The sequence below is a fragment of the Nymphalis io genome, chromosome 1, assembly GCF_905147045.1.
Source record: "Nymphalis io chromosome 1, ilAglIoxx1.1, whole genome shotgun sequence".
Taxonomy (NCBI): domain Eukaryota; kingdom Metazoa; phylum Arthropoda; class Insecta; order Lepidoptera; family Nymphalidae; genus Nymphalis; species Nymphalis io.
Genome location: NC_065888.1, coordinates 8,680,661 through 8,799,591, shown reverse-complemented (window position 1 = coordinate 8,799,591; position 118,931 = coordinate 8,680,661). Strand labels below are relative to the sequence as shown.

General features: G+C 31.4%; 3 protein-coding genes across 11 annotated transcripts; 2 read left to right on the top strand and 1 right to left on the bottom strand.

Annotated features, from left to right (window-relative positions):
• Positions 1 to 1,370: 1,370 nt before the first annotated feature.
• On the top strand, positions 1,371 to 3,631 carry LOC126768341 (CD2 antigen cytoplasmic tail-binding protein 2 homolog). 2 transcript variants are annotated; one of them, XM_050486377.1, is made up of 3 exons: positions 1,371 to 1,724; positions 2,636 to 2,948; positions 3,028 to 3,631. In XM_050486377.1, exons 1-3 carry the CDS (start codon positions 1,704 to 1,706, stop codon positions 3,519 to 3,521), a joined length of 828 nt encoding a protein of 275 aa, XP_050342334.1. In that variant the 5' UTR covers positions 1,371 to 1,703; the 3' UTR covers positions 3,522 to 3,631. The 2 variants fall into 2 exon arrangements, with proteins under 2 accessions (XP_050342334.1, XP_050342326.1); XM_050486369.1 differs by having other exon boundaries at positions 1,372 to 1,729.
• Positions 3,632 to 7,093: 3,462 nt separating this feature from the next.
• Positions 7,094 to 10,337, top strand: LOC126771169 (uncharacterized). Its single transcript, XM_050490956.1, has one exon. The coding sequence runs from the start codon at positions 7,153 to 7,155 to the stop codon at positions 8,992 to 8,994; it is 1,842 nt and encodes a 613-aa protein (XP_050346913.1). The 5' UTR covers positions 7,094 to 7,152; the 3' UTR covers positions 8,995 to 10,337.
• On the bottom strand, positions 8,994 to 94,268 carry LOC126771250 (major facilitator superfamily domain-containing protein 12-like). Of its 8 annotated transcripts, XM_050491161.1 has the most exons (12): positions 94,237 to 94,268; positions 70,765 to 70,786; positions 57,813 to 57,859; positions 14,224 to 14,393; positions 13,295 to 13,378; positions 12,644 to 12,866; positions 12,088 to 12,199; positions 11,696 to 11,895; positions 10,828 to 11,014; positions 10,621 to 10,732; positions 9,760 to 9,910; positions 8,994 to 9,200 (listed from the first exon to the last, which is right to left on the bottom strand). In XM_050491161.1, exons 1-12 carry the CDS (start codon positions 94,251 to 94,253, stop codon positions 9,056 to 9,058), a joined length of 1,470 nt encoding a protein of 489 aa, XP_050347118.1. In that variant the 5' UTR covers positions 94,254 to 94,268; the 3' UTR covers positions 8,994 to 9,055. The 8 variants fall into 8 exon arrangements, with proteins under 8 accessions (XP_050347118.1, XP_050347266.1, XP_050347197.1 ...); XM_050491309.1 differs by lacking the exons at positions 57,813 to 57,859; positions 70,765 to 70,786; positions 94,237 to 94,268 and adding exons at positions 15,813 to 16,012; positions 16,494 to 16,716; XM_050491240.1 differs by lacking the exons at positions 57,813 to 57,859; positions 70,765 to 70,786; positions 94,237 to 94,268 and adding an exon at positions 43,894 to 43,971.
• Positions 94,269 to 118,931: the final 24,663 nt, after the last annotated feature.

Sequence of the window (118,931 nt, the reverse complement as noted above, 5' to 3'; positions counted from 1 at the left end):
ACTGCTTAAATAATTACAAAATAGATAAAAATGGAACTCGGAAAGATATAATATCTGTGAATCTTTTTCAAATAAAATAACTCATACTACATAATTTTTTTAAAATAGTAATATATCTACGTTTTCCGTAGATCCATTATTTAAGCGGTAATTTTTTTAGACCGCAAATTATTAGACTGTGATTTTATTAACATATTAAGTATGATTTTATCAGATAATTGATATATAGTATAATTTCTTTTAGGAAGATTATGATATATAATGATCCTGGAATTTATATTGTGATGCTGTGCTGTTATTAGTAACATCCAAGCATGATAAAATAAAATATTGAAAAGATACACCACATGGGACAACATATGGATACGATTATAAAAAAATTGTGGGTTCAAACCCGGGAAAACAATACTTAATTTTCATGAAACGTTTAACACTTTTTTTAAATATATTTATAAAGCATATGAAAAATCAGAAGTGCTTGCTCGCATTGCACAATTGTAATAATGTAATTGATGGCCTGTCCGGTGGTGAAGAAAAGACTTGGGCAAAATGTAATTTGACATGTATTTCTCTTTTTTTATTCTATTTATTAAAGTTTATTAAGATACTGTATGTTTAATAGCATCAAGGGAAGGGGATTAAAAGATTGAAAATAAGAAGGAATGTAGGAATTGAGAGTCATGTTGAGGTAAAGCTTCGACACTATCTATTAAGTGGTGCACATGGCAATAATGGAATACGTTTTCTTTATACAAACATCACTAACATAGTGAAGTTCGTTTAAAAAAATATATTGCTTGCACCTCTCTAGGAGATATTGACACTTGACAGATATTTCTAAACCCTGTTGTTTAGGCTCTGCGTTGATGAATCAGTCAGGAAAAGTCATTTATGTGTATATATATAACAACAAAAATACGTATGTGTTTATAACTTTTGACACTTAAAAGATTTTGATGAAATAAAGACTAAACGAAATCTTGAAATACTTACAATTTAGTTAAATCAATTTGTAATTTTTAGCCGTTTCAAAGATTAGCCAGAACAAACAGACAGACAAAAATAAAAAATGATTGTTTTGGTTTTGGTAAATCGCTAATAGCCATATTAACTTTAAAAGAGACAGTTATTTTGAAATCACAGACAGACGCTTCAATTTTATTTATATGTATAGGTGTAATGAAAGATATACATAAATCGGACCTATACAAGTACGTCCAATACTCTGGCATACTGGATACTCCAGTACGGCCCAACGTATAGTAGAGGCTTTAGATAGATTATAAATAAATGGACAAAAATAACGTTGGCATCTTAATATAGTCTGCTCTCTGTCAAATAACTTTTTGGACTTTAATATCTGTGAATTCTGTTAGTTGTGAATGTGTTGAACAAATGTGTTGTTTCACGTCTAATGATTATGATTGATCAGAGAATCAGGATATTGAAAAAAACCTAATTTCATTACATATAACAAAATATTAATAATATTACAAAGATTAAAGTTACTAGTTTAATAAGACTTACAACTTTTTCAAAAGATAAAATGTCCAAAAGAGTAGCATCAGTCGCTTTTGAAGAAAATGTAAGAAAACCTTCAAAAGAAGGCAAAAAACATTCATTAGATTCCGACGAAGAAGATAGCGCAGCAGAAGAAGAAAAGCAAAATATTCTTAATGCAAATGATATAGAGGGCGAAGAAGATGGAGTTGCAGGAATGGAAGGTGAAGTGAGTAAACATTATAACCTATCTTTTATTAAATATTCATTATTAAGTAGATACATATATGTGTATTAATACTTGTTTTTTTGAGTACTCATGAAATATTTGTTTATCATGACAATTATTAAAATTCAATCTTTTGACAAATATAAAGTTAAATTTCTTTAAGCAAGGAATTAATGTCAAAATAAATTATAAATAATATACATAAATATATTAGTATTGTAAGTTTTTTAGGTATTAAATATTGATAACAAATACATATTTTTTTAAATATTATTTTTTTGATAATATTTTTTCCATTGGTTATGATTAGGAATAGGAAACATTTTTATATCAATTGCTAGTTTACGCAAGAGATTAATATATTTACCTTCATTCATAAAACAAACCTATTCAACTTAAGTACTTGTATCCACTTTAATTTCTAACTTTCCCCAACATTCAAACTAATTTATTTGTTGAATTATTATTATAATGATTTAGATTATTCAAAATCTCGATTGATGATATTGTGTCAGTTTAATCTCAAATTTGTTTATTTGCCTTTACTTCTGTTGTGGTTGGAATAAAGTATACATAAAAGTACTATTGTGTATATGTAGTTAAGTGAATGTTGTGAATATATAATTTTGTTTATTTTGAGAATATTTTGTATTATTTAATCAAGATTAAATGGATTAATGAAGCAAGGTAATGGTTTTGCTTGATAATATAATTAAGATTTATTACAACATTATGCTTTTCTGGAAAATCTCTCTTTGATTGATGTAATTAACAAGATAAATGTTAATGGAAGATTTTAAAAAAGTTAATGAAATATATAGTTTCTAAAGCCATGTAATGTTTTATATTTATTCTTATTGGAGTATAAAAAAAATATCTCAATGTTAATATAGAATATATTTTTAGGTTACTATAACACCTTTTAATATGAAAGAAGAACTTGAAGAAGGTCATTTCGACACACAAGGACACTACCACTGGAAAAAAGAAAAGGAGATTCGAGATGGTTGGTTGGACAATATTGATTGGGTAAAAATTAAAGGTAGACCAGAAGATAAATATAAAATATTTAAAGAAGATACAGAAAAAAGTAATTTAGAAGATTCTGACTCAGATGAGGAAGAAACAAATGATAACTACAATATAATTGAAAATTATAAGGAGATATTGCAATTTATGAAACCACGAGAAAGTATTGCAAAATGCTTACAAAGACTGGGTAAGGAAAAAAATGTATTGTAATTGTTATACATTTAATTTTATGGAATTAAATTACTAATTTTTATACCTTGTTTTAGGTGCTAATTCTAAAATCTCGAGTGCTGAACGTTGGAAAAGGAAGAAAGCAGGAATAGTAGACGAAAGTAGTAAAACCGTTACCAGAATTACAGAATTAGCAAATCAAATTCTGACTAAAGAAGGTAACATGGATATTTATCAAGAAACTTATGAAAATATAAATGATATAATTGCAAAAGATAAGGCTAAGAATAACGATCCACAGTTAGATATGTATGCAGATGATTTTGATGAAAAAGAAAAACTTAATATTGATTGTAAAACACAAGACACTGGTGAAAGCAGTACAGAGGGAACAACATCCAAAACATTACAGTGGGAATTTAAATGGACACAAGAAAATGATGCTGAAATTTCTGGACCTCACTCAACTGAACAAATGAATAAATGGTCCTCTGAAGGCTATTTTAAAAACGGTGTGTGGGTTAGAAAACAAGGAGAAGACTCTCAATTTTATAACTCCAATAGAATTGATTTTGAATTATACATGTAGTTAATTAAAACCTATATTTTTTTTAAATAGTGGTATAAATTTTATTACTTGAAGAACAGGAAAATTGTTCTGTTGCTTTTTATTATCTCATAATAAATGTAATAAATATATTGTGATGTTATTTTTATGTCCATTATAAAGAAACAATTTCTAGTAGAGCCCTAGGCAGATGTGACATGAGTATATAATACTGATTACTGAGTGTTTGTCAATGGTCTAAGCTTTTTTGTGGAGAAACCTCTTGTGGACTTGTTTTTGTAGTAGTTTTCTGCTTAAGAGGTTGATGAACGACCTATGTCGTTGACCTTGCGCGATTTTACATTTCCACACACACCCCCAGGAACACCCCCCATGTCCAGTGTTTGCTTAGAAAAGTGTGACATGTCTCATTCTGCACTGACATGTGTCAATGACGTAAGAAATCCTTAAAAAAAATTTAAAAACATATAGCCTAAAGGTTAGGTTAGGTTAAAAAAAAATTGGGATGTTAGGCTTAGGAGCGAATCATTAAGTAAACAAGGGGTAAAGTAAACCCTCTGTTTACGTAATACTCATTTATTTTTATTAATCAATCAGTGGTACAGTAACAGCCTGTAAATATCCCACTGCTGGGCTAAGGCCTCCTCTCCCTTTTTTGAGGAGAAGGTAATAATCAGTGGGATTTCGCTTATATATATTAAAATCTATGTGTTTATTGAGAGTTAAAGGTTTATATTTTTCATGTTTTTAATTATAATTTTACCATAATCAGTCATATTTATAATTATTAAAATAATTTGTCAGTTTCGCAATTATGACAATATGTTGACAATAATGATTTACTGCACATACTTATTGTCACTGACTTTGTTTTAATGGTGAAAGCAAAATCGCAATAATAGTGTCAGAGTTTACCAAGTTTGGTGGCGCATTGAAGATACTTATTGTCACTGACTTTGTTTTAATGGTGAAAGCAAAATCGCAATAATAGTGTCAGAGTTTCCCAAGTTTGGTGGCGCATTGAAGATAAGTAATGAAGGTAAGGAATGGATAATATTTGGTTAATGTTTATGGGCGGTGGTGACCACTTAACATCAGGTGGCGCATTTGCCCGTCCGCCTATCTATAACATAAAATAAACCTAGCAAAAGCAACAAATTGGTCTACTACTCAGCTTGATGTAGAAGAAGTTTTCTAAAGTAGTCTGATTAAGGTGTAATAGTAAACTTGTCTGATATCAATATTTTCTGCATCTGGACTCAAATGGAAAATTTATTTTATCATGTCCAAGTTTTCAGATAAAATGCTATGATACAGATCATCATTTTCTTTCATTTGATTTCTCATGTTGATTAAATGAGTAGTTAGCTTTTGCGGTTAGTAATGTAGTTCTATCTAATTATGACAAAAGCTTAGTTGTTTCTAATTGCGCGGCGCTCTAACAAATTGGACGAAGCGAACAATACACTGTATACAGTACCTCTACCTTTACGTAAACAAACTAGGTACAACCGTACATGTACAAACACGACGCCGACGTCAAATTATGTAGTATGTATATTTTTATGTTTTAAATATTTTTGTTTTTTTTTTTCCAATGTGAATTGTAAAATGCATGATGTAATAACCTATTAATTTATTAGTAGAACATTTAACGAATAATTTTTCAATGTATTATTTCTATTATTAATTTATTCTATCTATTATGCCTGGTCTTAAATAAATATATAAAAAGAATATTATATATGCCGACGTGCTCAGTATTAGTAAATATATAGAAAAAATAATCAACCAAGGGATAAACAGAAAGTGCGACAGCGAGCATGATTTCATGAAACTGAACCATTACTTTTATTGTAGGTTTTGTTATCGGGTTTTCTATTTTTATACCTATTTCTTGTTTTTTGATTGGTTAAGAGCACCTAAAGCCACCAAAATTTAGATTTTACCCGGCTTCTCTAACGGGGAGTATAAATGATATATATCTTTCGGTGGGCTTAGAAACGTTTATTTTTTAGACAAATCGTTTTAATTTAATTATACAGTTGTTATAAAAGACTTTGTTAAACTATTAAGAAAAATACTATAATATTGTACGTATGGGTGGCAAAAACCGAAAGGGATTTACAAAAAATGCCTTAGATTATTTGTAGACATATTTAATAATACAATTGTGTTTCAATAACTTAAAGCTTTACGAGTATAAATTAAAAAGAAATTGAGGATATTTCGTTCTTTTATCTATCAAGAAAAATCATTTTTTTCCAACTTCCAGATTCCGGACTGTTAGAAAGCTGCGGGCTTTGATAGAATCTTTGATAGAAAAAATCACTAACTTTTTATCGGCCTTATATCTCTAGCCACACGACTAACGAGGCATTTAACAGTTATACATACAACATTGTTTTTTTACATTAAACTACATTAACCCCCTTTTTTATCCCAGTGGAAACCTTCAGAAAGTTACCCGGGTCCCATGGGGGTGGAACCGGGTTATGTGGGATTCTTACTCATTAAAACCACTGCGATGGCCGTCCTCAGCACAGATCGGAGAGGTTGCGGGATCGTGTCATATAACGCATCCGCGGCCTCTCTCGTGCTGTGCTGCGCTCGTGGCTCGGCGGAGCTTTCCTCAGGGGACGAAGGTAATGTTGTCCCCTTGTACTCCTCGCTAGTGCGTACGGCACGCTGCCGTCCTCCTCAGGACCGTGCAAAATTAAGTAAAGGTTAGAAATTATGCTTTAAAACCGCTCTTAATTTTTAATAAAGCATTTCACATTTATCATTTTCAAAAGTAAATTAATTTGCCATTTGTCGAACATAAATGGAGCGCCAAGTAATCGTCGTTAATAAAAGTTTCGTCAGAAATATACAAAAAAGACGATTACAACGTGTAATCATCAATTACGATTACAAATTATTTTTATTGATTCCGAAGAGTGCGAGCGTGGATGCTCTACGACACTTATGTAACTTACATGCTATAGTCGTAATCGTTAATCAATTATCGATATTATTGTACATAAGTCTGCTTGCAGTTCCATTCCCCTCTCCACGTTGTACTACTTATTCAAGATTCATTTCCCCACGAACCGTATCCCTATCCCGTATCTTTGAAAGACGTATAGTTAGGTCAATTTCAACGATTAAAATATGTTATTTCAAAGTAAAATTATTTATATGCTTAATTATTAAATTATTATAGTTTTTTGTTCTAATAATCAAAAGCATTTGTTTTGTACATCATAATTTATATTATAAAAAAAGAAACAAATCTCACCTGGACCATATAATTCCTTTATCTGTTACAAAAGTCCGAGGTTTTTCAAGTTTTGAACGCTCCAAACTCGCGACTAGAAGCTAAAAAAAGTATTAACTTAGTACTTCTTAAAATATCATTAAATTATAAATGTTAATTACGTATTTTACATCCAACTATATTGTACCGTAGATAATATAAAATATATTATTCGTTAAATGTTACTTTATTATGTTGATACATTTTTTCGCATTTGAGCTTAGACCAACCAAAGAGTAAGTAAATAGAACAGAGATAATAGTGTACTCTACGTCTATAGTAAAGAATTTGACAATTGGGAATTAACATGTCAAAAAATGATAATGAAATGAAAGCTGTAAAATATTAAGATTTATGAAGGAAAATCCGAATTCAAAACAAATATATGATAAAGCGTCCATACTGAGAATATTCTTAAACAGTAAATTTGCTCTTTGTCGTCTGTCGGTGTTAAAAAGAAGAAACCGAATTTTTTTAAATATGAATATAGTAAATTTACCTGAAGAGATTCTAATCATTATTATTAAGCAGTTGGATACTATTTCTTTGTACAATTTATACACTGCTTGTTCACGAATTCGTTCTATAATTAGTGAATATAGAGTTGTTAAATCATGTGATTTATCTCTAAACACAATGGCCACAGTGCAGTCACTAAAACTGAACTTTTTTAAAGATATTTCAAGACATCTTCAAGAGTTGAACTTGTGTGGAATTAATGACCTAACTAAAACCTTACTTCTGCCAGCTATGAATAAACTGAAGACCTTAAAAACATTAAATGTTTCTTATACAAATATCAGCATTTTCGATTTTGTTGAACTCTACCAAAATTGCCCCAGTATAAAAAATATAAGCATAAATTTTATGTTTGGTAGAACTACCCGGGTTAGATTGTTACAAGACTCTTTACTACAATGTCAAGAAGTGTTCAAAAACTTAGATTTTGTTAATTTTGTAGGGAATCTCAGTAATTTAATATATTCCCAATTACCATTATATATTTTATGCAAAAGCAGATTGAAAGCTTTACAATATACAGTGATAGAATGTGATATGAGTACTTATGAAAATGAAGACTCTGAAGAAAAAGTGCAATTCGATCAATTCTCAATATACTTCTTAGATGGGAAGAATTCCAGTGTGTATTATGGATTTATGCATGAAATGCTATTGTTTAATGTGTTGGATTTCCAAAAATATGAAGTTATTATTATAATTCGTTTAAACTTGAAGAGTACCTCATTGTACGCAACACCTTTGTTTGAAAAGTTTTTTGGTGATAATTTTGATTTAGATGTAGATTTCATAATGGATTTTTCAATATCTATTTTTGGAAATGTTATTATAATGCTTTGGAATAAAAGTACAACAAATTTTGACAAAAGTTTCTTTGAAAATTTGTTACGAAAGTTACGACCATTGTTTCCCTGTCAATTTATTTCATCAAGGAGAACACATGTGGATGATAAGTATGACTGGTTCTATACTACTCCTACTCCTTCAACCTCTGATTACAGGAGTGAATTGTGTGGATTTTCATACAAAAAACGTAGAGTTGTCGAACCAGATTGCATTTTAAATTATGATTATCACTTTGAAAAAAAGCGTGAAGTTCAATTAAGTTTGCTTTTTAATGGTGATATTAGAAGTGGTGTATCATTCCCTTATGATTGTGTATATTTAAGTAAATTAACTTATTTGAGTATGAGTGGAACAGTAAGTTACCGTTGTAATTTTTTTGAAATTTTGTTTAGTTCTTGTGATGTGCTTGTCACATTAAATGTAGAAGCACCTGCTACATGTTCATGCTATGCAGCAGTATCAAGGTACATTTCCTTCAGTCGAAGTCTTAAAAATTTAAGATTGGTGGATAAAAGAATTGATTTTAAGCTTGTTTTTTCATCATTGAGTGAATGTAAAACATTAGAGAATGTTAACATATGTGAAATGTCTTCTAACTATTTTGATGTTTCTGATCCGTCAATATTGTTCAAAAAATGTGAAAAATTGTATTGTTTGTATGCTTACGGACCCGTATCTGATAAAACTCGGAATAGAAAGTTACAAATTTTGAAAAGAGCACGAACGAAATGTGGAAAGACATATATCAAAGTTAATCTTTTTAGTCATTCTCGTTTGGCTTATGATCCTTTTATTGATGTGTTTAAACTAAATCCAATAAAACCAGTATAAACAATGTATCATATTTTATTATTGTACTATGTGTATTGTTACAATAATTGAAATGAACTAATTATGTTTGAGGTTTACTTTTGCTGTGGTTGGTACTTATTATTGTTATTGATAGAGATAATATGCCAAGTACAGCACTGCCGCCACAAGCATATGTCAATACTCCCCTATAGTACTGGGGGCAGGTTAATGCATCATCACATTTACTGAAAAAAAATGAATGGAAATAAGGTTTATGTTATACAAATAAATGCCTGTAGTAGTCAAAGGATCTTATTTTAAGTATTGTTTTATACATCCTTGGATGGTGAGAGTATATTTGTCTAATCATAAATTTTTGGCTGTAAAAATTGTTTTAATTTATTTATTAAAAAGTCTGCTGAATTTAAAACCTCTGTAATTTAAAATTAAGTTATGTGGCTAAGGATATGCTTACCACATTACACCACTAAGGTGGATGTGGAAATTTGTATAAAGTTAAGACTGTAAATCTTGTTAAATGTATGCTGAATTATGAGATGTAACTTTCAAAATATCTCAATACTAATCTTATTTGTACATAAACAAAATATAACAATTTTGTATTAAGAATAATTTTTATAGTCTTCTATGCGTACCATTAATTTATGTGTGTTAGAAATGGGATTCCATATATTATTTATTTTGTGTAGTTACACATGTATTACTTTGAATAAATCTCATTAATTTTAAGGCTTTTCAAATAGACTTGAGTTTTGTAACGATATAATTTCTTTTGGTACTTACTAGTTTTCTATAGCCATTACAGCTATTCCAGTTACTAATTTGTCGGCAAATGTAACAATCGAATATATTAAAGCACCCTGATGAGAATGAGGTCCTATTAAATCTGCTGTTACGCAAAGGCTCGACACCAGGGTTATCGCACTTCCAGCTCCTGATATAAAACATTGTAATTAATTTATTATGTTCAATGGGGTGAAAAACTTTGACATTATGTTTTTGTATCGAATGCATTTTGCTTAAAATAATGTTTCGTTTTTCTAATATATACGTGTTTGTATTTACATCTGTAGGTAACCATTGTAACTAGGGTGTAGTAGCGATATGTGCAAGATCTTGCAAATATACTTAACTGTAATTCAGTTATTATTCTTGTCGTATATGTACCAATGTATGAGTTATAGTAATATGGCTAAGGAGTAACGAGACATAAAAGTATTTCGAAATTAATATAAAATAGAATACGACTGTGGAAATATATGACTTCGTTTTTGGTTTAATTTTCGTATGACGAAAAAATACATTACTTGTAATTTGAATTATAGTAATATTAAGCCAAATATAATATTCTTATCATACGATTTGTTCACTGCTTTTTATTTGTTTTTCCTTGATAACATAACACATATTCTCTTTAATCGCATACTCTCTTATAATATTACATATTTATAAATTAATTCATTCATTCTAATATTCTCTTTAGTACATACTTCTCTTTACCTCTAATGACCGCATTTAAATATAAATGATCGTCAAACGTATCAGATTAAAATCATTAATTCTTATATATAAATAAGGCAACGTTTATCCTATCACAAATTAGAATATTGCCCTGTATTTAGTTTGATGAATGTTTAAACTTACCAATTAATGCTGCGACTAAATATATTTGTGCAACATTTGCTTCTGGGCTGATAGCTAATGCTATCCACATGCAGCTTATTAGACTAAGGAAGCTGCCTATAAAATACGCCACCTATAACAATGGACGGAATTATTACAAATAAAAAAAAAACAAACAATAATATCGATATTATCTTAAAATCCAGATTTATTGTTAAAATTTATTACCTGATGTCCTATCTTGTTAATATTACTCTTTAAAAGGAATGAAAATATAAGTGAAGATATGTAAAGAACAAGCGGTACGCTGGCTACCAATTCAGAACCTTCAGTTGGATTAAATGATAATCGTTCTTCGAGAAAAAGCGGTACGTACACAAGACTCAAGGCCCAGTACAATCTTGAAAATACGTACCTGAAATTTTAAATCAAGGTAAAATTAATTACTATGTCAATTTATTCATATTATTTCCGATTTATATTTTTATCTATCTATTATAAATGCACAAATATATTTTTTAAAATCAAAACAAATTGATTTAGAAATGAATAAATAATTTAATTTAAGTTTTAATAGCTAAATTGGAACAATTCAAATTACAATAAACTAAATTCAGTCTAATAAAATAAAGGGGAGGTTTTAATACTTGAGACATTTTAATATCATTAAAAAATATGAACGACATTTGCTTTAACCGCCGAGCACGAGATGAATTATAAACATATGATAATTCAATGGTGCTTGCCTTGGTTTCAACCCGCGATCATCGGTTAAGATTTACGCGTTTTAACTACTGGGCGATCTTGGTTCTGTCAGTATATTATATGCGGCAAAATTACATCCAACAAAGGCAGGTTTTTCTTCCTCCACGATTTTTTCTTCACCGCAGGTTGGATAAACACGTTACAATCAGTAGTGCTTTTCAATTTGAGCCCAGTCTTCGGGTAAGAATTAAGATCAATGTTATAATTTCACTTTGCTGGGCCATTCCAACTATAATATTATAACTAAATGACATACCTATTAGACATGATAACGAATTAAATATCAGCTAACAACAATTCTTTCGTACTTTCAATCAGTTAAAATACTTACAAACAACTGGTTTGGTATAACAAGGGCATTTGTAAAAAATGCATTATTTTTGTCTTTGCTAGAAAATTCAGAGGTTCATTTTCGCCGCTTTCTCCGGGATGCCCGTTCGCTTTTGGTGGTTTGTATGGTTTCAATTTAAAGAAAATGTGGAAAATAATAAATGAAAGTATCCCAATACCGGATATAATTAATGATACGTCCTAAAACAATAAATCTAATATATATTTATATACATACATAAACACAATTAATAAATAATATATATTTATATATATACATACATAAACACAGGCATAAATCAAATGTTAATATTGTAATGTTTATAACTTTTTTTACAAGTGGTTACGGCCCTAAGCCGGTAATGTATATAAATTTTGTACATCTATACCAACCCGAAATTTATAATCATCCGATGGTCTTATAAAAGTACTGTAGTTTGTTGCCCTTAAAACAATCCATGTTATGAAATAGACGGCTAGACTTGATATAACCGAAGCCATATATCTGAAAAGTTTATTTTTTATTTTTATTAACGTGTTATAGTAAGGCCTCCTCTTTATTTTAGAAGCACGCTTCTACAATACGGGTTAATAGATATCTACACGTGGCAGATTTTCATTCGACAGGTTTTATGATAATGGATGGATGGATTATAAACACAACTCAGTGCGCGCAAACACAGATGAACTCTCAATTCCCTCAATCTTATAATCGTGTCAGATGACCAACCCATCGAGGGTTGGTCATCTGACACGACCGGAAAGAGCTCGGGCGCAGAGCCAACAACTTTACGTGCTTCCCGAGGCAAGAAATGTATGTAATGCACTTCCAACTTCTAGACTTCGGGCTGCTGAGCAACGACGCAGTCATTCTATAATGAATGCCTATGCATGAGGTTTGTTTTATTACTTACCTTCTAACACCATATGTTAAAGCTACGAGACTTACCGTATAGAAGTTAATTCGGATCGTATATGTAGATTGTCAGTGATAGATGGTATTATAGCTAGATGTGATATCTGAACTACAGCCCAGCCGATTTGAAAAATTGTTATCAGTATAGCATAGTAGAAAGGCATCCACCACCTCAAATACTCGGAATTGCTATTCGGCCAGCAATTCCAACATCTTATAAATAGCATTGGAAATGTGAACGTCACTAATAGGCATCCTGTAATTATACATCTATTATTAATTAAATTTAACATGGATTAAAAATTAAAATGAAGTTAAATACAATAAAGAGTGTTCGTTTTATTCCCAGTCAATAAACAAAAGTCTACAAGCGACTAATACATATTAGAACGTAGTTAAAACGAATCCTACAAAAAACTTAGTGGACTTTGTGGAAATCCTCATCACATATTCTTTCGCCAAACAGCAATATTTAATATTGTTTGTATTGCTACACCTACTGTGTAGAAGAAGTAGTGTGTATCAATCTTTCTATAAATTTAATATCTTTAATATTAGCTACTTATTATATAGCAGTTTAGTTAGTCCTTGAGGTAGCCGCCAAGGCCGAAATTTGGCTAGGACAATAATATATGGGTATTTGTGACAGTTAAGTTCGTAAGTAATAAAACTTAAGAGTATTACCTGTTAAATGCCAAGCTTTCTTTGTACTATATTTGTCAGCTAATATGCCAACTATTGGAGTAGCGAGCGCATCCACAACTTGTCCTGTGGTATCAGACGTTTAAAAAGCATTAAGTATTAAAGTAATTATTTAATTACTATATGTAAGTTTTAAAATAAGCAGATTCACAAATTTACAGGTAGCGAGACATTTTAATTCGTTATTAATTACTTAGTAAAATTATTACCATAGAAAATTCACATATTTACAAATTTAGTAGATGGAAACTTAACAGAAGATATATTTTCCTAGGCTGGTTCCGACAGCATAATTAATTAGGTGACCAATGTAAAATTTTCAGTAAGTCAGTAACAGCATGTGAATGTCCCACTGCTGGGCTAAGGCCTCCTCTCCCTTTTTGAGGAGAAGGATTTGGAGCTTATTCCACCACGCTGCTCCAATGCTGGTTGGTGGAATACACATGTGGCTGAATTTCAGTGAAATTAGATCACGATGTTTTCCTTCACTGTCAAGCATGAGATGAATTATAATCACAAATTAAGCATATGAAACGTCAGTGGTGCTTGCCCGGGTTTGAAGCCACGATCATCGGTTAAGATTCACGCGCTCTTACCACTGGGCCATCTCGGCTTGTAAAATTTTAAAAGAATTCAAATGATGTTTTCATATGATTCCTTTAAATAGTAAAATCTATTCAAAGGAATCATATTGTTTCTTGTATTATTAAGGAAAAAAATCATACTATATTATGATTTTCGAACTATCAAATAATTAATTATGAAAATTGTAGGTAAGTATCGTTGTTACGAAATATTACTAACATTTATACTTTAATTTTATAAATCTTCGTCAAGTGATTTAGATTGTGAATGTAATGTATATAAGATAGCAAAATTTGAAAGTGACGAATGACAAGTGTAATTAATACCCAGCAAAAGCATGGCGCCGGCAACAACGGCCCTCATTTCAAGTACCGCTTGGAAAAACAGCATCATATAAGAGAACCACATCGCTGCGCATAGATCATTGTACATGTGACCTAGACCGTATATAAGGTTCTGATTTATTCGCCACCATCGTCGCCGTTTGTATGGTATACTAGAAGTAAAAAACAAAACTTTAAAAAATCAATAAAAACCAAATATTTACATATTTACCTTCATAAATAATTCATAAAAAATTGAATAGTTTTCTTTCAGTATTAGCATGCGTTCAATTAAATACTTATTAAGAACTTTATAGTGTGTGTTCTATTTAAAAGTTAATATTTAAAAATACAAGTCTAGTTTTATGTAACATTGCTGAAAATTTAAGAGCAGGATGAGTTGATCTTCTTTAATGATGACTGGTAATGTTCGTTTTGTGTCCTACTTAGTGATAGCGTGTCATAAATTGACTGAATTGCAAATTGGCCGGGAATAACGCCTTTCAGGTTGATTTGTGAGGACACATCACCTTATATCAAATTCCTCATCAACGTTGTTTTGAATATCATTTTTCACTGAACCATTTAAATTTGTTGATCCATATGTACCATTCATGTTTATGCAAATTAAAATTCTACATTAAATCTGAACGTATTTGAATTATTATATTATCACAAAGTAAAATCTATTAACATTTTCACTTCACTTTTATTGGGGACACTGGGAGTATCGAATATCAAACTTAACAGGTAAACCGACGCGTGCGGCTTGAAAGGATTCCTACGGACATGTGAGTTTAACTAGTAGGTTTATCCGTTCAACATACGATTTTTTATATAAAATTAACTCATGTAATTAGTTGTTCCGCATTTTATAATAATATAAATATTTAAGCATATAAATACGCTTAAAATTTGAGTTGTAGCTGCAATAAAGCTCAATGAATCTATTGTTGAATTGTTGTTTAATCAATTTCTGGCCATTGAAAGCTACGGACTCAATAGGATAAATTGTTTGATTACAATGTACGTTACATTTTGATCCATTTCTTTATTTTAAAATATATTTTACGTTAAGAAAAAAGTGACTCCTTTTATTTTAGTAATCGAGTTAAAAATAATCAATAGAATATTTTTACCAAGATATCATAAAGAAAGGGTCTCTGTTTACCCTTTACTTTCATACTGTATTTTTTCAAAAACTACAGTGATTAGTTTCTTTACTTAATCTATATTTTATGGAAGGGTTTTCTCCTTTGTGTCACTTATGTAATAGATAACATAATTGTGTTTTTTGATTAATTAATATACCTACCTAGGTCATTTAAAAATAATCAATCTGAAAGTTATAGAAATATCAAGGGAAAGCCAAAAATCTTGCATCTATTTTTTAAAATTAACATAGTCACACACATCGCTCGTATTGAGTATCATTAAATTGCTCGAGTTACGAGGATTATGTATCAAATGACCTAAATACGTTGTTCTGTAGATATTCGAATTTAAGTTTTACGTATTTGTGGTTAAGACGATAAGTCAGTCATGCTGCTGTTATTATTACTTTATATATTAAAAAGTTAACTGATACTAACCATACATAATATTTCTTCTAGATTCGGATAACTTTGTTTTGGTTGCGGAGTTTGAAGGTTACTGTGGCCGTACAATTGTATGAAGTCATTTGACCGGTCACTTGGTATACCAGGTCCTTTATACAATTCTACATAACGTTTGTTACTTTCAACCCGTTGTTACTTTTGTTCCCGATCTTTGCTATAACTCTTTTGTAATGCTACCCATTACCACAAATGAAATCGTTAAAATACATGGTAACTTAGATGATACTAATAAAAAAGCAAATTATTTAACAAAACTAAAACTAAACTCCGTTACTTATAAATTCACAAAATTCTCAGGCATCGTAACAATCATTTTAATAAAAACTTATAATGTTTTCTCATTAAATGACGTATTTATTTATCTATCACAATTTACGCGTGCGGATATAATTTTTTTTTTTCTAAATAATTTATGTAAAAGAATCCATTAAGAATCAAAACGTTAGAGGCCTCGAAAAACCGGTCAGGCACGGGCCTCTTTTTAATTATATATAATAAACAACTAGTCACCAGCTCTGACTTCGTCGCTTATATAAAATTTTCTTTTTTTTAAATACATAACAAATGTTTTTATCAAGTATTTAGAACATTTTGATATATCCGTTTGGTATTTTATATAAGTATTCTACAGCTATTGTGCAATTGACTTCTTACCTTTTAAGAACTCCTACATTTATGATAAAGTGTTGCTAAGAGTTGTATTAGTTCGTCCGGTCAGATTCGTAGGATTTCTTAGTTTGAGTTAGCCAATTCAAATGGACAGGCAGAAAATGGGCTAAAACAATAAAACGGCTAGAACGCAAGACCTTTTGTTATTCGTAAGTAGTTACCATCGCTTATGAATTTCCTTGCAAAAATATTTAGCACGTCTTGCACCGTCAATAAGCATCTAGTATTTAAATTACGATACTAATAATAATAAAAACACGATTATATATGGATAGCTAATTTATGTAATGTATTAAAGAGAAAGGGGGACGGAATATTAACTTTGTCAGCTGAATACAGATAAAATTTTCATAGACTAAGCAAATTCATTACTAATTATAATGATTTTCTAACACGTGCCAACCATGAGATCAAGATATTTTATGCCCTGTGTCTGTAGTTAAGTAGGTAGGTTAAGGTATATTTATATATCATTAATATTAATATGAGATATATGTAAGAACTTCGGTTTCTAATAATTTTTACAAATAGTACATATATCTATATTGTTTATAAAAGTGTTGCTTTTACGAAGGCCTCGTTGCTTGGTCTTGACTAGTGTTTTTGTTGAAACGACGATGACAGATCACGTAAACGGCCTTGAGATTACCTATCAATCAATTCAATTTTTTTTTCAGAATCTAAGTTTTAATTAACTTTTGAAATGCCCAAATGTCAAAATTTGACTGTAATATCTGTTTGTTATTATTACTTTTATTAAATAATGAAATGGATGAAACAAAGTTGCTAATAAATTTTTAATAAAAACTAAAAAAATAAATAAAAAGAAGGCAGATTTGGAAATAACACCATAAGCGACTACTATTGTTTAGGGAACAATAAAATAAGGTTAACTTATTTTGTACAGAATTAAAATCGTATAAGCAATTAGGAAAATGTAAAGTAAAAAAAATTTTTTTTGTTCTAAAATAATGTTTAAATTATTATAATAACATGTATGAAAATTATGATGATATCATGTAAACTCTTTTTTTATAAGTAAATCAATTTAGGCGCACTCGTATAATTCTTGCTCCGTCCGAGTTTTGACTGTGATGTCACTTCGCCCAATAGTTATTGCGTGCGACTCTTTTGCAATACGCGCGTTAATAATTTTATATTTATTTTATCCTTCATTGTGATTTGACGCACCACATACGTTCTTTCACTTATATAATATTAGATCGATTATTAGTATATTATTTTATGCTAAAATAAGAGCAGTATTTTCACGGAGACTAACAAATAATCTACCAAAAGTCGATCCTATGATAGCGGATTTTTTCACAAATCACGTGAAATATATTAGTGAGCATATTATTATTGCTTATTTTAATCTTTTGTTAATGCAGATTGATCATAACTGTGATCCATATTCTTCATGATATTTAATTTTATATACACAGTTCGGGGGCGACAGTTACTTTAAATGAAATAAACTGTTACTGGAAGAAACCTTATTTATGAAAAGGGGCGCAAACAAGCAGGAGGCTTTCCTGATGGAAAGTGATTACCAATGTCCAAGGACACTTGCAACACCGGAGTGCTTGCATAAGCGTTGTCAGTTTGAAGAATGAGTATGCTTAGGCTTCTCTTGAATGTTTCTGTGTCCTAACGGTTCGGAAAAACTACCGGATAATATGGTTCTACAGAATGGCTGTGCGAGGCAGGAAATGCTTTAAAAATAGCGCTGTAGTAGTGGATTCCACACATTGAGATGGTATGGATGGAATTAAGAATTTAAACGCAATGTCCGATGTGGTGAAATTTAGCGGATAGGATTAATCTAAATAGTTAACTTATATAAAGCACAAGTGAGGTCATGTATGGAGTACTGCTCTCACCTTTGGGATGGCACTGCCAATAACCACCTTCAGGCTCTAGAGTTAATTGAGAGGCGTGCCAGAAGGTTAATAGGAGACGACGCATTGGTCGAGTCTAGGCTCCAAAGTCTGGAACATCGACGTGTGGTTGCATCACTCTCAGTCTTCTATCGGATACGTTTGTGCTCAGGAATTACATGAACTGATTCCTCTAGCCCCTTTTTACTATCGAATGGCCAGGCAAACGCGACCAAAGCGCCATAGGTACACAGTGGAAATTCCCCGCCTACGTACGAAGCGCTTTGAGTCTACATTCATCATTCGCACTGCGAAACTTTGGAATGCTTTGCCTGAGTCCGTATTTCCCGATAGGTACAATGTTGGTGTCTTTAAATCCAGAGTAAACAGGTTTCTTATAGGCAAGCGTGCTATATCTTAGACCATGTCAATGCTTAACATCAGGCAAGTCAACGGTCAAACGCTGGCCTATTAATAGTAAAAAAAAAAATAGTTCCTCAGAGCATTTTGCTGGTGGTATGGCTTTGTGCATGCTCGTCTGAAAAGTACCACCCACTCATCGCGTCATCAACATGTGTCGTATTAGGGTTGAGTTGTACCACGTTTAGTTGGCCCCAATCCGAGGCTTTGGTTAACAATACCAAGTACTGCTGTTTTGCGGTAGAATATCTGATGAGTGGGCGGTACCTACCCAGACGAGCTTGCACAAAGCCCTATCACCAGTAAATAGACTGTAGTATATCCAGACTAACTGCTAATTTTGAATTAAGAATTATTTGATTGCATTTGTATCATATGTACTATAATAGACTACGTATTTGATTTTCAAGGAAACATTATATGGTAAAAATCAATTTCAATGTCACAGTCATTAAGGATTTGTCAAATCATACCATTGGCGATACGGCGTTGTTTACAAATCATCGATACAAACTCTTATGCAACACTATCGGTATTCATCGTATCAAGGCCGTTATTACGAACATAATACATATAAACATCTGAATGATGTTTATATTAAGCGAATGTCTATAATTAGACTAAAAATTAAATGTTTGATTGAGGATCAAACATTTAATTTTTAGTACTAAAAAACTAAAAACTTATAAATACGACAAATATTACTACTAGGTACTTACATTAAAATGCTCATTACAAACATATATACTGTTTTTTTTAATATATATATGAAAAAAGTATTTTTGCAGTATTCGTGAAAAAAATGTCGCCAATATTTTTATATTTTAAATATGATTTTTTGAGATCATAAAAAAATAAGCTCATCTTCCTAATTGGTTCTTCAAATGGTAAGCTCACATTTGAAGGTAAAAATTACAATAAATTTCACCTTACGCAAGGGCTATCCCAGGGACGCTTAGTTTGGCGATCGAATGCATGGAGGGTCACGTATTGGTTGTATAGGGTGCCCGCGTCATGCCACTTGCCCCTCAATTCCCACTGATAATTGCTTGCAGTGCTGGTATTAGTATGCTCTTATTCGAAACTATAAATTTGCTTATTTAAAATAAAGAAATAATTTAACATAGTAGTTTATTGTGATTCTTATCTAGTATAATGGATCTAGGCCTTATGAAGATTTTAACAGCCGGTTTCTCGGATAATATTTAAATGAAAATGCTCGTTTGCAAAACGTACTTACTACTTATGCATAATAACGAAAAGTTCTATTTCTTCATCTATTCTTAATATTATTTTAGCTTTATTTTATTCGATTATAACTGGCTATTAAATTGCAAGACATGTATGTCATCCTTGTTAATTTACTATAAAATAAAATGTGTTTCAGAAATCATTTTTTTTTGCTTGACGATGCTTAACACGTTGGCAAATATAATCATATTACTAGCAACCCATCTCGGCCTTGCACGGCTTGAAGGGTCTACATAAGTTTTTATCGTATTACATAAAACGCTATTGGTTTACGCGGCGGTCAGTAAAGTCGGTCATGATTTTTCCGACATCTTCAACAATCGTGTATATAAAATTTCATGATGATCGGTTGCGTAGGAAAGATGTGAAAACGTAACAAACAAATAAATTTTACTTCTGGACGAATATAATAAATATTTTTGCAAGAATGTAAAAATTTTAATTAATTAGTTAGTCTTAAGCGCCGTCTAGTGACGATACAAAGTATTATATGTCAGACTACGATCAGCTTCCTACAAGTAGCGACATCTATGAAAGTATTTGTGCAGTACGATGTATCTATAGACTGGAATAATAAATATGTACAATACATATAAATATTGTCGTTTTTACGAACGTGTTCTTTCATCTTTTGCTTAATAGTTTAAAAACTTATCACTAGATGGCGCAAAGTAATTGGAAAGAGTTGGTTTATCAATTTTTATTATCCTTTTGGTTTAAGTAACTTAACTAAAGCCATGAAAAGCTTTAAAAAATATTTAAGTAGCTTACGATTCATCTCGTGGCCGAGGATGAAAAAAACTTAAGTACGATGGATATAGCTCAGTATGCAGCAACTTCAATTTCTCTTCATAACAAGAGAAGAATTTGCTTATTGGCCCAACGTTTAGAAATTTTAGTGATGTTATTGTTACAATGATTTTGTGATGCAGTAAGATATAGAGCTCCTCATTAAGACGGAAAGCACTGTTCAGGGCGCACTCAGCGCCTTGGACATAGGCGAGCCCCACATACACCACTGTTCCCAAGAGGGAAACGCATAATGCCTTTTTCCATCGTTAAAAAAGGGTACCGCCATCCTTCTACTTGAAATAATTATTAAAAATACTTTTAATAATCGGAATCTCCAAACGGGTATTTTTTGCGACATGTTCTGGATACATGTTTTAGTTTTTAAACGTTGATGTGTGGGTTCACAGAGGACGCGATTACTAAAAAAACTCACCAAGTTTTGCCACCCTCTGAATTTTGCCGCTCTACTCGGTCTATAGGGAATTCCTCCCTTGCTTGCAAATTACATTATATGCAGTTACGCGTATATTTCTAATGTTCGTTTTATGCATGGCAGCGCTAATGAATGATGATATAATAATTATCGGGACTGCAACAAACCACGAATGTCCACGCACACACCAGTTGGCGCATTAATCATGGGGGAACAATTTGGTGCGCTCACCATCAGGTAGTCAGATAAGAGTTATTATTTGTTTTAACAATAATATAATCAACTGAAGTTAATTTGACACATTTTATAAAACGAATACATTTGCTTTAACTAAAGTAATTCATTTAAAAAACAATATTAATTATTTCTATGTTAATTTAAACAACGCAGCTTATTAAACTATATTTTTCTGTCGCTCCAGTTTTATATGAAAATATTTTTTACTTAAATGTATGTATATAATTAATAAAAGTTCTTCGTTGAATGTTTATTATTGTACCATAAGTGCACACCTACGCTCAACTCAGCATTGGTTTTTAGAGTCGGGTTTCAGAACTTATTTACCTTTTGTTAAATTATTTATCTAAAAATATTATACGGTATAAAAGTAATAGTAAAATCGCAGCCTGTAAATGTTAATAATAATAAAAATAAACATCTGTAAAAAGGTCTTCATCTCGAGAAGAAGATTTAAGATTTTTTTAAGTGTATTGCGTCGACCAGTCGAGTCACTATATCACACAATATTATAATCATGGCATTCAAAATTGTTATAAATATAAAATCAAGTAGGATTTCAAAACGAACTTATGCTCTTTGATGTTTTGCAACTTTCAATTTTAAATATTTTTTGTTGTATAATTACAAATTCTTTAATAAATACCCAGAATAAAAATAAATATATACAACAGAATGGCGTGGCGTGACAAACGCAACGAAAGTCTTAACAATTATATTATTTCAGCAACAATTATGAAAGCCGGGTCCACACACGCCCATGAATCGCGTCCGCTAACTTTAGACGCGATTCGTGCGTGATCATTGCTCGAAAAATATTTCCCTATTCCAATCGAAGTACGAGTAAACGTAAACAAACCGTAGATTTACAAATAGCATGCGATTTTCTAATTGTTCTTCTGTATTAGGCACGATAAACAGTTATTGATTAATTTACCTTTATTTATAATATAACACTATTCCACTTAATTAGTTATAACTACATTAATTTAACTTTTAAAGTTCCGATTACAACTTCGCGCACATTGAAAACGCCATTTTTTCGCGAATCCATGGTGAATAGCATAGATTATTCAAGATCTCGATCAATGATATCGCGTCAATTGATATCGTTGACCAATGATATCGGTGTCAAAGTTGCTTATTGGGGTTTAATCCTCTTGTGGTTGGAATACGCTATACAATCGCTACTATACCTTCACTCCTTTTGTCGCGGGACTAAAAACCGACACCGAACGCCGCAAATATATAATACTTAATGATCTCGTATTAAAAGTATAAATATATTGAAATACATATATAATTAGTAAAAAAAATAGGTTGACCATCTGAAAGGTTTTATTGTAAATAAAATTATTTATTTATTTACCGGTCCTACTACGTGTGACCTTTATATTCATTTTAGTATATGCATTGATTGATAGTTTTTAGATCACGAAATAAATTATTTTAAGCGATTATAATCATGTTTGTATGTATTTTTTTTATAGTATAGGAAGGCGGACGAGCATATGGGCCACCTGATGGTAAGTGGTCACCAAACGCCCTTAGACATTGGCATTGTAAGAAATGTCAACCATCGCTTACATAGCCAATGCGCCACCAACCTTGGGAACTAAGATTTTATGCCCCTTGTGCCTGTAATTACTCTGGCTCACTCACCCTTCAAACCAGAACACAACAATATCAAGTATTGCTGTTTTGCGGTAGAATATCTGATGAGTGGGTGGTACCTACCCAGACGAGCTTGCACAAAGCCCTACCACCAATATATTCCCTGCTTTGCTATTTCGTTAATATAGTATAAAATATGTGCGACTAATGTTTTTCGAAACTGCGTACCTATATTTATATGATAAATGGCAATAAGTCTAATAAGTTAGTCATTACCACTTATAGTCTTATAGGTTCTAATAATTTCTATAAGCAGTTGTGGTTTCTCCTTAAACTTAACATAATATTATATTATTATATTAACGCTTTGTGTTCTATTCATTACTATTTAGATTTAGAATTTCAATATAATGAAGATGTATGTTGATATTAATAACATATTTATGTTTAGATTAATACGTTTATAATACGTAGTGAATAAGTTTAATTTAGCGTTAGCAAGAAGTTGATTTGTTTATTAATTAAGCTGCATTTATTAAGAATTTGACTTTTGATTATAGAATTTAAATAACATTCGTAAATCAACAAATCTATCTAAAACTATATCACACAAAAAGTCGGCCCAGGCAAGTAAAGCTTGTGAAAAAAATGCATTTCCATTGAATCTTGAAGAATCTCATTATAAAATGGTACTTTAGTATTTAAGATATATACAAATTCTATTAATATAGTTTCACATGATAAATTGCGCCTAAATTTTAGGCTTAACTTTACACTTTATTAACATTAGTAGATATACCTTTATAGGTAGGTATATAAAAAAAAATTAAAATTAAAAAATTGAGCTTACGTATTAATGTAATTAGTTCGAAGTAAGATTAAAGTGTTACAATAGATCAGAATCTAAATACTATTTTTAATTTAAATTTAATGGTAATTGATAAAATATTTTTTTTAATAAAAAATTGTGAAAAGAAGTCGGATTATTCGAAACGAGATAATATTATGCAAATAGTAGAATAATTAATTCAATCTGAATATTGATTTATTAAATTTGTGCTAATTGTGTGTATACGAAATATATACATAATTAATCATTTATTAATCTTAGCTTTAGATTGTATTTTCACCAACGACACAAGTGTAAGCAAAATTTATTTGTTTCGTTGAAATTTAATTGAATTTTTAAATTGTCTTGCAAGATTTGACTTGAGTAAAATTCAGGCTTGAAGAATAGAAAATAAACCCGATAAAGATCAAGCAATCAGCAGATATGAAGTAGCCGATAGCAGATTCTGTTAGTTCGTTATAACTACTTGGTTATACTTGTGTAGCCTGTGAAGACCGATATGTACATGATTACAGCAAACGAGGGTCTTTGAACGTGACATAATTACAAATAGCATCATTTAATTTCGCGTCTTAAGCGGTGCGTGCCTAATGCGAATAACTTTCAAAAAATGCTATTAGCTCTATTTGTTTTCTATTTAAACGGTTACAACTGACTTCCATAACAATGTAATGAGTAAATTAGGTACTTAAGGTGCGTCTATTCACAAAAGTATGTATGTATGTACTATTTATTATAATAAAATAGTTTTGTTTTCAATATTCGACTCGTCCTTTTGTCTGTTTCTTGTTCTCATGACAAGAAAATTTATTCAATTACGGTGATAAGTATAAATGAGTGAACATAAATTATAAACAACATATGTAGCATCTCAAATCTCGCTTGTCAGCTCATATGCAATATCAGATGTTTGCCGATTGTTCCTAGCGTTGGTAATGTCAGATCCGAGACGACCACTTGCCACTCCCTTTATTGGCCAACTGGTAGTGTGTTTTTGCCTAAATTAAATCTTATTAATAATTATACAAAAATATCTTATCGTGTAGAAGAGCTATAAAACTCCGATTCTAAACAGTTTATTATTAGAACGAGTTTGACCTGTTTTATACGCGGTGGGCCGATCCTCCATAAGCCCTGTGAGGGTTTATAAGAACAGAGATTGTAAAATCACCGATATATAAGATCTAAATGGGGACTATATATAAGAATGCATATTTTTAATAATAATATACATTTGTTCGTGGAAATGCAAATTTTCTCGATTTAATCGTTAGTAATCAGACAAGTAGAAACGTAGTAGTTTAACAATATTAAGCCTTACATAAATGTTATTATTGAGAGGAGAGAAATCCGTTGCTCACCAATGAGGCATTTACGGGTTGTTACTTTAATTTCTTTACGTGAGTTTTAATATATAGATAACAGAACGTATGAGGAAATAAAGGCAAGAGGCGTGCGGTAAGACAAGAATATTATTACAGCTTATGGGAATGGGCGTAAAAATTGTCTTTGTTTCTATACTGATTATTTATGATACCTACATGCTTAACATTACTACACGTTATTAGCCTATAGGGTGAGACATATTAACAAGTCTGGGTGCCACCCACTAACCAGTTATTGTACAGACCAGTTGCAATACTTTGTATTGCTGTGTTCCGGTTTAAATGGCGAGTAGTTACAGATGCAAGGGACAAATCATAAATTTTGTGGTTGGAGGCGCATTGACGTTATAAGTCATGGTTTATATTTCTTAAACTGCCAGTATTTATGGACAAAGTAAGCCGTCAACATGTCAGTCGTGGCCTATTTACTAGTATATTCATATAAAATGAATAAAAAAAGAAGAAAGTTATTAATTAGTTCATTTTTTGTACAAGTATCCGAACGCAATATCTGTATGATGATTTGTGTGAATATAGCACTTTTATAATTTGTTTTAATGCTAGTTTATGATGCTTTAAATATGGTTGTTATTGTTTTATTATCCTTGGATGAATATTGTAATGGCTATATAGAATCTATTGAAAGAAGACAATAAAATATTCCATTGAATTGACGTAATGGATTGAATATTTAAATGTAGGTCTCTTAGGAGACGATTCAAATTCGTAACAATTTTGACAATTATTTTAATTTACATTTGAAGCCAAGGATATGAGGCACGCAATTAAAGAAGATTGGAATGAGTTGTTTGAAGGCTTTTAATTAAAATATTTTATTTTAAAACATAAAAGCGTTAAATTGTTGGTGTTTTTTTATTTCCAATACATTTACGTTATTAGATAAAGGGTAAAAAGGGCGATGAAATTATATAAATTCGTTTTTATAGCTGTATAAATATTTTGTAAGAAAACTGATAGTAATTTGGTTTTCTATTATTCAATAATAAATCTATTTATAATCTTGGCGCTCAAAACTTCCTACGCTATTGACAAAGTGGCAATAGGTACTTCTTTTATTTCACAGTATGCTTAAAACAATATTATGTACATGTTCACAATAATATAAATTATTTTAATAGAATCAGAGACAACCATAACCACGATTAGTAAAGGCAAAGTTACAATTACAACACCATTTGGTGTGGTAGGTTTGGTTGCCAGACTCCGCAAAGTAAATATATGTTTATTCGTTACAATAATAAGTTTCCGCCTATATCACTAACGTTGTTTATTAATAAATTTAAATCTTATATTAATAAAATCTCAATATAGACAGGCTTATTTTACAAAAAACAAATAATATAAACTTTATAAAAAGCGGTCGTCGTCGTTATTCGTATTTGTAGATTTCCATACAGGACATACAAGAAAATTGTGTACCTATAGTTAACTATTATTTCATATGAAAAAAGAGTAACTACTAAATGTTTATAAAGACACAGCTCAGGTCGTCAGCTTTTATGTAGTAGGTTTGAACTACCATGGTGCAGTATGGGTTGCTGGATGTGGCACATGTGGCAAAATTCCTTTCGACAAGTGGAAACTTTCTTACGATATTTTTTTTGTTCCGAATACAAAATCTTTACTAAATATATCAGCTTTTGTTTTTCTAGCGCTGTTTTAATATTAATAGTTTACATTCCCAGTTGAAGAGGTAGCGATTAAACATTCACGTGTAATAGAAGAATTTCGAAGAAGTTTAAGACTTATGTATATTATAACAAAGCTTATATACATATGTACTATATACTGTTAAATTAATCATCCTCCTTATTATGAGAACTGACCTTCTGTTAGATCTTTCGTCTACGTTCTGACCGCAAGGGTAATAGACTTGACTGTGTCTGAGTATAATGATATGTATCTAGTTATGCAACTAACTAAATTATTTTTATATCTACTACAAAAAGTAACGTACAAAATAAGAATTAAACCAATATAGTAGTGCAGCGTTTAAATCTTTTCATGGTTGTTTATTTTTTGTCCCATTAATCCTTCGAAACGCTCGAATATTGTGTTGATTTTTGAGCGTTTATTTCATCGACGGCTTGTGTATCCAACCGAAATGTAAAAAAACGTAGAGAAAGGTCTATTGTTTATCTGAATTAATGTCCATTTATCGTTCGTGTGAGCTAGTGTTGTGTTGTTGTGTGTTTATCAAACCGATCCACGTCATGAAACAGAACAATGCGTAATTTATTAGAACATTTGTATAGAAATGAAAATAGTAAAACGTTTACAATTCGCTCATGCAGTTATTATCAGCACAGATAGATAAGGGCGATGTAAAATGAAATATTTTCCAGTGATTTAAATTAAGTACCCTTCAGAAATTCAATAGTACAATTATTATATTATAAAGGAAAAAAACCCACAAATATCCACTTTTAAGATGAAGTATAAAACAAAGAAAACAAAACTCGTATATGTCCCTCGGCTGGGCAAAGGCTACCTGCCTTATACATATTTCTGTTTAAAAGAAGATTATTGAGTTCATCCCAACAGCTACAGCATATAATGCTTGCATTTGCAGTTGCGGTTTTTTTAAAATTCACTTATAAATGCGTTATATAATAAACTTGTACATTATAATAGCGTTAAAATATGAGTTAAAAAAGGAATAACTGTCATACGTCATAAATAGTTACATTCTATGGCACTTCGAATGTATTCGCTGGAAATGAATAAATTGAAAATTATCGGTTTTTTCAATTTATGAATATGTATAGGAAAAACTTTGCGTCCACTCAAATATCAATAAAATATATATAAATTAAACATTCCGACATATCTACTTATATATTTTGAAAAGAAGCCAATGGCTTTAAATTGTGGGGTTTGAACATAAAAAATTAAGCAACCAAATAATTTTTTACAAGTTTCATTACAATAAATGTTTATTTGAGTAAAGTAATTAATTGTATATTTATTATTCTTAGTCTTCTGACATGGCCAACTTTCGTAACCCATAAATAACGTAAACTTCTACATAATTGATACGACAAAGAGATGAATACAATATTTTATTGCAATTTTTTCCATAAAAAAAATCGAATTTAAAGTTAATTAAGCAAATTTGTTTTGTGTTCTATTAAAAATAAATAAAAGGAAGGAATAAAAACCTCTAACAAAACAAAGATTATTAAACAGCAAAAATTGATAATCTATACCTACCAATAAAAGTGTCAATAATCGAATGGATAATCAAAATATTGCGTTGCCGCACTCACTAGTAGCATTTGGTAAAAAGTGAACAGACTTAAATTAATAGAGTATAAGCACATGAATCTCAGTGCGTGTCAGTGCTTACCAGATTTGAACTCGCAAAGAATCGTGCTTTATCCAACACGGAATCTCCGCTCAATAATATTATTATTGATATTTATTTCTAAATCCTATTGAATAACGAATAGAAAACTTCTATTATTTCTCTGAGATATTAGTCCTGAAGCGTTTGTTTTTATATCTATAAACTTTTTTCGTGTCGGCTGTTCTTTGAATATAAAAGCGAAATACAAGCGATTTTTATTCAAGGTGCGTTTAACAATACCATATCGTACGTTCTTTACGAGTTTGCGAACTTTATTTTTCGATATTGATGTTATGTGCCCTTTAAGCATCATAATATATGAAATAATATATGTAGATTTACAGATGTTCCAGCTTATTTATTTTGATTTTCAATTTAGTGTTTTTGTGTTAATTGCTTACATTGGTTTGTTATTGTTGAAACAATTATAAAACAATTTGTTACGTAGAAGTGTGTTTTACTAATATAATAATTAGTAAATCTATATATATATATATATATATATATATATATATATATATATATATATATATATAATTAAAAAAAATTTAAATACATTGTATCTGAAATTTTATTAAGGACAATGTAACTACACTTATATCTTTAAGTAACGAATAACTTCTAGTGTTAATCACTAGTTATAAAGCAGGTGCTTTAAACTGCATTCCATACTAGAAAAACTGGCCTAAGCTCGGTCCTGCACCCGCGAGCCTTATAACCAAGACTAATATAACTTATACGAAGTTTATTTTTCACTTAATTGTAAATATTATGTAGTTACATAATATCGTATTGTTATTTTATTATAGTGTTCCTATACTAGCAAAAATGATATGTGTATATGCAAATATTTGACTAACCAAAATAGCACAGAAAAATTTGGACGAAAAAAAATACTATAAATTTGAATATTTAATAAAGAAACTCTTCGTCACTCTGCATTAAGATGTAAAATAAGTATTGTCGATGTAAATAACTTGAATTATATTTAAGTACGTCAGTACCACTTTAAGACTGTCAATGCCAGCGTTATTGAGTGTTTAACGAGCGTCAACCTTCATTACATTTAGAAACGATAGGAATGCTAATAATGCCATTTAACCTATTATTACACAAAATTACACTAATACTTGAGAACTACGAAACTCTAGTAGCTAGGTGAACTTCTGTTATACCTAATACTTAAGAGATATAATTGTTTATATGTTAAAAATATGAATAGGTATGACTTATGTATTTCTTTACATGGATAAGCAATTAATTAGTTCTTAAAATAATATTATACGGAATTAAGCAAGAATCGATGTAAATATAACATTTATATTTATTCAATTACAAGATCTATAAATCAATCATTTTTTATAGCATAAGTTGATCAGTAAAAGTAAGTTAAAACTTGTGTCGTTTTTTCTTTAGTATTTTACCAATAACACTAAGTATTTACTTTATAATACTTATACAACATTCTAATTTTGCTGGTCGTAAAATATATTGAGAGGTGCGTGCCGAAGGAGAGCTTGCTTAGAACTTATTGTTATTTCTATACCACAAATTAACTAAAAAGCCGAGATGGCCTAGTGGTTAGAACACGTGAATGACACTTAACCGATGATCGTGGGTTCAAACCCGGGCAAGTACCACTGAATTTTCATGTGCTTAATTTTTGTTTATCACATGCTTGACGGTGAAGGGAAACAACGTGAGGAAACCTGCATGTGTCTAATTTCATTGAAATTCTGCCACATGTGTATTCTACTAACTCGCATTGGAGCAGCGTGGTGGAATAAGCTCCAAATCTTCTCCTCAAAAGGGAGAGAAGGCCTTAGCCAAGTAGTGGGACATTAACAGACTGTTACTGTTATTGTACAGTACATATTAACTACTCGTAATAGTTGCTCTCTTTATTATATTATAACCTTATTTAAATAAATACTTCCAAAAATAAAGAGAAATCTCGGTGGCCTAAGATAATAATTTATAACGGCTACAAATCTTCTACAGATGTACCAAAAATAATTTGATAAACGGTAAATTGGTAATGCCAAATTTAGCTTGACTCATTTATTACACGATACTTATTTTTACAAAAATAAATGGTAAACTCAGTCGTTTTACGCATAGCCCTTAAAAAATGTCGCATAAATTTCGTAATTTTTAAACAGTAACTTTTATGATTATGAATTGTCGCCATGGAAAAAATATGTATAATTCGAGGCTTGAGGTAAGTTTTAAGATAAACCCGAGGGCAGGATTGGGTGAAAACTAATAATACAAACATTCCAATCAAGTCGTAAATTATTTAGCTAATATTATTTTCTAACAACATAATACGAAAAATATAAAATTACATTTACCAATAAGTTTTTATACAAATTACTCTAAAAATGTAAGTAGGTTTTATTTAAAGTGCCTCGAAATTAATATGGTTTATTGTAACGTCAATAATTCATAACACAATTATTTAAAGTGTTTTTCGTTTTATAAGCTGTATTGTATATCATAAAGCTAATTATTATTTACAATTGTATCTGTAGCTAAACGAATGTACTTGTGATCATCATATATAATGGTGGGAAGGTTATACATTTAAGTAGATCGTTTCATTTTCATTACACGAATCATTTGCTAATTTGTACGGTACATCACCGTAGCCACTTAGTTAAGGGTGACGGCACAAATTACAAGCATTACCAGGGCCCATAATAATTAGCAAGATCTAATAAATTGTCACATACATTTGGCGTTTTAAAAAACATGCTTTAAAATACAATTGACTTAAAATATCAAATTTAAAACAGATGTTAATATCAATTATATTAATTTTCCTTAGGAAAAGACTCTTAAGACGAGTTTTAATTATATCAATTAAAAAGCTTTTTTATCTACGATAAATAAAGCAAATGTATTTTTAATTAATTACGGTTAAACACACTGATTTATCTCTTTCTCTCATTATTGATTTGATATTCAAAAAAAAGACACGGCATTGCTTAACTAATTACCCGGTTAGTAACGTTTATAAATAAGGCCGCTAACCAAAGACTGGCTAACCTCAACTTTTATTACGCTTCCTAAGAAGACCAACGCAAGAAGGTGCGAAGAGTTTCGAACGATTAGCCTTAAGTATTGAAACTATTACTGAAAATCATCCACGAGCGAATAAGAGCTAAATGCGACGAAAATCTCGCAGATAGTCGCAGATAGTATATTTGGTTTTCGAATAGGAGTGGGCACGAGAGAGGCTCTTTTCGCAATGCAGGTTCTCGTACAAAAATACAGAGACATGCAACAAGAAGTTTTCCTTTGTTTCATCGATTACGAAAAAGCCTTTGACAGAGTACTGCATGACCGTCTAATTGCAATATTACATGATATCGGCTTAGATGACAAAGATGTACGTATTATCCAGAATCTGTATTGGAACCAGAAGGCTACTGTACGATTTGACAATGAGGAGACTGATGAGGTAGAAATAAAGAGAGGAGTCCGACAGGGCTGTATATTATCACCCACGCTATTTAATTTGTACTCGGAACAAATAATAGCAGAAGCAATTGAAGGCCAAGAATGTGGAGTCAAAATAAATGGCCGGTATATTAACAACATCAGATACGCTGACGATACAGTCCTAATAGCATCATCTCCTGAAGAGCTGCAATTAATTATGAGCCGTGTTAATGAGTGCAGTGAAAACGCTGGTCTGAGGATGAACCTATCAAAAACGAAGATCATGGTGTTATCTAAACATAGCTTCGATGACATTGCTATCATTGTAGCAGGCTAAAAAATTGAGAGGGTGTGCAAGTACAAATATCTGGGGACATGGCTTAATGAGCCATGGGGACATGGCTTAATGAACCTGGAGCTGTCAACAGGAGGTAAATACTCGCATCGAAATAGCTCGAAGTGCCTTCTGCACGTTGAAAAAAGTACTCTGCAATCGCAGACTTAAGATCCCTGTGCGCATACGACTCCTACATTGTTACATCTGGCCTATACTTCTTTACGGATGCGAGGCGTGGACAATTAAAGAAGACCTCAAAAAACGTATAGAAGCTTTCGAGATGTGGGCTTATAGACGTATGTTGGCCATTAGTTGGACTCAAAAGGTCTCGAACGTGGAAGTTCTGCGACGCGTCAACCAAAAACGGCAACTTTTGGAGACTGTCAAGAAGAGAAAAGTTGCATATCTCGGACACGTGCTTAGGCATGAAAGATATGAACTTTTGCAACTGATTATGATGGGAAAAGTTGCCGGAAGGAGAGCTGTTGGGCGCAGAAAAAAGTCTTGGCTGTGCAACATCCGTGAATAGACGGGAATCGCGAGTGCTGTCGAACTCTTTCGCCTCGCGAAGAACAAGAAGGAGTATTTAAAGCTGACTGCCAACCTTCGCTAGTCGGAGTGGCACTCGAAGAAGAAGAAGAAGAATGTTTATGGTATATTTTAATTTTTTAAATCGTAAATTATTAAAAGTAGGCCATATTTGGATTAAAAACACATAACCAGTGTTTACCACCCTTACAGATGTCAGATATTGAGTATCACAAAGTAATATAGACTTATTTTTTTGTGTTAGAGTCCAGTTATGTCCTGTTAAGCTATTTACAAAATGCTTCGAACGTAATAAATAATGATATATCTCAATTCGCGGAAGATTATTATTATGTTTTGTTACTTCTGTTTATAGAGAAAATAATGTTCCGCGATATAATAACAGTATGTAAAAAGAACCGGTTGGCGTGGTTGGTAGAACACTTGCCTTTCACGCCGAAGGTTGTGGGTTCGATTCCCACCCAGGACAGACATTTGTGTGCATGAACATGTCTGTTTGTCCTTAGTCTGGGTGTAATTATCTATATAAGTATGTATTTACAAAAGAAAAGTAGTATATGTAGTATATCAGTTGTCTGGTTTCCATAGCACAAGCTTTGTACAAGCTTAATTTGGGATCAGATGGCCGTGTGTGAAAAATGTCCTAGGGTATTATTATTATTATTAATATATGTCTGGAAAGCAATACAAAAAGAAAATACATTTTATGAAGACTAAATACATCAGAGAACTAATATTTAGAATATTCAATAATTGTTTTTTCTGTGCTGAGAAAATAAACAAATTTTATTTTATCGACTGCATTTAATTATCCCAATAAGTAACATGATGTCATTACTACCGCGTCAAGAAGAAATGCGTACCCCGCTCACTAGAAGTCAAAGTTAAATGTATAGTGCATGGCAACGAAATTGTGATGAAGAAGACCAGACTAAGACCGGTAGTATACACCTCTACCGTTCTTAGTAGCTTGGAACCGGTTTTTGCCGCTGCTGTTTCAGTACTATACCCCTCGATTTTATTGAGCAAATTCAGGCCAATAAATAAATCGTTTTGAAATGGCTGCTAACTTGCAAGGTTATATCTCTTGAAGAGATCATCCTCTTGGCAAGCCTATATAAGTAAAATTTGTGGTGACAGTCGTCAGGGACAAGCTGAAGAATTTAGATACAGATGTATGACTCATAGGTATGATCAGCTAGAAGTACGAGAATATGAACACAACGAGTGCTTGGAAAGTTAAGTAACAAGATGGTAAGGCTGAAAGCATACGAAGCAGTTATAATAGCAACATTGTCTTCCCCGTTAGTAAATAACAAATCTGAATTTGGGACGCTTAAAGCGTAAGCAGTTTTTAAGCGTCTCAATTTAAATTTATAAGAAATCGCGATCTTTACATTATATTTGAATAATAAACATCATTCTAGGCCCTATTACAATATGAGGTAAATCATTTTGCAGCTTGTTTTAAGCAAATTGGATATCTATTGCAAGCGGACAGCTTTATTCATAAATATTTTGGTTCTACAAAGCGCTACTTCAGTATTATGATTGACTTAGGAATCTGTAGAGTTCAATAATAATAATTTAATAATAATAATTTATTTACACACCCAAAAGATACATGTACACAATTTGTTTGCAGTATTATCTAACTTTAGGGTTTTTATTAACAATAGCAGTACTATTGGTGGATCTCTGACTCCGAAACTAATATAAATTGTACTATCAGAGTCAGCGATTCCACAGCCACTTATATGACATGACTACATTAAATTATTATAATAAAATAATTTGAATTACTTTATTATGTCTATGTCGATCTAACGACAACATTTATAATAAATATGAATTCGTTTCGTTGCTAAAAATAGCAGTTATTTCTAGTTTTTTTTTATGATTTCAATTTTGAACTACCTCGAAATAAAAAATAAATTATATTCAAATATGGAGCTGTTTTATTTAAAGTGCTCAGCTATTATAATAACCATTTTTATGAATGTTAACATAGTAATGACTTTTTTTTAAACCGTATAATGTTCGTTGCATCGTTTAGAAAAACCGTTACTAGTTGAACTCAACCGCTTCTATGCTACCTTTTAATTTACATAGAGTTGTTTGTGTACTTCGAAACTTGATATTAGTTTGCCTCGTTGTGAAAGAGTTGATAATCAGTCTGCTATGTTATATAGCGGGACATACTCGTATTTAACATTGAAATGATAAGCGTTATGTAAATTACAAGTTCTCTACGAATTTAAATGAAAGCTTCATTCATATTCATAAATTAAGATTGACGAATTATTATAATTAAAACTATCTTAATAACTTTAGACGTAACTTATTATTATCCAGACTATTATTTTTATTATACACTATATACGTTTCATGGTTGTTGTATGAAATTCAGCCACATGGGTATTCCACCAACCCGCATTGGTGCAGCGTGGTAGAATAAGCTCCAAAACCTTCTCCTCAAAAAGGGGGAGGAGGCCTTAGCCCAGCAGTGGGACATTCACAGGCTGTTACTTGTACTTGTTGTATGATATATTTGATATAATTTTGCCAAAGATAGCTTGATGTTTTTTCTTACAAACTGGGGCAAGTTAATATGTAGTAGATGCATATTTTTTCATATAAGATTATTTAATGAAAGAAAATTTGCTACAGCTTGCGAATAAAACATTGCTCAGCGAAAACTTAAATGATGGCCAATGTGCGGTGCTGGGTTATGCGTTGCAATTTGTATCATAAATTAATTTACTTATATAATAAATTGTAAAACATTGATAAGAAACACATACCATAATGATTTACTTGCACATTATTAAGACAATGTTATCGACGTGAAGTACGAATGAAAGTATAATAGAGATCTTTTTTAAAGTCATAGAAGAGTAAAAATATGTTTGAATTATAAAAGTTTATTGACGTACGAGTATGTACATCCCACAACCCCGTTTAAGTAAGCTTGTTAAAAAGTTAACGACCCCGTATTTGACGCGGTCTATAATATTTTTTATGATATTCGGGTAAAAGGTTCAAGTTGTTGGCAGTTCTTGCTTAGGACCTAATAAACTTATATTTAATTTAATTATGAAAATTCTATTTTGACATACTTTTTTTATAAATAAGGACCCAATTCGATACTTTTTTTTATAGAATAGGAAGGCTGACGAGCATATGGGCCACCTGATGGTAAGTGGTCACCAACGTAAATAGACATTGGCATTGTAACAAATGTTAAATATCATCGCTTACATAGCACCACCAACCTTAGGAACTAAGATGTTATGTCCCTTGTGCCTGTAATTACAGTGGCTCACTCACCCTTCCACCTGGAACACAACAATACCAAGTACTGCTGTTTTGCGGTAGAATATCTGATGAGTAAGTGGTACCTACCCAGACTAGCTTGCACAAAACTCTACCACCAGTAACACTTACCACGGTTTATGTTGTATACTTTCTTTCTTTCGATTATACATTTAAATTTACACCAACATTTTTACCTACTTTATTTTTTTTTTGTTTTAAAGTAAAGTTTGGTTTAAATTATGACTAATAACTAAACACTTATTATTATTAATTATATTTTATTTATACAGTGAAATTTGTCTTTGCAGGAATAGGCAACATTCATAGTTGTGTCACAAAAAGTTAGCAACAATATTTATTAAAAAATTGTAACTAATACATTTTAAAATTCGAACATTAAAAAAATAATATAAAAGATAGAAATAGAATAACTGAACTAGGGGACTAAGTAAACAAAAACATAATCTTTAAACATATTTTTTTTTTCATTATTAGGCAGAAATGAAATATCTCGAAGACCTATATACACATAACAACAAATCTGGTCAACTGTTATAATGAAACAAGTTCGTAAAATAATATATAGCTTATAAATATAAATAAAGCGTTTTGTTTTGTATTATTAAATAAACTAAACTAGCTATTAAAGTTAATAAAACAACTATAAGTAATAAAACAGAGTTGTGTAACTATTTTACGAGTGTAGTCGGTATTGTTACTTGTCTTGATCTTTAACATGCATAGAAGACTGTAAATGCAAATTTAAGCAATCAATTCATTAGACGTGGTTTTAATTAACACAGAAACCTCAATAGGTATAATCTATTTCCTTATTTTCTCTTTAAAACGTTTTCATTAAGAAACAAATAAATGCAAGACAACTGTACCTTTAAGCAACCTCGTAAAATGTACATTTAAAACAATTTATTTAGTTTAGAAGACGTAAGACATTGAGCAAATTATCTTCCACGAATTCGCAAAGTTCCCGGAGTTGATATCGTTTGATTTGTAGTCAGTCCAATATTATATAGAAAGGCAATTGTTTGAATAAGCCGTGTAAACGCAGCGGATATTATATCAATCGGGAGCTACCGGTGCCATGTAATTTGTTCTGAAGCGTGTAAAGTGATGCAATCTCGTAATTAGATAGTAGGTACTTTAATATCGGTGATAATACAGCCGGCTTTCTGTTCAACGTCGCCGCTGTATCGTTAGATCGTAATAGAAAGTTTTGTAACTGACAAGTTAATGCTGTGAAATACGGATGCGAGTTATTAAAAGTATAACTCAAGTATTAAAAATATGCGGTAATTCACAATAAAAAAGACGGCCATTTGTAAAATAACATGTATGCAATAAAAGTACAATATTATATGAAATTAGCTATTGCCGTTAATTTATTATCGTTTTCAAAAATATTTAAACTTGAATATGATACATATTTTGTTATTATTAGGTTTTCTTTTGTCGAATTGTTTGTTTTTTCAAATTAATATTCTATTCCTATTTAAAAAACTTTACTAGGAATTCTTAAAAAAATACTTTTTTCAGCCTGTAACTAGTTTTGTCCGGTTTGTCCCTGTCACACCCTGTTATTATATATTATTATCTCTGTTATTCATTTAGAAAATGACATAGTCAATTACAATATATATATGTACATATAATTATCACGTACTTAAAAATCCTTGACACATTTTCATGTTGCACTATAATAAAGACATTAATGAAACTGTCTAAGAAAGAAGTTTTGCTTATAATGTTCAGACAGTGACGAATTATAGCATCAAAAAAGTGTGCAAATGGCTTATGAAATGAGACAATAAGGTTTTTGAAAGAGTAATGAAATAGCCAATAATTAGACGCGTCGTAAAAGACAATTAACAATATACTTTGATAGGTTTCCGGAAACCAGTCACTGCGTTATAGCTCAATTTAATGATTAGCAGCTATTTATTGAATGCTTACCTATATAACAACACCATAAAGTGAAATGTTAAATTTAATTTCGGATATGAAAGGTAATTTTATTATTACGAAATCTGTTGAATTAATGAGCGATTAAACTGTGAATTTTGTACAATGTAATTGAAAATAGCCATTCAAAGACCGTTTAATTATTAAAGTACCATCCTATGAAATTGAATAGGTCGCACGTATGAGCACTATTTGCAAAGCATTGGCCTCAACTTGCATTAAGTGCTATTAAAACTATCACGACCCATTATTCACCTTCTCAATCAAGCTCACCCTCTCCGTATATCCCTTGTAACGTGACTCCGCTTGTTTCGCTGAACTTAATACAATGTCAGAATGGTATAAGTAATTAATCACAGTCAAATCTAATAGCATTGTAATTCATAACGTAAAATACGACCAGATCTTTGTCATCGTTGTTATGGATTACAACTTCGAAATTCAATTAGACGACGCAAAGATGTTAAGGAAGTTACGTTTGATGATACTCCGACATCCGCTTTTTGATGATTAGAATGACATTAATATGTATTTACTTATCAATTTATCTATTAGTTAGTAAAAAATATATTATACATATTTGCTTTATGTTATTAAGAAACGCTTAAACTAATTATAAATAAAAAGAGTAAACTTTGTCGATGTCTTCAATTTCCGTTCAATAAATAGGCAAACGTATTAACCGAGAAGCTATAAACTAAAATATTAATTCCTGAGTTTTAATGCATATACTTCAATAATAAAATTAAAAAAAAAACATATACATATACCCGTATATGTCATCTCGTAATTATATATTTAATCTTATTCGTATTAAGGAATAATTTTATTCCGTTCTCTATAATATTATTTATGTTATGTATGTATTTTAGTCTGCATAAACAATTATTATCTGTATATTAATAAATCTACACTATCTTTGGAATTGAATTGAAGTTGATACAATCAGTATATTTCAGCGTAATTATTAAGTTTTTGTTATATTCAAAAAATATTATTATTGTTACATTTTACCCTTAATATACCTTCTAAGTCTTAATAACCTGAATAAGTCTTCAAGGTTGAATTAATTTGTTTTTTATTTAGGTTAGGTCTAATTCCAAGTGGGAAACAATTTTAATCGCTCAAAAACAAACTTATATACAACTGTATTTTTTTGGATCGTTATTGAAATATATTCATTTTCTTTTTATTTTTTTATTTTAGGCAACACATAAAAGAAAAGTTGCCACTTTATTTAGTATTTACTGATATTAATCTATTAACTTTTATTTGTTTTTTTAAACATTCATTTGTTGTGCTCCTTTTCTTAAACTAACACGTCATGTCAATTATGCACGACACCGATTATATAATATTTCACAAAGCTCACAAGCCGTTGCCAAGTACGAGTAATCGTAATATACATGTCTGGAGGATTTGATTGTGTTATTATTATATTAACGTTCAATATCTAAGTAACGATTGTACGTTCGTTTATCAAATATTGTAGGCACTCAGGGGCTGACGTAATCGACGTGACAGGACTAAGTAATACCTGCGTGCTAGACTTAAACTCTTGGGTAAAATTCAATGACTTTTGAAAGCACTTACGCTGCCTCGCCTTTTGTAGCAAATATGTAATTTATTGGAAATTTATATATTTCTTTTAAATACAATTTATTTTTTTCTTTTCAATACTAATTATTATTATGTATACTATGGTTGGATATCTTTAAAATTGTATATGTTATGTATTAAACAATTTTTTTTAATAAAAAGGAATTCTATAGATGATAGAATCCTTCGGCAGCAATAACATGAGCACTATTTCTATCCGTCGCATGAGTTACATTGGCATAAATTACGAGTGCGCTGACGCTAACAGAGCGGATGTCAGGGGGATGAAAAATGTAGTCGCGACAGTGGAGGCGACGCGGCGCGCGGCGCCTGTGTCAATGCGACTGATTGCGAACTGCACCGCAAATCGATACACTGTCATTTGCATGCGACGTGAAATCTTTTTTTCATGGTTTTTTTTTGCAATTTACAGCAATTAAGAGCATTTACAAAAACAAGAAAGTCATGTAAATTATATATCCGTAAAAATATTTAGACTTAAATATAAACGTTGCAATTACTGTTATTTGAGAAATGATACAGCAGCTACGATATGTATTTATGAAGTCTGTACTTAAACGTCGTAATGTGCACGGAAAGCGGTGCTCAATGAGATTGTGGTGCGCAGATTGCAATCTATTTATTCCCATTGAGTGTGCTCGTAATCACGTGGTTGTGCGGCGGGCGCAGTGCGCACAAATGATCAGTCGCCCGGCGTTGGTTGTGGGTAATGAATTACTGAGCCATTGCTTGCTTGCAAAATCTAGTCGGCGCATCGTGCCCGCAAGTAACGAGGTTAACTCTCCCTGGAGCGGAGGAGCCGGTCCGTGTCGTGACTCGGGGTGCCTTTGGAGTGCTCATGGGCAAATTTTTGTTTTAAATGAATGGAATAAATTCCATGCTAAATTAATGGACAACAGTTTCTCTAGATTTTGCTCTCAGTTGTTATATGTCACGTAACATTTAGAAATTATTGTTAAAATATCTTTTTTCTTTCAAATAAGGCTATCGCAGCAAATCTGAAAAGGAGCTCATAAAGTAGGTCGTTTAAGAATAGACATACGAGCAGTTTTATAGAGCATTTTATGATTCTATCCGCACTATCCCTACTGTAAATGCTGAATTAGACAAAGTGAAAACCGCGGGTGGCAATGCAAAAATAAATCTTATGATCCACTCGAACTGTTATTGCTTTCAGAGTCCGAGAGAATGTTTTAAATTTGATGTCGACCATATAATTTCTAGCATATGAGCATTTGTAATTTAAAAAAAAAAGAAAGTCCATGAGTTTGTACTTTCTCCTTATATTACCGAGGTAAATTAATTCAATTGACTTGAACGTCAGGAACATCCCGATCCCGAGTCGTTAGCGAAAAAGAAATCACGGTGCTTTGACCACAGCCATAAAGTACTAGAGCTTTCAGCTGCAGGTTCCCGAGACCATCGAGAGCTATTCCCTAATACATGTGCTCCCGCTCGGTCGGGGGTGGCACTGAATTATCATTTCGCCACCTGATAGTCTGCAGCAGACATATAGTTAGAGATAAATTCAAAGGAATTATTCGTTGCTTGTAAATTTTTCTTTTTATTACGTCACGTCTCTTAATTTATTTAAACTCAAATTTAAAGCAGTGTTAATAATTAAAAACAATTAAGCACTGATTTTATTATAAAATATAAGATTCATTTAATTAAATCGTATAATCTAAGGAAAGTTCAATAAAGAGATCGAAAATAACATTTTACAAAAATATTTTCTATCTGACAGTTAACAAATAAATAGATTTTGACTGCCTCGTTAGTCTTGTGGCTAGTTTATAAGACCGTTTTCAGTTTCAGAGGTCCTGGGATTAATCTTCGGTATGTCAGATGTCTGAATCGCAGTCCTATCTTATTTTGAGAATGAAGGATAGGAATAGGGGTCCATTTGAGTTTACGTACACATTCTAATCATATAATATCCTGCAGTTTACTATTCTCCCCGGAGAATGGTTACCATCGCCCACATTGGCCAGGATCATCATTATCATCGAATGGATTCTCATTAAACTTTACAGCGTGATCCTTAGCTTTTATACTATGTATACACAAGTAGGATACTTTTTATTACTAGAAATAAAAGGGTTTTCATGGACGATCATAAAATATATCTACATCAAGTCAGAAAGAAAACGCGATGTTACGGTTTATCGTCGAATAATTTAAAAATGTTTAGAAAACTTGTTACATTTAATCAACACAAACGATGAACGTAATTCGTGTTTAAAAAAAAAAACTAATTTCTTAGACCGAGTGTCGTTGCTGATTGAGTGAATCGTGACGAGCATCGATTACTCAATAGGCGACCCCCACGACTATGGAGAGACGTCTACTACTTTATCACGAAATTCAAATTTCTATAAGCAAAAATACTCTAAGTCGAACGATAAATTGTTATTGGACACAATAAAAATGTAAATATCTCAATAGTTATTTATAAGTTCGTGGCAATTCCACTTTTCGTATATTGAGGGATGTCCGTATAATATTTTTCATGTTATTTTTAAGCAATGTATTATAGTTTTTAGATTTATATATTTATAGTATCAAGACCTACCTAGACCTTTTTTTGGTTAACATATAACCGTTAACGCATAAATAAATAAACACCAGTTTATAATAATTTATGTATGATTGCGATATGTATGAAACCAACATTATTAAATCGGGAAGCATTTGTATTTTTAAAGGTATTATTATACAAGTAACACATAATTAACATCACAAAAAGGTTACACTTTAACCACACAGCAGAGTAGCGTCACAAATTGAAAGGCTAGTGTATATGTATATAATTAATCCCTTATGTCTATTTCAGTTATTAAGCGGAAATCTCTCTAATAATTTTCTTGGCAAAATTACAGCATTTTTTGTAAAGAAAGGTAAGTTTGATTCTTCTTCTTTTTAATAAATTCTTATTCGGTAGATACTGTCGCTTTTATTTAGTATTAACGTATTAGACGATAAACGTCTCATCTTATTATTCCCCTTTTTTGTATCTCTTTTTCTAATTGTAAGTTTCACAAAAAATAATTTACCGTAGTCTCTACACTCATTAAAAGTTTTTATTCGAACATTACACATTGTTGTTAAATGTAAATGAAACTTTAAACGAATATCTTTCTGCTTAATTATACATTTTTAAATTGAAAAAAAAAATTAAGAATGTCATGTAAGTGACATGAAGTAATTTGTTGTTGATTGACAACTAAATATAAAGACAATTTGGATGTGATATTCAATGTTTTGTACTGTGATAAAAATAAATATTTAAAAAGTATCAAAGATCTTATAGTATATTCCAATCGAAGGAGTAAAGATAAATAAACAACTTTGACATTGAATTGAAATGATATCATTGGTGGAGATCTAGAATAATAATAATTAATTAATCTAATGGCGTTTTGAATGTCGGCGAAGTTGTTATCGGAGAATTAGAAGTAAATTTAAAGTGAATATAATTAGTTAAGGGGAATAGTGTTGTAATATAAATAAAAATATATTAACCAAGATCTTATTTTACTTTATAATATAGCAGAGCTATTAGCAAATCGAATAAATACGTAAATTTAAGGTTTGTTTATCGTTACTGCGTCTTTGATGGGAAAAGGCTATATTTTATTACTGTACATAAATAATACAAAAAAAATAACATACTGGTTGATTCCTATTTTTTGTAAGAAGTAAATTTACAGTACAAGAATAGCTGTAAGCACTACGGAGAACTCTTTGATAAAGATCCAGCTGGTATCAGAGCTTTGACAATACACGGAATGTGTTATACTACTTCTGACGTTTATAAAGTTAATTGTCAGAAATAACCAGACTACAAACCACTATTTAGCTCATTTGTTCGTCTGCATTCTCATCAATAAAAACGCACCCACCACAAAAAGCACTGCATTTAGTTGTTCTTGTATTTTGCTTCTTAGAAAGAAATACATTGATACACGTCCACTTGCACATTCATGTCTTCCTAATACTGATTACTTGATATCAATCGTTTCCAAGTTATGTTATGAATAAATATATTAATATGTATTAGTATTATCAATGAATATAAAATAATAATTATCATTCATAATATTAACAACATAAAATACTTATGATGTTATATATCGAATGGATAACGAAAAATCAGAATAATGTGATAATGATGACTATAAATATTAATTATACTGTTCATAAGTACCGATAAAATTTTTATTATTACTCTACAAAGTCGGTGTACACAATACGCTCAATCACAACACAAAATTTCATAATCGTTGCTTCGGCGTTCTAGCTGTCCTGTTATGGAACGCATTGCCAGTTCTCGTAAGACAAGCTCAAAATACATATTTATTGAATATCATATAAGTCTGGTAATAAATTTAAAATGATTCATTGCCATGTTATAAATATATATATATATATATATATTGATTACATATAGTAGTTTGTGTGATATTGTTATTTAACTGTTTGGTATACAAATGAATATTTTATTATTTTATTTATATATTTTTATATTATGAAGACCAAAGTTTTATTTTAACATTTATAGTTTAACACTCGTCTATTTCAAGCATGTTATTTAGTCAGCACAAATATGTAACTGTTCTTATTTTAAGATGTCGCAAACTTCAAGCCATTTCGTGATCAAAGCGAATGTGACTATCAAACCGTCAATAAAGATAAAGGGAAAATTGCTTAAATTTTTTAAACAGTTTCCTAAATCATACACATATAAAAATAGTATATTTTTTTATTTTTTAATTATACAGCATTAAATTATGTTAAAATTATTGAATAACAATTATAGTTTCAATGTTGCCACGTGAGCATTTCACATGTAACAAGTATTTTTTATACTTGAAGTAAATTAAAATAATAATAATAATAATGTCCTCCAGACACTCGGTCAAGGCGGCCAATCTCAAGAGAGATTTGCCAACTGCGCAAGAGATATTATAGTGCACAAGTGTGTGCGCAAACACAAGTGCACTCTCTCTTCCTCAGCTCTCATAGTCCGATGGGACGGCAATCCGACACGACCGGAAAGAGTTCAAGCGCAGGATCAACGGCTTTACGTACTATCCAAGGCACGGGAGTGTACACACTTCCAACTTACAGATTCCGGGCTGCTACTGAGAATTTTCTGATGGAAAAACCCAATAACTTTTTATTGGGCCGACCCGATTGGGAATTGAACCCATGACCTTCGGGTCTGCGGCCTTATATCAAGCCACTAGACCAAATGAAGTAACATGAAACTGCAAAACTATTGTTTTCGTGATACACATATGTATTCTGATTAACCTCCGAACACAACTGAAACTATAAGCTATAAACCATACACTTTTAGAAATTTTGAGTAAACGTTTGTTTTTCTTTTTTTTTATAGAATAGGAAGGTAGACGAGCATATGGGCCACCTGATGGTAAGTGGTCACCAAACGCCCTTAGACATTGGCTTTGTTAGAAACGTCAACCATCGCTTACATAGCCAAAGCGCCACCAACCTTGGGAACCAAGATTTTATGTCCCTTGTGCCTGTAATTATACTGACTCACTAACCCTTCAAACCGGAACACAACAATATCAAGTATTGCTGTTTTGCGGTAGAATATCTGATGAGTGGGTGGTACCTACCCAGACGAGCTTGCACAAAGCCCTACCACCAATAAAATTCATATCAATATTAGTGATGTGCACACACTAAGAAATAATATAAAATAAAAAGAAAAAACAGGAAATTTTCAACTAAATTCAATCGACCCGGTTAAAATATATTTTTAAGGACACGAAGACAAATAAATATGGCCATATCTGTTTTCAGAGATTAGATTAGATTAGACAACGGTGTTCGTACTAAATGCATACTAATGTATATATTTTTACTTTGCACGAATATGTTTTTCTACCACCTATTAAAAAAATAAAATAATTTTGTTTAAAAAAGGTCAAAGTTTTCATTTATCTTTAAACTATCTTGTATTTGAGAAAAAACTATATATGTATATTTTTTAATTAAATTTATTTAAATTAGGTATAATGTATAATGTTATCATACTAAAACCTCAATAATTTGCAATAATTTTCAAGTATGGTCACAAAATGTAGGTATTCGAACAGACCTATAGACGAGTTCTTTGTCTCTAAAAAGGAAACTAACATAAGCGAACAATCTACTCAATTGCAAAATGTATCTTACGGTGGGTGGACAAATTGGAGCTGACTCAGGAACTGAGACTGGTTCAGTCAGTTCTAAATTATATTCCCACTTAATTCCTCCAATCAAGTGTATTAGCCTGATCTATTACTTATCACGCCACTCAAGATTATTGGAGTTCGCGAGCACTCGCAAGCGAAGTGCTTGCGAGTGGACAAAAATGCTCAGATACTAAAACTATTCTTATTCTGCACAGACCGTGATGTAACGAATGGATCATTATTGGTATTATATATATATATATTATTATATATTATATATATATATATATATATATATATATATATATATATATATATATATATATATATATATATATATATATATTATATATATATATCAACAAAATGCTCTTTATATAATGTTTAGTCTCTAGGATTCGGTCACTGAACAACCAATGTCGTAACACATATTTCCAAGTTCAGCATGACCCACGGGACGAAAAGATGCCCGAGGCATGGACTGGTGTATGATAAATGAAGTGACATCGATTAATAAAACAACTATAGGAGTTCAATTACACTCAGCTTAACCAATAAATGAATGATGCCGTTTTCGCGTAATAATTACCTTTGCCTGAATAAGGTAATTTAGTCCAGACGAGATGTTTTTTTCTTAACAAGAATTTCAACCATGTGTATAAGGTATTTAACAAAAACTCGAACCAATACTGAATGTTGCTTACCCGTTAACTCATTATCAGAATTCAGGTCTTACAAATTGTTAAATATTTCAATATATTTTTGAATAAATCCTTCTTCGTTTGAGCAACTTATTGTTTATAATCTAATAATATCCCTGAAACTATTGATTTATGATATTACCTTTTTTATTAGAAATATTAGTGCTTTTGTTTTTATTCTTTAGCTTCTTCAATTTTAAATTATATTCTTATATATTATAAAAGTATTTGTATATCTACATCTACATACATTGTTATATTATTCTTATATAATATTATAAAATATCGGCCGCGGGTGCCACTTAAACTTTCAAGTGCATGTCTAGTGACAGAAAATGGTTTAAATGATAACATTCATATTTTTGATTGGGGCTCATATACTGTTTCAGATAATATGACATAAAATTTAAAATCTAATACATTTTTAAGAACAAAAGATCATATGATAAGTGTGAAATGATCATTTTATAAAACGAGTATATTTATTTGATTGAAAAAAAACAGTGATTGCGGTTATATTGTAGGCTTAATAAATATAAAAACGTTTGTGTAATTTAAGAAACAATGTCAAGTGTAGCAACCGGGCGAGTAGACCAGACTAGACTTATAAGTGTCATCTCATCACATATACAATAGTCTCTCTGGCACGTTCTCTAAGCAGATGTGCGGCAGATATCGGATAACTCGCGAACTTTTCACATTTCCTCGTTGGCACATCGCGACAATCTGGCTCCCGTCGCACGTCGTGAATTAGATATGGTCTAAACAGGAATAACGAGCAGCAGTCGTTCCGACGAGCGACGGAGGAAGCTAACTATAATATAACCTATTTATTTTTATGAATTTAAAAATTTGTTCGTACCGAGTTTCGAAATGACTTTATGGCGACCGAACATTGCGATGTGTCTTATTTCTCGTTATTGCCAATGTAGAGTATATTTTATTATTTTCAACTTGCGTTTTGATTTTAACGTGGAAGCTACAAATAACAAACGACAAGCGTAACTTTTATTCTCTGGAGAACTGAATTGTGGCGTTGACATTATAATGTTAGTATTTACTTTGTACCGAATCGTATTGTTTTACAATGATAATAATTAGAAACGTCATTTACGCCTGCTATTCGTTTTGCATAATGATCTTTGAACATGCGCAACAATGGCTGGTTACAAGGTTTCGTACACGTACATATTGGAATTTAATTGAATTAAACTACGATAAATCTTAGCCTTACAAGTATTTATTTTGACAGAATTTTAATCAATCATATCGAAAATCATATTTTAGAGTTAATAATGATTATATTACATTATAATTTCTATTAAATCTGAATAACAGGAGATTGTAATATCTCCTGTTACTCAGATCAAATATGGTAATAGTAATTTTATTTTTGTTATGCTTAGTGTTAATATTTTTATTTTTGTAATTGGATGAATATTCAATTAAAACAACTTTAATTAAAAAATAGCCGGAGACAATAAGTTCCTACATAAACGCTTTTTAGCGGATGTTTAGTAGTTCTGATTACTTACTTTTTGCCATCATTCGTTTGACATTCGAAAAAAGAAAACCGTTTGACTAAAATTAACCTCATAAACATAATTTATAGTTAAATTTAAATTGCAAAAAACTAAATATAACCTTAAAATGTATTTTTTTAAATTAATTGATAATATCAGTGACTAATGTATACTTTTAATGAAAAGGTAACAAGAGGTTAAAATCTCTAGGTCGGGTAGGTCAAACACCGGTCGTTATAGACACAGCCGCGGCCCGCTGCCTCTGAATTACCGAACTTGACCGCGCTGCACAGTGCATTGTCTGCGTGGGCGACTGCACGGTCACTTCTACTCTACCCCTTTGTTCAACATTACAGCCCACTGCACTAATCCCTTCTGTATTTATTTGCGGCACGATTATTGCGAAGGTTTTTAACCGCACTGAAGTTTTGCCAACGATTACACACAATTTAACTTACCGCAATGTTGGTCTGTGTATTTTTACCTTCAACAATTTTTAACCCCTTTTATAATTATATGAATTTCCACAAGATAATTTAAGATATAAATTTTCATAATATAGTACTTTCGTAAATCTATCTTCCCTTAGTTTTACTATTCACTTCATTCTGTTTGCGCTAAAATATTATTAATAAAACCATATTGGGCTACGACAATTAATCGGAAAATAAAGTCCATTCCGTGAAACTAGAATTGTCACAATACTCATAGAGATAGAAAACATGGATTTTTCTCTAGATCGGTCAAAATAAAGCTGTTTGTTTGATATATTTAATAAATTGTTAGTTAAATTATCATTCTAAGAACATTAATTGATAGATTAACAAAATTTCATTTATTATTATTATTTTATTTCAGATTGCTAACAAATTCAACATAGACTATCGTTTATGACTAAATAGAGAATGGACATATTCTACTTAAGCTTGTTCCGTTTTGTACAGTATTTGCTAACAGAATCACTGGTGGCAATCGTGAGTCTATAAATACATAAAAAAGACAAAATCCTTAGAAATTAGATCCAAAATTTTATATCTTTAGCAAACTTTCTGCCGATGTTCTTTAATGAACATAACTCATTTCGAACAAAATAACTATAAATATATAAAAAAACAAAGGTGCCTTTTAATACAGATATTTTTAATATAAGTACTTATTTTATTATATTTACATGTAAGAAAAATATAACATTTATCATCACAAACAAGTACTGTTATTTGTTGAGATAATTATCACATATAAATAATCTTACGAGAATAAATGGTAAGGCGTTCGTTTTCATAAGATGTTAATAGTATTTAAAGAGTATTTAATTATTATGCGAAAAACAATGCGTTATTTATTTTTCTGTCATTGAATTAAAATTTAAATTCATAATACAATTAAAAAAAACATTATTATAATTTATAATATCTTAATATAACGAATAACTGCTCTATGATCTGTGTGGTGTATTACAAATAGTCAATAACAAAAGTTGGTATATTTTACGGTAGATTTATATCCACTCATATGATATCCAGAATATAGCAATATATAATATTTAATGTATTACTATAATTTGCAATTGTTTGGCAAAGGTTTTACGATGAGCTAACGATTTAACGACAATTCCAAAATGGCGTCGAAAGGGACCGATGGTTGGAAATCACAGCTTTCTGTGATCGAAAACAACCGTTTGTGCGAAATGCTATCTATAAGACCGAAGCCATAACTTATCATTTAAGATATGCTTGTGAAAATAGTTAACAGAAGGAAAAAAATTGTTCAAGAATATCTAAGAAAAAGAAATCAAAGAAAAAGTAATTTAGCCTACTGGACCCCTTATGGTATTTACATCATGATTCAATTAAATATTAAGTATTGAAAAATATGCCAATTGTTAATTGTTAAAAATGAGTGTACATGTCTCATGTTTTTTCATAGTGTAGCATAGAATGTATGCTAAGATTAAATTGACAGAAACATTGAGTAATATTTAGGAATTATTTTAGTATTGCGTGTTAATCTACACTTAGCGAAATAACATTTAAATTACAACAAAACTAGACTTTTAACTTGTAGTCCTCGGATATTGCTCTTAAAGTGCAATGTCGGTTAGACTATGTCTAGCTGAAATATAAAGTTCAATAGAATACTCATTAAAGAAAAAACCCGCAGCAAAATCTTAAATAAAGTTGTAAATGTACACGAAAACTTAGTTTAATCATGTAAGTGCTCTAAAGAATTTTTACTTGATTGAACCTATATTGCTATTCATGGTTAGCCAATGCTTAAATGACATAGAGGCTCTACAATTATATCGCATGACTTGTCAGTTAGCTGACCCTATGCCCGTTTCAATTCAATCGACGCCATACTTACTTACAAGGTGAAAATTATAATTTACGCGTCCAATAATACCGGTGTTGACCGAATTAACTAATAAATTTGCTTTCCTTGTTGCTTAAACTGAGTCAATATTTTATAAAACGTAGGTAATATCTGTCTGTGCCATTAACGTTTTAAATTAAACAAATTATCTACATGTAAACGATACAGCTTTACTTCTTATAGGTCTTCTTCTTCTTCTTCGAGTGCCACTCCTACTAGCGAAGGTTGGCAGTCTGCTTTGAATACTTCAATCTTATAGGTAAGTACTTTAAAAAAATCTGTTATTTGAATATTTCTAATACACAATTGATTAGTCTTCATAATGTTAAATTATCTCGTATCGGACTCGGACTAAAATATAAAACTATCTAAATTTTGGCTTATTGTAATTTTAATATTCACGAAAACGGAAGTCTTTAGTTGTACATACTAGACTTATTTTGTTTATTTTATTTTATTAAAGAAAATTAGCAGTCACTACACTTACACATATAATAATAAAAACACATTTAAACTTAACATAAAATGTGCGACTCTTCAAGACAGCCACAACATGCATTTTAAGGTACAATATATACTTTTTTTTGATTACTTATAACTTACATGTTGGTACTAAAAATATGAATTACTTATTTGCACTTAGCGGAAGTCTGATTTAAATATAGTTTATTAAAATACTAGTGTATTCAAATATTAGAATAATTTTTAAAGGATTATTTTGACTTGATTCCTTGCATCATATAATCGTCTACCCTTAACCAATGTTCACACAAAAAAAATTTATATGAATTTTCGTGACCAAAATACGTTCTTAATCATTAACAGATAATGATAATTTGATTATTTGAACTCCCGCATATAATGTACTCGTAGTGAACATATATTGTAATGAAACTATTCGTTTAAGCGTTTAAACGAAAATAAAATTAAAATAATATAACTGTATTTACTTCGAAGTGTTAATTTAAATTAATTAAAAAAATCAAGTAAGTATTAAGACTTCAGTTTTTATAAGGGTCATTGGACGAAATGAATGAGCATAGAAATCGTTTAGCGTTGCCGTTAGAACTTATAGGTCTAGCTAGATGTCCTTTTAGCGTGTTACGAGGGCACCGACCAATCACCTGCAATATAGCGTTTGATGAACTCTTCATTTTTTATGCAAATTAATTTTGTGTAAAATGTTTTAACTTTTGTTTTTAATGTTACTATAAATGATCATAAAACACGCCAACTTTCAATAAATCGTTTTAATTTATTGGGCATTGAAACCGAAAGCGTTTTGATTTCCTATGATCGATTTATTATTAGTTAATCTTCTACATTTGCCTGTCGGGTTTATGTTTTTCTTATCATATTAACTCAACTCGGGTGTTAATGGACTTTTTCTTGTGAAGATTCTATATTGCGTTATCTAAGCTGCTGTCTCATCAGAGGATAGATTTGTAGGTTTTTAATAACATTAATTTTATTCATATTAGTAAAATATTAGTCGTACATTAGTCAGATCTTTCGACAGAGTTATTAAATATATTATTATTTAAATAGATTTAGAATAATATATGAGTACGAGTGTTTTAAGAGATGCTTATTTCTTTAGTGTTCATGTTTACCATACAGCATTAGTTAATTCCGCTTTTTAGAATTGATACAGTACTTAAGTAAGTGCCATGTAAAGTTAGGAATACTAACAGCACAGACGACGAAGAGACTGCGAAGAACCTCCAACTCATCCGAAGTTAAAATCAAAGCTAAATCCAAATCCTCGGTAAACTTTAAATCCGTACATAAGTTTTGTTAAACTTAACTCTTTAACCAGGCTTTGTATCATTTTATTTAAAAATAGAAGTAAATTCATTATTTTAACTTAAATTAAATTTAAATATCTACATCATTATAAAATTGTAAATCGACTGTTTGTTTTAGCATAAGCAACTAGAATGATTTTGATGATATGTTGATTATGATGTTTTTATTTTCAAAAGTTTAATTTGTTTTTTGTTGACCCATGTAGCTAACATTGACTACTTTTTTATTTCAGTAACAAGCACGGGAGCGAAGCCGCGGGTAAAAAGTATTTGAGATCCACCTGACCGATTCCGGCCACGGTGGCTATAAGGGATATAAGTCACACTACGCATCTGATATTATAGGGCAAGGGTTTGCGTCGCAAAATATGTTTTCGTGCACAGGTGCACTCTTTATTCCCTCGCTCTCATAAATCGATGGGGCGATAATCCGACACGTCCTAAGAGTTCGGAAATAAAAAAAAAACTATTACAATACAAAATAAATACGGGACGTGTATGTAATTTCACTCAACAATCACGAGTTCAATTAATACATAAGATTTATTCATGTACGTTATATTGATTCAGTCATTTAAATTAAGGAAAATATTAAACATACCAAAACTTTCACTTCTAAACCAATAAAAATTGAGGTCGCATTACTAAAATATTCACGCGACTGAGCTCATTTAACTACCACTATCGCAATCAAAATTCAGGGTTCGTCACAGTATTTTTTCAGTTATTTATGCACAAAGTCGTTTCGCTAACATTAATTTAAGCCCAGGAAGTGGCTATTGAGTTCATGTTAGGCTTTGAAGGACATGGAACAAAAGGTATGGGACAACGCATTTGGAATGTGCGACACAGGAGTAGCCATATCATTACTAATTAATATTCATATAGCTAACACGAACAATCTGCGTTCGACGAATTGCATATGAATTCTCTATGGATTTGAGGTAGCTCATGCATTTTATAATAGCTGCCCGTACTGCGAGGAAAACTGTTCATTGTTAAAGTTTGCCGCCTTCCATACGTAATACTTGGGTCAGTAATCAGGGCCTTTATAAAGCCACAGATATCACCAAGCAGGAACATATTATATTATAAAATAAAATAAATTATTTTCTTGATAAAAACAATACATGGTATTGTAATGTTTGGTAATAATTATAATTATTATTTTTATACCAAATCGTCACAATTGCTCTATTTCAATGTATTCGATACATTTCAAGTACCTCAAGCGTATTTAATCATTGAAGTAGCATACATCTTTATTACTAAGTAAGCCGATTCGGGATTCAAGGACACGAAAACATATTTTGCGAGTGTGTTGTGCTAAGGAGATAGCAACCAATTCTATTATATGAATAGCGCGCAGATGTGTTTTGCACTAACATTAATTAATCCATTTGTTTTATTAGATTAATCTTGTGTAAACGATTAAAACACTTAAACTAATCGAAGTCTGTGTACTTGCATTCTTGTTTCAATTAATGCGCAGCACCGTTTACCTGACATAACCGTAGTGATGTAATTTGTCTAACGGTTTATAAATCTAAAATGTAGGTGACTCTGCGCATCTGACACGGTCATCATGTAATAATGTGTCCTAGTTACGATGATTTGTTCAAATTGCCAGTACTTAAGATCATTCGTTTGACCTAGTAATTTGAACACTAGAATTGTCATCCTCGATTACTTATCAAGGTGTAATCAAAGTAATGAATAGCAAATATTTCTTTAAAAACAGCTTGATAATTATTTTTGTAATACAAGTTTTGTTTTCATACTTATTTTAAGAAGTTTTGTTTTTATTGATTTAACGAATCTATTGAAGGTGGTCGTTTAAAAAGCTTTCTGTTCAAAGAAATAATAAAATAAATAAAAAAGATTGCCACTTTTGGTCCACATTTGTTTCATCTACGTTTGATTATTTGGAAATATGTAACTACCACAGAGAACTCAAAAATTAACGCGTCTTGAAATATTATTACGATTAAGTCATATTAATACAAAAAATATTGAAGTACATTTCTTAATTGTGTAAATTTGAGCCAGAAATTGTCAGGACAGCTTCATTACTTCGTGCAAACGCTTGGCGATTATTATGCAACCGATAAACAAGTCGCAGAACCCCCTTCGTTTGTGCACTTTATGTTAATTAAGTCACTTCTATCTATTAAGATAAGCTTTAGTTCTTCTTATATTGTTTCTTCATAGACGAAGTACTGAGTGAGACGAGTAACTAACATCTGACTGCATAGACCGTTAACTATTTAGCCTGTCTTTACTTGATGATGATGATATCAAGATGTAAATTATTTTTTTCCGCATGAAATAGTTGGCTATAAAGTTCATTGAACTGTATGCTTACACTCACGTATGTTTAAGTATTATAGAAAAACTGTATTTGAATGTATGTTAAAGTTATTTTGAAGTACTACGTTATTTGATTATAAATAAGTTTGACATACGTGTGTTAAATTCATTGTAAGACTAAAGCTACGTTACGTTTTTTATCATAATATTGGTCTGTGCATAATATTTATTGTTATCAAAAAGTATTTTATTACAAAGCTCTAAATGTTACGAGAGTTTAAAACATCGATATGATTCCAATAATAACATTTGCGCATTGCGGGTATTTACTAATGAACAATTTGGTGTTATACGTATAAATATTTAGAAATATTGACATCATAAGAGATATTATAAGAGACTGATAGAAACCTTTTATTTTTGAAATGAATTAACGTAGATTAAACTTAAACATTATTTTATATTTTTACACAATTACGAATAAAGTATATAATTATAATTTTTACAAAAAGAATAAGTAAATATTCGTGAATATTTTTCTTGATGTTAAAAATTTATTCACAAACCAAAAGTCATATAAATGTATCGCTGTGATCCAAGTAAAAAGCCAATGTAATAAGATATAACAGCCAACACATTTTAGTAATTATAGTTGACAATATTGACTACGGGATATACTTTAAAAACAATAAAAATGTCTAAAAAGCATAAGTGACAACTATCACGTGACCGTTTATCATCCTTAAAATTATGTATAAAAATGGATGTATGGGTAGATATATGTATTTGTAATGTCTTTGACACTATTTTACTGTTTCCTTTTTTATTATTTTAGGTAGACAGATTGGCAACTGGACTAACTGATGGTAAGTGGTCGCCATAGACATTGCTGCCTTAAGAAACATTAACTATTCCTCACATCGCCAATGCACCACTAACTTTAGGAAATAAAATAACTTAACATTTTATTCTGTAGTTTACCCTTATCAAGTTTTAAGAATCCATACAAATTTCTTGATGCTAATTATTTTTTTACTTTGTATAGAATTAGCCAAACAGTATCACGAGCACATTGGACAGAAATAGTGGACAATAAAGGTTAAATGTAATCTGATCGTGGACTTTAACAATACACTCGGGACCGACAATGGCGGCAATCGGCAATGTAACATTTTTTATCCATTCGCATATATTCGCATTTAACTACCCTTTAAATTAGTCGGAGCGATACTGGGTAGCGCTAAAAAGGTTAATTAGATACGATATTGTTGTAAAAAATAAAGTAACTGAAGCTTTAATACTCGGCAAGTCTTGTAAAATGAGATTTTTTAAAATACTTATAAGTATGTTTAAAATTTTCGCGATTAAGTTGGTTCTACTAATTGAGATATCAATGTTTTTAACAAAGGTTTGCAAAAGTATTATTCGAGTCTTTACAGAATTTCTTTTGATAAATCTAGAACATTTGAAAAGTAATTCTCTTTCTTACTTCAATCGAATAAAGATACACAAAGGTTTCAATTAAAAAAATGTAAAATCCGTATTGTTCGATAAGGTTGTTGTTATTGTATTTTTTTCCTATATGTTTAGACAATATAAACAATCAGTGACTTAATATATTAACTAAATCAGAAGTAGTATTCGACTTTGCGTATCAAGCTAAGGAAAGGGAAAACTCGTTAAAAATGGCCAATATTGGAAGTATAACGTATGAGAGCTTTTAATAGAGGCAGTCGATTATATATCGCTAATCTGATTTCGATACCGGTCGGACGTAACCCCTCGGGTCAGTAATTAGTCGCCACTGCCATCCCGTGCACACGGTGCGTGCTAAAGCTACCCGTACAATGAAAATTGAACATAAGTTCTGGCGACGTTTGGAAGTGAAAACCGTATCGTACGTTGTATAAACAACGATTTTTACTTTTTTTTTAGACTAATCGAATTGAATACCGAGTATTACGTTGCTCCTAAAGTTAATTGAATAACACGAAACGATTTTATTACTTGCTCACTTTTTTATTACGATAATCCACGGCTTTTAAACTATGCATCATTATCAAACGAATTTATGAGAATAACTAAAGCATTATGTAAATTACGTTTCATTATTTGTGAGTGTTGGCGATTCGTCGTACTTATTACGACTTATGTAATGTCTCAGCCAATGGCAAGTTTGATCGAAATTAATAATTCAATTTAATGTAGGAAAGTAAAATGCCCATTTTAATTTTATATAACACTATGAATGAGTTGCCTAAAGTGTATAAAAATATTTGACTTTATTTATAAACGTTGTTTAGCGGGTGATTAAATTTTTTTTAACAACCTTTAAAAAGAAGGCCCTTTTTTTAAATGTCAGAAATGACAGAAGTTTATAAAGCCAATTTTTTTAATAATAGAAATTAGCTGACAAAATATAGCCAAGCTAAATACATAATATTTATTATTATTTTTAAATAATTCATGGGTATGTTATATTGGTATATTTTGTTCGTATATTAATTGGTATTAGGTTCTTATAATTTATATTTTATAAAGAGTTTATTTTGTCTAGTCCATATATTTCTAGTTCACCGGATAATTAAGGACTACTTTGAGTAATTTATAACCACAATTTTACGTCATTTATTTAGTTACTTAAGCTAATTGAACCTTATTTGATCAATAAACATTAAACTTCTTATTAAGAACAGGATAAGAAGAAACTCTTGAAGGTAACTTGAAAGATTTATAACAACCTTCTTCAGTCTTTAAAATTTGTATAAATTCAACCATTTCTAGGTTTTAATACTGTTTCATAGGTGTTAATTACTTTATTAATTATCAATGATTTGGAAATTTAAAAGAAAAAAAAAAGTTAGTCGTAAACACTTAATTATGTAAGAAATACTCACAATTTCACAAGAATTTGGAATAACTGCATTGTCTCTGTTACCGGAGTCTGAAATACAACATATATATATGTATATAAATATTTTTATCATAATTACAATTTTAGGAAATAAGTTACTACTCACTATAGCATGGAATTAGTCATTATTCCCATGAGTCACAGTTTTACCGTGAAATGAATTAAAGTTGGCTACTTTGAATCCGCAAAAGAATATGTCTCCTAGTAACAATACGTGGCAACACCGACAGATGTCGCGTGTGACTCAACTTATGCTTGCAATTTTGAATCAAAAATCTCACACAACTTTCGAAATGGAGAAATTCATTTACAAAGTGATGTATAATACACATGACAAAAAGTACGTCGTATATGTTACTTTTTAGGTAACTAATAAAATTGTTTATTGATTTTATTATATTGTCCATTAAAATGAATTAATAATAAATGTTTATTTTTATCAATTTAACAAATTACCATCGAAGGTAATTGGTTTCTTTCATTTTCAACTAGAAATTTTGTTGCGTCACAACATATCGCATATCGAATTAATTAAAATACGAGTATGTATGAGAAGTACCTGTTCGTCCATACTCGTATAAGTAAAATACATAAAACCATTTTAAAAAGCGTTTCTTCTAATCAACAAAGTATAATGTTGTTATGTTATTGCCTGTTTTAGACACTTAAATTTTTTTACTCTTTCCGTAAATGATGTCAATCTTTCGACGCGAGTGAGCACGACGAGGTGAAGCAATAAGAAATCCAGTCCTACTATCCACAACGCCACTTTGCCGATGGACCGCAAGCATGTTTTTTTAAGCTGACCTACTACAGAATATGCTACACCAAACAGGGACTACATAACCGTTGAAAGCGAGCATTCTACCCGTCTCGCTCAGACAATTTCTTTTTATAAAGTGCATAAAACTCCCTTATCTGTACACGTCTACGATGTTCCCCGTTTTCTTGACTTCAAAGGTAGCAAGATATATTGAGCGATAAGACACTACATGCCGCTATACTATCAGGGGAATATTTTCCTTACAGTATCCCGTTCGAGTGCCTCCTGCCTATATTGTTTCTCTTTATGATTCTGATCCGACCGCTCTCTTCGGAAACTAATTGAAGATAACAGGCTTGTTTTTCACTTATCTGATTTTATTTTCATCGTTACAAACGAAGCGAAAATTTTTGCTTGCAGCGATTTCGTTTGGTTTAAATAAAACGCGTGGTATATTTAGTTTTGTTATTTACTTATACACTTTCGAAAGTATATTCGAATGATGTATAAAATGTGCTATCTACTTAACTTATTTTATGTAGCATTTATTACAAAGGTAATTATATGATTATACTAACAGAACGAAATGACGGCAAGACGATGGATGACCGTTCGGCGCGTGACTAACACTACGGTAACTTCTTTTAAAATCAATACCAACCATTCGTTTAGTTTAGTTCGTGCATGAAATTTTGCTTGTCAACGTTTTTTATATTTTGTACATTACGTAATTTAAACTCAAAATCGTGTTGCAGCTGTCTTTAAGCTTTTTACTTTTTAAATTTATTTTTTTACATAAGAGATCAACCAGCCTACAGGAAACCTCATTGTTGTCTATCGATTGGACCCCTATATACTTTTGTGTTTTTGGTGAGACAGATTAATGTGAACGTATAAAATACGTATGTTTTAGTACGGGTAGACATATCTATCTAGATTAATGTTGTTTATTTTGTGTGATTTTGTTGTCTAAGTGCTCGGCTTTATATGGACCTCTTTTTGTGTTCTTGCAGAGTGACATTCAGTGCGGGGAATAATTTCCATAAGTTGAGGTGTTGGATAGCACCAAGGATAATTTATTCGCCAAGAGAAACACACACAGATTTATATAATAAATAAATTTAATCCAAACAACAAATTTTCGAAAATGTTATACTTAAAATTGTATATTAGTGACCATTTTATTATAATTTTACATCGATTACTACTTTAGGGACAACAACTTCACTTTATACTAGCTCGTCACTCATAATATCATATGATTACAATGAGCATTCATCTATCGGGCACTTTTCCTAAAAAAAATATTTGAGCATTTGTCCTTTGAAATCTTTAGACATTAAGAATGCCCTTTGTAAAGGTAGTCGATTTCACAACTTATGTTATTTATGCTTTACTGTGTAGAGATATTCCATATAGATTCCGTATATTCCATCTCCTGTTGCAGACTGATTTCTGACCCAATGAAAAAAAAAAACAAATACTTAAGTCCGATTGAACTTGAACCCCAATAACTATAGACCTGTTTTTATAAAAAAACTAAGCGAAATGGGAAAAAGTTACTGCATAATAAACAATTTGAGTCAAGTGCCTTAAAAACAATTTTGATGTATTTTGAGACTTACTGTGTCTGCAACGTGTTTCATATATAGGCCAGGAAGCCATGTAAAAACTACATTAGAGAAATCGTGCTCAATCTTCTGATTTTGTACTTTAACAAGTTAATTAAAAGTGAGTTCATGTAAAAAGGGATCTTTTTTAGTCTACTTCTATTCCTCATTTATATAGACAACCAAATATTTTTCCTAGACATTGTTACATACGTAAAAGCTCTTAATAAACATACCTACCTCTGTTTCCTGACTTCACTGGGTTCGATTTTTATAGGAAAAAGGGCTTATACAAAAGAATCCCAGATAAAGATTAAGCACATGTTTAATTGAAAAAGGGATAAAAATATTAAAGGGTAAAAATATTGTGTAAGAAGCTTACGACTTTAAGAATGATAACAGGCCTTGGAAAATAAATGAAGACCGTGAAAAAAAAGTTTACTACACTACTACTACTAATTACAGTATACCATCATGAGATTGCTAGAATCAATGATGCACCCATCCCATCCTCTCATCTATCTATCTACTAATGCAACATTTAATCCATCCACTTACTTATACACCCACTCATTTATCTATTGACCTACCTACATACCCATCTGTACACCAATCTATCGATACACCCAAATATCCCACCTACCCATGCACCTCTATTTTTATTGATATATACATACCGTACCGTAACAGTCTGTGAATGTCCCACTGCTGGGCTAAAGGCCTCCTCTCCTCTTTTTGAGGAGAAGGTTTGGAGCTTATTCCACCACGCTGCTCCAATGCGGGTTGGTAGAATTCACATGTGGCAGAACTTCAGTGAAATTAGACACATGCAGGTTTCCTCACGATGTTTTCCTTCACCGTAAAGCACGAGATGAATTATAATCACAAATTAAGCACATGAAAATTCAGTGGTACTTGCCCGGGTTTGAACCCACGATCATCGGTTAAGATTCACGCGTTCTTACCACAGGGCCATCTCGGCTTTTTATATATATACACATAGAATTGATCTCTTAGGTTGATCTCTTATATAATATATATATATATTTATATATAGATATATATATATGTATATAGATATATACATATACACATAGAAAAACACCACTCTGATATCAGTAATATCTTGTATCTTTTCAACTACGCAGCTTTGTAATCATCAATGAATCAACCAATTTTTTTCCTCCACTAGTTCAATGTCATTATAATATACTTTCTACTACACAAAAATATATTTTTCAAGCTATAAATGTTAATAAAATACATAATATTATTGTTTTATAGACACACGTACAATGGGCGTACAAATATTAAAAAAAAATAAAAATAAGTTACTAAGAATACCTAATGTATTTAAATAGTTCACAAACATAGACACACTTAATTTTACAGTTTTACTTTTTTATCATACATGTGAAATTATTTGGATATTTAGGAAGAACGCTTTTGGATCAGACATTTTCAGCTGTGAGCATTAATGCGTAATAATTACTTTAAAACAACTTTGTCAACTTTTATTCATTTAAGTTTCTCATACGATCGATACTTTTACTAAAAGTTTATCCATGCTCCTCCTGGTTAAGCAAATTAAACTAGTTCAGTGAATTGAAAACCCATTACATAGATTAAATTTTACTTATCAATTGGGTTGGAATTGTACAATATATTGTGAAATAGAAATTTAATTTTGTTATGAAATAATTAATTTGCGTATACAGTTTAAGTAAATATTGTTTATTAAATAAGCTTATTTGAAAAAGAATCTAACATTTTATTAAACATAATCGACTAAAAAGGCGATATTTCATTAAATTTCTTAATAAATCCTTTGAATATACATTAAATTTACATTATTGAAATCAGCCCATATAAACTTTTGAATCATCCTGTGAGAGGATTCAATTGAATATACATGTACATAAAGGTATCACCGAATCGAGTAAATATTACCGACACTTGGTCAAGAAGTAATTTCTAATGGTGCCGATGACTATGGGTGTTGGTGACCTTACCAGCAAGTGGTCCATTTGCCCGTCCACCTACTTATATTAAATAAAAAAGCAAAGCAAGGCAAGGAAGGAGTAAATACTAATTTTCTCAAATAATAGTACATAGTCAACTACAAATAAACATATATTCTTTAAGGAATTGAACGAACTCACGCTTATTTAGTGTCAAAATAATCAAGAACTCAATAAGCTATGTTTATTAATGTTTTTATGTAAACGTTAAATTTAAATTTATTAATTGCCAAAGTTTAGTTAATTATTTACGTTTACGAGACGTTTAGTTTTAAATAGTTGAATAATATTTTTATCTACACATCTAATAATACTGTGCTCTGTACATTATATGACATTTTATTAAGGTTTCATTATAACATATATATAAAAGTCGAGATGGCCCAGTGGTAAGAACGCGTGAATCTTAACCGATGAACGTGGGTTCAAACCCGGGCAAGCACCTCTGAATTTTCCATGTGCTTAATTTCTGTTTATAATTCATCTCGTGCTTTTCGGTGAAGGAAATCATCGTGAGGAAACCTGCATGTGTCTAATTTCATCGAAATTCTGCCACATGTGTATTTAACCAACCCGCATTGGAGCAGCGTGGTGGAATAAGCTCCAAACCTTCTCCTCAAAAAGGGAGAGGAGGCCTTAGCTCAGCAGTGGGACATTTACAGGCTGTTACTTACTTACTTATTTTTACTTATAACATATATGCGTTACAGCGTCAAAACGATATAATATTAATTTCATCAATTTTATTATTTGATTTAAGTATTAATGATTAATTATATATAATGTTTCCAGTGCAAATTAAAACAGAACGCTTGTATCGAGGATGGCTTACTCGTATCCTTACTAATCAACGAGCTACACTTACTCTACCAAAGGATTTTTTTGGTTATAGTATTTGTACTAATCCGTTTAATTTAATTTAAGCAAGGTAAAATTTTAACATAATTTTGACTCAACGCTGAATACAAGTAATCGGAACTTAGAATATAGACGTCAATCCAGCTGACGTTATTATCTTCCAATACCTGATTATTGATTGTAGCAGTAACGTTGATACTCCATCATATATATTATTGTTATTTATAGACATACGACATTTGAAAATATTCCATAGCAACCAAAGGAGTTTTAAATTCTATCAAAATGTTATGCTATTACATGCAGTACCAGTCATTTTTATTGAGTTCCTAGAAGCGAGTAAAAAAACTGTGTTTTAACATAATTAATTCTAGGTATATAAGTAAAAAATATACAATATATAAAAGTAATTACAAAAATATATAATTTAGGCTATATATATTTTTATTAGATCGTATCTTATGATTATAATTCAGGGATTACACCCTTAATAGTCAATCCCTACTATTGGTGTTAGTCCTAAACCAATTATTGCAAATTGTTAGCGACAATATTAGTACAGAGACAAGCAATCAAAAGCAAATTGATGCAAACCAATATTGATTATTTTGTTTGTGGATTTCAAATTGGAAAGTTTATATTGTTAGTAATATATTTATATTGAAAAAGTGGTTGTAAGTAGTCTAAACAATTGAATAAAATGTTATTTTCAAAAGTAAATTATTTTATTAAAGCAATAAAATTTAGGATTAGCGCAAATAAATATTTGAAAAGATCTGTAAAACTTATAGTCTGGTCAAAATAGTCAATTCAATTAACAATAACTCGCATTGAGGTGAAAATCGTGAAATATGTTACATATAGTATTAAAAATGAAATATTAAAAATCCTACACGTCTGCTTAAAAAAATATTCCTAAGATATCACCATTTGAAACCAATTGGAAATTCCTAAGGAAACTAAACATATATGGCCATATTTAGTAGATAATTGCACGATATACAATTTTGTATAATTTTCTAACTTATTTTAAAAAACTCGATACTTTTGACCTTGGACCTTGAATATTTGTAGGTCTATACAAATTTTCTGCTCTATGCGAACCATTACTAGCTTACCACTATTTTTACGCCTATTTTGACCGGACTGTAGGCAATAATTCTACATAGTACATAGGCCTCCTCACAGGCGCGCCAGGTCTCCCGGTCCTGTGCTAGTCGCATCCATTGAGCACCCGCCATCTTCCTAAAATCGTCTGACCATAGGGCGGGTGGTCTGCCCACTGGCCTTTTTGCTTCTCTAGGCCACCACTCCGTGACGACTTTAGTCCACCTTCCGTCTTCTCGTCTGGCCAAGTGTCCAGCCCATCTCCACTTTAACCTCGTGATACGCTTCCCAATATCTTCGACTTTCGTCTTTCGTCGGATTTCTGCGTTTGGTACACGATCAACGAGGGAGATGCCTAGCATAGCAAGCTCCATCGCCCTTTGTGCCACTTTTATTTTGTGCATGTTATGCTTAGTAAGCGTCCATGTTTCGGCACCGTAGGTGAGTATAGGCAAGACACATTGGTTAAACACCTTGGTCTTGAGGCATTGTGAAATAAATATAGACTAATTTATATAACCATAGCCTTATAGCTATATTCTTTAAATTAGACGAATTTCAACTACAATCAAATCACAAGTGTTGACTTCAGTTATTATCGTTTTAATAAATAACAGTTATCAATTAATTATAATTACTATTTAAAATTATATCATATCTCTCAGACGGCGTATTTCATGTTCGATCGTGCCCTTTATCTGTCATGCCCTGATCAGCTGTTATTTCCTGCCTCAGGCTGGCGGCTTCAAGGTCTCACTTATATATTTAACCGTTCACTGAGATCTTCGACATATCAGTATGTTTATTAATACGTTTTTCCAAGCGCATATCATTTAAATATAATTTACTTTCGCAAGTTTAGTTCAAGTACGTTCGCAATTTTTTATTAAGTATTTCCTCGAATAAATATATTTACATCTATTATTGCATTATTTTAATTGGCCTCTCATTATACGGACCTTTAATCTGGACTGTGTATTAATTGGTAGTATTTGTTTTTGTTTAGTTGATTGCAGTTTCGATTGCGGTTTCGAAAATTATTTAGGTGACATTTTTGTATTTAATAGTGTATTTGTTATAATAGTTTTTGCGAGCATTTTTGTTGAGACTAAGACTTAAATTAATTCGAACAAGCTATTAACCGCGAATTGTCATGTTTTTATAATATAATAAAATAAAATTTTCTATTTCATCCTAAGTTTGATTTAAAAATGTCCTCTCTCTGGGTTTAATCTAACTTTATAGCAAATGATATCGAAATAAGTTCAGCGTGAAACAGAACGTCTTTCGCATTTGTAATATTATAACGGATTACTGGTAAGTGTATAAAGAACAGTTTAGATTAGTTTTTATAACAAGAAATGCAACATTATTTCATTTAGGTTAATAAAAAAACAAGTAACATTAATTCAGTTATTTTAACTCGTAATCAATATCTGTGTCACACGAAGTTATTAAGCAACATTATATTTCACAACCACAAACATGGTATTGTATCTTGCAATGTACGCATTGCCACTATTTGTACGATTTCATAAAAATAAATATTTTTAATGAATAAATATCAGCCAAGTCGATCAATCTCAAGGAATAGTTAACAGGATAGATATGGGACACAAGTGTGTGCGCAATACAAGAATGGACCTGATTCTCTTTTCTTTCACTTTCATGATTTCTCGGAACGGCTATCCGATCGAAGAAATAATAAAAAAAAAAATAATAATAAAATAATTTTGACAGAAAAATAAATATTGGTATTTGAACCTAACGTTTCGGTATCCGAAACCTATAAGCTATTCACAAGACCAAAGAGGCAATCATATTTTTAATTAATAGTTTAAATCGATTTTGTCGTTAAACTGGTTCATTTGCGTAGATATCCCATAACGTTCTATAGCTAAGAGTTTGCGAAGCTTATCTCGTTGTAAGGTATCATATTTTATTGACCATTTCGAGAGAGGACAAGCAACGTTTGGGCTCAAGAATCGAGATAAGCGGTTCGACCGGCTTATTATAGCAGTGACAGCGACTGACACAATAGCTACGTAGAAACGTCATTCACTTCTATTTTGGTCTATAATATAGAAATATTTAGTTAAGAAAATATAATAAGCAAGTTTAAAGGAAAAACGAGTCGAATAAATATTCTAGAAACAGTAAAATCAAAATCTAGTTGATGTATGAAACTTAAAAAAATGTTATGTTGTTTTCTAGTAATAGATAATCTTTTATAATTTTAGACTTAAATATTTACCTATTCCTTATTTCATTCTACTTTAAATTTATAAATATATTGAATTTAAAAATTTGTTCAGTTTTAATTAACCGTTTAATCGAAAACCAAGGTTAGTAGAAAACATGCGAGCGCAGGCGGGTGCAACACGTTATTACGAAACCCACGCTTGTCAAATCGGTTGACCCACCAAATTTAATCACTGGACCGTATTACGAAACCGCAAAAACCAAATCGTTGCAAAGTTTTAATGTTATCTAACAATATATTGTGTAATAAAGTTAAGCACAAACATTTTGATTCATTATTATGTTTACATATTAATCTCTTGGTTAATTTTATTGACAAAAATCTTTGAATCGGTAAAAAAAAACTCGTTCAGAATGAATAGCTGCTGAATAGCCACAGCTTAAATATTTAATACCTCAACGCGTGCATTTGTAAAACGGTAATGTAACGTTTATGGAAATTTTATAGAATGAATGAATGAACGTTACTGATAACAAATGTAGTATAATAATCATGCGGCTCGGAATTAGAAGCGGCACGAAGCGAGGCTATCCTGGGGAGGCCGACTCAACCAGCACTGCACGGAAGTACCTAACTGCCTGTACCTCCATTCCTATGTAAATAACTCTGGCGCATCCGTCGCCAGATAATGGTGGTGCAATTTGCATGTCTCGTTGCTCTTTGTGGATGTTAAACCTTTACCTTGTATTACAATGACCTGAAAAATAGATATCGTTCGCAGACGCACTTAATGAATAATAAACAGCTACTAATAGATAATAAATCCATCCAGGAGTGATCTACTAATTATCAACGTAAAATGCACTAGAGATAAAGAATTAGTCTACCTGCATATTATCGTAAAAATATATCTCTGGAACTGAAGTCAGTAGATTTTTCTGGATACATAATTACACGTTAATAACGTACTATTTCTTTTAATGGCGGTGCAACATTAAACCAGATCTCGTGTCTCTCTTAGCGACTACATAGAAACAATTATAAAGTTTTTCTCTTGATAGACTATGCTGTGCATCCGGTGATCTTTTTATTTACAAAACTGGATTCCTTTTAAAACACATACTTACATACGACACGACTGTGTAACATACACACATTCAATGAGTTTTTTTATTATTTATACAAACTTGTAAATTGAGACTACTTACTAACATAGATATTATGATATTTTTTTTATATTTTAAAGCTCGATAGACACTTTTGGGCATTTTTAACAGAGCAGGAATAATTAGTTTGTGTGACAATATATTTACTGACAACAGTATACATAAATATATGTGTATATGTACATATATGTATACTTATTACAATAATATTGATTATTTTGACAGAAACTGTGGCAAATATTGCATTTAAACATTTGTGGTATGACCGTATAACATCAAGCTGGAGCCGGCCCACAAATTAAAATCTTCCACCAAAGGCATTGTGATGATACAATGAAATAGAATTCTACAACAATTTTACAATCACAAATTTCCTAAAATTTTGCTTATGATGCTGATTTAAAGTATACAGACACATCAACATAACTTAAAAATAAAATAAAAGAAATGTAATAACCAAAGGTTACTTGACAATATTTTGTGAAAATATTATTCGTATAAAAAACCATTTGCCGCATAATAACTTAAACCTTAATGTACCCTTTGTTAACCTACCTTACGTTACAAGTCATTATAGATAATAAATAAAAATATTATTATATTTTATGTTTTTTTCTTATCACGCCAACTACTCCTTACATTGTCAATGTACTGCCAATATACATATGTATATATATGAGTAACATGTCATATTCCTTTGTGCTCTGTCTTCTTCCTACTAAAACTCATCAGTACCTGTATTATTATAATAGTAACAAAGTTTTATACTTTATTTATAATTAAATGAATTGAATAAAATAATTATATGAACCAAATTCAGTATCGAGTTATTCAATTTGGTGTTAGTTACCGTCTAAATATAATTATATACAATAATATGATTATATACCTATAGTATACTATGAATAGTTCAAATAAAATAAATTCGTTCGACGAATTATAACAAATTCTTTATATTCCGAGCGAACAACTTATTTAAGTAAGAGTAAAAATCATATTACGAATCAACATTTATAAATCTCTATTTTAATTTATATTTTTTGTATAAGTTAGATTTAATCAAATTTTAAATAACAAATAATATGTACATATAATCATGAACATTACATAGGATTTGATTTAATTTTACATTATTAATTTTTATTATTTTAGTCAAATTTTAAAATAGTGCCTCCCGATTCCCACCCGACGCAAAGCTGCCCATAATGCAGGCCGCATTTCCGCGCTGTATGGCAATGGACAACCTTTGTGCCAAGTGGGACCCGCGACTGTCAAATCCCCTCTCTCAATCATTTTAAATTTGAATATTCTGTTACCGAAATGTATAGATATTACTTTCAACTAATCCTTAAAAAATCTATTATAAGTGTAAGCGTGCAATTTAGTTCTTAATAGTTCGACATTTTATACAGGAATACTTTAAACCCGCCCGAATAACCAGTAAAATTAAAACGTCTAGAAAAAACGTAATTTAGTATACTCGTGAACTTTGAACTTTACCTTTTTAATTTTTAACTGTATTAAGGGTTAATTCTATCAAACCCGCAGAGTGGAGCGATTTCGAGCTAAGCCGCCGTGAAAATGATTCATTAACCTCTATGCGGGCCAGGATTACTTAGACGTACCGTTAAAACCTAATAGCGAAAATCAAATACTACGTCAAATAAAACTGGGAATAATTGTAATTTTAGATTGGAAAACAAAAGGTCTCTATCAACTTATTGTTATGAATTTAAAAATTCTATAAGAGCTTATATCTTAAATTTATAATATCAAATATTATTGTAGGTTTTAAAATATATTATTCTATATTCAAATTAGTTATATCTAGCGGTAAATCTAATATCTTAGCTTTGTTTAATGTGTATTTTCATTTTCAAAAGCTTATATCTAACAGAACTTTATTACTCTGCAAACAGATTTATGTTTACCCATACTTAATCCTTAGACTCGACGTCACTAGCAAGCGTCGCTAGTCACATGTCAATGGTTTAATGCCATAATATTGAAGTTTCAATACACCGATTTCTGTGTCGAAATTGGTGTCTATCAATAACATTTCCAAACCAGCGGTATTTAAGTCCGCAGATATAAAATATCCTATTGAAAGTGGGTTCTTTTTCAAGTTGATAGATAGCATCACATACTCGTTGCGGCTACCGATATATCACAGATCTGACAAAATTTCATGCGCTTTAAAACTATTTTCTGTAGCTGCTTATTGAATCAATCATCGTTAAAAAATATTAAATAGTAACCGCCAGTAGTTTTTTTTTTTATATAGAATAGGAAGGTGGACGAGCATATGGGCCGCCTGATGGTAAGTGGTCACCAAACGCCTTTAGACATTGGCATTGTTAGAAATGTCAACCATCACTTATAGCCAATGCGCCACCAACTTTGGGAACTAAGATTTTATGTCCCTTGTGTCTGTAATTACACTGGCTCACTCACCCTTCAAACCAGAACACAACAATATCAAGTATTGCTGTTTTGCGGTAGAATATATGATGAGTGGGTGGTACCTGCCCAGACGAGCTTGCACAAAGCCCTACCACCAGTCAAATACAGTTACAGTAAATGCAAAAAACGTAACATAAAAAATATTTTGAAAATAACAAAATTGACTGAATATTATCGACTTGACTTATAAAGGGGGGTTGACTTATAAAACTTCTGATTTCTGTCATTATTGATTTGAAATTTGATAGAAATTAATAACACACAGTGTTGCTTCACTGATCACTAACTAAACCGAATATAATTTAATTTAGTTTTAAATGATATTGTCACACGTCATAGATACGTAAATATAGAAACGCGTTATCTAACAACAGTAACAATATTGCAACTACTATTTGCCCATGAATAGGTTTGTTCGTATATTATTTACTATTCGATTTAATGTGAAATGATAGCCAATCAATCTAATGAACCGTATCTACGTCTATTACTGCAATAATGTTATATTTTAATACTGTTTTTTTATATAAAATAGACTGATGGACTGGCAATTGAGCCACCTTGACTGGCACTGAGTAAGAAGTATTAACTATTCCTTACATCGTCAAACGCCACCAATCTTGGGAACTAAGTGCTATGTACCTTGTGCTTGTAGTTCTACTGGCTCACTCACGATTCAAACGTGAACACAACAATGCTAAGTACTGCTCTTTGGCGGTAGAATATGTGATGAGTTGTACTTACCCAAATGGGCGTGCACGAAACCCTGTAACCAAGTAACCTAATTGATGAAACTGATTTTAAAAATGACAAATATTTGTAATTACATCTAAAATGAGAGTGTGCTATCTAACTAATAACAGAACTTAGTGTTCCATCCATCGTGACATCGCCTAATAATAATAATACTGAAGATAATATTTGTATATATATTTTGACGTATATTTATGTATAAATGAGCCACGGTGGGTCATTAGTTGATGGTCAATCCAATTGTGGAGGAATTCATATTAATTTGATACAAAAATTATTTAAATTTCAAAAATGATTACGGTCGAATTTCGTTGCCACTGTGAGAATATTAGTACAAATGTTTAACAAATATTTGTAAATATATCTAAGATATGAGTGTTTTATCTAACTAATAACAGAACTTGGTATTAGTGGTATCTTATAAATATTGCTAGCAGTCGGGTTAGAATATTGCAGAACATAAATTATAACTTCTGAATTGTGCGAATGAAAATGTCCGAAAGTCCGATTTATGTCAATGGTCGCAATGTCTCTATTCGGGCTGTGCCAGTAGTGCTGTCCTCAAACACTTGTAAAACATGGAAGCAGAATTCCAATGACCGATACCAAACCCCAGATAACTGAAATATCTTCAAGCATTGCCCTGAATAATGTCGGCCTTGTTTACATTACCCGGCCTAAACTATCGCTAACAATGTAACTACTTACGTGATGAGATTTATAACGACAGCCTTTAGATATCCTTTGTTTACATCTTGGATTTTAAGCATATTTACATTAAAAATAAAATACAGATGGTCTTCTATTAAGGTGATGATGCATGGATAATATACCACCATAACCAATTAATTTTCGAGATATATATAAAAGGAATAAGATAAATAATTTAAATGTATATATTCGAAAATATTGTTGCCAGTTGCTAAAATTTTCATCTGATTGGTCGGTTAAAACCATTTTAAAATTTAACACAAAAAAAGTAAACGCAAGTATATAAATAAAATACTCGTTTTTTTTTTAAACTAACCAGGACGAAATATCTGTTTAATATGGTTTTTTAAGTTAAATTATCAGTAGCATATAATTGTATAATCGATATTATTAGTGACAATTACTTTGGCATTGCAATAAACGTAGTCGTGAATTTTAATTCATCCAATTACCTAACTTTTGGGAGAGGTCTCTCATTACGTTTTAGGTACTGGAAATGGTTGATAATTGAATTTAATGGACGAATTAAGTAAGCGTGTTGGTATTCAAGTTGTATCAGATTAATGGGTAGTAGATACGGATTGCTGTCAGTTCTATCTCATACTGACATGTCGAGGTCATATTAACCGACTCTTAGCTTGTCTGCAGTACATATTTTATGGTACTAGTTTTATTAAGCTATTGCCTAGCTCTGACTTTAATCGTGTAAGATTTTATTCTACATATATAGTTAATAATTAAAACAAATGGTATCGATCGGGTTTGAATTAATTTATTAAATTCAGTAATAATCAGATTGTGCGTTAATTTAAAAAAGGAAAGAAAACTTACTTTTTTATAGCAGTAGTGTAATTTTGTATAAAAGTTGATTGTTTCTAAGAAAACGTGTCATAAGAATGTAACTAATAACTTGTACTCAAAGTTCACCTCTAAAAACTTTTCATTCATCATTTAAAATACATCCAAACTACAAAACGAAGATGTTTTTACTTTTTATAACAGAAAGGTGATTCTACCTACAATTATAAATAAATAGGCTTCATCGTCGTTGCTAGTTCATCTCAACTCTTATACAGAATTGCTTATCACTTATATGTTAAAATATTACAATTCTTATTCATGACGTGTTTATTATTCTCATTTTTCATTCTTATAAAAAAATAATGCTTAATTAAATTCAAATTTCCAATGACAGCAAAAACCAATGTTACAACACAACAATGTGTACAATATCTCCTGAGGCAGGCTTTCACGAAACTAACTGCTGAAGTTGCCGATATTGTTTCCAGGTATTCGCAATAAAGTGTGACATTTTAATTCTATATATATAATAAATTGTTTAATACCCCCCTCCCCCTATACTAAAAAACTTTCTACGATGGGATTCTATCCCTAGACATAATAGATATTCAATGCCAGAGTTTCGGAAAATAGATCACATCTATTGTTAAGCATTCATTGTTTTGGCCCAGTCTTGACAGCGGGGTCAATCAATATCTGATTCCTCTACTATATTTTAAAAGCCAAAAATATTTTGTTTTTATTCTCTAATTACGTAAAAACGGATATCAAAGAGATACTCCAACAATACATCAAGTATCTCTTATAGAGGACTAAACCCACTTTATTAACCATTTTAAAGCTTTGGTATAAAAGTGAGTGATTAAATGTATTTCTAGCGAATTGAATATAATACTAAAATGTTTTTACGTTTATTAAGTAACAATCATACATTACTGTACCGTTTCTTTGAAAGATTCTAATACCCATTAAAGCTATTTCCAGTTTTTTTGAGTTAAATTAAGTAATTTTAATATAATATATTATGTGTGGTTTTTATTATTTTTCTTTCTATTTTGTACGTTTTTAAAGAGTACGTTAGTACTCTTAGTATGCTTAGTCTTAGCCGAGATGGCCCTGTGGTAAGAACGCGTGAATCTTAACCGATGATCGTGGGTTCAAACCCGGGCAAGCACCACTGAATTTTCATGTGCTTAATTTGTGATTATAATTCATCTCGTGCTTTACGATGAAGGAAAACATCGTGAGGAAACCTGCATGTGTCTAATTTCACTGAAATTCTGCCACATGTGAATTCTACCAACCCGCATTGGAGCAGCGTGGTGGAATAAGCTCCAAACCTTCTCCTCAAAAAGAGGAGAGGAGGCCTTTAGCCCAGCAGTGGGACATTCACAGGCTGTTACGGTACGGTTCGTTAGTACTTATATCAGCTTTCTTATACTGAATTAGTATTTAGTACGTTTACGAGACTGAAACCGAGTTAACCCAGTGGATGTAGTTCTTGGATCGCTGGTTCAATTACTTTTTCACCCTTAGTGTCAAAGCAACACTCAATTTTCTCTTGCTAATTTTGTATTTATAATTAATATCGTAGGCGATAAAGTAAAACATTGTTAGGAAACCTGAACGATTACATCCGATAAAATTCTGCCACATAAATGAGTATTTACCAGACTGCATTGGAGCTTCATGGTGGAACAAGCTCTAAACAATCTTCCTTTCTTGCTCATTATATATTATAACAAGACAAAATTTGTTACAGAAATAGTTCTGTATTACTATAGACTGCAAATTGTATTATATATATAAAAACGTTAAAGGTTTATAAACCAAATATTTCCAATTTAACAATTCGGACCCTAAACGATAATAAACACCAAGGTTACAAGTTTGAAACAGCAATGGAAATAAATAAACAAACTTTTTTGAACATTGTGTTACTTCGATTTTGTTAAAAATGTTGTTGTAACAGTAAAAAACCAACTCGCCATGAACTTGTAAGGGCGGCCGCCGCCCGCCCAGTTCCCAACAAGCCGCCCAGCGCGACGCACGTGTGCAGGATACAGGATCCGATATCGCCACGTGACTTGTCGTATGAGCAGTGAGTGAGAAGTGTAGAATATTCATTTATCTCAAATATAATAATAATCATATCATTAATAAAGCACGAAAAACTTTATTCGTCTTAGTAATAAGTGCTTTTTAATTTATACTCATATATCAATTTAATTTGATAACACTAATCAATCGAGCAATTTCGTAACAGTTTTAAAACTTGTTTAGCATGAACTGTAAACAATAATATATGTAGCCGAATACAGAAGTAGTGTGAATTAGTGAGTGTTTTTTTCAATTAAACACAGAGGGTAAGTGTTTTGATATTTTTTACTTGAAGTTTATTATTTGATTAGCTTGTGATAATTTCTATAAGGACAATAGTAATTTTATGTATAGAATAGAATGTGAATTAATTACCTCTCAATTATCAACTGAAGAGCAGTTATTTGAAATCTAGAAATAAATTTATGTGTAATCTTAAATGCTAATTTAAGAAAAGTTTTAAAATATGCGCATTTCTTATTTAAGACACTAAGTAATAATTAATAAGCAAGGCAAGTGAGACCAACGTACAGAGTAGCTTAGAACTTCTTAACTTAAAAAACTTTCTTAGGATACATATGTATGCAATATGAAATTTACGAAGTGTCTTTTGAATTATTATAAAGCACATACTAAAATGAAGTCTTAATAAAAAAAAATGTATCTTTGTAAGTTTGTCTTCTATGCGATCCTAAATCATTCGTCCGATTATGATAAAACTTTGGTGACATTGTTCTGCGTACGCCCGCGGTGATTCCTGGCTCGGTTGTCCTTTAATATAAACATTTTATTTAGAACCTTATTCATACAAAATAGAAGCTTAATAAATGTATGTATATTTATACATATAGTAATTTCTTTCGAACTCAATTAGGGTTGTGGACATGCCCACCCTGCCCACAACGGTGATCCGCGCCTGGGGACGAGTAGCAGTAGTAATAAATAAAGAGTAACTAGTTGAAAGTTGGAACAAACTCAATACAGAGTACAAACAACATAGTAATTCAATATTGCGAGTACCGACGATAAACAAAACGACCACAAATAATATAAAACTAGGTATTTCAGTGTGAATTCACTCTATTTAACGTGTAGGTGTACTTGTTACTTTTTGATTTAAAAAAAATTCGTTTTCAATTATAAGACATGATCTGCCAAAAAAGTAATAAAATAAAAGTACTTAAATTTTGGTTATATTGTGGCATATATATTTTTTTGTAAATCGCCCACTTCGCTCTTTGAAGTTCAATTTGGTAATTGTTTTTTGAATAAATAAAGAAAAATCTTGTATTATCGATTAGTTCGAGTGCGATTGAGTAGAAATATTGAAATACACAAACTTTTGCATTAAAATGTCAAAAAGCCAAAAATCTTTATTAAATATAGACGAGTATTAAACGTACTTACTGATTATTTAATGTTAACGAAATTAATAAACTATAACCAAAATTTTGTATGAAGTTATATTTTTTTTAAACAAATAACTTTTCGCAATAGCGATTAGTAATAAAAACAAAAACTAATTTCTTTCTGAAATTTATTGAATAGTAAACGTTTGCATAGGAAGTTCGTGTGAAAGGTTGATGCAGTTTGCAAAGTTTCTCTTCGCGAACTTTGAGGGCAATCGCCTACATACAACCAACTCACTTTCCCTCTTACTCACTTCAATTACACTGCACTGTTCGTACAATTGTAAATTTATCGAGAATTTTTAATATTACGATATTCTTCCTTAATAGATAGAAAATTATGATCTATAGATGTTTTTTTTAAATATTTTGAGCTTCCTTTATATATACTAAAATCAGATTACGACAATTACTTGTTTTAGCATTTCCTGAAAGTAGTATATAACATGTGTTTATAAGATAATTAATAAGCTTTAATATATTAAGTGTTTTATTTCTTAATTATTGAAATTAAAGATTAATTTAGTACGATATCAGTTTAAAAATACTGTTTTACGGAGAAAATAATATATTTAATTTATAAAAAGGTGGTTATTCGACTTATATAAATAACTTGAATCCGTTAGTTAGCCGCGGTCAACTGTGTCATCGCGCTTTACACACTTTGGCGAGGTCAGTCATCATAGCTTAAGAGGCGTGGGAATACAAACAACAGTGTTCTTGTTAGCTGTCTCTCGTGTTACCCTCAATCATGATACCTTGCAAACAGCTACTTGCTTAAAAACATCTCTAATCCACGGAAATACGTTTGCATTGAGTCAGTTCTCATTGACTACTCGTTTCCGTAATGTATGACAAGAATATAAAGTGACGAAATTTGCCACCCGATTACTGCCTCTATAAGTAAAATGTTATTTAGTGATTTGTTTTGTATTGCGATTAACTTATATAGGTAATTAGCCCAGATGAGGTCGGATGGAGATAATATTGTATTCCTTAAAAGGATCAAGTAATTTTAGAAACATTTCAGAAAAGTCCAAATAAAAATAATATCATTAAAAAGTTTTTTTTTTTAAACTTTTATGAAACGAAATTTATTTGTTTTTACTCATTATAATGAAACATAATCTAAGTTGAAAATTAAGTTTTTCTTTAAGTTATTCTTTATGTCGTCTCAACATCAAGTAGTCAAATACATAATTGCTTAAAATACGTCTGAATAACTTTTAATAAGCTTTTTAATATTTTGTGATTGTAATCTAGTCTTTGTGTTTTCAATCCATCGTGACATCAGCTAAATAATAATACTGAGGATAATATTCGTCTATATATTTTGACGTATCTTTATGCATAAATGAGACTCGATGGCCTGGTGGATGGTGGCGGTGGTGGTTTGTCAATCCAATTGTGAAGGAATACATATTAATTTGGTACAATTTAATTCAAATTTTAAAAATGATTACGGTAGAATTTCTTTACCTCTGGGAGAACATTAGTATAAATGATTTCTCGTATGTGTTCCTATACCATTCATGCGTTTGAGTTGCAACTTTGTAAAGTAATTGTTGATACTTGTGATTCTTCTAGCACAGTATCATCAACATACATTAGATGTCGCGAGAGTCGTATCAGATAATCGTTTAAAAAATAAAAATAAAATATGTGGTTTTTTTTATTATAATTCGATATCTCCAGCGACGTCCATGCCTTGGTTATATTTGGTTTCTTATTTTGTGTTAAATATTTGCTCCGGTTTTTTTTATCTGATAAAACCTTTTATAAAAGAAATAGATAATCGTAAAAGACGGATTCTATAAAAGAGCGAATTTGTTTATAAGAGTTAACTGGGTGTCCATTTCGAGCTACTCTTTTTGTAGTGTATTTAGAAATCAGATTTTACAAAGTAAGCGTTGATCGTAAAATTTTAGTATTAAATTTCACAATATCGTGAGCGCGCTAGGTCCGTAGCTTGATAATAAAAAACATCGAATATCGCTTTCGTGCGTTCATGAACACCTGAATATAATATTATAATATAAGTGACTTATCGATTTTTTATTAATATTTAACGGAAAATATGAATTTATCCGACACACTTATAACCTTTTCAATAGAAAATATGAAAAGTTGCACTTATGAAGTAACAGCCCGTTAATGTCATTTCTTTTTTCCTGTTAAAGAGGTTTAAAGCTTATTCCACCATGCTGCTACACTAAGGGCTATTGGATTTATTTAATGCAGAATTCCATCCGATGCATGCAAACAGCAATTCTTAGTATTTTTGTGTTCAGGCTTTTGGGATAAAACAATCTGTAGACATTTTAACAGTAACAGCCTCTGAATGTCCCACTGCTGGGCTAAGGCCTCCTCTCTCTTTTTGAGGAGAAGGTTTGAAGCTTATTCCATCACGCTGCTCCAACGCGGATTGGTGGAATGCACATGTGGCAGAATTTTGGTGAAATTAGATACATGCAGGTTTCCTCACGATGTTATCCTTCACCGAAAAACACGGGATGAATTATAAATAGAAATGGAGCACATGAAAATTCAGAGGTGGTTGGCCGGGTTTAAACCCACGTTCATTGGTTAAGAGTCACGCGTTCTTACCGCTGGGCCACCTCGGCTATTACAATTAAAATCTTGAGCAAAATCGACTCGAGTTTTTATTATTATTCAATATTTTTAAATCAGGGTGATTTGTACAATTTACAAAAACGACAAACCGAAGAAAGGATCTTCTTATAATTTACATAGGTATATGTTTTGGAATGCTATTTTTAATTTTGATTTGTATATAATTATATTATTAAGTCTTCAATCGAAATAATTCTAATATAAATATATTATGTTAATAAAAGTGCGCTTTAATTTATTTCAGAGAATTTCGGCTTATATTCTTTAGATAATATTTTATTTTTAATAATCGTACCACTTACCATCAGGTGGAGTAGAGTCATTTGCCATCCTGGACATATAAAAAAAAATCGTAATTAGTATGTAGCTCAAAAATTATTAAGATTCCAGTTGTTTTATTTTTTATAAAAACTTAGCACGAATACAACAACTACAAGAAGTAATCTAAATGAGCTGAATGTTCTTGGTTCCAATATTAATATTTCTCGTTCCCTATTCTAATAGCTGCACCGGCCGTGTCCATTTCCGTTCAGTAACAGTTTCCTTCCATCGCCCTAAGCACAGCCCCTTGCGTAAAGTACGTTGCGAGCCTTGCTACAAATTATATATGCATGAGTTTTAGTTTTGTAAGGACTAAAAAGCAACAATACAAAACCGGTTCCCAAGCGTAGCCGACTAGCCGACCACCGGATGAGAAAGACTTATTTCTGTTTCTTTTCGGTTCAGTGATCTGATCTACAGTATCGTTTATCTCCTTAGTTAGAATGAGAAGGAGAATTGTTATGTTTAAATACGAAGAAACCCGACTACGGCCGAGGCGCTCACGCCGGCTGTCTGCGTCTACGATACAAGCTGTGACGTTTTTGTCTTATGACGCGAATTCATTGATATTTAAAGACTCTTATATTTAGGTATTTATAACCTAAAACTGTGTGTTATACGTCGTTGTCAAATTATTAATGCCGTATTAACTATCTCTGCGTTTGGATTGATAGCGTGGGTTATCAAATAATAAACAGTTTATTGCGAGGAACATAAACACATTATAAAAAACATGAACAAGTGAATATTTAACTCCAATTATATCAATGAAGCTAAACCCTGTTTGTTTTATTACTTCTAAATGTTACAAGTTAATGTAGCGTTAGGAAAAAATATATCTTTGTTGAAACCAGTTTACGATTGAAAGTGGGTGACTGTCAGAAAGTGGGAATAAGGCTGTCGCTGCCGCGACCGGTGAATGTTGCACGACTTACAACGTAGCATTGAACGTGAAGGTAAAGTCAAATTGTATTAATTATGTAAGCTTTGGGCTTTGGAATTACATTTACGTTAAAAAATAAAACCTTAACAATAATCTACATGTATATATACAATGTACATATACAATGTAAATATTAATTTCAGTATATTTTTAAGCAAATGCAACGACAAATGGAACTTTTCCTAAACACGAATAATATGCACGTTTTATAAAAACATACATAATTTTTATATACAATAAATTTCAAATTGAAATATTAAATTATTAAAATTTAAAAGAAATTAAAGTGTTTTGTAATAAGAAAATGAGAACAATAGTAATTAATTATTAAGGCTCTCAGTTATAAAGACATAGTTCTATGTAAGAGCTCCAACAAAGTTTTGAAAGTTAAATGATACTATAAAGATCTGAACACATTTAAACAAAACATTAAGATCACAAAACCTCTTCCAACTTTGCGACAGGCTTAACAGGGAAAACAAACATTAAAATTATTTCTCTATAATGTAAAGTTAATGCTCTCGATGCCTTCTGTTAGAAAGTTATTTAATTAAACTGTGTTCGAATACATTTTTCATTGTTACAATATAATCAAACAAACAATTAACTAAATAAAAAAAATATTAGGTATACAGTGTACTAGAAAGATTTTTAAATTAATAAGATATTTCTATCAAGGATATGTACGTATGACTCGTGGATGATATAATACGTATTAAGTATGTAATAATTTAAGTATGGTCATTCTTTAAGTACAAGTTTGTTCAAGCTCCATATTATCAACGGCTATTGATTAAAGCTAGTTCAAAGTTTTAACCAGGGAAAGTTCGGATTGGACTGGATGAAAACCGTACTACATCTGAAAACCATTCTAATTACCGTACGTTTAGGTTCGTAAATAAATAGAATCTGGTGTATTCCTAAACAAATTTATTACATAGTAATTTTATTAATAATTAATTATTAAATGTACAATGAATACTATATATAATATATAATAACTCTTTCGGTTATTTATTTATCGTAAATTAGTCATATATTGTGCCTTTGCACTAAATTACATTTACATATTTTAAGCGTTCTTTAATCGATCCGATAATACTATATAAAAATAAAATATAGTGAATGTTTCGAAAAATATTTTTGTGTCATTAAATAAGGCTCCGTTTGAGAAGGTCTGGAGCTTATTCCACCACGTTGCTCCAGTGCAGGTTGGTGGATACAAACGTAGCACAATTTCATTGAAATAAGATACATGTAGGTTTCCTTACGACGTCTTTCACCGTCAAGCACGAGATGAATTATAAACACAAGTTAAGCACATGAAAATTAAATGGTGCTTGCCTGGGTTTGAACCTATAATAATAGGATAAGATTTACAATTTCTAACCATTGGCCTATCTTATCTTATCTTATTGTTATATATTATTTATAATTATTTCATAAAAAATCTATTTTTTTATTTTGACATATAGTTGTTTCAACTTAAAATTACATAAAGTTATTGCTTAAATCTATAGGTTTGTATAAATATAATTGTACCCGTACAAAGACCGCTTTTGCGCACCATTCGTTGTTTGATTGCGCACCATTTGATGTTTCCGATTACTCTTACGTTATTTATATGTCGTGCAATAAGTATTAAATAAATAAATAAATAAAGTCGGGTAAATTAGCCAGTTAAATCTGAATGTGAAATTTTATTACATGCGTGAGTAAATTGAGATAAGGTAAGTTGTTTTTTAATAAATGATTTTTTCTTTCATACATACTAAACGAATTATATTTCGTTTGATTTCCAATTATTGTCACAGCATTTAAGTGCCAGGCGATGAATAAAAAATATATAAAATCATTAAAAAGCGATGAGTACCAAAATAAATTATTATAGCGAACTCGATATCATATATAACTTTGCATATATATTGTACAAAATAACCCTGACATGAAATACATATAAATATTAAAATACAGCTTCTCAGAGAATTAATTTCGTTAGAAAATCGAGATTTAGAGAATCGAGTTTTATCGAGTTGGCACATCACTGGTTACGTGATCGCGGCAGTAGAATAGTGAAGATGGGCTGAGACCTGTGACCTGTTACCTACTAAACCATGCCATCTTGACATTTGAAGTCATATCCATCTCCAACAACTCTCACTGTAATTATCTTAAATATTTATTTATATTATTATATGCTTGATCAAAACAATCATTTATCGTTTCAACTAGCATGTTGTTGCTCTATTACGCAATCATGTTAAATCAACACATAGGTATGTATGTATATATACTGCGACCGGAACCTATGTAATGTGTTAATATAATTTCTGTCATGTAGATATCGATTAAAAACTCGTACTACGTTGAAATTGCTTTTAATTAACGAATATTTTCATCATTATATTAATAAAGAGCTTAATACCCTCTCTTTCATCTTCATTTTAATTGTGTTTAGTTTGATACATATATAGAAGATGAAATTATGTCAAATCCATACCTTTTCCTAAAAATCCGATTAAATTATTTTCAGAGGAACGTACTTGTTCTTTTAATATTCATCTTTAACGTTTTTTGTCCCTCGTTGAGTAAAAATTATAATATCGACGAGTTTAATTACGCAGCAGTTTAAAAACAAAAAAAAATATATTAAAATAGTCCCTGAAAAGTAAGTGAAAGAACTTAATAGTACAGACATGGCTAGATTTATTTTTAAATGAAATAAATATTTAACTACTATAAGAAATACAATTTATTATAACTAGGTACACATAAATAGCTGAATATATATATAGAAGTCTTTAAAATGTACAATTATATTTATAATTGTAAGCATTTAGCTGTTTAAATCTTGTTGTTCAAAATTGGTTTCGTGCAAGCCTTTACGCTGACATTTAGGTACTTAATTTCTATGAAATTCACAACAGTTTTTGTTAAAGGAAATATATATATATATATCTATAATAATTAGGTGGCGCTGCAAATGTGCTACAGTATTATTTTATTAAAAAAATATATAATATCATTTACGTACAAAGTCGGGTAGGTAATATTTTATATATTTTGTCAACAATATATACTTTATACTTTTTTACGAAATCATTTAATACAATCACTACTTATTATTGGTGATTTTTAATTCAAACACTTCAATTTTATAAATATAGAGATATAAACCGAAGTCGTAATACAATTTTGCGTTGAGCCATTTCTTCTTCCCTAACTGGGTGACCTTGTGATCGTTTTACCGAACACTCCACGACATTTTCCTAATGCGATTATTTCAGTTGACATTTTTGACATCTACAAATCCCCTATACGAAGTTTTCATATAAATACATGTTATAGTTTTGCCAGCCACATCAGTTTTCAGATAGAAGATTCTACTTGTTATACAATATTACCTATATCTGATAATACTCGTATATTTTACATATAAATATGTTAAGTAGAACAAAAATACTATTGTTATCTTTAACTTGTAATTTATTAATCTTCATATTAATGTTCTCTTCTCATTTATATAAGCATTATTCTGAACACGAAAAAACTCATAATTATAATATTAGAATGATTCGCATACGGTTTATTGAAAATGCTTTTTTCTGTACAAAATTTATTTAGAAAGAGTAATGTATGTTTTTGCCACATCTTACTATTTTATTATCTAAACCTTAACAGTATAAAGAGGTCGTGTACGTAATCCAGTTGTCAGATATATCCGGGACAAATCTCAAGCTGTACAATGCCCTTATCGTCGCGATCTGACCTCGCGGGAAAGCGTTTACGTGATGATATTATAATAACGAAGCGAAAATGCACAGAGCATGCAGTCACCGAGCTACGTGGATACGATAGCACATAACAACTACGAAATAACGAAGCCAGGAAGTTCCAATGTTACAGATTTTAGATACTAACTACTGCCAAGCCAGTGCGCATTAGATTTTTTGTAATAACTACTCACTTAGAAGTGGCTTATAACGGTAAATACAATCCGAATAAAATAACAGGTTAGCGTGAATCATCGTATAATTGGGTATAAACATAAAGCACAATAACTTTTTAAGACTATTTTTAAAAGTTTTTTTTATATTTATTTTACCGTGAAATTACTTTTCAACTCTTTTAAAATATCACATGTACTATGACTCGAATATACTTACATTTTCGTAAATAATTGTGTGTTTCGAGAATTTTATGATTTATATTAATTTATTTTTTCGTAATACTTTTTAGTTTATTAATTTTACGTATTATTTTATAAATAACTTAAAAGCCGAAAGATCGAGAATGATGAGGTCTACTCTCCGACCTACCATGCTCCAAGCTGCTCAAGGCTCCGAAAAGTTCCAAATGGAACTTCAAAATCAATTCACCGCGTTGGAAACCATAAGCAGCATTGATGAGAGAACCGACACGCTGGTCAAAATACTGCAAAACACATCCCGCAAATGTTTTCCGCCACAGAGAAGAGACAACGCACCAAAACTCTCTGCTGAGACACTCGAGCTCATGAGAAAGCGACGAGAACTACCATCGTTTTTGTCAGATAAGGCCTTAAACCGAACAATAAAAACGCTGACGCGACGCGATCTCCGACGCTCCAATACCCGTGCCATCAAGGCTGCGATTGAGCAAAATCGGGGATCGAAAGTGTTCGCTCGCAAGTTTGGGAGGCCGCGTCTGACAAAACTTAAAACTGAAAATGGTGGGGTCGTTACCTCTAGGCCTGAGATTGTCGGAGAAGTAGAGAGGTTTTATGGGCAGTTGTTCTCTTCAAGATCGGATAATCCCGTGGGAATCAGTATTGATGACCAGCGCGCCCCTCTTATGCGCCATTACTCCGAGGAGCTCCCGGTCGTTGACCAAGGAGAGATTAGGGCGGCTCTAGAACAGCTTAAAAACAACAAAGCTCCGGGAGATGACGGAATCACAACAGAGTTGCTTAAGGCAGGCGGGACTCCGGTCCTGAAAGAGCTAGCAAGCCTCTTTAATTCCGTCATCCAACATGGCAAGACCCCGGAAACGTGGAGCGTGAGTGAGGTGGTACTGTTTTTCAAGAAAGGTGATAAAACCCTCTTGAAAAACTATAGACCAATCTCCCTCCTGAGTCACGTGTATAAGCTGTTCTCAAGAGTCGTCACGAACCGTCTCGCCAGACGACTTGACGAGTTCCAGCCCCCAGAGCAAGCCGGCTTTCGATCAGGCTACAGCACCGTGGACCACATCCATACTGTTCGGCAGATTGTGCAGAAGACCGAAGAGTACAATCAGCCGCTGTGTATGGCATTTGTGGACTACGAGAAAGCCTTCGACTCCATCGAAACCTAGGCAGTGCTCGACTCATTGCAGAGATGTCATATCGATTGGAGATATATCGAGGTACTGAGATGTCTGTACAACGCCGCTAAAATGACTGTCCACATCCAGGACTGTAAGACGAAGGCGATCCAACTGCGCAGAGGGGTGAGACAGGGGAATGTAATATCCCCGAAACTGTTCACCAACGCGTTGGAAGACGTTTTCAAAACGCTGGATTGGACTAGGTATGGAGTCAATGTAAACGGCGAGTACATCTCACACCTTCGATTTGCCGACGATATCGTCATCATAGCAGAGTCGCTGGAACAACTCACCGAAATGCTGCGTAGCCTAGGCGAGTCTTCCCGGTGTGTCGGTCTCGGTATGAACTTGGACAAGACCAAGGTCATGTTCAATAGGCATGTCGTGCCGGGACCGATATACGTCGAGGGGAAACCTCTCGAAGTTGTTAGTGAATATACCTACCTAGGACAGATAATACAAGTCGGTAGGAACAACTTCGAGAAGGAAGCCGATCGAAGAATTCGCTTGGGATGGGCAGCATTTGGCAACCTTCGTCAAGTCCTCAAGTCGTCTATACCACAATGTTTGAAGACGAAAGTCTTCAACCAATGCGTCTTACCTGCCATGACATACGGTGCCGAAACGTGCACACTAACTGCGGGACTAGTGCACAAATTCAAAGTCGCTCAGCGTGCTATGGAGCGAGCTATGCTCGGAGTATCTTTGAAGGATAAGATCAGAAATGAGATTATCCGGAAAAGAACCGGAGTCACCGACATAGCTTGCAAAATTAGCAGGCTGAAGTGGCAGGGGGCTGGTCACGTATGTCGTAGGACCGATGGCCGTTGGAGCAGACGAGTCCTAGAGTGGAGACCGCGAATCGGCAAGCGCAGCGTAGAGCGCCCTCCAGCCAGGTGGACCGACGACCTTAAGAAGGTGGCGGGCACCAACTGGATGCGGAAGGCGAGCCTTGGGAGAGGCCTATGTTCAGCAGTGGACAACGATTGGCTGTTGATTGATTGATTGATTGATTATTTTATAAATATACATATAATATGTAACTACAAACATACACTCCCAATACATTAACTCAATTAACTGTATCTTGTTTCATAAAGGATGTTGACTATTTGCAAGGTGTTACTCTGAACGAGATTGTTCTAAGCAAATTCCTAGTCTAATAACAGGATAATAATGTAAGTATAAAACTATGTCGAACATGTTATACTATATTATACATATTTATACTATATTGATACCTTGTTTGTAGTACATTTAAAGAGTTTTTGTTGTAATAATTATATCGATATTATTTAAATTGTTAAGTATCTAACAATCACACAGTTTTTTTAAACTATCATGGTCTCTCTTGACCGAGTTTCGCTAACGACGTCGAAACTCGAGGTCTAACCGACTGAGCAGGAGTTTTTACAGTGCACAAGTAAGTCGGAAACACAGGTGCATTCTCTATCCCGTCACTCCCATTATCTGATGAGATGTATCTGACTGAAACAGAAAGATCAGGCGCAGGACTAACGGTTTTATGTACTTTCCGATTCGAGGCACATGAGTGTAATACTTTCAACTTCCTTACACTGCTACTCAGTATTTCTTGACAAAAAATAAAAAAATATATATTGGCATCATCTTGAACCCATCACAGGATTTGTAGGCTTATAAACTACCTAAACTAAACCACGAGGCAGTTACTTTTAAGTATATATTACGTTCATAAAAAATGTGATTACGAAACATTTAAAAATTAAGATATTAATAGTGTAAAAAAACGCAATTAAGTACAAGTAATTACTGGTAAATGGAAGTCACTATAGACATAATAAAAGCAGTTGAACTTGGTCGGCGTTGGGTTGCACCTTTCTAATGAGCGCCGTATATATTTAGATTACATTAACCATGATTTTATTTAAATTAGGATTTATTTATAATGTTTAGTTTAAAATATTTTAATGGTTTATTTTCTTTTAAATAACCGTATGGACTTAATGACAGCTTATATTCGGAAATTGATCTATATTGATTTTGTTGTATAAAGTACTTGAGAATTATGTAAATTTCGCATCGGATACAGTATTTAAGCCTCATAATCACATCAATGAAAGTAAATAATGGTATCCACGTATTTTTTAAGGTATGGTTATCCTTTTGATTCTATATTATCGATCGATCTTTATCGGCGTCGATATTATTAACTATTGCGTTTATTTGAACTAGTTTAATTTCAACGATACAATGTCTATTGTTTGTTTAACAGGTGGCGAAGGTTTAATTTCCAATGTATATTAGTAACGTATTGAAACATGATGAAATAACAATTTTGTTTACAAAATAATGTAACTGATTAAATGGATTTAAGATGATAATGATTTAAAATATCAAAATGTGACAATTATTTCGCTATTGTATTTGTTATAAGCTATAGCAGGTAGTCCTTGAACAGAAAAAAAACGAACGTTTTAATCATATAAGGTGACAAATTTAAATGCAATGCACTTTTTTAAGAAATTCATTTATAATAAAAGTATTACAATAAGTGTATCCTAAGATAAACATATGTTTTATTACATTGTTTTAATTTTGGTGCTGATTAATTTGCTACAAGTTTGTCAACAAATGATGGAAAATCTTTAAAAAATGTTAATGTTGTAAAAATGTTCAGATTGTTTTATAAAAAACCTATTTAAAATTAGACAAAGTTCACCTCGACCATTTTCCATTAATTGGGCAAGTCACTCTATTATATATCTCATTGTTTTTTACATAAAGTAGGTAAAGTAGCTATTTTTACATATTAAGGATGCCAAATAAATTAGTTTAATATCGCCTAAAACCATTACTAATGTTTCCAGAGGCCACAAAAGTGTCTCACCGAGTTCCCAATTGGATATAATAAGAATCTACAAAGCATAAATTATATAAGAAATAATATTCTACTGTCGCTGTATTTCTAACAACTTCGAATAGAAAATGATTGTTCGAAATTATTAAAAGATTTTCGTAGACCTGTAAAAGTAAATAGGCGAAGATAAATCAGTTATCAAGATAATAATCAATTAAAAAAGAGGTTTGTAATATGCAAATTCAAGATATGCTTTCCTTAAATTTTCAATTATTATTATGGTCGAGTTTTAATCACTCAGCAAACATAAGTTTATATAATTACTTAACCAAGGGGTTTTATAAAATATTTTATATTTCTGTATGGTTTTATGCTAGTAATGTAATTGAGGATTATTTTTTTTAATAAAAAACATACCGAAACTAAATGAAATATGTTATTGTTATAACATGTTAATTTAATTAATTTAATTTGATTAAAAATTGTGTGTGATATTTTCTAAGTAAATTAATAGTATTAAACTTAAGGATTTACTAACGCACACTGCTCTAGATTTTGCAAACTTTTAAACATGTTTCAGAAGCTAAGCAGAACACTTTATAATACTTAGGAAACTTCCGAACTCCTCTAGCAGAAGCTGTACCAAAAATGTCTTTGACTATTTTGTTTTTATTTAGAAAATAGTGTTCAAATACATTCATAAATTATAAATGAACTTTATTAATATACCATTTTAAGACTGTTGCCACATTTATTAGAAAATATTATGATCGTTAAATATTTTCGTTTATTAGATTTTTCTAAATTATAATTTATAAGGCAGAAGAAATATTAACTTATTGCAAATAAATTATGGGAGCTAAGATAATATGTCTCCTGTAGCTTTTATTTAATACGGATCAATCGGCGTCAAAACCAGAATTTAGGAATACTATGTAACTATTGTTACTTCGATAATTTTGCACACAGAACTTTTATATTGTTATAATTGGCAAAAATTTAAAACATACTGAGGTTCCATTTTCAATTTTTCCTTATTGAAATGAATAGAAACAAAGAATTTTATCCCTTTGTTTCATGTAAAACTACTAGAGACCAGTCTTCGTATATAGGCTTTTTTGCTTTTTAAAAAAGGACATTAAAATGAACAACTTTTAGTAAAAGAAATATTAAAAAATATATATCAGGAGGCTATATAAAATACCCAAATGATATATTTCTACACGTGTACACAAAAGAGACAAGAGTTCTGTTCATTCTGCCATGACATTGAATAGACATAGACTGATGTCAATTCGTGTCAATAAAATAGGTCAATCATTTACGATGTTTGTTTATTTATACATATAAGGCCATGTACAAGTTTTAATGGCAATACTTAACTCCGCATTCAAATCGTTTTAATATTGATTGTCGAAAATAAATAAAGTACCACGTTACGCTAACAAGGAATAAAAGAAAGGAAAAAAACAAATTGTTACACAAGTTAAGAAAATTGGTTGAAAGTAAGTATTCTTTGTTCATAAGTAGATTAATAACATCACTTTTGAAACGTCATATTATAGTGTCGAATTAAAAGCAAAGCTACCGGTTCAGAATGTAGTTTCGACTTAGAACTACCGGCAAGAAACTTATTAGCTTGTCTTTTTTTTATTTTAATTACAGAGTTCATGTCAAGCAAATACAATTAATTTTATTGGTGTGTAAACATCTTGGCGCTCGGTACACGGTAAGGGCTAACTGAGACTTCGAGCGTCAGACGAGTAAGCTAAAATTTCGAGCGTCAGATGCCGTCAGCTTAAGATTTGTTATTGTAAGTGCGTCAATGTGTGCATGAGATCGGTACAGAGTTCACATCTTTTCACACTAATTCGTTTAATGAGTACATTGGCATTCACACCATTTTTTATATATCCTGGAAATCAACTACTACTTTTTTTTTTTTTTTTTATAGAATAGGAAGGAGGACGAGCATATGGGCCACCTGATGGTAAGTGGTAAAAAAAAAAATAAAATAAAATATATAAACTACTAACTCCACGCTCTTTTATCAAGGTATAGGCCCTTATTTATCAATATTTTAAGTACGGACATAAAATTAAGAATAAATTTCAAGGTCGAATTTGATTGCAACGTTCTATATAAAATGACTGTTGCACAAAAATATCCAAAAAGTTACATTGAATTGTAGCTACTTTCATCTTTGTCGCTACCGAATAGTCTACTAGAAATAAATGTAAATAATGTCTCTGCTACCTTTGCATTACTCTCGTTTTGGCCAATTGACTGAGATTATGCTAGTCGTTGGCGGTCGAGCGCGCCGTATGTCAACTGGAACAAAGGCGCTCGCGTGATACCGCGCCGCTCAAGAAAATAGCACCCGAATGTTACTCACTGAGATTTATTCTGGGCACTTAAAGAATTTATATCTATATATTAGAAAAAAATGCCTTTATACATTACAATGCCTAATAAAAAAGTGTTAGCTAAAACATTCTATATTCATGCGTTTAAATTATTACACGAACAATGCAACAAAAAATATATAATATTGAAAATACTTGAGATTTTCTATATTTAACGAATGAGATTGGAATCTAGCTAAATATATACATGCGCTGTGATTTATAATTTCTTATTAAAAATAACAGCCATGCTATTTTACCTTTATTATAAAAATCTAGATATACTTTATTTAAATAGCGTAATCGATTACATTTAACCTTTGGTTGACCGAGTGGCGTGTTTATAAAAGGAAATTTAAAATTTCACCTTAACTGACATTTCATGGTATAATAAATTCTATGAGTCAACCTGAACAATACAGCAAATTAAGTGTTACTAAAAAATAGAGGTTAATAAGTATAATGAGAAACTATATTCTCATATAGGTGTAGTTCAAAGTAAAAAGCTCTAGGTAGGAGCAAAATGTCGTTTAAAGAAAGAAGTCTCATCCAATTAAAAGTAAGCTAGATTGCTCTCTGAGTTTTTTTGTCGTTTTTTTAATTGTCTTCATGTCCTTTACTTTTACATTTGTAATATGTTTTCTGTGTAAAATCGTGACGACATATGTCGTGAACATTTTATTTTCAATCATTATACAAGATATAACTTCAAACACAATAAAATATATTCCCGATTTCGCATTTTCTTTTCAACTTACTCGTAAAATTTACGTATAAATAACACCAGATTCATTCCGTTAATACAAAATATTCGTGTATCATTTTTGGATACACGAGGCTTTTAACCTCGTAGCGTTAATCACAAATATTTATAAAACTGCCCTAGTACGAGTCATAGTTAAAATTATATGGTTAAAATTTTCATAATATATGTAGGATTTTATTAAAATTTCAACTAGCTAGCAGTTACAATTCTAAATACCTTTTCTTTTTCGTCTGTTCTGTGACAGCGAACATACAGACGATAGAGGCTGCTAATGATTTCCTCGGATACATCTTCTAAAAGGTACGACTAAAAAAATATCAGAATTTCGATATCATCCATATGGCACGACACTTGCTTCAAAATTTAGACCATGATATATTATAGATTCAACCGGTATTCAATAGCGGTAATCACCGCAAGCGATCCCTCTGATACCCATCAGTAGTCAATGCGACATGTTAAGGTGGCATTACACGGCAACGGAGTGGAGTATGCAAATGAAGTACTCGTAGAATTGGAGGTACAGACACCGTTCAGTACGACGTTATCGATGTATAGCGAACACCGACAAGGGTCACCGTCATACGGCTGTCCCAAGATTGAACTTATTTAATAATGTAACATACATTTGAATTATTCATAAAAATAACATTAATATCAGTAGACATGATCTCGCTAATTAATCTAAAACTGGTTTATAACAGAAATAGAGACGTTAAATTGTTAAATTACAGTAAATTAAAGAAATTTGTATGTAAATTGCTAAGTTAAATTGATAATTTGTATTTAAAAACGTTTTCTCTGTGTATATATATTATTTTTAAAATAGATTTAATCTAAGCAATAATTGATGATGATGATGAATAATTACTGCAAGATAAGCAAAATAACAGGCTGTAAATGTCTTATTCCTGGGTGGAGAAGGCTTGGGATTCCACCACGCTAATCCAGCGCAAATTGATAGATGCACATATTATGACAGTATGCAGGTTGCATGTGTTGGAGGAAATTCTGCCACTAGTGTACCGAAGTGGAGTGCCTTTGTATAGAAGTGGATTTTATTTTTAATTTGGTAGGCGGACAAGCAAATGGACATCCTGATGGTAAATGGTCACCACTACCCATATTAATTAGCGCGTAAAGAAATATTAACCATTCCTTACGTTGCCAATGCGCCACCAACCTTCGGAACTAAGATTTTATGTCCCTTGTGCATGAAGTTTCACTTGCTTAAGTATTGGTATTTGACGGTATATTATGTGATGGGTCGGTGGTAGCTACCCGGGTGGGCTTGCTCTAAGCTCTAGCATTGAGTAAAAACATTTACAAGCTGTTGTAATTTTTCATGATATACTCATTTTTACTCAATGGGACGGGTACTTGGTGTACATACATATGTATGTGTACGTGTGGGTACGACTACCGGCCGCCGTCGACCGCATGACAAAACGGTATCCTTGGTTTTTTACGAAATATGCATACGCTACGTAGTACCGCTAGATACGAACGAAAATAAATCATATCGTATTTCACTATTAAGATTGACGTTTCAATATGTGCGCATCGAATCAAATTGGAAACGCTCATCAACGTTACCAAACTAAAAATAAGGATTAGTCAAGGACTTATATTGAATCCAGAGTATTCATCAAAATATACTCATATTTGATTTAGGCTAGACTTAGCAAATTTGAGGTGCTTTTCTTTGTTTTCAAGAGACTAGGTTTTCCTTGCGGTTTTACTCACGTTAAATTTGTATTATATGTGGAATAAATATGCATGTAAATTATAATTAAACGATAACTTGGAATAGTCACGATAATAATCCGAATATTTGCATTAGTATTTTTACCCTGGTTTGATGATTATAGACGGACAGACAGACAAAATAAAAATAATGGTTTTTTGGTTACTTGAAAATAGCTATATAACTTTAAAGGGGCAATTTTTTTTATTCAATTTCCCATAGACAAGTCAATTACATTTATTTGTAAAGATATTTAAATTTGGGCCGTAAAGATTAAGCGAACGTGTTCTAAAATCAAGAGTAGTATTGGTATGTTTTATTAATCTATTAATATAACACGCGCTACTGAAGACTAAACCGTGGTAGCTGTGCATCAAAGTATATCTGCAGACAGAAACCGTTAAAGCTCGTACAGTCGTGCCAAATCTCTTCATTAAACTGGTCGGCCGGCGCGCCCGCTAGCGGTTATCCCGTTGTTTACATTAGTGCACTCCATCCACAAGGTTCATTATCTATGGCATTGTATTACCATGACATCGAACTTGCCAATTCGGCTCGAGTTTGAACAACCTCAAGTATTCTACAATCTAGATACGTTTGTTTTGCTTTCTAGTTAATTTATATGGATACTACGAATCGTAACTTCTAAAGTCTAGTGTTGAAACTTTTTAACATTAACTAGAATTATTTGATGTTATTTTTGATTTAATATATGTAGATATAATAATCTAAATATAAGTAAGAAATTAATTTTATATTTTCTAATCCATTTTAACAAACACGAACATTAATATGCAATCAATATTAATTAATAACACATTATGTTTTATAAATTTTAATAATGAATAAAAAAGCCGAGATGGCCTAGTGGTAAGAACGCGTGTATCTTAACCGATGATCATGGGTTCAAACTCAGGCAAGCATCACTAAATTTTCATGCGCTTAATTTGTGGTTTTAATTCATCTTGTGCTTGACGGCGAAGGAAAACATCGTGAGGAAACCTGCATGTGTCTAATTTCACTGAAATTCTGCCACATGTGTATTCCACCAACCCGCATTGGAGCAGCGCGGTGGAACGAGCTCCAAACCTTCTCCTCAAAAAGGGAGAGGAGGCCTTTAGCTCAGCAGTGGGACATTCCCAGGCTGTTACTGTCACTGTTACTTTTGAATTTGAATAAGAATGTGATAAAATAGATAAAAAATAATTTATTTATGTAGAGATGTGTAATTAGTGTTAAGACTTTATTTAATAAGCAAGCATTTTCTCACTGCGCATTATTACCTTTACGAGTACTTACATCGAATATAATTGATAATTTAACTTTTTCATAAAACGTATTCGTGTTTAAACACTGTATACTAAGATTGTTATCACAATAGCAGCACCAGGTCACGTATAAGCGCGTATTTAATAATAGAATGAGTATTATTAACACATACCTTGCCTTTAAAACCATTTACCTATTCTCAACAGGTTAGGAGGTAAACAGCCTTGCATATGTATTCATATGCTCCGTTCGACGCCATTGTTTTAAAACGAATTACTATCCAGAACATAAAATTAAATACTCATCCGTAGGCTGGATGGATGGCTCACGCTTATTTGGATGCGTGTGAGGACGTACTCGCCGTCAGAGGGCCGGCGCCGTGGGGAGAATGCCAATGTGTAAATTATATTTAGCGTCCATTGCGATTACTGCTTGTTGAATTAAATAGAAACTGTGTCAGAGTGTCGACCCGTCGACAACGAGCCGCTGTTCATAACAATTTACTACAGTAACAAAGTATACAATATAATGAGACTAAAATACCTGCTCAACTCATAATAATAAGACACACTTGCAAAACAGAAGGCAAACAGAGTCAATTTATAATAACTATGTAAATATGCAGATGTTGTTCATAAACAAGATGTTTCATCCGAACTCAACCGTTGTATAAAATTGAGACTAGTGCTGTAGCATAAAGCACATAAACATGGAACGAGTGCTTGTCTGAATATATAGTTCGTTTATATACTTTTATGTGTAAATTTTATACATAGTTCGTACAAATCTTATAAAACAAATACGACTAATTGAACACAAAGATAATAACGATAGTCTATCATTCTTAAGCCTGTGTTTTAGAGGTATTCAAAGTTATAATAAATATTAACTTAAGTCTTTAGTTCAAATTAAGTTGTTAATAAACTTTTCGCTGTATATAAAAATGGCACTTAATACTTTTATTGATTGGAGAAGCAATAACAAGCAAAGCTTTGTAGAATCAAAAGGCACATAATTAATTATGTAATCAAGCGTGAGACTAAGATATTAAAGCTGTGACTGGAACTAAGTAGCGTTGCTGTTAATAGAATATTTAACAGGACATATTTAATTAATAAATAGATTGAAAAATTGTACAAAAAAAGCAATGTAATTTTTTACGCTATAAATAAATACACCTTATGTTTTAAGGATTATTTACTATTAGCTTCACTGCAATGCCAATTTAAATTGATTTTAAAACAATTATGTAAAAGAACCGCGCGTGTGCTACCTTTTTTTTACGCAGTGGATACCTTCAGAAAGGTACCTAGCTCCCATGGGGGGGGGAGAACTGGGTTATGTGGGATTCTTACCCATTAAAACCACTGCGATGGACGTCCTCGACGCGGATCGGAGAGGCTGCGGGATCGTGTTGATATAACACATCCGCGGCCTCTCCCGTGCTTTGCTCTGCTCGTGCGCGTGCGCCATCTATTTTATGTTGACGATAGTAGGCCAGAAACCTTCAAGCAAGTGTCAGTCTGTAAAATATTTCAACACCATCGGCTGAGTAGTTTAGGAATGCATACGATGCATAAATTGACATTCATTATACATAATATGGATTTGTCTAATTTTTCCCGCTCTCTATCTGCCTTTTAAATGTAACTAGTCTAAGTAAGTTGGTCGATTTGTTTTGACATTTAATGTATTGTATCCGCTGCGTTTAATGCTTATTATATTTATCCAGCATGACCGAAGTTTTCTTAGATATTATTTTGTTTAACCGGTAGAAAAGTAAAAGGCTACCTAAGTATTCGAGGAAACCCACTGGGAAGGTTAGAGTTACTATTATATTGGTAGGTACGGTTAAAATGTAAGTCAGCCGGTGTAATTACAAGAACAAAGGACATCTTAACTGCCGTTTTGGAGGGGTTGGGGTGCATTGACGATGAAAGAAGTTGTCTTTACGTCACGTCCAGACTCTATCGAAATGATCATTTTACATTAGAAAGGCAATTTGCCAATTGATAAAAAAAATACAAAATATAAGACTAATATCACCAAGACGGTGATAATATAAAATGATATATTATCAATAAAAAAACATCTAATTCTACAGCATAAATAATACAAATATGTAATTTGATAAGTAAATCATATACTAACACATCATATATAAATAATAGAAATTGAACAATACTTTCGTATTTCAGTGCATCGTTTATTTTGGCATTTAACTATTATCGCAGTTGAAACGCAGTCGCATTTGTTATTCGAGTTGGCAGACGTCCATTTGTAACTATCAGACAAACTATCCAGTATTCGTAGTATCCGTACCATTGAGTGTGAGCCACTGGCACTCGATACCGGAGTAATGCTTTCCATACTAACTACCAATACTGATTAATCTTGAAGCTTATACGAGTATTTGTAATTTAACTGCCTCATTGGATCTGTAGCAAACATATGCGACTGTCTCTTTCTCATTCTCATGGTTTAGACTGATAAAATTATTAGGGTGTTACACACCCATGCCTTCGGACATGTAAACTTTATCCTGCGCTCAGGCGCACGATAAATTTTCCTCGAAGAGAACCTCTTTTCGTTCTTTTCTTCCGACTGTTTCAATAGATAACAGAAAATTTGCCAACTTTTTAACGTAAAATTATATTTATTGAGATTATATACATTAGGGCCTACAAATAAAAAATTAAAATAGCTATTGTACAAATCACCATGGCCGCTTGGAATGGTGGCAAGAATGTTGTAAGCATTTTCCCTTTGCCTTTATGTCACTTCAGGCAATAAGAAAAAGTTAGTTAAAATTAACGAAAATTAGTATATCTCGATGTGCACAGTTGTTCGTTGAATTTACTAGCAGGCAAATGCATTGTTAGTTATTTGCTACTCGAGTAAAATAATTAGGTGTTGCAAAATTTAGCAACGAGAATCTTATTAAATGTAATTGTTTAATGACTTTCGCATAACCTGATAATTATTAAATTCTATTTAATGTTTAAAGAGTTGATAGACGATTGCTTAATTAACCAAAGGCCCTTGTATTAACCATAAAGCACTTTTATCAAATTTTGTGAAACTAGATGTATAATTATTGTGGTTTTACCTGTTCTCATAGACAAGTGATATGATTCAAAAATTTTGATATAACGTGAATAAATCATCCTTACATATATGATGATATAAGTTATTGTAAGTTTAGGTATTGATTTTGAGAACCGTTTCACGTTGCCTAAGAAGCGTAGGCAAAAGAAACTCTTGACCTATTTTGAACTTTCTTTTACACAAATTTAAAACCTTAAATTCTAGAACGCGTTACGAAGTACTTGTTTTGTTAATACCTAAATGCATATTTATTCTAAGTCACATGCAATCTGTTTATATATAAATTTTAAAAGGTTTTTATTTAAATCTTTGCTCAGAAAGAGTGGATGGAATTAAAAATATTAAAATTTTAATCTGTCGAATAAATTTCTCTACTTTATTATGGTCAATTCAAAATGCTTGTTATAATAAATGGTACTAAAAATGTTTTTTATAGTTATATAATAAGTTACTTGTCTTGTTTCGTATCTCTGAGTTTTTCCATTAAAAAATAACTAATTCATAAATGAGTAAATAACATTTTTGACAATGTAATAAAAAAAACTAAATCTAAATAAATGAACTCGTAACGTTTTCATTTGTAAACGAGTACCTAAAAAATATACGTCCTTACTAATCTTTGTTTTGATGCGTAAATACATATTAACCGACATACTATAAATGTATTTGTTGTAAAAATAATAATTTGTTAAAGGAAGACACACCAAAATCCAACACATATAAACAAGCCTTAAGTCAATTCCTTCAGGTAAAGTAATACCGGTTATACACGTGTCAAGAAAGACTGCCACGGGCAGGGAGGTGCGGTGCGCGGGCGACAGGACGTGCACGCCGCATGCTGATGTTCAGAAAGAGACAGAACTAGTAGTTATAACTTTATAACTCAAATAAAAACTATAGTATTAGAAGCGTATAACTATAGTATCAGCTTATTTCGATTTTTATTATTATTTTATATCGCAAGGACTAGTAATTATTATGTTTTTTAATTAATATGTTATAATAAACATAGTAGGTACATACATAATATGACTGCGTTTGGAGGTCAAAATGTTTTCGTTATCTATTCCATAAGACTCGAGACTTTCGTTATAATCAAAAGAGTTATGTTACAGCCGCCATTGAGTAAGCTTAACCTTGCTTTCAAATCTGATCTTTACGTGTATGTCTAATGAACACATACATTAAAAGAGTATTTTAACTATTTCGAACTTATACGTAACGTGAATATGATTCTCACAAATACGGACAAGCGCCTGCTTCAGTGCAACTACCCTATCTGGCACAACAAACTATCCTGTAAATACGCGGGTTTAACGTCCGTGCGTGGAACACGGCCAAGTAATAAAACTTCATGTTTATTGTGTCTGCTCCGTGCTGTTTATATATCAGCTCAGTAATAACTTATAGGTAGGCTACACAGCCTTCCGTAGACCGGTTGTGTCAGTATAAATGTCGCAACAGAACAAAATGGAGTGCAAATAAATAGGGCCGCAATATATAGCGCAGGAAGGGTCGACGAAATTCAATTAAAATATGTTTTTCAATATCATATCCCTCATAGGACGAGGGCTCGAGTGGCCGCAAGTGGGTTGTTATTGTTGCACGTAATGAAGCCATTGTTCTATGTGGCGAGGTGTCATCGGAGACACATTGTCTGTCAGGCGAGCGTTTTTATTGCAATCTATTGTCATACAAGTTGACAAAAAACATGAGATACCAAATTGTCATTTATGTCACCGTAGATAGCGATCTATGTAAGTAGAGCAAATTACAATATTGTTACAATTAAATTATAACACATAGCCGTACAACTTTTAGGTCAAACTTTTCATAATCTAGTTATCATTCCAACTGGTGGTATATTATTCAGAATACTAATGTATTAACATAAATATGTTGTTTTGTATTCGTTAATGTTAATTTTATGAAGAAGATTAAATATTTGCATATAGACAACTAAATATCTTGTTTAGATAGCGGCAGGAACTGATTTATACCGCCCACGCTTTTAAGACCTTTACCTGCTGGCAAAATTATCAATAATAAATTCAAAAAACTATTTAAAAAACCTCGCGCGATTCTCTAACTCAAATTAGGTGCGTTCAAGTAGTTTTATCACGTATGGACAGAAGTATATTAATATTCATCTAAAACATATTTATAAAAAATTGCCTCTAAAATGTCTTTTTAAGCAATAAGCGTTTTACAAATTTTAAAAACATTTATAACAATTGAAAAGTATTCATATTAAAGTGTCTGTGATACATCTATCTGTTGTTTTGCTTTATGAAATGAGAAAAGCAATATCATTGAACTCAATTCGACCCTGATTGTGTACCAGAGCAACAACGAAGCCCATTTACATGCTACGTGGAGAAAGTAAACACCGGCTTTAGTCTTAGAGCGAACTATTGATACCATAATGGGAATAACGGGAAGAAACTTATACAAAGAAACACGTCCTAATATAGATATCGTATTATCATAATGGCTTGTATTATGAAACTCGTAATGTTATTGAAAATACTTTTGTTGGTAATCATCCTAAATTCGAATGTAACTTGTACTGTAACCTTCAATACACAAACTTGTTAAAACGTCAGATCTCTTAGTATCAAAACTTTTTGTAAGTTATTAAAGTTTCGACTGTCATTATGAATAATCAACAGTGAGAATAATAACTTCAAGGTTTTTATTTGAATAACATAATTGTATAAGCCTGAGGTCAGATCTTTTCGTACCAATGTTGTTTGAGCTACAATCAAAGTGTAATTATTAAATAAATATTTAATTGCTGTAGTTATTTTGAATATTTAACAGTACCTATTTTATAACGAAACCAACTATGGTCACTGTTTTAAATATTTCCAATCTATTATATGAAATATATATATATCTTGCTTCTAATTTATACATAAGAACATTCATACATAGAACTGAGTTTTTGTTGGGATATATTTTTTACATTTTAAAGTATAAATTTCCAACTTGAGTTAAACTAAACTGCTTCGAAATTAGAAAATAATTTAAGTCAAGTTCTGAATATATTTGGATGTTAATATTCTTAACTTTAAAATGTTCTAGTTTAAAAAAAGTACATGTAATACTAACCTGTTTTAGGAATTTTCGAAATTAGAAAATAATTTAAGTCAAGTTCTGAATATATTTGGATGTTAATATTCTTAACTTTAAAATGTTCTAGTTTAAAAAAAGTACATGTAATACTAACCTGTTTTAGAAATTTCTACTCATCTCAATGGGTGGCCGGTACATCAATTAAGAGAATTGTATACATTAATGACTCGTATTTGTATGTTTAAAAGAGATAATGATTACCGGGTACCTTGCTCTTAACAAACACCATAATGAACGATTCAAATTAAACGGCAGGCACAAACATCCGACGAATATCAGTAATGCCGTACATTTGTCATAGCCATGGGCAAAGATACTGCCAGTATCACAGCAGTCTGTTGACCACTACATCAAAAAGTAATCAAAAGATACATTCCGTAACAGCCTGTGAATGTCCCACTGCTGGGCTAAAGGCCTCCTCTCCTCTTTTTGAGGAGAAGGTTTGGAGCTTATTCCACCACGCTGCTCCAATGCGGGTTGGTGGAATCAAAAGATACATTAAAATAAATAATTATGGAGCTGATTTTTCTTCTGTACGATTCGGTCACAATAGTCTCACTCTCATTATCTAACGGGACAGCTATCAGTTACATCCGGAGAGAGATCAGTATTAGTGTTAACGGCGTGAGGTACTTTCCTAAGCACGGGAGTCTAAAAACTGCCAATGTCTAAACTCTCGGCGCTACTAATAATTTATTTAAAAAAACTGAAAAAGTCTTTTATGGCCTGACCCGATGCTTGAACTCAGGAATTCGGAAATAGCAGCCTTATAAGATAGCCACAAGTCCTACAAATTCAGTTAAATAAAATGAGCGAAAGTAATAAATATCGCTTGTATTTACGAAGTATCAAATGCCTTCAGAACGTTGCTCCGTGAAAATGATATCGGGTTTGTGTTCACGCAATTCATTGCGTGCTCCGAGCGTTACCTAGCGTGCGTATACGAATTACGTGGCAACATTTAATTACTCTTCGTTGTGTAATACCATCTAATGGTAAAGAACGATGCCAAGCTGAACTACGATTAATTACCGCTTACCCTTGCCACGTCGTGATCTAAATAAGTCTGGCAATATAGATTATATTATAACTCATACATCGCTTTTGATCTAAGCCTTGTTTTTCTATTTCGAAATAGTTGTGAATAATTTTACTTAATAGTGATAAACAGTACTTGCAGTAGTTGAGTTTTTTTAACACTTAATAGTCAAAAATAGTTGTAACAGGGTTACAAATTTTCTAAAACACTATACATTAGTACTATGAGTTAATTTAAAGTTATACCATTTTTGTAGAGACAAGGGATCGGAGAGTTTTAAATTGTAGAAAACAAAATGGCCCTTTCAGGTCGACGTTTAGTTAAGCTAATAGCCGAGTCGCGTAGGTATCATGCTCGGCGCTCGCAATTTGTTCGAAACTGGTAATGCAAAACACTTGTAAATTTAAAAAACACGTTTAGAAACAGTACGACTTGTTTATACATATATACATATTATGTACAATAATAATATGTACATAAGATTTAGAGCTGGTAACATTAAATTTCCCTAATATAATATGATCTACTGATAATATTCTAATTACTTAATTTAAGTCTTATTAACTCTAAATAATAATTTACCAACATGTTTTCGTAAGTACGACATTTTAAAAGTTAATCGGTTTTAAGTTTTTCGAAAACCTACTCAGCGGCAATAATACTTGAGTAATTTTTTATCTTTAGGGCCCAAGGCTCTCTTAGAGGTCTTGTTTAAAATATTTTTGCGGATATCAATATCGCTTTTATTGCTACAATTAATATTAATATGTGAAATAAAAAAAAGATTAAAAAATTGTACGATACAATTTAAAAAGATACAATACAATTACGATACAATACAAATACGATACAATTTAAAAAAATAAAGATTATAAATTGTACGTTGTGTATATATATATATAGGGTTATAAATTATTACTATCAATCAACATGACTGCGATTGAGTTTTCCGCGCTAGTTTCTATTGCATTTAAAAAGTTGAAATGCGAACAAATGAAGCAATTCAAAATATGTTTAGTTTGTATGATTATAATTCTGTTGACAGGGACAATGCGATCGAGTCAATGTAGATAAACGAAAAACTTATTAAATAATAAAGTACTATCTTGTATCGTTTGCAATGTACATTCCGCAATTTACATTTGAATTTAATACAATATTTATATATTGAATGTAATGTTTAAAAACGTATTACTGGTTTTACACCCACAAGGTAAATAAACGTTAAATAGACACCAAATCAATATACAGATTATTAGAAATTGTTGTTAGGTTGTTGCTTATTGTTATTAAATTTATTCACTTGTATGATAATATACATGATTTATTTATGAGTGTCCAATATCTAATCAATCCAACAGAAAGATGAGTGGGTGCGTATTGACAATATTGGTAAAATGTTGACAGTAAATCATAGACAAAATATTCTACATTAAATACCTATTAACGATTGCCGTTCGCGATTTATCCGTATTATACGATTTATCTTTAAAAATACGACGGGTTTTAATCGCAGAACCTTAAGGATAAGGTTCTGCGATAAAAACCCGTCGTATTTTTTTTAAAGTTTACCTGTGCTTTGGCATACGAGTACACTTGTGCATTATAATATTTTCTGGGCAGTTGACTGGTCTTTCTTGAGAATGGCTGCCGACATATAAATAGGTTATAAGGACATCAATTATATTATATGACATATACGTGATTACAGACGGACAAATTTAAGCAACCTTCTGAATTAAATAAATTATAAATGTTAAATTTAAGCAATTAATTTTTTGTTGATGTTGTGTAGTAGCAAATTACTCTTGTATTCAGGAAAGGTCATCTCATAACATTACGATAAAAAGAAGTTACGAAAACACCCGTTCCATTGTGCACTATTCTGTCGACTCGTCAAGATTAAATCTTTACATGCGTGTATGAATGCGTACCTATTTATATACCTCTACATAGCACATAATTTACAAAATACCGCTTACTTTTATAATAATCACGTAACACAGTTATATTGTGCTGTTAAATTCTCATATCGCACTAAAATAACCACTAGGCTAGATATATGTGCAGTGTTGTTTTGATGAAATATAGCTAATTATGGAAATTAAACCAGATCGGAAACCGTTGACCCTGGTGCTCTATTGGCGATATAGTTATAAAGAAACTTGTTGCATAGAATTTGCATATTCTGAAAACGACATAAAATAGACAAATGTCACAAGCACATTAATCAATATAACAACTTTTAAATTTCTAACATTTAATATGTTTTTTTATAAAGGATATTTTTTTCCAAAATTTCTATCTGACTATTTATATTCCTTCACCCTGCAATAGTTGCCTAATCCTTATATAAAGATATAAAAAAATTGCGATAAAACCTTGATCGTAGTCTTCGAGTATTAAATTTGTATTATACCATGAATAATGTTTAATGATAAAGCAAACAACTTAACCGAGAGCTATGTATGAATTATGCGGATATGAAACGTGGGTATGAATTGAATGTGCTACCCATCGTAACTGTACACCTGCGCATGCGACGCCAAGCGGTCTTCTGACAGCAATTAGTCCCATGTCATGAATTCCACGCAGTACAACGGCCATGATTTAACATATCTAGCAATTACATCTGAGGACGGGGCCTGCGATGAGGGATGTGTAATTGCAAACTTAGTTGATATGAAGATAGTCTGCAATGAGGAAGACTGCTGTTGACTGCTAAACCTCATAAACCGTACGAAAATAAGACACAGTAGGTTTATTACTTAATACTACTACTTTATTACAACTTTCATGTTATTATGCCATATCGATGACTTACTTAATTGCATATTTATTATTATTTTAATAGAAGATGTAATTGTTAGGATTTTTATTGGATACTTGAGACGGTTTTAGGTACTTGTTCGAACAAGTCATTGGTAATATTCAGATGTCGATTAAATTCTTAAACGATTAATTTATTTTAATAAGCACGACATTTCAAATCGTGTGAGAATGTAATTAAGTCAATTCTAATAAAGACGTGATCGTAATTAAACTTATAAGAAGCTTTACATGACCTAACTGCTGTTAGACAGCCTTTATAAATAAAAATCAATGAGATATTCAACAGTAAAATAAATCTTATAAAAACATATTAATATTAAATATAATTTAAGAACATAATATACACAAACATTCGTTTTTTTTAGTGATTGTTTTAGCAGGAAAATCAATAACGTAAATAAAACATGGACGGTGTTTGCCTTCGTTTATAACAGGCAAAGATAAACATAGCAACAGCCAAGACCGTCGTACCAGTAGAATATTACATCGTTGCAACCTGCGCTTTAGATGGAGAATATTCTATAAAAGGATTTTGTAATTTCAACTTTATGTACAAAAATATAAAGCTTAAAATATTTAGCCATCTGCTGTTTATATTTCTCATATAAGGAAAAAATAATACCATATTGGAACTTATGCAAGACTAATGAATACGCAAACTTGTTGTCACAATTCCTTTTAAGTTCTTTCTTTCTTTGAATTTTAAGGATTCATGCGTTTGTATAATGTTTATCTTTTAAATTTTATTTTTTTTTAAATAATTACACTTTTTGATTTAGCAAAATCAACTATTCTTGTTTTAGATTTAACTGGTTTAAGGTACTTTTTCAGTTGTCTTGTGTATATCCTTGCTATGTTATTTTTCAATTTATTCCGCTTTTCACATAGCACTCATCGTTTCCTACTTGCTTTGTTTTCAGTAGTGCTAATCTTTAAGAACTCTTTTCTTATTGAATTTGTAATATGTTGAAAAGCGGCTTACGATGACACTCTATTTTGACACTTATATATACGCATGAGCTCTACCAGTAAAGTTTTCGCAATAAAGCTTTAGATTAATATTAAATGTAAAATAATATAATATTTAATATTTCATCAAAATCTGTTTAAGATTGGCGATAATATAGAAGATAAATAAACACGCAAACGCTTACTGAGTTACATAAGATCATAGATTTATGATTGCGTAATCGATTTATACGGTAAATGTAATATGAAATTTGTTTTTAGAGGATAAACATTTCAAACAAGGAAGCAGCGTTTGCGAAAGTTAAGCCGGTAAATATCGTTTCTTTTTACTGCTGATTGCGCGCCTCAGACACCTGCGCAGTTCGGCGTCAAATGAGACGCTTACAATAGCTCTAAGCTAATTATAATTCGTTTTGTCCGAAAATCTCACAGAATTTGTCTTCTACACATACGAATTACACTGTGATATTCGATACGACATATATTTGATTGTTTTCACTCTCAGTGTCGTTTTATACTACTATGCTATAAAGTTCTAAAAAACTTATTAAACAGTACAGTAGCTAAAATTAATAAATTTAAATTATCATCCCTATTATAAAAAATATTAAAAAAACATTTAAGGACATTCTAGATAAATATGTAATAGATAATATTATAATAATTAACATAAATTGTGATTTGATCGCAGATTAATGGAGACTAGCTCCATGTTATTTTAAAATTTATCTAAATTTATCTAAAGCTGCATGTTCAGCATATACTTTTAGAGACATTCTGCAACCCATATTTTTAGAAGCTTCTTAAATGTTACCAAATAGCTCTTGGTTATTTTTTACATTGTTATTCTCTAGAAATTACTTCTTTTTAACTATTTCAACTGTTGTGTATTAGTAAGTAATTCTTAATTCGCTAAATGTTTTTTGATTCGTGCTTCAACAAAATTCCCGCTTTAACGTTCCTGTGACGATTTCTTCATCTTCTCTTTAAGTCTTCTACAAAACAGTTAATTATTTTATTTATCACATAAGTGATATCTGTAGACGCTATATGACTGTTACTTTATTTTTAGCGTCATTTTATGGTGTATCCATACAAAAAAGCACTTTTGTGAGTTTACTTTTCTTTTTTTTATGTTATCATAAAAAAAAGTAAATTTTAAGGGATATTGGTATTTTTCCTTTATTTTGAAGCATAATTAATAGAAAATTCATATAATAAATTTTAGGACGAAGAAAATTTTTCGTTTTATAGAGCTATGTAATCACTTAAAAGAATCACAATAGGTGGGTATGTTTGTAAAAAAGTATTGTACATTTCAAACGATCCTAAATAACATCTTAAAACCACTGAAAAAATAATAATTACTTGATTGGAAGGAATAATGGTCCAGATTCGATTCCCCAAGTTGAAATGTAAATTTGACATTAAGCGTAATTACTACGATAAAAGTCGTTGGAACTGTGACCAGACGCAGAAGTAATTACATTCCTACAGGCTTTGAATTTTAATCGTTTGTAGGTAGTACTGTGGTCGCTTTCTTAGCACTTCCTATTTCAATTCATACCTTGTTTACCATATTTTTCCATTTGAATGTAAACACCAACATGTTTATTAATATTTAAACATCAAAAGTATGAAAACGTAACGTAGGTATTAAGCGTAAAAATGAACAATGTATTAAGCAAATATCGCATAAAATGTACAAATGACGTTAAAGATTCACGTTATATAAACGAACATTAAAGTATGTATGTATAAATAGAATATTTATCCTGAATTCTTATTATTATTGATAAATGATTAAAATATTATTTCATTATAATATTGTTGCATCCGCGTTAATCATTACTGTTACACGCCCCTAGGTCTGATATGTGTTGTTGTGATTTTATATACTTTATGATTTTCTCTATATATAGGATATCAAGGCAAATATATTTGATGAAATCGGACTGATACATTAAAAATGGTGGTATGAGCTCTTAAACATCTTCCATACCTCCGTAAGGCGTTTACGGAATGAAACTGATAATATATAATGTAAAACTTGTGTACCAAAGCTCTTATTTCCCCCATGTTACTTACTGCTGAAATTGAATTGGATATTCACCTATTATTTAACATATGCCTTTGATATTCTCATGACTCTCATGAACTTCAGCTTAACATACATTTGATAGTTTCATCTGTCAGCTATCCATAGTAACGTGCATAGTATTAGTAATGCTGTATATTATGCTAACTATGCCAACTAATCTACTACCGTCGCAACCCGATACGTAAATCCTTCTAGTAAATTCGAAACGCTTGCATCTTAATACAGAATTAGATAGCTCCGTTTAGCTAGGATTCTAGCTATTGTTCTGCATTTGGCACAATACATTGAATATCATCTTACATTGCATAAGTGCTGTACTTGGAGGATTCAATATTTATTAATTAAATTTATTACCTGTGTATCTGTCTCATAAATATACTACATTTATATTTGATTTTCTCATTTTTAATTTTTTTTATTAGCTAATTGTATTTGGAAAGATTTGATCAAATTTTTGTATCGTAAAAAATAACACATAAGATTAAAATTTTGCTTTTAGTTGTTATTATAATTTGAGATGCGGTGCGGCTAACGCACCTTAGTCGTACTTCCTCTGCGGGCAGGTGCAAATAATACTGTATGAGTTAGACGCTCTCCCATTGGTCGAACCGGGTTGACTCGGGATGCGCAGGCGTCGATTTACGGCGGGTATAATGCAGCTGCATCTCGTCTGTACTGTTACATCGCCTCCTGCTAAGGAAGTCACTGTTTAAATAAACTGCAAAAAATATTAAACCTAAATGAAGGTATCCTTGTGCTTAAATAAATTATATTCTACATTACATTAAACGTTTATTGCACCTCATTTTTTCTCGTATTATGTGACGTTCGTTACTGAAGAACTCAAAAAACTTCATTTACGATTTCATTGAGGTTAAGATGTTCGTCTGCCTCATGCTGGATAATGAAATATAATAGTCACTAATTAATATTGTATCATTGTTGTATGTCTGTTCGTTCACAAGTGTGTCGTGGTAGCGTGACCAGTAACATGACAGCGACGACGGTCGAGACACCAACGGAGCCTGGCACCGAGCCGTTGCCGCCGGCGAGCCGTTTCCGTCACGCGATACTGCACACTCTAATAATAATGTATCTAAAAATATATAACACTACCAGCGAACCGACTTTGCATGATAAAATTGTGTAATTTTGCGGCGTTATTTATCTTAAACAAACAAATATCATTTAATCAATCACGCGAATTTTGTGTTAAATGATCTTATTCCCAGTATTCTGCCAGTTCCCACTTATAAGAAATATTTATCACTTGTTATTTGGCACCAAACATTACGCATATTTCTTAAATAATAGTTATATCATTCGTTAAGGACAATTTTTTGAGTGAAACACTTAATTGTGGACATAATTTATGCATTCAATACATAGTGAAACATAATCTATTTAGCTTTTAGTAATTTAGAAATGCGAATGCAGCAGTATTTGCATAAATATGGAACAAACAAACAAGATTTCTTTACAATATTAGTATAGTAATAATAAGTTGAGTATGGACGGGTATGTTTATTATTTTACTTTGAACGACTCAAGCTGGGGATAGTTAAAATTATTTTTTTCTATTTATAGCATTGACTATTTTTATGATAAGCTCATTTGTCTAGCTAACGACTATCATTCGTTCTTTTGAATTATTTTCGTCATGGCCAGCTCACTATGATAAATGTTAATTGCTCTTATATTTATTAATATTTCTGTGTACAAATCCTTGTTCTATTAACGAACAAAAACATTTTCCTAGATGAAAAAATAATAATAATAGCAAAGCGAAATTCCTTTGAGTAATATAAATTAAAACCAAAATGTGATTTATGCAAGTAGGCTCTTTTGATTACTTTAAATAATCATTTATTTGATTTAAATTTAAAGTTACTACAACTAAGTAGTTTCCGTTTTCTAACAATTAAAATACATAGGATACAATTGAATTAGTATCCATCCTGCATGAAATCAACGAATACTAATTCCACGTTTTTTTTTGTCACATATATATGTTTTTAATCGCTTAATATGCCTTATTAATCAAAGTTTTTTCACCGTGAGATTTAAATTTATTAATTGTCAAAACTAATAGTTATTTGTTACAACAATTACAGTTGTAATCCTCAAAGCACCAGTGATTCAATGTATCGTTGTCAGAAATTTGGGATATCGTATAAATAAAAGCACATTTCTTATATATGTTTATTTCGTTTAATGATACGAAAAAATGGTCAGGTATTATTTACTTGAAGGTTAAATGGAGACCTTTTTATACAAAATTGTAATTTTTATTTAAAATATTAACTTTTAAAGTCAAAAGGGAAGGTCAAAATGCAATCTTGTGGTAAAACAATAAAAAACACCATTGACCGTTAAATAAAAAATATTAAATTACGTAAGCGTTATCTGACCCAGACTCGGTTCATTCGACACAACTTGCAACTTTTTTCTTTAACATCAAGAACCGTGAAATTCAATTAGCGATTACGGCGTGCGATGAAACGAAAACGACAGTTGCTTGAAATGATATACAACTTAATATTTTTATACAACGCACAGAAAACCCGGTCAAGTGAGTACCGACCGCACATTTCAAGATTTTTGTTTTCACCTTTAAAAAAACAATTAATAATAGTAATGGCAACATTTAAATTCATTGATGTAGAATCCTCAAAATCAATTGGTAAGAATCCCTATGTAGATACTCACTGACAGGCGAAATAAACTCTGGGATTTTATTTTTATAATATTTTGTAATTGTGTTTAATTTTCAATATAATATAAAAACTATTAAGCATAAATGTTACTGTTGATAATGATATTGCTATTAACATTTGATGCAGAAGTCATAAAAACAATATTGCGATAGAAATTCGTTTTGCTTTTAATCGGTGATTCGTTTTTAGAGTTATCAGTTTTTATGAAATTTAAAAGATTTTATAAAATGAAAATTATTACCTTAAAGTTTTACCTTATATCTTATTTGTTAAGCCAATGTTTTACTGGTGGTAAAGCTTTGTGCAAGCTCGTCTGGGTAGTTACCACCCACTCATCAGATATTCTACCGCAAAACAGCAGTACTTGGTATTGTTGTGTTCCGGTTTGAAGGGTGAGTGAGCCAGTGTAATTACAGGCACAAGGGACATAAAATCTTAGTTCTCAAGGTTGGTGGTGCGTAGGATATGTAAGCGATGGTTGACATTTCTTACAATGCCAATGTCTAAGGGCGTTGGTGACCACTTACCATCAGGTGGTCCATATACTTGTCCACCTAAAAAAAATGTAATATTTTTTCGATAAATATTAAATCCTTATTTTATAAACGTAGATATATTTAATAATACACTAATAGAAATATTCATGAATAAGTAGTATTTAAACGTTTGCAATTAAAATTTTTGTACCGATATAAATCCATTTAATTAATCTTTACTTTAAAACCTTTTTGAAGTCATTCGATGCACGATTTGTCGTTAGTTTGCTTATACAATATTCAAAGGATAAATTATGAATGCACACTCAAATAACCAACCTGGATTTTAAGGAGATATAATCCAAGAGAACTTAGTATTTCGTCGTAGTAGTATTGTTTATTAATGTTTTGATTATGATTAATCTAATAATTAGTATAATATATCAGTATATGTATACTAATTAAGGTAGTGAACCTCTTTAGCCAAGTGGCTACTATTTTCGGTTCCAGATCCCACGGTGTTGGGTTCGAAACCCGGATTGGACAATAAAGTTATTGGGTTATTCTGTTGAGAAATTCACAGTAACAGCATTAGTTAGCAAGTTGACAGTTTCCAGCCTCCCTCAAAAAGCACGTAAAGCCTTTGGCACTGCGCCTGATCGCCCGGTCGTGCCATCTCCTTGTTCTATCGGACTATGAAAGTGAGATCGAAAATGCATCTATGGCTTATAATAATAATAATATGCTAAGACATTATTCACACGCGGCCATCTGATCCCAAATTAAACAGAGCTTGTACTATGGAAACCAGACAACTGATGTACTAAATATACTACTTTTCTTTTTGTAAATATATATATAGATAATTCCACCCAGACTCAGGACAAACAGATATGTTCATACACACAAATGTCTGTCCTGGGTGGGAAACAAACCCACAACCTTCGGCGTGAAAGGCGAGTATCTACCAACCACGCCAACCGGCTCGCCAAATCAATAATATATCTTGCGTAGATGGCCAGATCACCTAAGAAAGTCAAGCACCTACTACTGAAAGTAACAAATGCTTTTGTTTTTTTAGTTACTTAATGATAATATAAATTTTCTTGTTTATCCAAAATAAAAGAACCTTAAAGTACAATTTGAAACCTCCTACACCATTTTAGTCAACAAAATTTTACATAAGTCAGTTCAAAAATTTGATTAAGCAAAAACGAGACATTTGTTTTGTATAACTTTCTATTAGTGTCCACGCTTATTACAAGTAGAAAATCAAAAAAACAAATACACTCCCCTAGCATAGTCGTACCAAGCAGCTTGTATTCAATAAATAACTTTATATGAGTATCTGTTTTTTTACAAATTCGAAAAACGTGATATTTGTCTGTGTATGTGTGTCTGTGTAATAATTAAAATTTTTAAATTAAATTTTTAAGGAGTCAATATAAATTTCACAATTACTTTCATGTTTAAACTTAAGTTGTTAGTGTTATGTAAGTACCTACTCGCACTGTTGCAATATAAACGATCTGGTTATGAGCAAACTGATAAAAATGTCGCGAGTGTGTCAGGTGAACGTAAAACAGTTCTCACGTTGAAACTTTTGTTTTATTTCTTTTACAATTGCAACTAGATGCAATATGCGTTTTCTTGCTCTAACATTTAAGTTTTATAATTATATCAGTCGTCTTTAGGTAAGTATAGACTATAGCATTTCAATCTAATGTAACGATTCTGCGAATGCTTACAGCAAGTGAGCGTTTAGCTGTAACATATCTTTCTCTTACGTTTACTCTTTTACTATTGAAAAAAAAGTTAAAATAGAATATGGTGTCACATGAACAAGTTTTGAGGTCTGAAATTAATGATAAACTTAATATCATTTAATGTTTCACTAATATGTTTGTTCGTTGCTTTGTTGTAACAATACATCAAGCATGGTGGTCGAAATTCGTTTCGTGAAACGAAGAAGATATATTTGAGCGGTTCATTGTTCTGTCACAAGTCTACACCTACCTTTATATAAACATATATTTTAATACAAAACATAGTTAGATATTTATTTTTTTGTACACTTCTCTAAACTAAACCAATTCGAATGATACGAAATGTTTCTTATCTCTTTCTTACGTGTGGTATTAAATAGGATAGCAACTGTTTTATTTTATTTTTTTCTTTTAATAGCAATAAGACTGCCTTCTGTACTCTTTATTCTTGTGTACTGGTGTCCAATAGTGTATTTAGATTTCGAAATAAGTACATAATAAATACCGTGTCAAATGTTTACACAATATATTTGACTACCATACGAGAGACTAACATTGAAATAATGCTTTTAGTCGTTACGGTAACATACAAAACTAGGTGATAAACATCGGTAAATGAATAATTGTGTTGTGGGCGGCGGAGGTGGCACCTGCTCATTCATGCCCACTGTGCCGGGACACAACTCACCCACGCGAGACAACGTCAATATAATCATTTGAACTGTATTAGACTTGCCTGAGTAGGCGTTGTAGTGCTTAACGAACTCGTAACTCTCCTATTATTCTTCTTAATTTTATTATCTTATGAAAAACAATTTCATTTGTACAAATCTGCGTTTAATCAAAAATTGTTTTTTTGTATTGTTAATGTCTTTCTAAAAAGTTCCTAACACAGATTTGCCAACTATTTCTATGGAAATCTACCATAATACAAGAATAACCTCTTTTTCTGCGGCTGTCATGGTAATGTTACGAGAATAAAAAGGTAAGTTCGTTCCGGATTTTTTCCGACAATTGTTGGTTAAACTATTGAAAATTATATCCATTTTTTACGAAAAATTTTAATAATTTTTTTAGACATTACGGCAATGTTTGGTACATTTCTGTAACGGCTAAAAAAATATTACTAACAGCCTACATTTATTTAACTTAAAGAAAGAGAAAAAGACATGATAAGCATAATTCATTTCCTTAAAGTATTTTTACTAAGTAATGAAAACATATTTTTATTATTTCTATTTTGAAAAATCATTATTCCAAATAAATCATTAATCCTATCCTTACAACTTTTCACGTGCTAAATAAACGTGGATAGCTACATAATAATAAAAAATGAGTTATATAATAAAAGTGATATTTGAAATGTGTCATGAATGTTATGATGCACTAGTCCAACGGTTAGTTAGCTTGGCATTGGCAAAGAACACTGAGTACTTCGATGATTTATGTGTTTAAAAATGCCAATAAACATCTTGTTATTGGTGGTTAATGGAAACATCGTAAAGGAACTTACTGAACATTTAATGAATTCATACAAATCTGAGTTTGGACATTCAGTCTATACTTCTTCTCTAAGCTAGAATTCTATTTACAAACCCGTAAAACGAAACTGCATATTTATACAATAAAATCTTAAGCATTAAAGAAAGTAACGATTTCGGAATTATTCAAGTCTTGTACAGTTTAAACGTTTGCTAAGTACATATGTTATCTTTTTATACATTATCTTACATACGGGTCTTGTTAAATCGTGACTATTAAAGGTGCACTCTGTACAAAAATCTGGCAAAATAGTAAATGAAAAACCTTACAATCGCAGTTAAAAAGGGATTTAAGAAAAGAGCATTTTCTGTTCTTTTTTACTATACAAGGCTTTATTAATTCACCTACACCTGACGAATGATGAATCGGATTAGCGAGTACACCGGACTGCTAAGTGTTTGTCGAAAACAATACTCAGAACTGTTCTCATGCTCGAGATAAAAGATTTAAGAGTAATAATGAGCTAAGAGGATGAAAGCTGTTTGTTCAACAATCTGTCAAGAGAAGTAGTGTCGAGACTAATCCGAGTTTATTTGACTTGTTCTTATGAAAGGTATCTCGTTGATAAATTTTCCCTAGACGCGACCATATTAAAACTTGTGTTTACATAATATTTATAATTTTATTAGTTAAGATTTTAAGGTTAATTTTGGCATTTAAATAACGAAACATTTCGACAACGGTCTTTAGCTTTTTTATATAAAAAATGGCCTTTAATGTGTATTTCCAGGGCAACTCCTTCCCTAATGAGTCTATTCAGAACGTAATAATGTCTTTAAATTTCAGTTGACATGCCGACGTGTTCTCACGATATTTTTTTTTGTTGAATTGTGGTTATATTTATAAATGTTTTTGTTTATTCTGCCATAGTAAAAATATTTTTTATAATGATGCATATCACTTTTTTTAATTATTAAGATAGATACAAAGAATAATACTCGTAGAAACAATTTGTCTAATTAATGCAATTCGAATCTCTTGTACAGCTCTTCATTTGAATTGATTGATGTATTTCCAATCTCAAGTATTTAATTCAATAGAAGGCTTTTATGTTTTAAGCCGCCTCTGTATAAGATTGAAGTAGAATGCTTCAAGGCTAGCAGCTGACATCAGCCGCTAAAGTATTGCATTCATAGATCATAATAAGGAAAATATTTATCAGTTGACTGTTGAACCTATTTATTATAGACAAGTTGGCGGCGATGGTTCAGAATAAATAAATAAGTTAAATATTAAATTATAATTTTTATAAACATACTATTTAGAGATATAACTTTAAATCTAAATTTAATTTCCAATCATCAAAAATATGTTGGGTCAAAGGTCACGGGTTTATATTCTGTTAAGCACCACTATGTTCTACTTATGCTTATAATTTTTATCATGCTCGGACTTTAAGAAAAAAAAATATCGAAAGGAAATCTTTGTGTGTCAGATAAAGTAATCGAACAATTACAATCCCACCGACCAACCTGCAATAAAGCAACGTGGTGGAAGAACCTCTAAATCCTGTCCTTTAAAGAAGGCCAAAAACTTAAGAATTTTACATTTATAAATATTATTCTCATTTATAAAATTTTTAGTCCATTTTGCTTATCATGAATAATTGATTCTATTAACATCGAAACGTAGATTAGAAATTGCGAAATCATATCGTGTCACAGCCACTTCGGTTCCAAATGAGAAATCAAGAGTGGCTGGAGGTCGCACCCAAATGTCGGCATTAGCATTCTCATTGTTATGTTCCAAGAACCAAACCATCCATTTGTCTGCGAAAGAGAACAAAATAAAATGTTTTTGAAATAAAAAGTGTTCATATCTAATACAACAATCACCGTCATAAAACGTCTTATATCTTGGTTTCTGAATTTTAAGCATAACTAGACTAAAGCAGCTATCAACTATCATCATCACCATTATTATCGTCAACTAAAATAATATAAATATTTAAATAATGATCAATAAAAAGAATTAATTTTCTTTAAATAATTTGAGTCACTGTACCGAGTAAGGTTTTTCCAAATATCTAAGAAGATGTAAATAATCTTACAAAAATGTAATACAAAATTGTTAAACTTGTTTTAATTTACGGATTACAAATTAACTTATCGACGGAAATACAGATAAGAGAAAGAACAAACAGTTTTTTGTTTACGTAAAAGCTTTTTCCGAATCCAAACAAAATATAAAATAAAACAAATGAGCAACATTGAGGATTTGTAACTAGATGCAAAGATTAATTTGTTTAGTATTTTGAAAGAACATTTAAGGAAAGACCCCTTTATAACTCATAACAATGATGCACACTAATGTTAATTTAGTTGATCACATCGTTGCTGTACCAATATATCAACTCCGTTTATTAACTTGAATCTGGAAAATAGAAATATATAACTTTCAGGATTTAACATTATTAAAACGTTTTATTTAGGTTAGGTTAGTTATAAATGGCATTATATAACAAATCCACATACATAATACCATCAGTACTTTGCATCTCAGCAGCGTGTATTGTGGCAGGAAACCAAATTACCAGCAAAATCATTCCCAAGGATAGTTTAGCGTCAGGCAGGCGTAAAAGCTTGCCAAATCCTTTTAGTTATAAAACACACTGCGCCGACCCCAAATATATGGAATAGGGCCAAACAAATCATGATAATGATTATGATGTATAAATCGTACTAGATTTCTATGAAATTCTTAGATAGCTGCGAAGTCATTAAATTGGAATATAATTTTATACATTTATATAGAAAATATATTAATTAATTACTAAAGACCGATTTTTCAGGCGTCTTAATTAAAAATAACTAAATGAAGTTCGAGGAATTAAAGCTAATGAGATTTCCTTAAGGTTCTTGAGGTGATGTTGCCTAGTGGAGCGATATTTTAATCGTATTTCTAATTAGAGGCGCGAGCTGAAAGCAGCTGCCGTTGGCACCTGCATTTTGTACTATCGGGGGACCACTGAACTCTACTGACCTTTCCGTGTATGTAACTCCATCTGACATTGCACTACAAACATAAAAACAACAGCTGACACATTTTATAAGCATAAGCCAGATAAAACAGATGGGATGGGATAAATGTCGGCCTCAATTTGCCAGTAGTTTTAAAATAAAACAATAGTAACGATGGATAGTTATTTTGTCGAAAAATATTTTACCTTTGTTTATATTATATAAAGTTGGCGATGGCGATGGCAAGCACAGAATAGTAGTCAGTAATATCGAATTCAAGTTTGCTAAAAGCTTTTTAAGTTCATATTTTACATTTCGTTTAGTAATATTTTATGCAATATAGTTTTTCTCATTATTATTTTTTAAATCTTACATTAATATTTACGCATTTCACCTATAGTAAATTAGGACTCTAAATTCACACTAAATTCCCAAGCTGCTCTGAAAACTAAGTACAAAATCAAAGGGTCTAAGTCTACCACTATGGTAAGGCTTTGTGCAAGCCCGTCTTGGTGGGTACCAACCACTCATCAGATATTCTGCCGCTAAGCAGCAACACTTAGTATTATTGCGTTCCGGTTTAAAGGGTGAGTGAGCCCGTGTAACTACAGGCACAAGAGACATAACATCTCAGGTCCCAAGGCTGGTGGCGCATTTGCGATTTGAGTAATGGTTATTATTTCTTACCTCGTCAATGTCTATGGGTGGTGGTGACCAGTTTCCATCAGGTGTTCCATTTACGCGTCAGTTTTTTATGTTATAGGTAGCAATAACATAAAAAAATAATAAAACTTGAAATGATATTGGCTCTGTTGGATTTAGAAGATTACATTTTATCATTTAAAAATTTACTGCTTTTAATAGAAATAAATACGACAGATTTTTCTCCATGACTGATGACATGTGTTATGCAATACGCGATTAATGAGTATGCCTAATGTCGCAATAACATACACACAGATTACACATCTCATTGAAACGTTCATGAAGAGTATAAAATATGCTGCATTTATTTAAAATACATTCACGTTTATTTCCCGTAGTTATCTCCCCTAGGCACGACCGTACTCATCCCATCCTTAACTCTCGTGAGGCTTGGATACAGAGACATCCTAATTTGTATCCTATTTTGACGTAGCCCTTTGATCTAGAATATTCCCTGAGTAAACGAACTTTAGATAAAAATACGTTTTTACTGGATTTGATATTGTGTTAACTCATATATTATAAACGTCATTCAAATGACAGTTACTCTTAAAGCTTGTATTTACTCTTTGCCATATTAAATAAAATTTTAAAATACTTTCAAATCGATACATAAAGTACGATATAACTTAGTAGGACGGAAATAAATCTACTTTATGATGGAAACGTTTGAATTTCGAATAATCATATCTCCACAGACGTGTTGCCCGTACTTTTGATGTATCTTTCTATAATTTAGATTTATGTTATTTAATTGTGCCTAACTGTTCTTATTTCGGTTAAAACGTTTCATTTGACATATTTACAACATGCATGCAAAAATCTAAGCTGACATACCAATTAAGTTTGATTGGTTTGAGCGGTAAATATTGGTACATTTGTAAATAGCGCTCCGTAGTAACATTATTGATGATGGCGTAATGACGGCACGAGTTCTCTAGTTATTATTTGCATAAGAATGCTACGCACGGCGCAACATTAATTGATTTATAATATGTAACTTGCGAGTGGGTACATAACAGATATTATCCTATGAGTACGTAACGGAAAAAAATCTAGGATGGTTTTTATGTCGACCCCTGTGAGGCTAATTAAAATGCGGCAAAGCGAGATGCGTTAAATGCGAAGGGTTAATACCTATTATATTTACTATACAAATATAGCATACAGCATTAAGCGTACATTATATTCCCTATTAAAATAATACAGTATAATAATAGGATGTTTAAATTTACTAAAAACGATGAAGTATTTTCGCCACCGCAACCGGCTTAACAACTTCTTGGTATCAATAACGCCGTAAATCGGTCGCTGAAATGCATAATATCGCTCAAATCGAAGCATCTAGTTAAATGAGCGCCTGAAACGTGGGTACAAGAATAGCTATGCAGTTATGTTCAAGGGCGTCAAAAATTTACCGCCTCGACGCCGACACCCACGTACCGATGCCAGACGCCGATTTAGAACGACTTTAAACAACAAGTACTAATCATATAATATTTTAAATTCTACTT

What these genes read in the sequence shown, in the direction of transcription:
- LOC126768341 (XM_050486369.1), top strand. Translation starts at nt 1,547, where the DNA reads ATGTCCAAAAGAGTAGCATCAGTCGCTTTTGAAGAAAATGTAAGAAAA. An exon ending in TTGCAGGAATGGAAGGTGAA is followed by an intron (nt 1,730 to 2,635) that starts GTGAGTAAACAT and finishes ATATATTTTTAG; the next exon opens with GTTACTATAACACCTTTTAA. An exon ending in AAAATGCTTACAAAGACTGG is followed by an intron (nt 2,949 to 3,027) that starts GTAAGGAAAAAA and finishes ACCTTGTTTTAG; the next exon opens with GTGCTAATTCTAAAATCTCG.
- LOC126771169 (XM_050490956.1), top strand. Translation starts at nt 7,153, where the DNA reads ATGAAGGAAAATCCGAATTCAAAACAAATATATGATAAAGCGTCCATA.
- LOC126771250 (XM_050491161.1), bottom strand. An exon ending in GAAAGCTTGGCATTTAACAG is followed by an intron (nt 12,867 to 13,294) that starts GTAATACTCTTA and finishes GTATAATTACAG; the next exon opens with GATGCCTATTAGTGACGTTC. An exon ending in TTATACCAAACCAGTTGTTT is followed by an intron (nt 11,015 to 11,695) that starts GTAAGTATTTTA and finishes TTAAAATTTCAG; the next exon opens with GTACGTATTTTCAAGATTGT.